Source organism: Neomonachus schauinslandi, chromosome 4 (assembly GCF_002201575.2).
Source record: "Neomonachus schauinslandi chromosome 4, ASM220157v2, whole genome shotgun sequence".
Classification (NCBI taxonomy): Eukaryota; Metazoa; Chordata; class Mammalia; order Carnivora; family Phocidae; genus Neomonachus; species Neomonachus schauinslandi.
The window spans coordinates 159,247,918-159,369,813 of NC_058406.1; the positions used below are offsets into that span (position 1 = coordinate 159,247,918).

General features: G+C 36.5%; 2 protein-coding genes across 3 annotated transcripts; one reads left to right on the forward strand and one right to left on the reverse strand.

Moving 5' to 3' along the window:
- Nucleotides 1-37,924: 37,924 nt before the first annotated feature.
- NUDCD1 (NudC domain containing 1) lies at nucleotides 37,925-111,122 on the reverse strand. Its single transcript, XM_021688365.1, has 10 exons — nucleotides 110,904-111,122; nucleotides 98,833-98,987; nucleotides 88,052-88,237; nucleotides 84,795-84,972; nucleotides 80,969-81,151; nucleotides 76,933-77,137; nucleotides 71,940-72,084; nucleotides 67,399-67,524; nucleotides 41,276-41,435; nucleotides 37,925-38,889 (listed from the first exon to the last, which is right to left on the reverse strand). Exons 1-10 carry the CDS (start codon nucleotides 111,019-111,021, stop codon nucleotides 38,597-38,599), a joined length of 1,749 nt encoding a protein of 582 aa, XP_021544040.1. The 5' UTR covers nucleotides 111,022-111,122; the 3' UTR covers nucleotides 37,925-38,596.
- A 202-nt stretch (nucleotides 111,123-111,324) lies between these two features.
- ENY2 (ENY2 transcription and export complex 2 subunit) lies at nucleotides 111,325-121,195 on the forward strand. Of its 2 annotated transcripts, none has more exons than XM_021688366.1 (5): nucleotides 111,325-111,477; nucleotides 112,889-112,965; nucleotides 116,647-116,717; nucleotides 118,061-118,135; nucleotides 120,934-121,195. In XM_021688366.1, the coding sequence occupies exons 1-5, from the start codon at nucleotides 111,472-111,474 to the stop codon at nucleotides 121,008-121,010; spliced, it is 306 nt and encodes a 101-aa protein (XP_021544041.1). In that variant the 5' UTR covers nucleotides 111,325-111,471; the 3' UTR covers nucleotides 121,011-121,195. The 2 variants fall into 2 exon arrangements, with proteins under 2 accessions (XP_021544041.1, XP_021544042.1); XM_021688367.2 differs by having other exon boundaries at nucleotides 111,333-111,405.
- Nucleotides 121,196-121,896: the final 701 nt, after the last annotated feature.

Consider the following 121,896-nt stretch of genomic DNA (forward strand, 5'->3'; position numbering starts at 1 on the left):
ATGGGAAGAACAGTATTCTCTGAAATATGGGTGACATGGAGGTTAGGTTTGCTGTAGGCCTTCCATAACTCAATTAGCTTGAACACAAACTCGTTCACAGAGTTTCTGTTTCACTCCCTTTCATTCAGAAGGTCCTACCTTTGGGCCCCACTCCCAGTGTAATTACACTTTCCTATTGGTTCTCTCTACTTTTGAGCCCAAATTAAACTCTCTCTCAGCAAGCTAAGTCTTTCGGGAAGTAGGGCTCTTCCTTTTCTGAGCTCCAGACCTAGTACTTGAATTTAGATCAACTGTTCCCTCACAGTCAATTGACCCACTACTTAGCCCTATTTCCTGAACTTCAGGGCCTGAAATTCCATGACTAGCCTTTCTTCAGGTCTACAGTCACTGTGCCTGAGTCTCATTTGTTCTGCTTCGATTTCTCGGATGTAAAGCTCTCACTTCTAAATCCACAGATCTTTTAAAAGTTCCTCATTTTTTAGAACCCTGCTCTGCAGCATTACTGTCGTGGTGCATAACTCTCATTCCCTAAGCAGAACATAAAAAACCTCCAGGTGGAGGCAGGACACCAGAGGATGATGTCTGCAGGGAACAGGAATCCAAAGACCAGGAAAGAACAAATGTTTATCAAAGCTATGGGATATTCACGCCTCGAGATCTTTCACATATGCCTGGAGTTCTTATTCACCAGGCACAATAGGGAAGTCATGGTGAATGGAGAAAAGACTTAGATATTAATAAATAGGATCTGTTATAATGGGCCCTGTCCTTCAAAAGCTGGAAGAGACTTCCTGTATGGAACTAACTAGGTAGACTCTACTGCTTTCTGATGAATAAGGTTACATCTTTGTGATGGGGTGACTAATTGTCCTTAGAGTTACTTGAAGTACTAATAGAGGGTGGCCTCATACTCTATATACTAAACAAATATTTCTTCCCCTTTGTGTTCCAATGTTAGGCATAGCCCTGTAGCATCCTATAAACATACCATATACCCTCTAAACCCTATAAACACACCTTAAGCCAGGAGAAGTCCATCTTCCCACAGAACTCCCTCCTCCCTGAGTTGTCCCCCACTTCAGTGGATAACACCACAACATTCACTATCACTGAGGTCAAAGCCTACAAAGCAGCCTTCATTCCTTTTTTTATTCAACACCTCACTCCTAATGCATCAGCAAGTCACATTAGTTCTCCCTTCAAATATTTCCTGAGTCTGACCATTTCTCACCACTTCCATTCCTCCCCCACTGAGTACAACCTACCAACCCTGCTAACTTCAAATATTTCAATCATCTCCTAATTGATCACTCTGCTTCCCTTCTTGCCTCTCCAATCTCCACATATGGCCAAACTGATCTTTTAAAGTGTAAATCAGATCACATTACTTCCCTGATTAAATCCCTGTGATATCTTCCCATCTCACTCGTGATAAAGTCCGAATCCTTAACATGGCACACACCAAAGCCATATCATGTCCCCTGCCCACTCTCTTACATCATCAGCTACTGTTCCTCATCATCTACCTTTTGGGCATCACTCTCTTGCCACAAAAATACTGAATCATTTGTATATCAATACCCTTATGCTCATTCATACCATTTGTGTCTCTATTCAAATGTCACTGCCTGAGATTAATTCCCTGATTATACTATCAAAAATAGCTCTCCACGTGCTCCCCTCCATCTCTCTTTAGCTCCTTAGTTTGCATTTTATTTTTCATGGTATTTATTATCACCTGAAAATATTTTATTTGTGTGTATGTTTATCTGTCTTCTCATTCCCCACGCCCATCTGTGGAAGATTATAAACTATCTGCCTTGTTCAACTATAAAACACCTTGCACATAATAAATTCACAATAGATACCATTGAATGAGGGAAGGAATGAGTTTCCTTATCCAATAGAGCCAACTGATGACAAATTATAGCTGATTTTATCTTAGAACTTTCTGCCTTTACTTTTATCATAATTGACACATAGAATTTTTTTATTGTTAAAAAATTCTTCAAATTAATTAATGCTGAATATAGGAAAGTTCCAATGAGATTGCTAGTGCCAAAAATCAAATAAAATGAGAATCTATCTGAAAATTCTTCATTTTTCAGGGACTGGTGCTATAATGTATCATAAGATTTCAAACCATCACATGCACAAACATAGAAGTTAAGGTGATATCTCTGAAGTCATATTTAAGATGAAATTTATTCTTCCTAGCTCTTTTGACAATGAATCCATTTTTGTATATACCTGTTATGGTAATTGAAGTAGTGGGGAGTTGAATGTTATAATGGGAGGAAAGATATTTTAAGATGAAAGCCGTGGGCATGTCAATGCCCTCTGGCCAAAGACCACCAGTAACACACCTGTAGTTAAACAAAGTTGAGTTCATTGATTTGTTCGAAGAGGGAGATTACATACCATGGGGAATTGTGGGGCCTCTCACTAGGGTGGTCTTACAAAGGTCCTATAGAATTTGATGTTATATTAGGTTTGTTCAAGCAAGTAGTGGGAGCATGTGTTGAGAATGTCCAAACAATCAGGGTTTTGCTCTGGATTGGATGTTGTCTGACTGCAAAAATAATTCTATGACTGGGTATCTTAATAAATCTTATCTATAAGTTGGAAGGAATGAAGCAAGGCTAAATATGTATTAATAAGCTAGTATTCACTCATATTAGGCTAGGGGAATGTTTGATCATTTAGCTTAGACACTTGGTTTGTCTATTTTCAGATGTGATTACAGAGTTGTGTTTTTTTCTTGATCCAAACTGGTCACAAAATGGCCTTGTAACACCTGCTATTCCTTCTCAGTAATGCATATACCAGAGTCCCGGTTTTTATTCCTCCTCATCCTATGAAGGCTTCAGCTCACTTGTGGCTTCAGCTCACTTGTGGCAAACTGGAAGTCTGTGGGCCAAATCAGATCTGAAAATATGTTTTGTCTGGGCTGCCCAGAATTTTCATTTTTTTATTTTATTTTTTATTTTTATTTTTATTTATTTTTTAGAGAGAGAGAGAGACAGTGTGTGTGTGTGTGTGTGTGTGTGTGTGTGCATAGGGGTGGGGAGAAGGGGGCAGAAGGAGAGGAAGAGAGAGAATCCCAAGCAGGCTCCACACTGGGTGGGTCTCAGGATCTCAAGACCCTGAGATCCTGACCTGAGCTGAAACCAAGAGTTGGATGTCTTAACCAACTGAGCTACCCAGGCACCACTGGGCTGCCCTGAATTTTTAATTAAATGAATTGCCAACAATTAAAATTGGGAAAATTTACATGAATTAAATCTAAATGTCTGGCTTGTCTGGAAAAAATCATAATCTCTGGCAATATTGAGTCCATATTCCTGCCTGGCAACATTCAGCTGGAGCTGAGGAACAAACAGGTCTTCATGTGGCCTGCTTCCTCATTTATGTGGCTGTGATAGATACTTAAGTCTGAGGTTCTGGTTCCCTTCCTCCTCTTCTACTTCTGCCCCTATCATCCTTGCCAGTGGTTTCAGTAGCCTCTGGGTGACCCATCTAACACCTTGGGGCCAAGTTTCCTGACTTTCTCACAAAATGATCTCTGCTCCCCTTTATCTCAGTTTCACACTTCTATATTGCCCCCTAGCACCTTATCACCAGTAAATGCACCACCTTCAAAATCTTCAAGTAGCCCTTTGTGACTACGATCTCCATTCCTCCAACTGCCTCACTCTATAACTCCTCCTGAAACTCTTCACTTACCTCATCTAAACTGAACTTTTGAATCTCATCATTTTTCCCTGTCCAATACCCTCTCTTATTTTCACTGCTGCCTATCGAGCTTGGATTCCATGACTCATCATATCATTCATGTGCACGTCATCTGCTCAAAATCCAACCAAACCCTGTTTGTTTTTTTTATTCTTATGTTAATCCCCATACATTACATCATTAGTTTTAGATGAAGTGTTCCATGATTCATTGTTTGTGCATAACACCCAGTGCTCCATGCAGAATGTGCCCTCCTCAATACCCACCACCAGGCTAACCCATCCTCCCACCCCCCTCCCCTCTAGAACCCTGTTTGTTTTTCAGAGTCCATCGTCTCTCATGGTTCATCTACCCTTCCGATTTCCCCTGCTTCATTCTTCCCCTCCTGCTACCTTCTTCTTCTTTTTTTTCTTAACATATATTGCATTATTTGTTTCAGAGGTACAGATCTGAGATTCAACAGTCTTGCACAATTCACAGCGCTTACCAGAGCACACACCCTCCCCAGTGTCTATCACCCAGTCACCCCATCCCTCCCACCCCACCCCCCACTCCAGCAACCCTCAGTTTGTTTCCTGCAATTAAGAATTCCTCATATCAGTGAGATCATATGATACATGTCTTTCTCTGTTTGACTTATTTCACTCAACATAATACCCTCCAGTTCCATCCACGTCCAACCAAACCCTGTTTGAACTCAGCCATCACCTTCTCTCTGTCTGCACCAGGCAGCTGAATGCTGCTAGAGAAATCATACAACTGGACTAAATTAGTTACACTTTAAATTCATTTAACACTCATATACTCAACATAACATCAGAAATTTATTATATTTCCCTAGAGTGTTCTGGGTAGATTTTTCCATTTTTTACTCTCTCATCAAGGCTTTCCCATCTCCTCCCTCACCCATCTACCTCATTAGGAGCTTAACTTCAAACTCTCTAGCAGAGACTCCAAGAGAGTAGAGATTTTGTACGGTTGGGTGCTGTTGTTTAGGCAAGGAGTGGTAATTTAATGCCTGGCACACAGTAAGAACGTAATAAATATTTGCTGAAAGGTTATTTCAAGGTGAATACTTTCCCACCATCAAATCTACTTACCTTTCTGTATATGTACCCATTCTTCTCTGCATTCCCTACTGTTCAATGGAAGAAGTACCCCTACTCACATTTGTGTGTTCTACAATTTAGCACTTCCTCACTATTTTGAAATGCTTAATAAGTTTGATTTAATTTAAAAATTTATCCATGTTATCACTAGGTACTTCAACATTACAGTTGTCAAAGAGTGGTTATGGACAAGCCTTATATGGAACATTTTATTATGCTAATTATAATCAGCGCTAACAATTATGGAGCACCCAAATTTGCTAAGTACTGTTCCAACAGCCCTTTATATACCAACACATTTAACCTTCACAATAACAGGAGATAGAGATAGACACTATTTTTTCATCCTCATTTAACTGAAGTACAGAGAGACCAAGTAGCATGCCCGCATTCTTGCCACCTAAAAACAGCAGAACTTCACTCTAATCTGCCATGCTCTACTGCCCCGTTTTAAAAAATAAAATTAAAAAGGTGAAAAATTGGTACAAACTTACAGAGAGAATGGAAAGTAGGGGGAGAAGGAAGGAGGGGGACCTTGATGCTTCTACCTCTAAAGTCACCCCAAATCTATCCTCTTCTTTTCCTCTCCATAGCCACTAACCTACCCCAAGCCACCACCATTTTTCACCTGGGCAATTAGCAGTAGCCACCAACTGTTCTCTGAGAGGCTTTCCTCTCCTCAGAGCAGCCACAATCACCTATTTAAAACATGAACCAAATCATCAAAGGAGTTCCATTGCATTTAGCATAAAACCCAGACTTGTCACCATGGCCCATCAAACGCTACACATTCCGGCCCCTGCCCAACTTTCCATCTACATCTTATCTAAATATCTCAAATGCCACACTGAGGAAGAAACCTGCTTTCAGTTCCTGGAACACATCACATTCTTTCCTGAGTCAGGACCTTGGCCTGGAATATTCTTCCTCTTGGCTGGTTTTTTTGGCTCTCAGCCGAAAATGTCACATATGCCAAGAGACATTCCCCAAGCATCCTATACATATACTCCCTCAAGTTACTGCTTGTCATGTGACTCTTTATTACCTCCATAATATTTAGAGTTATCTGTTTTTCTGTCTCTGTATTCTAGGCATCCAGAACAGTGTCTAGAGTGTGATTTGTACTCAGTAAATATATATTGAATAATAAATGAAATGAGATATTTTATGTATAACTCAGCACTCTAAGGTTCTTACATGTATGACACTGGCCAGCAATTGACCAATTATTGATGTCCTAAAATAAGCCAAACTAATTTCTCAGTATATCTTTTATTTGTAAATAGCTCTCATTAAACCCAAATCTTCAAGTCTTATTGCTTTTAATTTTTTGGTGGTTTATGAAAGGAAGTTGCCCAGTTCCCTTAATCATGAGCCTTGTCTTCTCCAGCTACCCATTGCTTTTATTATTGTTCTTGCTGTTTATAATTTACAGCAATCTACTCTCAGGAGATGGAGTTTTCCTGTGACCATCTCTGCAAATACCTAGAAATGATGGTGAGGAATAGATCTCTTAATTGGTCATTTCCAAAACATTTGCTTCAATTCAGGAGCAGTTCACATGGCAATACCCTTTCTTTCAAAATGCTTTTATTTTTGAGGAATAAAACCAGAAATAATCATTTCCGTTCTGAATAATTTTGGTTTTCCATAAATGGGTACTTGGGCACTGAGAGAGTATCTGTAGAGAATGAGTAATGTTTTACTTGAAGTCCCTTCGTTAACTAGTACATTTTTTTTAAGGTTTTATTTATTTGACAGAGAGAGACAGAGAAAGGGAACACAAGCAGGGGGAGTGGGAGAGGGAGAAGCAGGCTTCCCGGGAGCAGGGAGCCCAATGCGGGGCTCAATCCCCAGGACTCCGGGCTCATGACCTGAGCCGAAGGCAGACGCTTAACGACTGAGCCACCCAGGTGCCCCATTAACTAGTACATTTTAAAAAATCAAATTATAATCTCCTTCAGTTTAGGGTTAAAGTAAACAACAGAATTCCCCTAATTGTCCAAGATTGTATACCCTGAGTCTTTATTCATTCCCCCAATTCTTATTTACCCAAATGTTTTATGATTTGAGGGAAACACCATCAGTTTTTCAAGTGTTATATCTATGAACTCAAAGTGTACATAAAATCTACACTATAAAGTAGATAGGATGTTTTAGTGGTCTAGTTCATCAAGTATATTGGTTTTTATGTGCAGGATAATTAAGTATGTAGGAATTTGTCCCACATGTTAAATTCATGAAAGTTAAGTGATTACACCAACTTTCTTTGGGGTCATCACCATTCAGCTTGTAGCTAATAGGAACTTTGGGAAGATCTCATCATCTCGCACAAAGTCACTTTTTTATATGTCTGTTATACAGATTAAATAACCTAAGTCCTTTTCTCATTCACTCAGTTTTTTAATCACCCAATTATTACCCTGGCTCCCTTTTAGGCTTTTGAGTAATGCAGAGTTACATAATACCAAAATTATCCTGCCCGTACTTTCTATTCAAGGATGATGTCTCTGATGGTGTTAGCTAAATCCAGATTCAGTTCTTTCCCTTCTTGGTTCCTTTATAGACACTTGTTGGCTTTGGAGCAATAATCAGTATTGGAAATACTCTGTCACCCACTACCATGCTAAGTCAAGAAGTAAATAAACTTTTATTGTTAAAACAAAAGAATGAGACAGAGAGACTATAGAAAAAAAATTTGTTTTGGCTTTCAGAGGTTGGATGTATCGCTCTGGGAAAAAAAATATCCAATGATGTTTGTAGCTTCCCTAAAACTAGAAAAAGTATGGCATGAAAGAATTCTCTGCGTTGGAAAACAGTTTCTTGCAGAATTGGAGTTGTGTTGCTGCATTTCCATTTTTGATAATCAGAGTATCCTTAGCAAATCAGTTTCCTCCTAGAAGGGTCGAGGAAACTAATTGAACCCACACTATAAACAACACTGAGAATAGCAGAAGAAAGAAACAAGAAGAACATGCACAATGTGCAGTTGCTATTATTAACAGGTGATGGGAGAAAGAAAGTCTCTGCCTGGTAGTAGGTCTGTTTGGTGTTCTAAAGAGTGTGATGACCACCAGGGACATGGCAGGGGGTGAGAGTAGCCGCCCACTTTTGATTAATGAGCTCAGACAGGGAAGCGGTTTGTACCCATGTCCTGCAATGTATACGGGGGGACATTCAAGGGGTTACCTTTAATTTTCAAAGCCTTAGCTACCTCTTGTTCTATTTGAGTGGTAACAGCAGATCAAAATTATTGGAGAATTTTTGTTTTCAAGCAACAGCTCTGGAGATTTGGGTTTCTCAAAGATCTATTTGTGGCTTTATATGACTAGGACATTAGTTGTCTAGATATTTGCAGTCTGTTCTGATTTTCCAAGATGAAACTCTAGTCATGAGAGGAAACAAATACAAATGGTTATTTGGAAACATATTTTTGACAAAGTCTAGAAATCACATGCTTTTCTAATCATGTGCTTCTTCACCAGATGCTTCATTCATTTCTTCCCTTCTAATAAGCCAAGATTCAAGAAACTGTAGACCTCACTTATTAACTTCATTGCCTTTCTTCTTTGCTTCCTTCATTCCATAATCCATTAATTTTTTTTCTGCTTTCACCAAGACACTGAAACTGGCAAATGTCACCAGTGACCTTTCAGTCATTATCTCGCTAGGCTGCTATTTTGCTGCTTTTGCTCATGTGCCTTTTTCCCCTTCTTGAAACTCTCTACTCCTTAGACTTCTCTCACCCATTCTGGATTTCCTCCTACCTCTTTAACTAGTCCTTTCTAATCTCTGTTAGTTTCCCATTTCTGTCTAGCCTCTGAAATACTTCTGTTCTTCCTAACTTCTTTAGTCAATCACTCTAGATCATTTTTACTGCTTTAAACACCTCTTCTGCAAAAAAATTCACAGGTTGTGTTTCGAGGTCTGTCCCTTTCTCTGAGCTCAGACCTTAATACCTAATTGCTTTACGGTTTGAAGATACCCCTACAAGGTTGTGCTTGTCCCGTAGGCCTCTCATCCTCTGCAGATGAAAAAACAAGTCCATCACTTTCTGTCCTCGTTTACATCCAACTTCAATAAATGATACCAAAATGACCCAGTTATCCAAGCCAGAGGCCTTGGAATTTTGTTGAGGCTACGTGTTACCTCTTTCCTCACCCTCTCCATCCTTGCTTCATGCATACCTCTAATGAAGTACAAACAAAACCATCAAGACTTGCTGATTTTACCTGCAAATAGTTCTACTCTCCCCTACCTCCAATGAGGAAAAGACAATCAATAGATAGATGCCAGTGACAGGTAACACAGATGTTGGAATTATTTCAAAGCAACTGTTATAAAAATACTTCAATGAGCAATTATTACTAAATTTTTTTGTGATCTATCAATTACTGAAAGATACGTGTCAAAATCTGCTATGAATGGAGATTTGTCAACACTTTGAATAGATGCAGGTATAAAAAACTGTAAAGCTATAAAATCTGTGACAGTTCCTCAGTCTTCTCTTGTTTGTTACGACCTTTGACACTTCTGAAGAGCACTGGTCAGTTATTCTATACTTTATTCCTTAAGTTTTTCTGATGTTTTCTCATTCATTTCTCATTCTTTTGAAGTTGTACATTTTTGGCAAGAATATCACCAGAATGGTGTACCTTTATTTTTCCCTTTGTAATTAATATCTTGGGGGGGGGTAAATACTGTGCAAATACCCTGTTTCTCCTCAAACATTAGACCACAAATTTTAGCATTGATGGATGGTTCTTGGCTGTAATAATTATTACTGTGGTGTTCTCCTGATTATTTTTTTTTATTCTTCCCATTTCTTCAACATTTATTCATTGGACTTCTGTAAAGAAGTGTTGCCCCTTCTCCCTTATTTATTTACTGAATAATGTACTTATAACAGTATCAACTCATGCGTTTTAATTTTATTCTAGAGTTATAACCTAATATTGTTATTATTTTGTTGTTGTTCAAAGTATTCCAGCTTTGGCCAGTGGTAGCTCTTTCAGACTGACTCCATTGTTTTTCAACATGACTTTCCCTTCCATCCTTTTTTGAGTATTTCTTTACTATCTGTCACCATAAGATACTCCAGAATCATCTTGTATTTTCCATGCCTTAGGCCTGGAATCAAGCACTTCTTCCAGGAGCCCTGCTTTCTTCTATTGGAGAATGACATATAGAAAACAAGATCTGGGTGCTGGGTGCAATTATTAGTATTGGGGTGTCATTGGTCATAGACCCTCTCGGCAGACAGGGCTTAGTTACATGTACAAACATACACACACACACACACACACACACACACACACTAACCTATGGATACACACAGAGCAAATTTGTTTCTTTATCTATGTATTTGAATGCATATATTAAAAAACAATGAGTTCATGCCAATGCCTTAGATTTCAAAGTATTTATTCCAGCCTGCCTCCTTTCTTTATTTGTAACTTTATTCCCCAGCAGTGAGAAATCTGGCTCGCATTAGTTAAAATATATTTACTTATTTAATGAACCTCACCATATAAAATAGAATTGCTAATCCACACTCTGAGAGAAACATTTACTAACTACAATATTGGACTTCTGTACAATTCTTCTTGTTTTTACCCAGTCAAAATACTGTATTGCAAAATAACTGAAGGTTAATTCTTTACTCTTCCACCTCTCTCAGTATGGCTATGTTCATTGCAATTCAGGTAGGTTTATTTGTTACAGTTTGTATTTCCCCTTTGAGTTCTTTTCACATTCTGGTGGGTTTTTTTTTGTGTTTGTGTTTGTTCACTTTTTGGGGTTTCATTTTGTTTTAGCTTACATACAGGAAAATTTACTCTTTATACAGTTTCTGGGTTTGTTTGAGAGAGAGAGAGAGAGAGAGAGCACCCAAGGTGGGGGGGAGGCGGGGGAGTGGACAGAGAGAGACGGAGAGAGAGAATCTTAAGCAGGCCCCACACTCAGCAGTACCGAGCCATGAGCCTAAGGTCGTGACCTGGGCCAAAATCAAGAGTTGGATGCTTAACTGACTAAGCCACCCAGGTGCCCCATTTTCTGGGCTTTGACAAGATACAGACTTTTGAGTTCACCGCTACAGTCATGATACAAAACAGTTTATCACCCCAAAAATTCCCTCAAAAGAAAGCAGTTTTAAAAGCATCAAATTTTATTACTTTTTATTTTTTTAAAGATTTTATTTATTTCTTTGAGAGAGAGAGAGAGAGAGAGAGTGCACAAGCAGGGGGAGGGGCAGAAGGAGAGGGAGAAGCAGACTCCCAGCCGAGCAAGGAGCCCGATGTGGCGCTCCATCCCAGGACCCTGGGAACATGATCCAAGCTGAAGGTAGACTCTTAACTGACTAAGCCACCCAGGCGCCCCTAAAAGCATCAAATTTTAAAAAGTAAAAAGACTAACCATAAATAACACCACTGAAAATTTGACTTCCTAAATATTTTTTCAAGTACTTGAATTTTTTTTATTGGTCTATTTTGTGTTCATACTGTGTTCCTCAAATATCATATTTAGTCTTAAAATTTCATAAGGTTTTACTGAGATGAATTTTAAATTAGCTTTTTTGAGGTATCATTTATTTAAAAAATAGGCTGTACCTATTTATTTACTTTTTAACTTTTTATTTGAGTATAGTTGATACACAATGTTACATTAGTTTTAGGTGTACAATATAGTGATTTGACAAGTTTATACATTATGCTATGCTCATCACAGGTGTAGCTACCACCTGTCACCATACAACACTATTATAATATCATTGACTATCTTCCTTACACTATGCCTTTTATTCCCATGACTTATTTATTCCTATAACTGAAAGCCTGTATCTCCCACACCCCTTCATATTTTGCCCATGTCCGCATCCCCATCCCCTCTGGCAACCATCAGTTTGTTCTCTGTAGATCTGATTCAGTTTCTTGTTTGTTTATTCATTCATTTTTAGATTCCACATATAAGTGAGATCATACTTCTTGTGAGGAGAGCTTAGGACCTACTATCTTAATGATTTTTAAATATACTATACAATGGTGTTAACTGTAGTCATCCTGTTGTAAATTACATCCCTAGTACTTATTTATCTTATTTGGAAGTTTGTAGCATTCTCCCATCCCACCCCCACCTCTGGTCTCTTTTTGTATGAGTTTGGGGGTTTTTTGTTTTTGCTTGATTATTTGTTTGTTTAGATTCCACATGTAAGTGAAATAGTACAGTATTTGTCTTTGACTATTTAGCATAATGTCCTCAAAGTCCATCTATGTTGTCACAAAGATAGGATTTCCTTCTTTTTTATAGTGAATAATATTCCATTGTGTATATATATATATATATATATATACCACAACTTCTTTATTCATTGATCTCTCAGTGGACATTTAAGTTGTTTTCAGGTCTTGGCTATTAAAAATAATACTGCTATAAACATGGGGGTGCAGATATCTCTTTAACATAGTATTTTCATTTTCTTCAGATATACTCCTAGAAGTAGACTTGCTAGGTCTTACGGTATTTCTATTTTTAATTTTTTTGAGGAATGTTCATACTGTTTTCCAGAGTGGCTGTAACAATTTACGTTTCCTCCAACAGTGGAAAGGGTTCCCTTTTCTCCACATCCTCACCAGGATTTGTTATCTATTATCTTATTGATGATGGCCATTCTAAGAGGTGTGAGGTGATATCTCATTGTGGTTTAATTTGCATTTCTCTGGAAATTAATGATGTTGAGCACCTTTTCATGTACCTGTTGGTAATTCATAAATCTTCTTTTGACAAATGCCTATTCAGGTCATTAGCCCATTTTAATTGGATTATTATTATTATTATTTGCTATTGAGTAGTGTAATTTCTTTATATATTTTGGATATTAGGCCCTTATCAAACATACAATTTATAAATATTTTTTCCCGTTCCATTAATTGTAATTTCATTTTGTTGTTTTGCTGTACAGATGCTTTTAAGTTTAACGTAGTCCCACTTATTGATTTTCAATGTTGCTGCTTGTGCTTTAGGTGTCATACCTAAAAAATCATTGCCATCACCCATGTCAAGGAGGTTTATCCTATGTTTTATGATTTCCAGTCTTACATTGAAGTCTTAATCCATTTTGAGTTAATTTTTGTGAGTGGTATAGAGGTTTAGTTTCCTTATTTTACATATCAATATACAATTTTTCCAGGACCATTTAGACTGCCCTTCTCCACTGAGTATTCTTGGCTTCCTTGTGAAATATTAGCAAACCATATCTTCATGGGCTTATTTCTGGGCTCTCAATTCTGTTCCATTGGTCTGTGTGTCAATTTTTATGCCAATATCACAGTATTAGATTAGCATAGCTTTATGATATCACTTGAAATCAGGAAGTGATACCTCCCACTTTGTTCTTCTTTCTCAGGATTGCCTTAGCTATTTGTGTCTTTTGTGATTTCCACAAAAGTTTTAGGGTTTTTTTTCTTCTATTAAAAATACCATTGGACCTTTGATAGGAACTGCATTGAATCTATAGATGGCTTTTGGTAGTATGGATATTTGAACAATATTAATTCTTCCCATCCATGAAAATAGGATGCTTTTCCATTTATTTGTGTCTTCTTTGATTTCTTTTACCAATTTCTTATAGTTTTCAATGTAGAGATTTTCACCTCTTTGGTTAAGTTTATTCCTAAGGATTTTACTATTTTTGGTGCTATTGTAAATGAGATCATTTTCTTTATTTCTTTTTCAGATGATTCATTGTTAGTGTATAGAAACACTACTGATTTTTGTCTGTTAGTTTTGTATCCTGCAACTTAACTGAATTTATTGATTAGATCTAACAGGTTTTTGGTGGAGTCCAGGATTTCCTATATGTAGTATCATGTCATCTGCAAATAGTGACAGTTTTAGTTCTTCCTTTCCAATTCTGATGCCTTTTATTTCTTTTTCTTGCCTGATTGCTCTAGCTAGGACTTCAGGTACCATGTTAAGTAGGAGTGGTGAGAGGGGACATGCTTGTCTTGTTCCTGATCTTAGAGGAAAAGCTTTCAACCTTTCACTACTGACTATAATGTTAGCTGTGGACTCATCATATATCGCCTTTATTATGTCAGTGTACGTTCCTTCTGTACCTAATTTGTTAAGAGTTTTTATCATGAACAGATGTTGAATTTTGTCAAATGCTTTTTCTGTGTTAAGTGAGCTGATCATGATTTTTTCTTTCATTCTATTAATGTGATATATCATATTTATTGATTTATTTAAGTTGACCATCCTTGCATCCCAGGGATAAATCCACTTGACGATGGTGAATGATTCTTTTAAATGCACTGCTGAATTCAGTTTGTCAGTATTTTATTGAGAATTTTTGCATCTATACTAATCAGGAATACTGGCCTATAGTTTTCTTGTAGTATCCTTTTCTGGCTTTAGTATCAAAGTAATGCTGGCCTGGTAATATGAGCTTGGGAGTATTCCTTCCTCTTTGATTTTTTCGAGACTTTTGAGAAGAATTGGTGTTAATTTTTCTTTAAATGTTTGGTGAATTTCACCACTGGAATCATCTGGTCCTGAGTTTTTCTTCTTTGAGAGATTTTTGATTACTGATTCAATCAGTAATTGGTCTGGTCATATTTTCTATTTCTTCCCAATTCAGTCTTGGTATGTTTTTAAGAATTTTTCCATGTCTTCTAGCTTGTCCAATATGATGGCATATAGTGATTCGTAGTAGCTCTTATGATCCTTTGTTTTTATGTGATATCAGTTGTAATGTCTTCTTTTTCATTTATACTTTTGCTGATTTGGTTCCTCTTTTTTTTTCCTTTGTTAGTCTAGCTAAAAGTTTGTCAATTTAAAAAAATCTTTTCCAAAAGCCAACTCTTTAGTTTTGTTAATGTTTTCTATTATTTTCCTATTCTTTCAGTTATTTCTGCTCTAATCTTTATTACTTCTTTCCTTCTGCTAATTTTGGGCCCAGTTTCTTCTTTTGGTAGTTCCTTTAGTCATAGAGTTAGGTTGTTTATTCGAGGTTTTTTGATTTTTTTTTTTAAAGATTTTATTTATTTATTTGACACAGAGAGGGAGATAGTGAGAGTGAGAGCACAAGCAGGGGGAGTGGCAGGCAGAGGGAGAGGGAGAAGCAGGCTCCCCACTGAGCAGGGATCCTGCCGACGTAGGGCTCAATCCCAGGACCCTGGGATCATGACTTGAGCTGAAGGCAGATGATTAACTGAGCCACCCAGGTGCCCCAAGATTTTTTTGATTCTTAATGTAGATGTTTATTGCTAAGAACCTCCCTCTTAAAACTGCTTTTGCTGCATTCCATAAGTTTTGGTATGTTGTGTTTTCATTTTTGTTTGTTTCAAAATACTTTTTTATTTCCCCATCCAGGTGTCCAGGCCAGACTTTCTGGTCAGGAGCTATACTGGGGGGTGGGTGTGGCTATTAATGAACTCTTCTGCCTGAGCAGAATGGAAGGGCCAGCCCCAGCAGCCTCTCAGAGGTTCTCAATCAAGTTTTCTGGTTAAAGGAGTCCAGGATCTGCATTCTGCAGCGTGGGACTATGAATTAGCTCTCTTAACTGAGTGAAACATGAGGGTCAGCTTCAAACAGCCTCCCAGGTGCTCCCAATCAGGCTTTCTGGTTTGGAGGGGCTAGGAGCTGCACTCAGCAGTGCATGGGGCTAAGAATTAACTTTTCTGCCTGGGTAGAACATGAGGGCCAATTCCAAGCAGCTTCCCAAATGCTTCTAATCAGGCATTCTGGTTGGTAATGGCCAGGAGCTGCACTCAGTAGTGGATAGGGCTATAAATTAGTCCTTCTGCCTGGGCAGAGCAGGGTTGCTGATTCAAAGTTCCAAAAGGTTGTTTGTGGTCTTACCTCAAGCCAACCTGCTCCTTAAGTTCCTTAAGTGTGACTGGCTCTGCTCTGGGGACCATCAGCTCTACTTGTTGGACTCTCTACCCACGTGTTGCTGGGCCATGCAGCTTCTAGGTGTTCCTACCAGGCTTTCTGGTCAGATAGGCCTGGGGGTTATACTCAGCAGCAGGCCCGACTATGAATATGCAGCTGGCTATATAGCTACCCTCAGCTGTGCACCTAGGACTCTTACTCAGCTCCCTTGCTTGGGCAGCAACAGTCCAAGCTCCAGGGCTATCAAGACTCTTCAATCCAGGATCCAAATCAGGCAGACCTGCACCCACCAAGTTTCCTGGTTGGACTACACCACCATCTTGTCTCTGCTGAAAAACAAAACTACTGATTGGGACAACTACTTGAACATTGCAAGTAGGAACTCGGTCTGCCATGATCCAAGTGCTGGTTATTGCAAACCCCTCTCCCAGTCTCCATCACAATGAAATTCCCAGTGGTCAAGCCCTACAGATTCCCCCACAACCCCTGTCTGGCAGGATCAGAGTTGGGGCTCCTAAGAAGTGACCCATAATGCTGAGGAAGCTGGATGTCCACACTGGACTCTTTTTTCCCACTGGAGGAACATAGACTCAGGGGAGACTTATTCTACTGAGGGAGGGGCAGTGTCTCTTATCCTTATAATTCAGTTTGTCTTTGCCTCTGTGGTGCTGGGAGTGTGTGTGTGTGTGTGTGTGTATACGTGTGCATGGGGGGATTCCTCAGCCTCACCCCTGTGTTCTAGCATTTTCTGTGGTGTCTTGTCCATTTTTTTTTTAATGAGGTGGAGCAAAGTCAGGAATGATCTATGTCACCATCTTGGGGACGTTACTCTCATGGGCTGGGTAATTCTTTGTTGTGGGGGACTTCCACTGTCTGGCCAGAGCAGGGGAATTGTAGGATGCTTACCAGGATCCCTGGACTCTACCGCTAGATGCCAATAACATTTTTCTACCCCAGTGTGACAGCCAAAAAATGTCTCCAGACATGGCAAATGTCTCCTAGGAAACAAAATTACCCCTAATTGAGAAACACAATGCTCTACAGAAACTTGGAAGGAGAGCAAATGGGGAACTCCTGTTAGCATTGCTTTAGTGGTAGCAGTTGCCCTCATTTCTAGCTTCTTTAGCACTGAGTCAGAGACATTAGTGGCTGCTGCATGGGGTAGTACCCCTCTTCAGTCTCTTCTGGTCATCAGCTCCTCAGGGACTCTGCTCTGAGCTACAAGGTAACCCCAACTGTGCCCACTATTTCCTCAGCTCAAGGGGACAATGGTGAAGTGGTCACCTCCTGGAAGTGGTTTCTTCCTCCAGCTTACCTCGGTAACCTCTTGCTGTGCTTTCACCTTCCATCACTCATTTAACTATTCCTCTGTATTAAAATCTGTTTGAAATGCCTACTGTAGTTTCTGTTTTCTGAACTGGCCTCTGACTAATAGAATGATAATGACTAACTTTGACATACACCAAAAGTATAGGTTCAGGAGCCTAGAATGTTTTTCTTCAACAGACATTTATTAAACATCTATGAATAGACAGGCACTGTACTAGCCATTGAGAATTAAAGGTAAACAACATGCAGTCTCTGCTATCTGCACAATAAAGAAAAGGCCTATCAAGAGCCAACTATAGATGAACTAAGTACCTGCAAAATTGTATTTTAATCCAGTACCTCATTTGGCAACCCACAGATCAGTGTCAAGAGGTGCATTGTATTTTTTTTTCTTTACTAGTTTTAATTATTTTGAGTACATGTCCTATTTCTTTCGTGTGGCTTTTCAATTGAAAATAAACTCCTCCTGAAACATGCATGTTTATCGTTACTAAAGATGAAAGTAATTCAAATATTTTATAGTTACCAAACCATCCACAAAAGTGGAAGGAGGTTAAAAAATATGTATTCTTTGTTCAAACATCTTTGTTGCAACTTGGCGAAATTGGCCAGATTTATTTAGAAAAATGGAGAGTAAAAGATACAAGCTGGAAACCAGTAATGTTAAATGTTTAAAATTTTACAAAATCCTCCAAGATTGATTTGAGACTTCATATGTTGAATAGTGAAGAATTTGAAAAAACAAATTTAAGACTCCTAATTTTATAAGGATGAGTATCTGAAGAAAAATTTCAAGTCTCTCCTTTGCCTGAATATGCCCGGTGAGACAAGAAAAGGACCTTATTTAGACACTGTCTTAAATTCTGATCTTAATGATTGTTTTGAGACCAGTAACGAATGGTCTTTTTTTCCTTCTGTGATGGAGTAGGCCCGCCAGTGTCTTAAATAGGATACTTGCTAGCAAGTGATAGAAGCTGAACTCAAGCTAACAAAACCCTAAAGAACGTAAGGATGTTGGGGCATCTCACCACCATGTTGGTTTTCAGGAATATTGGAACCAGGGTCCTGAATTTCATTAGGACTTGATATTTTCTCTCTTTCCTTTCTTCTTTACCATTTTTTTTCTCTCCTTGTAGATCAGTTTTCTAACAAAAATTTCCAAGTTGTGTAGGGTCCAGCCTTAGCCACCAGAGAGAAACTTAGTATGATGTGTTCCATTCCCAAGTCCAAAACTATGAGGGAAGAATTTCAGGTTTTAACCCAGCTTGTGACCCATCAAATATCACCTGAACGGAGGGTTTTTTAAGAATAATTATTTTTAAAAAGAACAGTTACAGAATTCAGTTAATAGAGACAGTAATTGTACCTAAGGACATCAGGAAATGGTAACAGAGCATTTCACCCAAGCATTTAAGGATGAACAGGAGTTTTCCAAAAGAAAGATACACCATGTATACCTGACTGGAGGAACTACCTCTGCAAAAATGTTGAGGCCTAGAAGAATCTGGACTATTGATAGAGCAGTTTTTAGTGTGATTGGAGCATAAGATGCCTGGTATATAGGAGCAGGAGATTAAGCTGCAGAGAGCTAGGAGCTAATTCACAACAGGTTTTATATGCGGTCAAATTCCTCATATGCTATTGCAGAAATTAAACTAGATCATACAAACAAAAAGGAGATAAGAGAGGTCTCAGATAAAAGGCTACCATAATAGTCTTCAGGCTCTAGTCTAAGACAGTGACTCTTAACTGAGGGCAATATTGCCCTCCCCCCACCCCCCCCCAGACATTTTGTAACCTAACTAACATGAGTTTGTACCTTGGTGAGTTACAGGTAGAGACTACACCAGGTGGAGTTGTCACACAAAGGAAACTTTATTTTCAGCAAGTAAGAAGATCATAGGGAATAACTTCCAAAGCTGCAAGTACCCCAGTGGGGGTGAGTGGGTTCCTTTTATTTAGGGTTACGATGAATATTCAGAAAGGGAGATTTTGTCCTCATATGTGGAAGTGGTTATAAGATCATGCATGTGTGCTTAGGAAACATGCCTATACATGCATCATATGTTATGTTAATGAGGCTTGTTCTCCTTCTTGGGCAGAGATTTTAACATTATAATGAGGTAGAGGTAACTGTTAGACACTCCATGGTCCACCTGTGCAGGTATGAGTTGGTGGTGGAGCTCAAACTGGCCGGGTGGAGCTTTTCCTGTTATTTGCCTCTAAAAGATAAGGTTAACATACCTGTGAAGAAGAAGATGGGTCAGAGGTGGGAGGCATGCTAGTGACAAAATGGCAATATCCAGAAACATTGATTTCACAATGTGGGGAGTGATACTGACATCCAGTGGGTAGAGACCAGGGTTGCTTTAATGCACGGGACAGCCCCCACAACAAAGAACCATCCAGTCCAGAATGTCAATAGTGTAGAGGTTGAGATCATGGCTGGTCTGAGATCATGGCTGTGGAGACTCAATGGCTTTTGTAGAGATGCTTCAAAAATGGGTTGAATGTGGGAGTAAGATAATGAGAAAGTGCACAGTGACTCTGCGGCAGCTGTCTGAGGAGCTTGTGTGGTCATTGATGCCATTAATCAAGAACAAGTGAAGTGGGCTTTTGTGGGATGATAATGAAGCATTCTGACCGGTTTCTGTCCCATTGTTATGACACTGCTCCCAGGAAGGTGGAGATGGATAATTAGCCCAAGGGGAACTTGGGTGTTATTTGATTATATATCCTCTCTGCTACAGTAATCCAGGGCATAGTTCTTCAGCCTTTACACCAGCATACTAGCAGTGAATGAAGCCCATAGTATATTGGTCATTTTATGGCCAAATGAAATACTCTTATTGTTGCATTCAGGGAGATGATATTTAATGGCACTAATGTATATTAAAAGAAATAGTGTTTATGCTGTTTTTGCTCATCTGGTTATTATTCCTTGGTTTCCAGACATTTTGAATAAAGGTATAATAAGCAGGAATTTGAAATTATTTTATTAACAAGCTACCATGTCCTTTATAATATCAATACATATTACTTCTTTCTATTGATTAGCAAAATATATTTAGATATTGACCAAGACTCTCTTCCTGACTAACTTTAGGCTCCTCTAAGCCCTGTAGGCCTTGATCTTGATGTCCATCTTTGTCATACCTGCTTGTAGCAAGCATCTTGCTAAGGCAGTTTAGAGAGCCCCTCCCCCATTCTTGATATCTGATCAAATTCCTCACCCCTGACCCTTGATGTCTGATTACCCTGAAATCCTATGAAATAGGATTTCAGCAAAAATCCTATTATGGCTCCCTCTCTCACCCCTCTTAATAACTTTCCATCCACTCATGCCCACCCTGCTCCTTGGCTATAAATCCTCACTTGTCCAGGCTGTATTTGGAACTGACCCCAGTTTTATGCTGAGGTCTCTTTTCCCCTGAATGGAATCTGTTTTTACTGTTTGACCTACTGTCCACCTCTGGGTTTCTTTAACAATCTCATCCTAAAGTAGGAATTTAAGAAATTTCAACAAAGCCAAACAAATACCTACTAGGTACCATTACTATGCTAGGGGATCATATCAGTTAGGGACTAAGCAGGAAACAGAGCCACTTGAACTTGTAAAACATTTAACACAGGGCATCGGTTACATGGGTGATGAAAGAGCTGAGAAGCTAAACAAGGCACGCTAAGTCAGGGCAGAGATTCCTAAAGCAGGAACCTAGGATTAATACTCCTGGGGGGGAGGGGGGATGGCAGGGAGGTGGAATTACCCAATCCCAGGGAACAGGGTTACATGGCAGAAGTTAACACCGTGGTGCACCTAACCAACAGGAACAGGGGCCATGAAGAAGACAGGCTGTGCCAGAAACCTCACCCAAGGCAGAAAAGACAGGGGAGGGGAAAGACTTTCGCTTCTCTCTCTCCTACACGTCTAATGAGCAATCAGTGTTCCCCATTGGCCAGCTCCCACTGGAACCCCAGAAATACAGTCTGCAGAGGTCCCCTCACTTAGAGCAAAGCAGGGGAAAGGCAAGAAATGGATCTGAGGCTGGAGACACTACAGCTGGCAGAGTGGTTCGTTTAGTATTTATTTAATTTGTGCAACACTCAGTAAGGTACCGTTACCCACTTTACAGCTGAGGAAACCTTAGTTCATCAAGTGACCCAAAGTCACAAGGCCCATAAGGGGTAGATCTGGAAGTTTTACAAGGTCTCTCCTGATCCAAAGCCCCTACAGCTTGCTCAGCAAAGACTTGAACATCACTGCTGGGCTTTCCATGCTGCTAATCCTGAAAGAACGGTTCCCAGGAGGACTGATACGCTTCTGGAAAACAAAATAGGGAGATCTTCTAAGTCATAGAGAGACACTCCTGTAATGTAAGGCTACAGGACCTAAGAACCCAGCTACAGACCTTGAACCTTTTTATTAAACAAAACAAAGATCCTGGCTTAACTGCTTACATAAATCATTATTGTTCTGCTTAATGGGGCTACCATAAACCTAATAACCTGAAGGATTTGAAAGCATTTTAATGAAAAATACGCTGGCATTTTAGAGGAAAGTAATTTGGCCCTGGGGGACAGTTTGGATACAAGGGAGATTTAGCCTTTGTAGTCAACAATAAGCTCCGTTTCCTGGGCAATGTAACACATTAGCACAGATGAGTTTATCTGATAAGGTGCTGCCAGCAAAGAGCAAAACCTAAAGACAAGTAGAAGGGCACAGAAGAAGTGGTTTTTATAGAGTCTGACAAGAGGTAAGGGGGGGAGGAAGGAAGATGAGCTATCTTACAGAGAGATAAAGGCTCCATCAAGAATAATGGAATTGCTAGGGAAGTTTATTTGGTTTGTTATTTGTTTTTTGTTTATTTAGCAGATTTTCTATGTTCTTATTAAGTGTGTTACATGATCCTATGGTTGTCAGGCCATATTAGAAAGTGATCTTATATAGATTTAAAGATTAAGTAATGTGGAAAACCTTCTTGGATGCTTGTACAACAGGTGTCCACATTTTCTGATCTCTATAGCCTGATGGGTTCATAGGCCTCAGATAATCCATGGTTATAGCTATTTCCCCTGGAGCCATGTGGCAGTGTTTAAAATTCCTGATTTACAATTTTTTGTACTCTTTGTACTTAGATGTTTTATGGCTTGCTTGATGTGTTGTAGAGACAAGCTAGGCTCAGAATCTTCCCGTGGGCTCTGTGTGGCCTTTTGTAATCTAGTATCAAGCCTAATCCCCACTCTGCAATTGAGCCATTGGAGAAACTTTCTCATTTGGCCCCAGTGATGAAAAAGAGATGAGCACACAAAGTCAAACCCATTTGAGGCCATTGCTGGTTTTTTCCAACTGAAGCTAACCATAAAGCTGTTAGGATATAATACTCTTAAGATGTTGCCAGTCACATTATAGTAGATAGAAAAATCCTTTGAGCATCAGGAGATAATGAAGCTGATAAACTAAGGAGAGAGAACCAAGAGGATGTGTGTCAGTAGTGTTTAAGTTCTAGTTCCAACCCCCTGGTTCATGCAGCTCAAACCCTTCCAAGTGCTTCTGTCACTTGCAAAGTCCTTGCTTAAAATAGTTTTTAATGTAGGTATAATGCTGGTGATTCAAATATAAGTGAAACTTCCTGAAGCCCCGCTTCTGAACCCATCACTTGTGGAAATCAAAACTATACACAACCCCTCCAAAGACATTAGCTAATTCCTGGGAAATTTACATTATTCCCACCACTCCTGCGATGGGGACCCAGCATCCTTGCATGTTACCTGTACCATACCATGAACAAAGCACACAACAGGACAGGCTCTTCTATGAACAGCCTCCATAAAAATCACATTTGTGAGTTTAGAGGACTGCACTAAAGATTTAATGGAGGCTAGGTCCTGACGCACAGCCATGTTGCATACTTCATGGCCTTTTACCATTGTTTCATTCTCTCCCATCTCCTACCCCTTTTGTTCTCTCTTTTCTTCTCAGTAGCAGTACCAAAAAAAATTAAAGGCATTTTCCCCATACATGGAGATTCATTCATCATAATCTGTTGCCTTTACATCTCAATTATTCAACTTCACTCCAAATGTCTTACTACGATAATTTCCTAATAAAATTCTTTCACAGTCTGATGCCAGCTAGAATTTTACCATATTACATAACATTTTCTGTGAATTTCTTTTGTCTTTTTTAAAAAGTAAAGTTTTAGATATTTGAAGTAGTAAATCATATCTAATTTTATATTCTGCCTTCTTCATCTCACTTGAGACCATAAGCATTTTCCCGTGTGAATAAAAGCTCTTCAAAAATCATGATATTTAATGTCTTTGTAGTATTTTTATTATATAAATGTATGCTAATGTACCTATAATTCTCCTAATCTTGAGTATTTGTTTTTAGTTTTCACTACTGTAAATAACAATGCAATGAACATCTTTATGGGTAAATGTTTGCATTTTTTATTCCTCTTCTGGAATTGTTTCCCAAAAAATGAAATTATAGAAGGTATGAGAAATATTAAGGCTCTTAACCAAATCTCTAAATTGGTTTTTCAGGATGCTTATGTAAGTTTAAAATCTCTCTGGCAGTGTATGAAAATGTGCTTATTTCACTTCATCTTTGTTATCTTGTGAGTGTTTCACTTCACCTTCTATAAAAAAGTGCTTATTTCACTTCACTCTTGTTACCTAACTGGTAAGTGAAAAAGGTTTCATCATTATATCTCTTTAATTACTAGGGAGGCTGAGAAAGTTTTATACAAGTTTAGCCTTTTATAAATAGTCTGTTCATGTCCTTTGCCACTTACATATTAAAAGCAAAGTCTGACATCCCACCTAACCCTCCATCAGAAACAAACTCTTTTAATATTTCTGTTTGAATTTGTTTTGGTGGTTTTCACCGTAATCCAATAGCATGTTCAAACTGTCATTTCTCATTTTACCAAATTTAGACAATATGTATTAGTTCCTGGGTGTGGGATGATAAAAAAAAGATTTGACTCACATTTTATAGCTTAGATTCCCACCAAAAACAGACCCTGAGACAAGGATTTATGTGCAAGTAGTTTATTTGGGAAGGCAATTCTGGGAAGCACAGTGAGGGAGTGAGGAAGTATAACACAGAAGAGAGAAAAGCCAATGAATAGCAGGTTAATGAGTGAGTTATCTCTGTGGGCAACTGGGCTAAATGTTTCTGGGGACCCTGTAAAAAGACAACTCAAAGTTGTCTGCCTGATTGCAAACACTCATCCTCATTGTCTGAAGGTTATTTCTGAGCCATCTTCTTAGCACTTATGGCCTGTCCACCTTACAGGTCAAGCCCATTCTAGCAGAGAGAAAAAGACACAGGAGGCCATCAGGCCAATCTGTGCAGGAATTGTCTCTGGTGGTCTCTGGGGTAGGCTGTAGGGATATGGGTAGTACACCAACAGCCTCTTGGTGTACAACAGTACACCAACTCTTCCTCCCTAAGTGTGATATTCTTGTTTTTATTATTTTTTTATTGTTCTCTTGGTTGCCTTGATAATGTAAATAGCATACTCTAGATACTTTTTTTTTTTTTAAAGATTTTATTTATTTATTTGACAGAGAGACACAGTGAGAGAGGGAACACAAGCAGGGGGAGTGGGAGAGGGAGAAGCAGGCTCCCCGTGGAGCAGGGAGCCCGATGTGGGGCTCAATCCCAGAACCCTGGGATCATGACCTGAGCCAAAGGCAGATGCTTAACGACTGAGCCATCCAGGTGCCCTTAGATACTTTTAACATTATCTCTTTTTGAATCCCACTTTGTGAGACAAGAAGATTGACACTCATGCTCTTTCTCAGCTCTTCTTCTTCCCTTCTGTATGTCACCCTCTGCACCTACAAAGTTAATATTTACATTATTTCTGGCTATCATTGCAGGGCTTCTTTGTTGTGTCTTTAGGTTGACTCTAAAAACTGAGACCCAATACAAAACATTTCCATATTTATGATTATATAAGCAGTGTTCATTAAAGGCCCAAGTAATCTGTTTGGATTGCATTTCCTCCTTTGTGTGTACAATAGCTTGACCCAATGCCACCTGAAGAGAAAATTAAGGTTAACATGCTTAACTTCATGCCATGTGTCACTTAACATCATATTCGAACTGTGACTTCTCCAACTTTTTATTTTGCTCAGGGATTCTATTTGTAATTTTTCTCTTGGTTTATTTGTATTTAGCATACTCTGAGTTTTTTCTAAGCTCAAAAACTGGTTTTATTCTATAGAGCTCTCCCTTTCAGAGCCCTCTGTCCTTTTTTTCCTAACTGGATGAGGTACTAACTGCTCAAGAGCTAATTGTTTTTTAAGTGCTCATGAGTCCCTTCTCATCACTTTATTTGTTTGATCCCACTGTTTTTAGTATTTCATATTCTTGGTTTATTCTCTCATTTTATTGGACTATATCCTTAATAAGAACACTTTCAACTTTCCTAGAACTTACATGCAAGAAAAATATACATATTCTGCCCTCACACTAAATTGATAATTTGTTGGATACAAATTTCTGAATTGAAAATAACTTTGTGACAGAATTTTCAATTTATTGTGCCACTATTTTCTACTCTCCAGGACAGTTAGAAAAAAAAAAAAAAAGAATCTGATGTCAGCATGATTCCTTGTGATTTGGTTTTTTGTCTTTGAAGATTTTAAGATCATCAAATAATCTCAGTATTGTGAAAGTTCATGATACTGTCTAGGTGTGTCCTTCTACAATTGTTTTCCTGGACAGTAGGTGGGTCCTTTTAGCCTGAAAACTTTTTTCTTTAGTTCTGGAAAATCCTATAAATGGTGAAACCCCACCATAGGTTATCAGTTGTTGTTTAAAACAAATGGGCAGATTGCCACTGTGGATATTCTGTGATACTGAGTATCTTGGCCTCTTTTCTGAATAGATCCCTCTCCAGTATAAAAAAATTTGAGAACTCTAGTGAGGAAATTCAGGGTATGTCAATAAATATAATCTACTTCACTGTGAGCTAACAGAACTATTTGTGAGACCACAAATCTGCCCAAATTCTAAAATGAGAAAAACTTTTTTGGAAGCTCCAAAATCTTCACCAGAAGTCTTAGTTATTTCTAAATAATCAGATTTGTGTTTTGTTTTTCCTTTAAAAAAAGTTGGGGGGGCAATTGCAGGGAGGACAACAAATGTTTTGCCTTGGAAAATGCCATCTGCTTCTCCATGAGCAGGGCAGAAGAGACTAAGGAAACCTACAGGTACAGTTGGCCCATATAGAGTCATTTAATTAATTCCTCTGATTTCAGCCTCATTCACTTTCCCACCTGATCAAATCTGAGTTCAGAACCTCCATGGGGTTCTATTTTGGTAAGCTGCTATATTCTCACTATCCCTTCCTCATAGTGTTATAGGTATCATTTTCTCTACCTGCTTCATCAATCCACTAATTTCTTTCTTCCAGAAATTGTTTTAAAATGTGCTTAATCTATCTTCCTATTTAAGCATAACCTTAGGTTTTTATTACTCATTTGTATGAGCATTTCACATATGAATTTATGTGTCTATACATTTTCTTATTTCAAACAGGACTTAAGATAGAGATTGCTTTCAGGATATATATACCAGGATAGATATATAGACACACACACCAAATTGTAATAAACCCTTTTAGGCCTAAGAGATATATATGCATATGTATCTTGATAACAACAGTAAATAATAAAATAAAAATTAAGGCTTCAACCTATATTGATATAAAAATCTTTATGTTCTAGATAACAAGCTATGAGATAGCTGTAGTAGTTAGACAAATGACCCCCCCCAAGATGTCCTACCTCCTAATCCCCAGAATGTGAATATGTTACATTACAAGGCAAGGAAATGTTATGGTTGCAGATAGAAATAAGGTTATTAATCAGCTGACTTTAAGATAGGGAGATTATTCTGTATTATCTGGGTGGACCCAATATAATAAAAAATGTCCCTAAAATAGAAGGAGGCACAAATATAATAGTGTCAGAATAATGCAACTTGAGAAATTAGACCACCATTGCTGGCTTTGAAGATTGAAAAGGACCATATGCCAAGGGAAGCAGGCAGCTTCTAGAAGCTGGAAGCCAAGGAAACAAATCTTCCCATACACATTGGTTTTAGCCCAGTGAGACAAGTTTGGGACTTGTGACTTCCAGAACTGCTAAGATAAATTTGGGTTGTTTTAAGCCACCAAATTTGTGATAGCTTAGTAATTTGCTGTATTAGGATACTAATCTACCTCTCTAGGATTTAATCTCTCTAGGATTCCTATTGTAATTAAGATTCTGGACTCCAGAATGGGCAAAAGCAGCTTAGCAGCACTATCTAGAAAATGCTATCATTTAGCACATTATTTCCATCTGGGTGTAGGTGAAAGCAGAATAATGATATTAATATATTGTTTAATGATATTAATATATATCATTTTTAATGTGGTTTTAAATATAATTCTTGGAGAAAATTAAGGAGTACAATTGCAAAAGCTTCTCTTTGAACTGCTTAAAATGCATATGGCAATGTTGAATTTCCTTATTTATTAAAAGCAACATTTCCAACTCAACCCATTATATTTAGTTTTTGATGACTGTGAATTGACTGCAGTTTTTAATTTCACATCAGTTTGAAAAGTTGGTACTACTTGCCTTCAGATCTAGGATCAATACTGGTTAACACCAAAGTGTGAACATTTGCTAAGGGACAGATGGCTTGTATCACTCCTTTAACTCTACAATGAGTCAATTCTTATGAGTCATCATTCCAGAGTCCTACCAGGAATGCAGTAGAAACCACTAGTTAATTCCCTACAAAGAAGTTCACTCCTTTCAAAAATCTGTCATTGCATCTGACTCCACAGTGGACAGACTTGGCAAATAGGTCAACAGGCTTTCCTGCTTTGTTATAATGATTCATGGACACTGGGTAAATCAGGAAGCTTAGCCAGCTGCTTTCTTTGTAAAACATGGTCTCCGGGCAAGTAAACAAGTACGTTTAGCCCAGGATTCAGCACAGGTTGAAATGATCCCTTGAGAACTAAACACTCAATGAAGTTTAAAAAAGGGAGAGGGGGAGAGCCATAACTTGGAAAAAAGAGTAGAAAAAAACTGTGCAAGAAGCATTGCTTAAGAAAGGTTGTTCAGAAACAGTTGAATAGTAGTTTTTCTTCTTATCATACTAAACTGTAATAAAACCTTTTATGCCTAATTAGGAATTATTATACAGCTGGGGTCAGCCATTTGATAGATCACTGGGGAAACCATTAAAAAGCATGCACTTGGAAGAAATTCAAAAGCAGTGCTATGGAAACCACAACTGAAATTATCTAGACCCACCCCAAAAAGCATGGGGTGAAATCATGAGTTTCTAAAATCATAAACCATATTTTTCCATTGATTTAAATATATTTAATTACTTTCCCAAAGCCTCTGTCTCTGAAGATAATGAATACTGACAACCACAGGAAAAGTTAGTCAAGCAGTAAAAGAAAAGCAATGATTGAGAAATATAATTGTGCCCAAAACTCCATCTGCTTAAAATCTTAGAGACTTGGGACCTATATGACAAGAAATCGCTACCACAATCATCAAGGAGTATGTGGACAAGTCACTACCTATGTATGTAAAGCAGATTTTAAAAGTGGTTAAGAACTCCCTAGAGTCCATACTGTCTTGGTTCAAATCCAGGCTCTGACACTGTTGTAGAACGAAGGCATACTTAAATTCTGTGTCCTGGTTTCCTCTTCAGTAGAAAAAATAATAGAATTGTTATGAGAAAAGAGTTAGTATGTAAAGTACTAGAACAGTGGCCAGTACATAGGAGTGCTATTTACATATCAGCTGTAATATTGTTGTTACCTTTAAGAAATAGGATTTTGAAATGCCTGTGGCTTCTATGTACTTATTTAAGGCAAAGATTCCAACTTGTCATTTAGATAAATGTATAAATTTAAGACAGTGTTGTTAGTTACATAGTCTATTTTACTTCCATATAGTGGCACCCACTTTGCAGCTGCCCTCAGACATAATGCTTCATTGTCACAGACTATGTCTGTCCTTGGAGAATCTCTGGCTTCCAATCTCGTTGATACCCTTCACTCCTAATACTGGTACCTGCAGCCATGAAAAGAACCCATCCCTGTACATCTCAGGCATCAGGAACTCCGTTCAGGGTCCTTGTACCTTTCCCTCACTGGTATCCCTCTACCAAACCACCTGTCCACACTGTTCTTTGCCCTACTCCAATAGCAAAGGGCAGGTGGAAAAGCCTGATAGCTAAGCAGAAATCTGACTTTGATTTGTCCTTCTTTGACACCTACATGCTTTAAAAGAAATTTTCAGCATCTCTTTGGGGAGGAAAACTAGTCAGGCACTCCATCTCTCTCCATCCCAGCCCTCTAAAATTACCCAAAGGTAGTAATGTGAATGCTGTGAATGCTGGCAGTACACGTTCTGCAAACACTGGCCTCTCAGCATGCCCTGGTGCCCTCCACAACAGCTAGTTCCCCAAGCCTAGAAGTAGCATGCTTAGCAAACTTCGTTCTCTTTCTGCAAGCTTTAGAAGCCAATTGGGGGGGGGGGACTCATTTAACACCCAATATCATGCTGTTACAATTATTTATTTATCAGTTTTGTATTCTTTAAGACACTATAAAGCCTTTTGAGGAAATTAGCATGTATGGATAATTAGGCACTTTATATAACCTATAACCCTCACAACTCTGTGGGGAATGTATTATTTTCCCCATTTAGAGAGTAGGTATTGAGGAAAATCTGACTCCCTAAATCATGTTCATTTTACTAAATGAAACTTGAAGATCTGTGTTTACATTTTGATTAATCTTGGCACTTAGCAAAGTTACACAGAAACCTAGCATATTTTCAAAGTTCATACATGCTGTAGTATGTATTAATACTTCCTTTTTATTGCCAAATAATATCCCATTGTATGGCTATAGCACATATTTATCTACCCATCCATTTCTTTATACTTTTGGCTATTGTGAGTAACGCTACTATGAAAATTCATGTACTAGTGTTTCTTTCTCTTGGGTATATACCCAAGCTTGGGATTAGTGGGTCTTATGGTAATTCTATGTTTAACCTTTTGAGGAACTGCCAGGCTGTTTTCCAAAGCAGCTTTCCATTTTGTTTGACGTTCTTGATTTCTCAGTTGTTTTTCCTCCTCTCTGACTCCTCCTCTCCGATTTCAGCTGGGTTCCTGAAGTACCAGTAACAAACCCCCAACAGAATTGATTATACCAACATTAGAGAATACACTTCATACTTTTATTACCCTGTACTTCCATTAAGATAGCCTCATCCTTCTCTTTTTTCCCTCTAGTAAAGTATGTATTTACAGACAAAGAAAAACCCTGAATACACACGTGCTATTGAGGTAAAGGACCATGGAAGAACAGTATTTCTTTGAGAGTTCTTCATTTCATAATTTCAGTGACTGGATTAATGTTGCATGCCAAACCATCGTTTTCCTGGGGTAAATACACATGGCAGGCAAGGGAGCAATATTTGTTTTAATGTCAAGAATATACTTCTTCAACATTCCCCTGGTACCATTTTTCCAGAAATAAGAGAAGTAAATATCTCTGTTGGATATTTTAGCAAGCATTAAAATGAATCTCAAACTTAAATAAATTAATTATAGAAGTAGAAAAAATGTAAATGGCTTAAAAATACAATATGCTACAGGTTTCCCCCCCATTTTTAGTAGAATATCTATAGCATGGGCACATGGAAAAATGGCAAAATCAGAAAATAGAGTTTCAGAATTGAAACATCTCCTAAATCTCTTCCCTCCATGGCACCAAAGAAGTTGTTTTCTGAATTTATTTTCATAAATACACATTTTTGAGAGGGTAGCAAAACTATTTTGAAATGGAAAAAATTACCCCTTCTAAAAGGCACTGTAATTTATAAACCCCTATTTACTGCTGCTCTTGATAAAAACATAATTTAACTATCATCTATAAACTCAGGTGTAAATGTCTAGCATAAAGTCTCAATGTGAAGAGCATAGTTATGCATTAAAAGAATTTTTCATCATGGAATCAGGCTTCTCTTGACCAAAAGGCTCAGGCAAAAAGATAACTTAATGACTTACGTTACCCAAACATCCAAGAATAGATCTAACTTTAAGCACTGAGAGGTAGACTAGATGATATAATGAAGATCTGTTTTCTCTCTTACAGCCTCTTAGCTCCATCCCTCTATTGGGTCCATATTTTGAGAGGTTCTCACCTTACTATAGTGACAAATTTGGTTTTGTTTATATTCCTTCATTCTCACATCCAGTAGCATGTCTTTGTCCCAGAAATCACAGCAAATACTCATTGTGAATCATTAGTTCTAAATGGGTCAGGTTCCCATTTATGAACCAATCACCATAACCAGAGCAATGCAAAGTGCTGACTGGCTTAGCTTTAAGTGATGGTGCCAAGGATGGAGTCAGTAACACACAAATATATGGTTTCAGAAAGAATTTATGGTATAGCTACCAAAATAAAGGGGAATGGAGGCTGATGCCCAAAATATATAGGAAATGTGTACTAAAATGCTTAATACAAGTTATTAATAAAAGAAATACAGTAAAAAATGATTACACAATAGGAGAAAAAATTGATAAAATTCAATACTTAATCCTTAGATAAAAATTGTAGTAGCATTATGGAGTAATCATTGACATAAACTGCACATTTAAAGCATACTGTTGAATAAAGTTTAACTTATGTATACACTCATAAAATGATCACAGTTAAGACAATGAATACAACCATTACCTCAAAATGTTTCCTTATCCCCCTTTATAATCTCCCTTCAACCCCTCCCACTCAGCAACCACTGATCTGTTTCCTATCAATATAAATTTGTTGACACTCTAGAATTTTATCTGAATTAAATAATTTAGTTCACACTTTGGCTTGTTTCACTCAGCATAATTATTTTGTGATTCATCCATGTTGATTATGTCAATAGCTTATTTTTTATTGTCCTGTCCATTGCATGGATATCTCCCAGTGGATTTTTTCATCTGTGATGGACATTTGGCTTGTTCTCAGGTTAACTATTACAAATAATGTGGCTATGTACAGGTTTTCACATGGGCATATACTTTCATTTCTCTTGGGTAAGTGAAATGTTTTGGTCATAAGGTAGATCTATATCTAACATTCTAGAAATTTGCCTATTTTCCAAAGAATTTTCCAAATTCTACCATTTCACAATTCTAATCAGCAGTGCATGAGAGTTCCAGTTTTTGGATCCTTGCCAACACTAAGTATGGTCAGTCTTAAATTTGAAGCATTTCAATACCTTATTGTCATATCTTATGCTTTCATTTTTTGATATCCTAATGACTAATAATGTTGAGCATCTTTTCCATGTGCTTACTTACCACTCATAATATGTCCTTTGATGTGATGTCTGTTTAATACTTTGGCTCATTTAAAGACATTTTATTCATTTGATTATTTTCTTGCTGAGTTTTGATGAGTTTGAGTTCTTTATATATATTTTGGATACTAATCCTTTATCAGATGAGTGATTTGCAAAAGTTTCTTCCAGTCTGTGGCTTGTCTTTCATTCTAAGACTGTCTTACCAAGAACATTAATTTCTTGAAGTTCAGTTCATCAATTTTCTCTTCAATGGATCTTGCTTTTGCTTTTTGGTGTCCTAAACAAGAAATCTTTGCCTAGCCCCAGGTTACAAAGATTTTCTTTTAGGTTATCTTCTAGAAGTTTCAAGGTTTCTTTTCATTTCCATTTGCATGATACTTTTCCATCCCTTCACTTTCAATCTGCATGTGTCTTTAGGCCTGAAATGAGTCTCTTATAGGCAGCATATAGATAGATGGGTCTTGCTTTTTTATCCATTCCATCACCTTATGTCTTTCGATTGGAGCATTTCATCCGTTTACATACAAAGTGATTATTAATAGGTATGTACTTACTGCCATTTTGTTATTTTACTATTGTTTTTGTACTTCTTCTGTTTCATCTCTTGCTCCCCTCTCTCACAGGCTGGCTTTCTTTAGTGATCTACTTGGATTCCTTTCTATTTTTTGTATATCTATTACTGGTTTTTTATTTGTGGTTACCATTATGTTTATATATAACATCTTATGCACATAACAGTCTATATTAAGTTGATGGTCACTTAAATTTGAGCCATTCTAAAAGCACTAAATTTTTACTCTTCTCACCACCACCCCCACCCTCAGTATATGGTGTCATACTCTACGTCCTTTTATTTTGTGAATCCCTTGACACATTTTTATAGATATAATTTATTTCACTGCTTTCGTGCTTCCTAATTTTCTTACTCCTGCTTATGGTCTTTCCACTCAGAGTCCCATTTAACATTTCTTGTAAGACTGCTTTAGTGGTGATGAATTACTTCAACTTCTGTCTGAGAAACCTCTCCTATTTTGAATGATAGCCTTGCTGGATAGAGTATTCTTGGTTGCAGTTTTTTCTTTCAGCACTTGGAATATATCATGCCACTCTCTTCTGGCCTGCAAAGTTTCTGCTGAAAAATCAGCTGGTAGCCTTAGGGGGTTTCCCTTGTATATAACTGTTCTTGCTGCTTTTAAAATTCTCTCTTTATCACTACTTTTTGCCATTTTTAATTACTATGTGTCTTGGTATGGACCTCCTTCAGTTGATTTTGTTGGGGGCTTTCTGTGCCTCCAGGATCTGGATTTCTGTTTCCTTCCCCCAATTTGGGAAATTTTCAGCTATTACTTCTTCAAATAAATTTTCTACCCCTCTTTTCTCTTTCTTCTTCTGGAATCTCTATATGGCTAAAGTTATTAAACTTAATGGTGTCACTGAATTCCCTTAATATATTTTCATTTTTTTATTCTTGTTTTCTCTCTCCTATTCAGCTTGATAGCTTTCTATTACTCTGTTCTCCAGGTTGATCTTTCTGCTTCCTCTAGTATTCATTGAGTTCTTCATCTCTGACTGGTTCTTTATTTTCTATCTCCTTGTTGAGGGTCTCACTGAGGTCCTCCACTCTTTACCCCAGTCCAGTGAATATCTGTGACCATTAAATTCTCTATCAGTTATATTACTTATATCCATTTCATTTAGCTCTCTTGCTATGATTTTTTTTTTTCCTATTCCTTCATTTGGGACATATTCCTCTAATTTTGCCTTACTTTCTGTTTCTATGTGTTAGAAAAGTCATCTATGTCTCCTGCTCTTGAAAGTAGTGGCCTTATAAAGAAGAGGTCCTGGAGTGCCCTACAGTGCAATTGCTCCTGTTTACCAGAAACTGGCAGCTCAGGGGTGTCTCCTGTGTGTTGAATGCACCCTACTATTGTGGCTGAGCTTCATTTGCCTTCAGTACAGTCATCTGCAATGGTCTCTGCTTTTGTGGCAGGGTTTGGTCCCTGTGTTAGGGGTCCAGTCTGGTACTGCCTTGGGCTTGAGTTGGGTCAGACCAGGTGTTTGCCAGAGCTGCAGTAGCACAACTGTAGAGCACTTCCCTGTGTTGTCCCGAGAAGTTTTCATTGTTGGGTGAGGCCTGCAGTCAGACCAGATGTCTGACCCTACCCCACTGCTGGGACTGCTGTGTGTGGTGGTTATCTCCCCCTCTCCCTGGGCAGGAGTCACTTAGGGGTGGTGCTGACTCATCACGGCTGCTTGCACACTGCCATGTTTGTGGCACCTCTTTGGATGGACTCCTACCGAGGGTGTGTTGGAGATAAGTCCACAGAATACAGGGATTGGGACATGCAGTGTTAGCAAGGTCAGTGCTGGTTGGCTGTGAGAGGAATCTGAGATGGGGGCAGATCTGTACAAGTACGCAGGGCCGGGGCACACTGTTAGCAAGCTAGGTGGAGAGGGTTCAAGCTGTGCTGGTTCCTGTAGGTGTCTATATATCTAGGCTGGGCACAGGTGAGAGAAATGGCACCTGCCAATTCCTCTGTTCTTGGAGAAATCTCCCTCCAGCATACGCCCCAAGATAAGCAAAAAAATCTCCCTCACGTATACTCCAGGTGTCTTTCAACCTACTGCTTCTGTATCTCAACGGGGCTGTTTGTGATGTGTCTCTTGAAGGGTGGGGACTCTTTCCTATCACCCTCTGGCCTGCCCAGCTGAGCCCATGTTTTCTAAAGTTCCAGGTATTAAGCCCCACTGATTGTTAAGAATTGAGAAGTTAAGCCCTTCTGGTTTTCAAAGTCAAATATTATGGGTAATCATCTTCCCTGTGTGGGTCCCCCATGCCTGAGGTGCCTGGTGTAGGGCATGCTCCTTTCACCTTTTGTGCCTGCAGCATCCCTCCCCCCTGTGGATAGTTGAGTCAGATTGGCTCTGGATGATGTCTCTACCCTTCTTAACCCCTTCGATGTGGCCTCTTCTTTACATTTAGCTGTGGAGTCTGTCCTGCCAGTCTTTGGGTCATTTTCTGGGTTATTTACACTGATGTGGATTTTATCCAGGTGTATCCATGGACAAAATAAGCCTAGGATCCTCCTAGTCCACCATCTCCCTGGAAGTCAATAAAGTTCACTTTAAAAGTTAATGCAATGATATGTATGTATATCTGAAATGGTAATAATTATACATTTTGGATCTAAATGGCACAGTATATTTTTCTAAAATAAAATTTCTCAATAATTTTTTGAAGAAAATTGAGTATAGCACTTAACTATGACAGTCTTTCAGTGCATATACATACCTCTTAGAATTTACATCAGTGTGTTGCAAATAGGTTACAGGTTTCCTAGATACTTAATCCCTTGGTCCTTGGATGGCCAAGAGCAGCCCTGGTGTGCCATAAGTATAATTTTCTGTGTGTCATGAAGCGGGGGGTGGGGTGGGGGGGTGGTTAGAAGTCTATATTGGTTGGACATAGTATGGGTACATGTGATAGATTTCAAAAATGGTTCCAATTCTTCACCCTCCCCATAGGCATGTCCTCTGCCATGGAACTTTGCAGGGCACTCTATTCTAACTCTGTGAAAAGCTATGTGATTTGCTTTGGCCAATATGATATGAGAAAATGTGACACAAATGGAGTCTTGAAAAATGGTTGTGCAATTGATCTTGCCCTGTCACATTCTGACACACAGCCATAATACATGCCTGGGTTAGTCTGCTGCTGGAAAAGACAGGTGGAACAGAATCTCACGATGGATGTGGCTGGCAATGGATGAACACAAGTTACCTCTCTTGAACACGACTTACCTGCTTTTAAACCCAAAATACTTCTTCAAAGCAAAGACACGGGGTTGGCTCTTTTTATTTCCTTCCCATGGCAGAAACTTAGGAACCAGGGAAACACACAATCTTAATTTTCTTATTTCCTTTGAGGCACTAAGAAGGTATTTCCCTCCTTAATATATACATTAAACATTAGAAAAATACATTTTTTATTAACAAGAGTTTTCACAGGTCTATCTATTCTCTTGGAAAAGACACAAATCCTGTTGTCAACTGCCCATGTGTTATAATTTAACTGCATCTTTCTCTTATGAGAACGAGGGAAGATATTACTTACATAATGAGTGTCAGGAGGTGCCTCGTTAGCGCAGTAGGTAGCGCGTCAGTCTCATAATGAGTGTCAGGGAGTTTTCGGGCCCACAAAGAGGGATTTAACTTAAAGCTTTTTATAAACACTAATAATACATATACTATTCTAATATAAAAACACTACAATTTAGTTATTCCCCTAATGACATTCAGATTCCTCCAAATTTTTATTATAAACATCACTATAATGTATATTCTTATATATATTGCTCTGTGCACATGCTGTTTTCTAGTATTTCTGGAATTCTAGAAAATGCACTGTTTATATGTATTCAAATAATATTTAATCCTTTGGTACCTACTGACACTCCCACCAACAGTATAGGCGAGTTTCCATTTTCCCTACCTCGGCCGATATGCAATGTTATAAAACTTTACATTTTTTACCAATTTCCCTGATTACCTGGGAGACAGCATCTTTTATAAAAGTATTGGCCATCTTTATTTATTTTTCTATGACTTGGCTGTTAATATCTTTTGTTTCCTTCTCTTCTGTATAATTTTTTTGCTTTTTATTATGAAATAATCTTTTGACTTTCTAGATTTTAACCCTCATCTATTATGCACTGACAAATATCTTCTCTCAGCCTGTTGTTTTTACAACTATTAATAGAATCAGGTCATAAAGAAATTTTACATTTTGTAATAAATCTATTAATCTTTTATATTCTTGCTTTCTGGGTCTTCAGAAGCCCTCTCAATCTTGAGATTATACACATTTTCGTCTAATAAGTAAATAAAAAATGTCTCTATTTACTGATCCAATTATACCATCTCATTTAATTACCACTTCATAAATATCTTGATATCTGATTGGTTACCTTTTATCTTGGCTGTTTTTGCTCATTAAAATGGTATATGAAGTAAACAATTTTCCAGGTAAATGCAAGCCTAAAAAATCCAAGGAAATGGTAAGAAACTAAAATTCATGACACAAAATATTTAATGTACTAAGCAGGGTTTTTTTTTTTTTTTTTAATGTAGAAGTTCAAGAAGAAGTACAAGGATAAATCATAATTTGTGTGTAATAGATTTACATTAATGGATACTAAGAATTATACCTCCTGTTATCTGTGTTCCTGTGCAGTTTCCTCTCACACTGACTTTAGACCTGGCCATGTGACTTGCTTTGTTCAATGCAAGAAGAGCAAAATGATGCAAACACAGGCCTGACAAGCTCTTGTATACCAAGGCTTGCCCTCTTGCAAGGTTTTCTCTATCACAGGAATAAGACGAGTCTAGCCTGCTGGAGAATGAGATGCCATGCAGAAAGAACAGAGATGGCCCAATCAGTGATTCATAGATTTTCAAATGTCCTTGTTTTAAATCACTGAGTTTTGAGGTGGTCTGTTGTATAGCAATACAGAGGAGCTACACTTTGTGGAATCTTATCATCTCTTTATGTCTGTGGAAGAACAAATGGATAAAAATTAAGTGGAAAAAATTAAATAATTTGAAAAAAAAATCTTAGTCTTTCAGCAAACTGTAAGAATACTGGACCTGTTGTACTTCTGTTGTATTCCCCCTCTTCCTCATCTATTTAGTCCACTTAAGTATTTACAAGAATCAACAGTTTATCTGTTATCCAAAAATTCTATAGGTACAGAATGAGGAAACTGTATCAATGAACAAAGAGTACATGATAAATATTTTTATTTTTAAACACTGAATTGTACATCTTTCATATAAAAGATGAAATTCCAGCCTGTTTTTTAAAAATAATTATACTTACTAATACTTTTGCATTTTTTTAATAGAAGCCAATTTCCTCTAAATTTTCAGCTTCGTTCCATAACTTTTACAGAATCATAATCTCTTGAATATATTTCCAATATCCTTTAAAAAATAAAAAATTCATACAAGATAATTTTATTTAACATAGTAAAACTTAACAGGTTACAGTATAACTACCAACCTTCTGGCTATAACTGAATACTTTTCCACTACAGAAAAGTCAAAAGTTGGAGTAATCAATTCTCCGTATTTACTTTTATTAAAAAGAGGTTTTTGGTAGTGAGAACAAATAATCTCTCATTTGTTGCTTGAAAGCCTAAAATAGGATCATTGGTTTCTAGGCTTGCTACTTGCTGCTTAGCAACCTGTCCTACTTGCCTGCCTTCCTTTCTGTTGTAAAGTACAGTGGACATGGGAGTAGGCTGACGGTAGATGAATACTCGACGAAGGCATTCGCACAGGGCTGCATAGGAGTAATTGGGAGCACAGGCAAAAAATTTTTTGTCTCTCTTTGATGCTTGGACGTAGCCTGACAAGAAATAAGAGACAAACAAATAAAAACCCCATATATTAAAAAGAAGAAAAATGTGATTAAACATTTAATATTTCATAGTTTTTATTACAAATTAAAATGCTTCAATAAAATATACACTATAAATATTCAACAGTGGTTGAATTCTGAACCATTAATGATTAGCCATAATCAGTTTCTCCCAACTGGTGCACAAATAGCTTTAATTCCTAAGGAACAAAATAGGTAGGGTTTTATCTCTTTAAGAAAAACATAGTTCCTTATTATTTCCATGAACAATTAAAACACTAAAAATCTAAAATCAATAAAACTGAAAACATGTCAAACTATCTGTAAATGCCAATTTAATAATCAGTTAGGCATCAGACTCCTGATTTCAGCTGAGGTCATGATCTCAGCATTGTGGGATCAAGCTGAGTGACTGGCTCTGAGCTGGGTGTAGAGCCTGCTTGGGATTCTCTCCCTTTCCCTCTGCCGCTCCCCCTGCTTGTGCTTGCTCGCATGCATGCTCTCTCTCTCAAATAAATCTTCAAAAAAAATAATTAGGCTCATCAATCACAGATGTAGCATTACAGAATCTTTTTTATCAAATAAATGGGAAAAAATTATAGAATGCCACTGTAAAGTTATTTCAGGAGTGTGTCTATAATATAGGCCCCAAGCCTGAAAATGCTAATATGACAATGCATTCTCTTATTATTTCTGTAATGTTAGTGGTTATTTTTATACACCAATACCAACAATGTAGTAGGATTCTGTCGTACTTCAGCTTCCAGAAGTAGAACCTTGAGATCACTACAAGCTGGAATGAAAATTCAAGTATCTGATTTTAAAAACTCAATTAGGACATCCCTTGAAAACTAAACTTTGGAAAAAACCTTGTCTTTTAAAAAATCTTTACAGGTTAAAAGGGCATTTATGTTCTGAAATACAAATTAGGATTTTCAGATTGGGACATGGTTACAAATGTCATAATATGTGAGAGAAAAAACAGGACACTAATTTAAATTGAGATCTCACCAAATAACGAGCAAAGAACGACTGAGCACAGGAAGGCCACCACTTTTTTTTTCTAAGATTTTATTTATTTGAGAGAGAGAGCACGTGTGATGCAAGTGGGGGAAGGGGCAGACTGAAAGGGAGAGAATCTCAAGCAGACTCTGTGCTGAGCCCCACATGGGGCTCGATCCCATGACTGAGATCATGACTTGAGCTGAAATCAAGAGTTGGACACTTAACCAACTGAGCCACCCAGGTGCATTTCAATACTGGTTTTAATATTAAGCAGAGTTTGAGGAGGAAAAAGTGAAGGGGATGTAGATACCTATTTGAGTATTTTAGAATTAGCTCTCCAGGCTAACCTTGAGAAAATTAATAATGTATATAATATCTCAAGACTACATATCTAACGCAATGTTGATTTAACTTAAATTCAAGTGTAGTAGAATTTGTCTATGATAATGGATTTAGGGATACAAATGAAGAATCTGAGCATATAAAAATTATGATAGCGCTTTCCTTACTGAAAAAAGATTCAAAATTGTGAATTGTAGTACAGAGGCTAGAAATTGTGTGTTTAAATTTTTCAACAAAACTGTATTGCACATCAGAAAAATCCCATTTGGTGTCTGAATTAACCAATTTACACAGCCTATATTATTAACTATAAAGGATAACTGACAAATCTCTATAATTAAGGTTGTATTCAGAATGTATAATTTTACTTCCTGTTGCCAGTTTAAAATCACCTAATAAAGCAAGAACTGTGCCTAATCGACATAGAAAACTGCTCCCACACAATATTTAGACATAAAATCGATTACTGCGTAAGTTTACAATTATGTAGATTAAAGTTTTTCGAGATATAGTTTTAAAACCATTTTCCCTTTTACCCTACAGAATAAATTTGATTTCTGCTTTCCCTGTTTTCATTACAATGGCTCTTTTGCACATACGTTCCATGACAGATGTCTCCTCGTGTGCATTATCTTAGAGCAATTTTATCATGTTTTTGAAGATTACTCTAAAGAAACCTGAATACAAGTTCCATGTAGGGTATTATGAAACCCATTGTTCATGTTCTAATTCAGTATAATTTACTTAGAATAAACAAATGACTGATTAGAATGATTCAAGTGGTTAGATAACCACTTTGATTTCTAGTCTGTGTTGACCTTCTGTACAAGCATAAAAACAGATTAATTCTACTGTTCTGTTCCAAAAGTACTAACGTTCATCAGCTATAGTAAAAGCAACCAAATTATAGTACAAATCAATCCAAATATAATTAGGACAGCTCAAATTAAAAAAAAAAAAGAAATTAAAAAAAAAGACCATTATTTTTGACATAATGGAAAACACCTGCAAAGAGTTTGTTTTATACCTAAAGCATTGAAAGTTGCAATATGTTCCCACATATCATCTTGTTTGCTGGAGTGCGGTTGCCAGAGTAGGGCATCAACATCATGGCGCAAACAGAAGCAGGGCATTTCTTTAGGATCCACTATGACAGAGAAAAGGTACTGGTTGCTTCCAAGATTCACCTAAAATAAAAAGTGACAGAATAATTAACAAATAACCATGATGCCAATAATTGACACACAGTGCTATGTCAGCAGCTTTTCTAAACTTTCTAAATGCATAATCTGATTACCTCTTCAGAAATGCGCCTGGGAGAAATGTGCTAGTGCCATGTCTATTTTATAGTTGAGGAAAATGGTACACAGGACCTTTAAGTTACTTGCCCAGGGGCAGCCTGGTAATAGTGGAGCTGAGATTTGAACCCAGAATCTATGTTCTTTTCTTTTTTTAAGATTTTATCCATTTATTTGACAGAGAGAGCACAGCCGCAGGAGCGGCAGAGGGAGCAGGAGAAGCAGGCTCCCTGTGGGAGCCTGATGCAGGGCTCAATCCCAGGACCCTGGGATCATGACCTGAGCCAAAGGCAGACACTTAACAGACTGAGCCACCCAGGCGCCCCTGGAATTTATGTTCTTAAGCACTATACTACACTGCCTCTCAACTGTTAGTAACCTAGTTTAGAACATGATATAAAGCATTAATTTACAGACAGAATATTTTTTAAAACATAGAATACAAATATGAAGTTTACAAAAGGTTAACTTGTAATAATTACCAAGAACAATTATAGCTACTAGGATTTATGAGCATGTGCTTATATGCCAGGCATGTTACAAATATTAATCTCAACCTATAAGGCTATTGTTACCTTCATTTAATAGATAAAAGAACATACTTGGAAAGTTTGAGAACTTGTTTTAGGCTACAAAGAAAAACCACAATGCTGGGATTCAAGTTCAAATCTGTCTTTACAAATTATTGACTTCGACGTACTATTTAATTATAGTATCAATGTCAAGAATGTTTATTATGTTAATTTTTATTGCAATACTGATGACTAAAGGAATTCATTTTAATACAAAACCATCAGGCTGAGACTCATACTTACAAGAATACTTCTTTTAATGAAAATAAGTTGAAAGGATATTCTTTATAGAAATGTTATTATTAGAGTTAAAAATGTCTAAATACCATACCAACAAAATCACATCAAATGGAGAAAACATAAAATATGCATAGCACTTGATAAATACTGAACTGCTCTCTTGAGTTTCAGGCTTAAAATGAGAGGTAGAGACCTGACCTGTATTCAATAGGGAAAACTGTGAAGTGGCTCTCCAGCTAGAGGGTTTGTGGGTACAGCTGTGCCAGCAGAGGCTCCTGGTCACCAGAGAATCCTGTGACAGAGCAACCCAATTTCTGTTGCCCCAGCAATGCCTGGAGATAGGGCTTCTGTTTGTTCTCTACAGAGGGGGGAGAGGCTGGCAGACAGTGTTCATAGATGATACCTGTGTATACATATGTATACTTACAAGGATGTTTACTGCAGCTTTGTTAATAGAACAGTGAAACACTTAAAACTGGTACATTTATTCTTGGGGAAAGAAAAAAAAGGGCCCCTTATTCTGACTTAGATGTTCCTTCTCTTCCACTCTCACTTTATATGTATCTCCATTACAGTGGAATCAAAGTACTATTAATTACAAAAACAGCAATTTCACATGGTTTCATTTTGCTCCTGCTAACCACTGGCTAGGTGAGGTTCATTTTCAAAACCACCAACTGCCTGGCCTTTTATAGTAAGTTTGATGGATCCAACACTGTTTCAAGCTCTCTTCTCTGCATGTCCCTCTAATATTCTCATTTATAATTTACCAAGGGCTTTCACAGAAGGAAAAAATAGTTGAAATACAAATAGGGGTTGATATTTTCATAAAAATGCATTTACTTTTATGAGCCAAGTGCCTTAAGAAAGTATTGGGTATTAACAATGAAAATGATGTACCTCTGATCCTCGCATATATGAATGGACAACACTAAGAGAACAGAGGGCGCTGAATCATCAAGTAAAAGGCCTACCACTGAGGGAGATCAGTCATGAAAAAAGGGGATGGGGGTGTAGGTCTCTTGCTATGTGCCCCTTATTCCAACTTAGATGTTCCTTTTCTTCCACTCCCACTTTATACATAGCTCCATTACAGTGAAGTCCAAGTACTCCTAATTACAGAAGCCGCAATCTCATATGGTTTGCTTTTGCCATACCTTTCACACCACATTCTGCCTGGACTCTTCTTGCCCTTTCTTGCCTGATGGATTCCTTCTCACCCTCCAAGATTCCATTCAGTATCAGTTGCTCTGGGAACTTCCTCTATTCCCATGGTTATATGAGCTGCTTGAACTCTTGAGAACCCTCAGCATCAAGTATATCATTCCAAACGAATTTTCATATTTGTGTGAGATTCTTAATATGCATGTATACCATCCATGGTATGCTGACCAATGTACCGCCCCCACCCAATGTCCACATCTTAATCCCATGGAACCTATGAATATGTTCCTTTCAAGGCAAAAGGGGCTTTGCAGATATGACTAAGTTAAGGATCTTGAACTGGAAAGCTAATCCTGGACTACCTGGATGGGCCCAATGTATTAACAAGGTTTTTTTAAGATTGTATTTATTTATTTATTTATTTGTTTGTTTGTTTGTCAGAAAGAGAGCAGGCACAAGCAGGGGGAGAAGGAGAAGGAGAAGCAGACTCCCCGCTGAGCAAGGAGCCAGTGTGAGGCCTGATCCCAGACCCCGGGATTATGACCTGAGCAGAAGGCAGACACTTAATCGACTGAGCCACCCAAGCGACCCTGAGTTGTAATCTTTTTGATGGTGGAGAGTCTTGCCTCGATGTTAATGGCTGCTGAGTCATCAGGGTGGTTATTGCTGAGGATAGGGGTGGCTGTAGCAATTTCTTAAAATAAGACAACATGGAGTTTTCTGCATTGATTGAGTCTTCCTTTCATGAATGATTTTTCTGTAGTATGTGATACTGTCTGGAAACGTTTTACCCATAGCAGAGCTTCTTTGAAAACTGAGAGTCAATCCTTTCAAACCCTGCCTCTGCTTTATCAACTAAATTCATGTAATATTCTAAATCCTCTGTTGTCAATTTCAATAATCTTCAGAGCATCTTCATCAGGAGTAGATTCCAACTCAAGAAACCACTTTCTTTGTTCATCTCGTAAGAAGCAACTGTTCATCAGTTCAAGTTTTATCATGAGATTGCAGCAATTCAGTCACATCTTCAGACTCTCCTAATTCTAGTTCTCTTGCTATTTCCATATCTGCAGTTATTTCTCCACCGAAGTCTTGAACCCCTCAAAATCATCAACAACTTCCAAACTCCTATTAATATTGGTATTTTGACCTCTTCCCAAGAATCAAGAATGTTCTTACTGGTACCCTAAAATGGCAAATTTTTCCAGAAGGTTTTCAACTGATTTTGCCCAGATCCATCAGAGGAATCACAATCTATGGCAGCTATAGCCTTATAAAATGTGTTTCTTAAATAAGACTTGAAAGTTAAAATTACTGCTTGATCCATGAACTGCAGAATGGATGTTGTATTATCAGGCATGAAAACATTAATCTCATTGTACATCTCCATCAGAGCTCCTGGATGATGAGATGCACTGTCAATGAACAGTAATATTTTGAAAGGAATCTTTTTGCTAAGCAGCAGGTCTTAATAGTGGGCTTAAAATATTTAGTAAAGCATGTTGTTAAAAAAAAAAAATACTGTCAACCAGCTTTGTTGTTCCATTTATATAGCAAAAGCAGGTAGACTTAGCATAATTTTAAGATTTTATTTATTTATTTGTCAGGGAGAGAGAGATAGCAAGAGCAGGAACACAAGCAGGGGGAGTGGGAGAGGGAGAAGCAAGCTTCCCGCCGAGCAGGGAGCCCAATGTGGGGCTCCATCGCAGGACCCTGGGATCATGACCTGAGCTGAAGGCAGATGCTTAACGACTGAGCCACCCAGGCACCCCTAGCATAATTCTGAAGGGCTCTAGGATTTTCAGAATGGTAAATGAGCACTGGCTTCAACTTAAAAACACCAGCTGAACTCACCCCCAACAAACAGTCAAGCCTGTCCTTTGCAGCTTTGAAACCAGGCACTGACTTCTCCTTTCCAGCTATGAAAAGTCCTAGGTGGCATCTTCTTCCAATATAAAGCTGTTTTGTTTACACTGAAAATCTGTTGTTTAGTGTAGTCACCATCATTAATGATCTTAGCTAGACTTTCTGGATAACTTGCTGTGCCTCACCTTGTACTTTCATGTTATGGAGATGGCTTCTTTCCTTAAACCTCATGAACCAAGCTCTGCTACCTTCAAACTTTTCTTCTACAGCTCTTTACCTCTTCCAGGCCTTCATAGAATTGAAGAGAGTTGGGGTCTTGCTCTGGGTTCGTCTTTGGCTTCAGGGAATGTTGTGCCTGGTTTTATCTTCTATCCAGACGACTAAAACTTTCTCTGTATCAGTTAAGGCTGTTTTGCTTTCTTATCACTGGTGTGTTCACTGGAGTACCACTTTTAATTTCCTTCAAGAACTTCTCTGGAGTGCCTGGGTGGCTCAGGCATTAAGCGCATGCCTTCGGCTCAGGTAATGATCCCAGGGTCCAGGGATGAAGCCCCGCATTGGGCTCCCTGCTCCGCGGGAAGCCTGCTTCTCCCCTCTCCCTCTGCCCCTGCTTGTGTTCCCTCTCTCGCTGTGTCTGTCAAATAAATAAATAAATACAATCTTAAAAAAAAAAAAAGAACTTTTCCTTTGCATTCACAACGTGGCTAGCCATTTGGGGAAAGCAGCCTAGCTTTTGATTTTAAAATGACAGACATGTGATCTTTCCTTTCACTTTAATGCTTAGAAGCCATTGTAGGGTTATTAATTGGACTAATTTCAATATTGATGTGTCTTAGGGAATAGGGAAGGTTGGAGAGGGAGAGAAGGGAATGGCAAGGTTGGTCAAGCAGTCAGAATACATACAACATTTATAGATTAAGTTTGCCATCTTATATGAGCAAGGTTTGTGGCACCCCAAAACAATTACAATAGTTAACAATAAAGATCAATGATCATAGATGACTGTAACAAATACAATTTTTCAATTTTTTTTATTATTGTAAGAATTACCAAAATGTGACAAGGAGACACAGTGAGCAAATGCTGTTGGAAAAATGGCTCACTAGACTTGCTCAGCACAGGGTTGCCAGAAACCTTCAATTGTGAAAAAACCAAACCAAACCAAACAAAAACAAAAACAAGAAAAACAACAACAAACGAAAACACTGCATCTATGAAGCACAATAAAAGGAGGTATGCCTGAACTTTATGCCATACTCAAATAATACCTTCTCTTCTCAGTTTTCTCTGTTAATAAAAAGAAATAAGGCAACAACAGTTTATACCTCTCCTATAAAACTTATCTCATTTCCTTTATATGCTCTTTGAGGGTGAGGCCTATGACTCTAGGTGGGCTACTTAGCCCCTATTTCATTCTCCTGTAAATATATAACAATAATAGTACTTATTTCACAATTGTTATAATCAGTAAAATATATTTCAAGCACCTGCATCGTGCTTGGAACTTAGAAAGACCTTAGTAAACCAAATATTCTTTATCGCCATTCTAGGCATCTTCTATAGATTCTTCCTTAAATATTATTGGCATTCCAAATTAAACAAAGGAGATGAACATTAATGGGGAAAGCATAGCAACTTAGCAATGATCTTCATGAAATCATATAGCACTTAATTTTATGCCTAAGAAATGTGTGAATAGCTATTAAAAAGAAAACCCTTACTCTGTGTTAATCAGCATATTTCATTTAGACAAATTTCTAAACTCTTGCACCATTTCAAAACTAAGAAATGCAAAATTCATCATTCTGCTTGTCATTTTATTGTCAAATAAATTCTATCTATAGTTCCACCTGTATGCCCATCAGTTTTAATTTTATACCTTCCTATAATGCATATGTTTCAGTAGTTTGCAGATCTGCCTAGAAAAAAGTGAACAAATTATTCTTGAAATAAGATTTGGATGCTTTAAATATACTCTCAAAACCAAGTTTCTGGAAGTTTTAAATAAAGCAAATTAACTAGTCTGATGATACTAACTGCATATAATGTGAGAAAAAACATGCTTTAATGAGGTGAACAATTTAGAATTCTTCTATGTGTAGTAAGAGACTGTAATATTCATTTTACCTAATAAATTCCAGCCTTTCTTGTCTTCATTTTATTTTTTTAAAGATTTTATTTATTTATATGACAGAGACAGACAGCGAGAGCAGGAACACAAGCAGGGGGAGCGGGAGAGGGAGAAGCAGGCCTCCCGCTGAGCAGGAAGCCCGATGTGGGACTTGATCCCAGGACTCTGGGATCATGACCTGAGCTGAAGGCAGCCGCTCAATGACTGAGCCACCCAGGCGTCCCCCTTGTCTTCATTTTAAATCAAGTATTCTACACAGCTTAATAAACAAGATTATGTCACTAAAAAAAAAAAAAAAAGCCACTGAAAGATGTTTGATCCTTCTTGGTCAGTGACCATGACAGGAAAATAGGCTTATAATTCCATTCAAAGTTGCAAAGTAAGAGTGGATAAAGGAACTGCATATAAACACTGATTTTAAGGTAACACCTAAAAAATGTTTGGTTTCATTCTTCTCATAACAGTACTGGAATCTTGTGATAATTATTCACGCTTTTTACTACTTTTTCTTGCCTCGCTTCACTAGCATGGATTTCCAGCACGATACTGACTAGGAGTAATGAGGGCAAATACCTTGCCTGCTACCAATCTTAGCGGGAGGCATTCGGTCTTTTACCATAAAGTACAACTCTAGGTTTTTTAGAGTTAGAGTTTAGAGTTAACCTAGGTTAGAGTTTAGAGTTAACCTAGGTTAGAGTTTAAACTCTAACCTAGAGTTAGAGTTTAGAGTTAACCTAGGTTAACTCTAGGTTTCTCAGGGAGGCAGTTAGCTTCAATTCCTAGTTTGCCAAGCATTTTTATCATAAATGGCATAAACGTGGCTAAAATATTTTTAGTCTGTTGATAATGCTGAATTTCAATGATATTTGAATGCTGAATCAGCCTGGAATTCCCAAGATAAACTATAATTGGTCATGATGTATTATCATTTTATTTACTGTTGGATTTCATTTACTAATATTTTACTGAGAATTTTTACATTTTATTCATGACAATATTGGCTTCTCTTTTTTCATACTTTTTTTTTGTCATAACTTCGGCTATCAGAGTACTGTGGCCTCCTAAAATAAGTTTAGAGGTATTCCTTTTATTTCCTGGGACAGTTTGTAGATGAATGATACTGTTTCTTTGTTTGGTAAAACACTGGTGAAGCAACCTAGGTCTGGAGATTTGTTAGAAGGTTTTTAACGATAAATTCAATCTTGTTAACAGATATAGGACTACTAAGGTTATCTATTTCTTCTTGAGTGAACTGTGCTTGTCTTTTAGGGAATTTGCTGCACTTAAATTGTCAAATATATGAAAACAGAGTTGCTCATAATATTCCATTATTACACCTTACTGTCTTTGGACCTTTACGCACCTTTTTATTCCTAATATTGGTAATTTGTGTCTTCTTTCTCCTTGGTTATTCTGGCTAGAGACTTACCAAGTTTGATCTTTTCAAAGGATGAGCTTTTGGTTTCATTGCTTTTATTATTTTCCACTGATTTCTGCTCTTACCTTTATTAAGTTTCCTTTCTCCTGTTTGCTTCAGATTTGATTTGCTCTTTTCCTAAGTTTAAGGTGCAAGCTTAAACTATTAAGTTGATACATTTTTTCTTATATAACCTGTAATGCTATAAAAATTCCCTCTAAGCATTGCTTTAGGGGCATCCTACATGTACTATGCTTCATTTTCATTCAACACAAAATTTCTTAACTTCCTTTGTGAGGTCCACTATGGCTCATGGGTTATTTAGAAATGTGTTATTTAATTTCCAAATTACTTGTGGGTTTTCCAGATTTTTCTGTTTTACTAGTATCTAATTTAATTGTTATGATCAGAGAACATTCCATTTGTGGTTCTTATTTTTGAAAAATTGTTGAGGATTATTTTTTGGGCCAGAATATGGTCTATTTTGGTGAATGTTCCATGTCTCTTCTGGGATTCCAATCAGATGTAAATACTCCTAAATGCTTTTTTTGTTTTTAATCCCTACCCCACCCCCCACTTTGGTTTAGGTTCTACTAATTTTTAATAACCTATTTTCAAGGTCACTAATTCTTTTTTCACAGATGTACTGAATATACTGAATATACTGATGAGTTTGTTAAGGCATTCTTGTTGCTGTGATTTTTTTTCTAGAATATTCATTTTATTCTCTTACAGTTTCTCTCTGCTATAATTCTGCATTTATTTATGTACGTATGTATGTAATTCATATTTTCTACTAAACTCTTTAACATCACACAGTTATTTTAAGTTCCTTGTCTGGTAGTTCCAAAATACATATCATATGAGTCTGGTTATCTGGTCTGCCTTGTCTCTTGACAGTGGAATGTTTTTACTTTCTTCTTTTTGTGTGCCTTGTATTATTATTTTTTTGCCTTGTAATTTTTTATTAAATACGGGATATGAAAAACAGTAGAGACTGAGGTAAGTAGTATTTATGCCCGAGAATGGACACACTTCTGCTAGGTCACTAGTGTGGGTGGTTATGACAGAGTAAGGTTGTAAAAAGGCTGATTTAAGCTTGAGTTCTGTTGTTACGGTTACTCTCAGTGTATCCCTGGCTTCAACTTCCCCTAGTGTTAAGTTATTTCAGGGTTTGGGCCTTTTCAGTGACACGGTCCTTCCTCCAGTGGTAGAAAACTTCTAATAGTCTGGGCCTCGGATGATCTGACTTCTCTCCCAGGCCCAGAGATGGTGTTTTTTAAAGTTTTTATTTTTATTCCCCTTACCAGCAATAGGTCTTCTTCTGAGCCCTTGGGATGCTAAGATTTGATGCTCTTCTCCCAGCAGCTTAAGACTTCTGTTACTTATGGAAAATAATCTAAGGATATCATACACTGCACTGGAGTACAGAGCAAGGGACATTTGGTTCTCAAGAGATAAGTAGATTACCTGTTCATCAAAACTATGTGCTGTTTTCTAAACAATATTCCACTTCTCTGTTAGACCTGACTTGCCAATGCATTTTTTATAGGATGACCTTCTAGTTCTTCATGAGATCTGAAAGAGATTGTTTCTACTGTTCCCTATAATCTCCACGTATGTTCACACTAAACATCCATCTCAAGATAATTCCAAAGGTTTTCTCTCATCCCTGCAAACTCTAAAAATCCACACAACATAATCTTGTCCAAAAGAAAAATCAGAATTAAGATTACAAATGAAGTAACTAGATTGCTGAGTGAATTAAGTAAATGAAAATGAAGTGTGATAATTAAAAAATAGAATTAAAATTAAAATTAATTAATTAAAATTAAAAGACGCTCCTCCTGGTCTTACCATTTAGGAAATTACGAGGGTTTCAGGAACTCGGTGTCAGGAACTGGAGGCAGAGTATATATACATATTTTCTATTATTTTACAACTACCTTATTTAATCTTCACTACTTGAGAATTAAGAATATGATGCTATTTTGTAAAAGAGGAAACTCAAAAACAAGATGTTAAGAGACTTAAGTTAAGCTAATAAATGGCAACTGGATTTCAGTTCGGATATGCTTCCAAACCCATGTTCTTAATTACCACCACTGCATGCTCTCCAAAGCCCATTTTATAGTAATTATTATTTGTTATTTTTAATTGAAGCATAGTTGACATGTAATACAGCATTAGTTTTAGGCGTATGACCTAGTGATCCAACAATCATATATGTTACAAAATGCTCACCATGACAAGTATAGTTACCATAAGTCACCATACAAAGTTGTTAAATTACTGACTATATTCTCTATGCTATACTTTTTGATCCCTGTGACTTTTTATAACTCCAAATATGTACTTTTTAATCCCCTTCACCTATTTTGTCTGTCTTCTTATCCCCCTTCCCTCTGGCAACCACCAGTTCTCTGTATTTATGGGTGTTTTTGTTTGTTCATTTGCTTTGTTTTTAGAGCTTCCACATATAAGTGAGATCATATATTTGTCTCTGACTTATTTCACTTGGCAGAATGCCATCAAAGTGCATCCATGTTGTCACAAATAGCAAAATTACATTCTTTTTTATAGCTAAAAAATATATTGTGCGTATACACACATTTTCTTTACCCGTTAATCCATCAATGGACACATATTGTTTCCCTGTGTTGGTTCTTGGCTATCATAAATAATGCTACCATGAACAATAGGGATTAGTGCTTTTTTGAGTTAGTGTTTTTATTTCCTTTCAATAAATACCCAGGAATGGAATTACTGGATCATGTGGTTATTTCTATTTCTAATTTTTTGAGGAAACTCCATGTTTTCCATAATGGTTGCACCAATGTACATTCCCACCAAAAGTGCACAAGGGTTCCCTTTCCTCTCATCCTCACCAACACTTGTTACTTCTTGTCTTTTTTGATACTAGCCATTCTCACTGGTGATTCACTGTGGTTTTGATTTGCATTTCCCTGATGATTAGTAATGTGGAGCTTATTTTCACAGGTATCTTGGTCATCTGTTGTGTCTTCTTTGGAAAAATGTCTATTCAGGTCCTTTGCCTTTTGGTGTTGGTGTTGAGTTGTAGGAGTTTTTTATATATTTTGGATATTAATCCCTTACTGGATATATCATTTGCAAATCTCTTCTCCAAATTGGTAAGTGACCTTTCATTTTGTTAATGGTTTCCTTTGCCCCTCAAAAAGATTTTAGCTTGGGGCACCTGGGTGGCTCAGTTGGTTAAGTGACTGCCTTCGGCTCAGGTCATGATCCTGAAGTCCTGGGAAAGAGTCCCGCATCGGGCTCCCTGCTCGGCAGGGAGCCTGCTTCTCCCTCTGACCTTCCCCCTCTCATGCTCTCTCTGTCTCATTCTCTCTCTCAAATAAATAAATAAAATCTTTAAAAAAAAAAAAATTTTTAGCTTGATGTAATCCCAATTGTTTATTTTTGCTATTGTTTCCCTTGCCTGAGGAAAGAGATTTAGAAAAATACTGCTAAGGCTGAGGTATAAGCCTTTACTGCCTATGTTCTTTTGGGAGTTAGATGGCTTCAGGTCTTACATTCAGGTTTTTCAGCCATTTTGAAATTATTTTTGGGTATGGTGTAAAGAAATGGTCCAGTTTCATTCTTTTCCCAGCATTATTTATTGAAGAAACTATCTCTTCCCCATTGTATATTCTTTAAAGAAAAAAACAAAAAGATGTATTTGAGAGAGAGCAGGGTGGGAGGGGCAGAGAGGGGCAGAAGGAGAGGGAGAGAATCCCAAGCAGACTCCCTGCTGAGTGTGGAGTCCTACTTGAGGCTCGATCCCATACCCCTGAGATCATGACATGAGCCAAAACCAAGAGTTGGACCCTCAACTGATTGATCTACCCAGGTGCCCCATCCCCCTCATATATTCTTGCCTCTTTTGTCATATATTAATTAACCGTATCAGCATCAGTTTATTTCTGGGCTCTCTCTTCTGTTTCACTAATTTATGGGTCTGTTTTTGTGTCAGTATTATTCTGTTTTGATTACTATGGCTTGTAGTATAGTTTCAAATCTAAGATTGTGACACTTCTAGCTTTGTTCATTCTCAAGAATACCTTGGATATTAGTGGTCTTTTGTGGTTCATACAAATTTCAGGATGTTTTGTTCTAGTTCTGTGAAAAATGCTATTGGTATTTTGACAGGCATTTCACTGAATATCTAGATTACTTTGAGTGTTATGGACATTTTAACAATATAAATTCTTCCAATCCATAAGCACGGTATATATTTCCATTTCTTGTGTTTTGTTTGATTTCTTTCATCAACTATAGTTTTCAGAGTACAGGTCTTTCACCTCCTTGGTTAAATTTATTGCTAGGTATTTTAATTGCTTTTGATGCAACTGTCAATGAGGTGTCCTTAATTCCTCTTTATGACAGTAATTAGTGTACAGAAACACAAAAGATTTCCGTATGTTGATTTTGTATCCTGCAACATTAGTAAATACATTTATTAGTTCCAACAAATTTGGGGTCTTTAGGGTTTTCTATATACAGCATTACATTATCTGCAAACAATTTTACTTTTTTTAAATTAATCGAAATACAGTTTAACACCTAATGTTCTGTTAGTTTCAGATGAACAACATAGTGATTTGGTAAGTCTCTATGTCATGCTATGCTAATCAGAAGTGTGGCTACCAAGAGTCACTATACAGTGTTATTACAATACCACAGACTATATTCCTTATACTTGTATCCTCCATCCCCATGACTTATAATTATAGGCCTGTTTCTTCCACTCCCTCTCACCTGTTTTGGCCATTCCCTCCCCTTTGGCAACAGTTGTTCTCTGTACTTATGGGTCTGTTTTGTTTATTAGATTCTACATATAAATGAAATCATATGGTATTTGTCTTTCTCTGACTTATATCACTTAGTGTAATACTTTCTTCCTACGTCCAACCATACTGTCACAAATGGCAAGATTATATCCTTTTTTATAGCTGAGTAATATTCCTGTGTGTGTGTGTGTGTGTGTGTGTGTGTGTATGTATAAACACATACCACATCTTCTTTATCCATTCTTCTATTGATGGACACTTGGGGTTGCTTCCGTATCTTGGCTATTGTAAATAATACTGCAATGAACATAGGGGTGCATACACCTTTTGGGTTTTTTTTTTTTCCCGTTTTTAGAGAGGAAGAGAGAGGGGAGGGGAGGGGTAGAGGGAGAGAGAGAATCTTGAGCAGGCTTCACACCCAGCTGGAGCCCGACAAGGGGCTCAGTCTCACGACCCAGAGATCGTGACCTGAGCCTAAATCAAGAGTGGGATGCTTAACTGACTGTGCAACCTGGTGCCCCTACACAGATCTTTTTGAATTGTTTTTGTTTTCTTTGGGTAAATACCCAGTGGTGGAACTACTTAGTTTTACTTCTTCTCTACTAATTTGGATGCCTTTTTCTTTTTCTTGTCTGACTGCTGCAGCTAGGACTCCCAGTACTATGTTGAATAAGTGGCAAGAGTAGGCATCCTTGTCTCATTCCTGATCTTAAGAGGAAAATTTTCAGTTTGAGTATAATGTTAGCTGTGGCTCTGTCATATATGGTATTCACTATGTTGAGGTATGTTCCCTCTATACCTGACTTTATTCAAAAGTTTTATTTAAAAAATAATTTAAAAAAATAAATTTATTTATCATAAATCAATGTTAAATTCTGTCAAATGCTTTTTCTGCATGTATTAAGATGATCTTATGATTTTTATTCTTTATTTTGTTGATGTGGTTTATCATGTTGGTAGATTTGTGGATAATAAACCATTATCCATTTTTACATTTCTGGAATAAATCCCCCTTGGTCATGGTGAATGATCCTTTTAATGTATTGTTGAATTTGGTTTGCTTATATTTTGTTGAGGATTTTTACATCTATATTCATCAGAAATATTGGTCTGTAGTTTTTTTTTTTTTAAAGTGTCTTTGCTTGATTTTGGTATCAGGGTAATGCTAGCCTTGTAGAATAAATCTGTAAGCATTGCTATTATTTGGAACAGTATGAGAAGAATAGGTATTACTTTTTCTTTAAATTTTAGAATTCACCTTTGAAGCCATCTGTTCCTGGACTTTGTTTTTTGGGAGTTTTTTGATTAATGATTCAGTTTCACTACTAGTTATCAGTCTGTTCAGATTTTTTCTTTCTTTCTGATTCAATCTTGGACGTTTGTATATTTCTAGAAATTTACCCATTTTCTAGGTTATTGAATTTGTTCACATATAATTTTTTGCCATAGTCTCTTATAATCCTTTGTATTTCTGTGATATCAGTTTTAACTTCTCTTTCATTTCTGATTCTATTTGAGTCTTTTTCTTGATAAAAGGTTTATCAATTTTGTTTATCTTTGCAAAGAACCAACTTTCAGTTTCACTGGTCTTTTCTATTGTTTGTTTAGTCTCTATTTCCCTTACTACTGTTTTATGCTTTATTACCTTCCTTCTACTAACTTTGGGCTTTGTTCTTTTTCTCATTCCTTCAGTTAAAAGGTAAGATTGATATTTTTCTTGTTTCTTGAGATAGGCCCATTTGGCTATAAATGTCCTTCTTAGAACTGCTTTTGCTGCATCCCAAAGATTTTGAACCATTGTGTTTCTATTTTCATTTGTCTCCAGGTAATTTCTGATTTCCTCTTTGATTTCTTCATTGACCCACTGGTTGTTTAGCAGAATATTGTTTAGCCTCTATGTGTCTGTGTTGTATCCAGTTTTGTTCTTGTAATTGATTTCTAGTTTCATACATTATGATTGGAAAATATGCTTGATATGATTCCAAACTTTCTGAATTTGTTGAGACTTGTTTTGTGGCCTAATGTGATCTATCCTGGAGAATGTTCCATGTGCACTTGAATGTGTATTCTTCTATTTGGGGATGGAATGTTCTATATCTATATATATCTATTTATTATGTGTGTGTGTGTGTGTGTATATATATATATATATATATATATATATTAAGTTCATCTAGTCTAATGTATTATTCAAAGCTACTGTTTCCTTACTAATCTGATTTTCTGTCTTGATGGTCTATCCATTGATGTAAGTGGGTTGATAGTCTCTTACTGTATTACTGTCAATTTCTCCCTTTGTCTTTTAATATTTGCTTTTACATATGTAGGTGCTCCTGTGTTGGTTGCATAAATATTTACAATTGGTATAAACTCTTGTTGTATTGATCCCTTTATCATTATTTTAATAATGTATCATTATACATTCTTTGTCTCTAGTTATAGTCTTTGTTTTAAAGTCTATTTTATCTTTTTTTTTTCCACTTCCATTTGCATGGGATCATTTTCCATTTCTATACTTTCAGTCTCTATGTGTCTTCAGGTCTGAAATGAGTCTCACATAGGCTGAATACATATGGGTTTTGTTTTTTTTTTTAATCCATTCAGTCACCCTATATCTTTTGTTTGGAGCATTTAGTACATTTACATTTGAAGTAATCAATAGGTATGTACTTATTGCCATTTGTTGTTTTCTGGTTATTTTCATAGTTCTCTGTTCCATTCTTCTCTTGCTCTCTTACTTTGTGACTTAACTTTCTTTAATGTTATATTCCTTTCTCTTTGTGTATCTATTATAGGCTCTTAGTTTGTGGTTACCATCAGGTTCATATATAATATCCCATGTGTACAGCAGTCTACATTGTTGATGGTCACTTAAGTTAGAACACAATCTAAAAGGACCACGTATATACATATATACTTCCTCTTCCATGTTTATGTATGTCTTTACATCTTTTATTTTGTGTATCTCTTGATTAATTTTTAAAGATATATTTGATTTTACTGCTTTTGTCTTTCAACATACATACTAGCTTTATAAGCAACTGATCTTCTACCTTCACCTGTATATTTCCTTTTACCAGTGATAGTTTTTCCTTCATAATTTTCTCAATTTTAGTCATGGCCTTTTCTCTTCCACTTAAGGAAGTCTCTTTAACATTTGTTGTGTAAGGCCAGTTTAGGGTGATGAACTCCTTTAACGTTTGTCTGGTAAACTCTTTATCTCTCCTTCAATTGTGAATGATAATCTTGCCAGGTAGAGTATTCTTGGTTATAGGTTTCTTTCTTTTAGCACTTTGAACATATTATGCCACTCCCTTCTGGCCTGCAAAGTTTCTGCTGAAAAATCAGTCATTAGCCTTATGGAGTTTCCCTTGTAAGTAACTGTTTCCTTTTCTCTTATGGCTTTTAAGAGTCCCTCTGTATCTTTAATTTTTGCCAGTTTAATTATTGTGTCTTGGTATGGACCTCTTTGAGTTCCTCTTGTTTGAGGCTCTTAGATATGTATGTGTGTTTCCTTCCCCAGGACAGGAAAATTTTCAGCTGTTATTTCTTCAAATAGGTTTTCTGTTGTTTTCTCTTTCTTCTCCTAAAAACACTGTAATGCAAATGTCATTACACTTGATGTTTCAGAGGTCCCTTTAATGTATCCTCATTTAAAAAATTCTTCTTTTTCCTGTTCAGCTTGGTTGCTTTCCACTACCCTGTCTTCCAGATTCCTAATCCATTCTTTTACAGTCTCTGTCAATTCCCTGTATTTTTCAATTAATTGTATTCTTCAGCCTGATGGGTTCCTTTTATATTTTCTTTCCCTTTGTTGAAGTTCTCACTGTTTGTCCACTCTTCTCTCAAGCCCAAACATTACTTTGAACTCTATCAGGTAGATTGCTTATCTCCATTTGGTTTAGCTCTTATTAAGTTTTGTCGTGTTCTTTTGTTTGGAACATATTACTGTCTCCTCATTTTGTCTGTTTGTTTCTATGTATTAGGTAGGTCAGCTGTGTCTTCTGGTCTTGAAAGTAGTGGCCTGATGTAGAAGGCATCCTGTGATGCCTAGAAGTGCAACTGCCCTCAGACCACTAGAACCAGGTGCTCCAGGGATGTCCTTTGTGTGGGTTGCATGCACCCTCCTGTTGTGTCTGGGGTTGCCTGTGGTCAGGATTGGCCCTCCAGCCAGCTGTCAACAATGAACTGCCATGACTACTGTGGGCACATTGGTAGGCAGAAATTGCCACCAGCATGATCAGCTAGAGGCCCAGCTGGAGCAGCTTTGAGTATGCTGGTGGGCAGATCTGGCCCTTACCCTGGCTGTCTGTAATGAATGGCTATGACTGCTCCAGGTACACTGGTGGGCAGGGCTTGCCCCTGGTGCAACTGGCTGAAAGGCCTGGCTGTAGCTACAGTGGGCATACTGGTAGATGGGGCTGGCTCCCCCTTTCTTGGGCAGGAGTTGCTTTAGAGGGGCACTAGTCCTGGCCAGGGCTGCCCACCAGATGGTCCAGGCTAGAGCCACTTTGGAGGAGCATGTGCTGGGGTGGACAGATTGGGAGTGATAGGTCCACAGGGAATGCTGGAGTGTGAAAAGTAGTGCTAGCAGGGTAGCTGGAGAATGTCCAAAATCAGCTCCCACATGCTTCCATCCAGCTAGGTTGATGAAGGGCAAGAAAAATGGTACTTGCCAGCACCTCTGTTCCCAGTGAAAGTTCCTACAGATCCCTGCCCCCCGGCACACGTCCTGAAATTAAGCAATGCATTTCCATGTATGACCTATTTGCTTTTCAAATCGCTGCTTCTGTGCTGGGTCTCAGACCAAGTAATATAGCACATTAGCCTTTAAGAGCAGACACTTGCTTTCCTCTTGTCTTCTGGCTCCCCCAGTTAAGCCCCACTGATTTTCAAAGCCAGACGTTATGGGGACTCACCTTCCCTGTACAGGTCCCCAGGGCCGGAGTATCCAGTGTGGGTATTGATCCCTTAACTCATCTGAGCCCATGATATCCCTCTTGCTTATGGGTCACCAAGCTGGGGGTTTGGTTCAGTTCATGACCATGTGTCTCTGCCCATCCTACTCTTCTCAGTGTGGCCTTCTCTTTATGCTTTTAGCTGTGGAAGATCTGTTGTGACAATCTTTAGGTCGTTTTCAGACTGAGTTTCCTGAACTGAAACTGTTGGCTCAGTGTATCCATGGGAAAAGGTGAGCTCAGTGTCCTCTCACTCCACTATCTTCCCCCACTCTCCTTTTTTTATAGTAATTATTAAGCAACAATCAAGGATGTCCCTGGCTGAGCACTATTTCAGATACGGTAACCCACATACTATAAAATATGTGTGTATTCTGCTGGGACAGTTAAATTTTGTTAAGTTGTGCATGTGTGGCATATCCAAAACTGATGTTTGAAAACAAAAGAAAAGAAGTCGTACAAAATCCCGAGTTGCATTTTTGTTTGAACATCCATTTGTAAGTTAATTATGTAATGATGTTTTAACACTGACTAGAGATTGGAATATAGGAAGATGCCGGATCTTAGCTTAAGTGGCATAAAATACAATCGGGGGAAACGCACTTAAATTTTTACTTTACTAAAACCTGTAGACAACAGCCATTTTTTAAGAAGTATAAGAAAAAAACTTTTTTTCACTTTTGAAGATTATCAGATTGGATCTTCAGCTGTATCATAATGTATCAGACAACATAAATATGTAAATATATCAAGAAACAGAAAAGTGCCATGAGAAAAAAAAAAGAAAGCAGGTGAATAGAAATGCAGTTTTGTTTAATATAGGTTATTAAGAGATGGAAGGTAACATGTGAAGAGAGGTCTCAATAAAGGGAGAAATGAAACAAGGCAGAACACTTCAGGTATAAAAAGTATTAACAGAAGCATGTTTTTAGTATGGGAAATGGTATGAAGGCCACCATGGCTAAAGAAAAGTGAGCTAGGAAAAAATGGTAGAGTATGAGACAATCAGCACTGGAGGGCAGTGTTTTTTAACTATGGGTCTCAACATTTTTGGTAAAATTAACTAAGTAGATCAAAAAAGAGAACTTATTGTATAAGACATTCTTCATTCCATACTATTTTTAATGAGCTAAAACAGTAAGGATAGTACTGTTTTGTGAAATTTTTGCTTCACATGTGCATGCTGAGTCTCTATTTAAAATACATACAGTGAGTTACAGAAGAGGGCTCATAGATCATGGTAAAAATCCTAGACATTATTCTAAATGTGACAGATAGGAAGCCACTAGAGGGAGGGAAGCAGAGGGAAATGACAAAACCTACTAAACCCTTTATAGAGATTACTTTGACTTTCACACGAAGTACTTATTAATTCAAAGGGGAAGATTATAACTTAGGAGCAGAGAAACCTGGTGAATACCACCCAATTAAATTTCACACCACAATGGTAAGGAAAACTGCCACGAAGCTCTTCTTCATGTGATACACTAAAAAAGAAGTATTCCTGGCAAAAATGCATCAACTGAATCTGATCTTGAGGAAATACTGGATACAGTTCATAAAAGGTACAAAATAAAGTCAATGTCATAAAAGCTGGGTAACTGGTTGTTCCAAATTAGAGACTAAAGAGACATCACAACTAATTGCAATGTTTCCAAATCAGGAAAAAAAAATTGCCAGTTAGTACATTATTTGAGCAACTGGTAAAATTTGATATGAACTATATTAGATAAAAGTACTGTATCAATGTTAAACTTCCTGACTTGTATTGTGGTTATCTAAGAAAATGCCTTCATTTTTAGTGTGTATGTGAGGTACTGGGGGTTGTAAAGGGACATGTTTGTGCAACTCATTCCTAAATGTTTTAGCAAATAGGAGTAAGAAAAAAAGAAATGTGGCAAAATGTTAATAACTGCTAGAATCTAAGGGAAGGATACTGTTATGGGCTAAGCTGTAGCCCTCCCAAAGTCACATGTTTAAGTCTTAACCTCACAGTACCTTAGAATGTGACCTTATTTGGACAGAGAACCTTTAAAAGGGTGGTTAAGTTAAACTGAGGTCATTAGGGTGGGTCCTAATCCAATACAACTGGTGTCCTTATAAAAGATTAGGAAACAAACACAAGTAGAAGAAAGACCATGTGATTACTAAAAAGAGAAGTCAGCCATCTATCTACATGCCAAGGGGAGAGGCTTCAGAAGAATCTAACCATGCTAACACCTAGATCTTTGATTTCTAGCCTCTAGAACTGTGAGAAAACAAATTCCTATTGTTTAAGTCACCTAGTCTGTGGTACTTTCTTATGGAGGCCATATTAGGGAAATTATTATATAGCTTAATTTATTTTTTAAAAAAGGTTTATTTATTTTAGGGTGCGTGTGCATGGGGGTGCGTGGAGAGGGAGACTCTCAAGCAGACTCCCTGCTGAGCCCAGAGCCTGATGTGGGGCTTGATCCCATGACCCTGAGATCATGACCTGAGCCAAAATTGAGTTGGACGCTTAACCAACTGGGAGTCACCCAGACGCCCCAATATAAGCTCAATTTCTAATACTTGGTCAAATTTGATATAATGCAAATAAAAAAATCTGATACTCCAAGGAATATAAGAATGTATAGGGTCCTTAGACCAAAAAGCTTGAGGACCACTGGTTTAGATCCTTTCTAAACATATTTCCTTTCTCTATAACTTCTGATCTTATCCTTAATATCTTCTTAAAAGAATTAGTATGTTGGATACATGCCTTTTCTACTAGCTTTCAAAATGACATTACCTAAAAGAATTATTTCTTCTTTGTAACTCCTCTGCTTCTTGTCTTGATGGCTTTATTTATAAGTTGCAAATACTTTTTCCAGGTATTTCAGTCTCATGTTTTAAGCAGTATATGATGAATATCATTTGCTCTTGGGGCACCTGGGTGGCTCAGTCAGTTAAGTGTCTGCCTTCAGATCAGGTCATGATCTCAGGGTCCTGGGAGCGAACCCCACGTTGGGCTCCCTCCTCAGTGGGGAGGCTGCCTCTCCCTCTCCCTGCTGCTTCCTCTGCTTGTGCTCTCTCTCCTTGTCAAATGAATACATAAAATCTTAAAAAAAAAATTCTGATCTTAAACTCACTGTAATTTAATTTTTAAAAATATCCTATCACCTTTTGATTGCTCAAGTCTATATTTAATTTAATCACTACAGATTGGTGTTATTCAACAGAAACTGCAAACCACATACATAATTTTGAATTTTCTAGTAGTCACATTAAAAGGTAATAAAAACAGGAAAAAAGTAATATATTTAACCAAACATATCTCAACTATTATCATCTCAACATAAAAATTCAAATAAAAGTTATTAATGTATTTTATATTCTTTTTTATTCTAAGACTTCAAAATCTGGTTATTTCACACTTACGTGAAAGCTACATTTCAAATAGTCATTAACTACTATGTGGCCAGTGGCTACTATTTTGTAAAGTGCAGCTCTAGACAGAAGCAAAAATAATTCCTCTTTATTTGTATTTGAATTCTGATTTGTGCTTTACATCCCATTGACCACATCTTATTACCTTTCTTTCCCAGATCTACTATTTAATATTTCTTTTATTGTGCTGCTGCATATATTCATTTAACATTTTATTTTCCAAATGTCAAATTCTAACCCTGATTTCCATTTCTTTCAGGGAATTTTATATTTTGAAAAATCTGTCATTTATAATATAGAATTCTGACCTTTTTGTTATAGTATTGTTTCCTAAAACTGTAAGGACATATACTGACCTTTCCATGTACAGGTTAATTTCAAATTGTCCAAAGTCATGACAAATGAAATCAAGAAGAAAGAACTTAAAGAGAACACTGAAGAAGTACAGACTGTCGATGAAGTACTATTTCATTCCTAAAGTGGATGTAGCAGTGAACATCTGAAATACTATAGCTTCCTTTGTTCTCTTCCTCCAATGACAAGCCAACTGGTACCCTCTTGGGTATACCAAGAAACTACACATTTGACTAGGTAGACCTTGACTTTCATACAGTACACTGACAAGCCAATTCTGCCTCTGGAAAGAAGATGTACTTACTACTTATTTATTGGAGCTGTTCCATTTATACCAATTCTACTTATACCCAAACAGCAATGTTTATGCATTTTTACTTCACAGAATCTTTGCTTATTTATATAAAATGTCTAATAATAGAAAAACCAAAGTGCTCATAATTACAAAAAAAGAAACTCTGGTCTCAAATTTAACGCAACTGAAACAAAGATAAGATATTTAGGAGATTAAGTTCAAGATGGCAGCATAGAAAGATCCTGAACTTACCTCCTCACATGGTCACACTGAACCTACAGCTACATATGGGGGAAAAAAAAAAAAAACATATCCAAGCAGGTAGAGGGGCTGAGATATAATCTCACCATGAACCACACATAAACTCTGGCACAGTCACCTATAATCAAGAGGAACTTGAAACACTGAGCTACTCCCTGAGGAATGATGGGTTTAACACCATTATCAGGCACCCCACCTTTTATGACCTGCACTTGAGAGATGAGTCTCCAAAACATCTATGTCTGAAAGCCAAGGGAGCTTGAACTGAGAAACTGTTATTAAAGAGCCATGGGGCACAGCCTTAACAGTCATAGAGGCAGCTGACTGCAAAGTACCCAGACTTTCTGTGAAAGATGTTCATCTGCTTATCTTATTAAAACATCTAATTTACCACTCTCCTAAGAGACAGAGACAGCAGGTGTCAACTTTGCATTCTCCCTCTGCCTCACTCCAGAGCACTGGTACCTCTCAGAAAGGAGTCTGTAACCTCAAATGGTGCCCCAATTTTGGTGGCTGCCACCCAAGAGAGGCCTCTAGATCACCTGGCTCTGGTAGCCAGAGGGGTTTAGGCTTGCAGGTCTCACAAGCTTATATAAGACAGAGAAAGCATTCTTAGCCAGCTACCACCCCTAGGGCAAAGCACAGAGGCAAAAATCTGAAGTACCCAGTCTTTCTTTCCATAAAAGGGGACTATTAGCTTATCTTCATAGCTGCAGCCTGAAGGAGAGACCCTCTCCAAAGACCTCAGATGGTTGGCACTACCTTTGCACTCCCCCTCTGCTATGCTGCAGGCCACAGCATCTCCAGAGGGAAGCTTGTTGTATACACATCAAGAACCCCAGGTTTTAATCTGGTGGTCTCAGTTTTTATGGGCTGCTACCCAGTGGATGTCCCCTAATTGCCTATCTCTGGGGGCCAGTGGGGTTTTTATTCCTGGGTCCCATGGGACAATAACAACTAGAGATGCAGTTCTTGGCCAGCTACCACCACCAGGGCACAGCACTAGCATAATGAAACATATCCCAAGATTTCTGTGAAAAAGGCCTATTTACTTGGCCTGGAACTTCAGCCCAAGGGACAGGCTTCTTTTGGTTTGACACACATACAGAGACTTCTGAGATTTCTGAGAAACCAACACAGAAAGTCTGGAAAATTAAGAAACAGGAATATGTTCCAAAGAAAGGACAAGACAAGACCTCAGAAAGATATCTTAATGAAATGGAGGTAAGTGGTTTGTTAACCAATGAAGAATTCGAAATAACAGTCATAAAGATACTCACCAAGCATGGAAGAATGGATAAACAAAGTGAAACTTCAAAAAAGAGATAGAAAATATAAGAAAGTATCAAACAGAAGTCACAGAGCTGAAGAATACAATCACTGAAAAATATACTAGAAGGGTTCAACAGCAGACTAGATGAAGCAGAAAAAAGGATCAGTGAACTCAAATACAAGGCAGCAGAACTTATCAAATCAGAGCAGCAAAAAAAAAAAAAAAAAAAAGCAAAGATAGCTTAAGGACCTTATGCAACAACATTAAGCAGAACACTTGCATTATAGGGGTCCCAGAATGAAGAGAAAGGGGCAGAAAATTTCGCTAACCTAGGGCAGGAAAGACACTGAGATTCAGGAAGCCCAGAAAGTTTCAAGTAAGATGAACTCAGAGACCCACACCAAGACATATCACATATCACATTTAAACTGTCAAAAGTTAAAAATGAATTTTTTTTTTTTTTTTTGAGAGAGAGTACACAGAAGAGGGAGAGAATCCCAAGCAGATTCCACACCCAGCATGAGATTATATCCCTCTATACCCATTTTTTGAGAGTTTTTATAAATGTTGAATTTTGTCAGATGCTTTTTCTGCATGTATTGAAATGATATTATTTTTATTGCATTGAAAAGAGTAAATTATGAATAAATTTAACCAAGGAGGTCAACAACCTGTACACTGAAAACTATAAGACACCAATGAAAGAAACTGAAGAGAACAAAAATAAATGGAAAGATATTCCATGCTCATGGATTGGAAAAATTGTGAAAATGTCTATATTAAGCAATCTACAGATTCAATAATATTCCTATCAAAATTCCCAATGGGGGGCGCCTGGGTGGCTCAGTTGGTTGAGCGACTGCCTTTGGCTCAGGTCATGATCCTGGAGTCCCGGGATCGAGTCCCGCATCGGGCTCCCTGCTCAGCAGGGAGTCTGCTTCTCCCTCTGACCCTCCTCCCTCTCATGCTCTCTGTCTCTCATTCTCTCTCTCGCAAATAAATAAAAAATTAAAAAAAAAAAAAAAAAAAAAAAAATTCCCAATGGCATTTTTCCCAGAAATAGGACAAAATCCTAAAATTCATATGGAACCACAAAAGATCCCAAATAGCCAAAGTAATCGTAAAAAATGCTTCCTGATTTCAAACTATATTACAAAGCTGTAGTAATTAAAACAGTACAGTACTGGCATAAAAATAGACACAGAGTCCAATGGAAGAGTCCAGAAGTAAAACCACCCATATATGGTCAATTTATGATAAAGGAGCCAAGAATGCACAATGGAGAAAGGAGAGTCTCTTCAACAAACAGTGTTGGGAAACTGGATAGCCACATGCAAAAGAACAAAACTGGACCACTATCTTCACATCATATACAAAAACTAACTCAAATGGATTAAAAAGGTTAACATAAGACCTGAAATCATAAAACTCCTAAAAGAAAACAGAAGCAGTAAGCTTCTTGACATTGGTCTTGGCAATGATTTTTTGGAGCAAAGGCAACAAAAGCAAAAATAACAAGTGGGACTATTTCGAACCAAAAAGCTTCTGAACAGCAAAGGAAATGATCAACAAAATGAAAAGGCAACCTCCTGAATAGGAAAAAGAATTTGTAAATCATATCTGATAAGGGGTTAACATCCAAAATTTATAAAGAACTTCTATAATTACATAGCAAAAATAATGCAATTAAAATATGATTGAAAGAACTAAATAGACATTTTTTCCAAAGAAGAGCTACAGGTGGCCAACTTGTACATAAAAAGGTGCTCAACAACATTAAGCATCAAGAAATGTAAATCAAAATCACCATGAGATATGCCCTCACACCTCACACCTGATGGTGGCTGGGGGATGGATTAAGGGTGTCAATGGGTATAAACTTCCAGTTATAAATAAGTATTGCGTATTGTGAGATATATATAGCACAGTGACTATAGTTAATAATACTGTACTTCATATTTGAAATTATTAACAGAGCAGATCTTAAAAGTTCTCATTATAAGAGAAAAATTTCTAACTATGTACGGTGACAAATGTTTAACTAGACTTATTGTGGTGATCATTCTGCAATATATACAAATAGCAAATCATTGGCGTTAAACCAGCAATTAACACTAAACTGTGATTAAACAGTTTTAGAGTACGTGCAAAATGCTGAAAATGTTTTATCAAATATCATCTCTAAAAACTACAGTACAATGAGGGATCGTATGTATATTTCTTAACTTTCTGAAGAAGAACCTACTTATAATGGAAGTCTATCATACATGCTCTTTAAGAACACATTTTATAAAGAAGGTCACACAAGTCAGTCAGAAACACCAAAACAAGTAAGTGAAAAAATTTTTCACAAGAGTCAAAAGTAATGTTATGAAACAGTCAACAGTAAAAAAAACAGACTAAAAATCCTATAACTTGCACACCAAATAGTAAAGATCAAACAAAAAACTGAAGGGGGAGGTAAAGATGCAATGAAATAGGTAATAAGTGCTAATATTATTAATGAGAATATCGAGTGGAAATCAATTTGTCAGAGCCTTAGTCTATGACTTATTAATTTGACTTCTGTAACTGTTTAAGATAAAATACCTGAATACAGAAAAAGGCTTCATGTAAAGAAGGGATTTTAAAAAAATAGCATCATCATGAATAATGCAATTGAAAAAAATGTATTAAAGATGTATACTATAATCTGTAGGACAATCACTACATACACACATGAACTCCAATAATAACATTATATAGTGTCACCCAGCCATTAAGCCAGATTGAAATGAGAACATGAAGAAATACTTATGTCATAATTTCAAATAAAAAAATATGAGGTTATTATAGATTAGTTGTAACTATATGTAAAAACCTGAACAGAAAAAACCCAATCACAAGATTTCAAATATGCAATGGTACCAAAACAACAAAACATTGTTTTATTAGGGATGGTGGTATAAAACTGCCACTTCACGGAGTGATGAGTTTTAAATCATAGCCAGTAACTGCCAATCAAGCCAGCTTTGCAAATTATACATTTGGTCAATTAATTATCATCTCATGGTAACTTGTATTCATAAATTTTTAGAAATACAATGATCAAGAACTTACCACATGAGTAGTTTTTAATGTACTGCCATCAAATCTGCATAAACTGGAGCTCTCTTCAAAGAAAATGTCACATTCTTCTAACTCTTGAGCATTACAAGGAGGTTTTTCTTTATCTGGATTTGGATTCTTAGACCAGAAAATAAAATAAATAAACTTTCAACAATAGGAGAATGGATTTCTTCATTCTTAAAAAGATCAAAATTGTAGCAGTAATGAAAAACTGAATTTCAGACCCATGACCAATAAATCCTAATCAACAAAAACAGAAATAACAGAATTATGAAATCACCAGAAAAAGATATTAAAACAGGTATTATAAACATGTTCTATATACTCAAAGATGTAAAAAAAAAAAGATGTGTATGTTGACAGAGGTATGGAAGACATAAAAAAATAACCAAATTGAACTTCTAAACATGAAAATATAGTATCTGAAATGGAAAGTAAAAAAGATAGGACTGGCAACTAATCGGACATGGCAGACCTGTGAGCTTAAAACAAAGCAACAGTCTATCTAAAATGAAAGAGAGGGGGAAAAAAAAAAACACAGAACTGCAGTGACCTGTGGAATAATATCAAATGGTCTAACACACGAGTAACTAGAAGAGGGCAGGAAGAATGAAAAAAAAAAAAAAAGAGAAGAAATGGTCAACAAATGATGAAAACTATAATCCTATAGATTCAAAAAGGTCCAAGAAACATTAAAAAAAACTCACTGCAAATCACATTATAATGAACTTGTTGAAAAGCAGTAATAAAGAGAGTATCTTAAAAGTAGTCAGAGGAGAAAAAATAAACACATTATGAACAGAGGAACAAAGATACAAATGACAGCTAACTTCTCATCCGAAACTATGCAAGCCAGAAGACAATGGAGTATAACTGAAGTGAAGGGGGAAAAAACCCCCATCAACATTGACTCATGTACTTAACAAAGATACTAAAAAAGGAAGACAACCTAAGTATTTTTGCAGCAAACACAAACTGAGAGAATTTACCCAGCAAACCTACACTATAAAAAATGCTAAAGGAAGTTCTTCAGCCAGGAGAAAAATGACAACAGATGGAAATGTGAATCAACACAAAGAAATGTAGAACAGAGGAAATGACAGGTATGTGGGTCAGTGTAAGATTTCCCTCTAATCTCTTTAAAAGAGAACTGATTAAAGTTAAAACAATAATATATTATTGATATGATAATATAAAGGATGAAGAAATGGAAATATATTGTGAAGTTCTTAAGTTATGAGTGAATTATATTTTGACGATAGATGGTGATGAGTTAAAGATGCTGTGTAAACTCCAGAACAACCACTAAGCACACATGCACGCACACACACACATTAACACACACAAATATCCACCCAAACAAAAACACAGAGGTACAGCTAATAATAAGCCAAAAGAGAAGATAAATGGAATCATTAATTTTAATATGTTCCATTGCTTAAATGCAAGAATCACTGTCTGGTCTTATATCCCTCATAGAGTAAAAGAATCACAATGTTCAAGTGATAAATATTATACACACACACACACACACACACACTCACACACACACAAACAGAAATGTAATCCTACAAATGACCAAATGTCCACACACTCAGTTTGCCAAAATGCTGTCATGTTATTGAGAACTTAATGAAATGGCTTGAGAAAGCCTCTGAAACTAAATGGTTGGGAGTTATAGATCTATATTATCAAACCTGTCCATGTCCCACCTGGGATATGGAGCCACCTAGTTGTGGTTGTCTGCTCCAGCCTATATATCAGTGCAAACAATTCTGGTTGCTATACTTGGCTGGGAAGGCAATATCAACAATTAGCTGGAACCATTTTTTCAGTGATTCAACAACATATATATGCCCAGCAGCATACAGAATACCCTCTGCACTTCTCCCTCCTTTCCCTTTTCCATTACCTGTATGTTGAAGAGGGCAAAATTATAAGGTCAGAACTATCAAGGCAGCCAGATTTTAATAGGACAAGACTATAGAGAAAGGGGAATAACAGAGAAGAGAACCCAAGACTCTGCTGCTTCACTATAGCCATTTACTGATTTTCAAGCTGAGCTGAAAAAGACAAGTGGAAAGAAGCAGCATGCAAGGGGCTCAAAAGCTGAGTGCTGATACTATTAAAGTGTTTGGGAGACAAAAATTAGAGGACAGGGCCTACACAGGAGAAGCCCTGGTAAACATCCTAGACTTTCACTTGAGATTCATGAAAAGTTCTGCCTTAGGAGTAAGAACAAACAAGGAATAAATATCAGCCATGTAAAAAAACATGGAAATACAGCACCAAATCAAATCAATCCTTAATGGGGTTAAGAAGATAGGATGAAATTTTGCAGGATGCAGGTCAAGTATTATTTAGAATGAAGTATATAGCTTTTCAAGAGAAAAGTAGGTTAAAAAAATCATCTGAACTTTCACTTTGAAAAATAGAGCAAAATAAATCCAAAGTAAGCAAAAAGGAGAAAATAATGTAAAAACAGAAATGAAATTGGAAACTGAAACAACAACAAAAAACAATGGAAATAGATGCCCCAAATAATCCTTATATAATAAAGAAATTAAATTCATGGCTAAAAACTTCCAAAACACAAAACTCCAATCTAGATGGTCTCACTGGTAAATTCTATATTTAAAGAAATAATGCCAATTCTACACAATCTCTTCCAGAAATAGAACAAGCAGGAAACACTTCCCTACTCATTTTATGACATCAGCATTACCCACATATCAAAACTGGATAGCGACAGTAAAAAGACAAAACAAAAACTACAGACCAACATTCCTCCTAAATATAGATGCAAAACTCCTCAGTAACATTTAGCAAACCCAAACCAGTAATATGCAAATAGGATAATACATCATTACCAAGTGGGTTTTATCCCACAAATGAAGAAAATGTATTTGACAAAATTCTATAGCCTTTCATGATTCAAAACACTCAGTTTAACAGAAATAGAAGAAAATTTCCAGAACATGACAAAAATAATCCATAATACTTAACAACAAAATATTCAACTATTTCTCCAAGACTACAAATGAGGCAAGAATGTCTGCTTTCACTATTCACCATTTCTATTTTACGGTGGATTAAAGGTTCTAACCAATACAGAAAAGCAAGAAAAAGTATAAAGATTTGAAACACATAAGACAGCCTTCAGTTGCAGATAACAAGATTCTACGTTTTTTTTTTTCCAAAATGTTACAAACACATTGGTGTTCAGCCATAAATAACTTACTCATACAGACCAATATTCATTTGAAATAATCAAGTTTAAAAGGCAGTTAACAGCAATAAAATACAGTATCAAAACAAACCTCCACTACTATAACTACTATTATATCCCAGAGCACACCACAATAAATAGTCGCTGAATGAAGGAACATTAATAGGGCAATGCAGTCTACATGTCTTGTTGTAACACTAGGACTATGAAATCAAAGTAATGGTCTTACATATGAATTCTAGTGATTCCTGAAATTTTTAATTATTGCTGGCAGACATGAAATTTGGTTTCTCCATTTTGGCCATGCTTTCTTTTGACGGAGACACTTATTTTCAATATTCTAATTTCCTTCCTACTTTAAGATGCAATTAACCCTATAGTATAACTACATCTTTTTTTTTTTTTAAAGATTTTATTTATTTATTTGACAGAGAAAGACACAGCGAGAGAGGGAACACAAACGGGGAGTGGGAGAGGGAGAAGCAGACTCCCTGCCGAGCAGGGAGCCCGATGCAGGACTCGATCCAGGGACTCCAGGATCATGACCTGAGCCGAAGGCAGTCGCTTAACCAACTGAGCCACCCAGGCGCCCTATAACTACATCTTTATACAGTTTTTTCCTCATTGTTCTAACTCCAGGCGGCAATAAGTCAGACATTTACATGTGCTGATATAATTTTTGGTGAATAAACATATAAATAAAATTCTGGTATGCTTTATTCAAATTTTTAACATTATCTTAAAAGTTACCAGATTAGAACATTTCAACAAAATCTCATAGTTGAATGAGTACTGTACTATTGTAATCACTACAATGAATTACTTTGTCAATCAAAATTAATTATAGTATATATTTATACCCCTAGTGATATTCTAAGATAATCTACAAAATTTCAATGATGACAAGTAGATTATTAGCATAGGTAGACAGTAAAATCTTAATTTTTTTATCCCTACCAGTATTGGTCTATTGATTCTTCTAAAGGAGAATATATATATTTATGTGCGTATATGTGTGAATATGTGTGTATATAGATGTACGTATACATATATATGTACACACATAGATACATACATACATGAACACCCATCTTATACAACAATCCCACACACATATATGTATTCATGTGGTGTAAGGAATGAATATTAGAATTTTAAGCTATATTCAAACACCAGTCTGTAGTACCTAATCTGTGTCTCTAACACTAGCAAATGAAAAATAATGTTTGAAAAACACGGCATAATCCTCACATAACATACTTCTGGGCCTTTGGAAAATGACCCTACTACTACAATTGCTTACCAGTTCTTCAGAGGTCAAATGCATTAAACGTTCAGCTATTGCAGCACACTGGGCTGAGTCTCTTATAAACTCTCCTTGCTTATCACCGACCACTAGCTCTGGCCATGTTAGTCCTTCATTCTTTTTAATCAAGAAAATCTCCAAGCTAGAAGTTAAACAAGAAAAGTAATGTTACATTAAGCAACTACATAAATTACATAATCAACACCAAACAGAAGAATCTTCCATTGAATTTATCCCCGCCTTGGTGTCCAGCCAGAGATGTTTTACCAAAACTTGTGTTAATTTTAGTACTGCATATTGGAATAGAGATGGAAAATCTGTAATCCAGGGGTAAATAATTTATACTTAATAAACAAAAAAATACCGCTGGAAATAGTATGTCAAATGGCCTGATGAGAAGAGTGACTGGCAAGAGTAAGACCACCTAGAAAGTACTGTTGTAGTCCAGGTACGCAGTGTGTTACTGAACTTAAGTGACAAATGCAAGCAGCGTGGATCTATGAGATCTTTTACCAGGTAATGGTGGTGGTGGTGAGGGTGGTGACTGGGGTGGGCACATAAAGTTAACTGGACAGGGACTATAACTAAAGGTACCTCTTTGTGCATGGAGCCAAAAAGTAGCTTCATTTCCCCAAGCTAGTAGCCAATTATACAATTATTAATGTAAACATCAGGCAATTAGATCAATACAAATGTTAATTTTTAAAATATGTATTTTAAAGAATTGAAAATAAAGTAGAAATTAGAAAATAATTAACTTTGATAACTCCTTAGGAGGAAAAAAGTTATGTGGCCTCTATCAACTGAAAATCTAATTCTGTACATTTAAGCCATTAAGCACAAATTCCAAATACACTAAAAAGGGCCTATCAACGTAATCCTGCGATTAAGGTTTGATGCAGCAGGAAGGGGAAAGAGAGCTGAGTCGGGGCAGACTGTGGACACAGGAGTTGCCCACGTGCCTCTTGAATAGGAAGGGAAATTTGCGTAAGCTGCTTTAGGAGTAGTTGGTACTGTAACACAGAGAAAAGTGGGGGTGGTGGTAGCTGTTCCATAGGAAAGCAACCTTTTCCATGTGCCATCTCTGGTACACGTGTGCCACTAACCTGTGCCCTGGAACACAACTGCAAGGAAAAACTGCAAGGACACAATAATAACAATTATCATAATTATCAAATAGAACATGCAAACCTATCAGTTATTCTTTTTCAAGGTTGTTATTATCACCACCTCATGAAATAATTACAGCATTTTAAATTTTTCTGAAACTACTTCTTTTAAGAGACTATACAAAATATCTTTTCTATGTAATGAGTTCCTATCATTAGCATTAAAAATTACTACGATAATATATTCTCTAAGAGAAAGGTCATCTTGAAAATCATGATGATGATGAATCATGACAGCGACTCATACTTAATCTTCCCATATGCCAGGTGCTGTCAAGCATTTTACATGTTTTTAACTCATTGATTGCTCATGACAACCAAATAAAGTAAGTAATATTTTGTCTTCATTTTACAAGTAAGAAAAAAAAAAGCACTGAGAGGTTAAGTAACTTGCCAAAGTCACAAGCTAGGAAAGCAGTCTGGCTCTAAGTCCATGTTCCTCACTACTTTACTATTCTGCCTCTTTGAACAAATATATGTAAATAACTACTAAAGAAAGTTTACTGTGACCAGAATGTATAAGTACTGTTTTTCGTCAGTTGCTACCTAGAGTTCATACAATCTCATTTATAAAGAATTTCTGAACCATCATTAAATTTGCACACCTAGTCAATGCAATCCTTTTAGTACAACTGCATTTCTACGTTTTTTTTTTAAGTTTTTTTTTTTTTTATTCATTCGAGACACAGAGATAGAGAGAGAGAGCAGGGGGAGAAGCAGAGGAAGGGGAAGAAGCAGGCCCCCCATTGAGCAGGGAGTCCGATGCGGGGCTCGATCCCAGGACCCTGGGATCATGACCCGAGCCAAAGGCAGACGCTTAACCATCTGAGCCACCCAGGCGCCCCTGCATTTCTACATTTTAAAGCTAGTATCAGATCCTACCATCCAAGCAAAAAAAAACCATGTAACATAATAACCTAGACTAGTTAACAAATCCTTCCAAAGTGAGAGGGAACATTAACTATTAAAAAATGAGAGAGATGAATAATTTAACCAGGTACAGAAAATCATGTTTTAAACCAATAACACCACCAACAGTCACTGTAATTATCCTTTGTAACATAAAATTGTAATCAAGTACCTCAAATTTAATGGGAAAACAATACCGGTTTATGCTCATGTATTAAATGCTGAAGCTATCAGTGTGAGGTCCAGCCATTCTAGAGCTTTGCTGGGTTACTGCTTCATGATTTATATTAACAATATGTTATAATTGGTTTGCCAATTTATAAATGCTACCCTCAAATCTCTCTCATAAAATATGTTTAAACAGAATGTGGAGATATAAAATATTTCTTAAAGAACCTTTTAGATAATTAAGTTTTTAAAATATGTTAAAAAGTATAAAGGGATTAAGGGTATACTTCTCATAAGCACTAAGTATAGAATTGTTGAATCATTATGTTATAAAACTGAAACTAATATAACACTGTATATTAAATAAAATTAGGACAGAGTAATTTTATGAGATTCTGTTAGGAATTCAGTGTATTAGCATGTCAAAGTTCACAAAGAACGAGGCAAAAAGCCAATGTGCTTGATCATGGTGACCTAACCATAGTCAGATGGGTGATTACCAGAAACATTAGATTCCAGGGTTCTTTTCAGCTTAGTGTCCTTTTCTACATGTTTATTATCCAGGTAAATGGATAAACTGTTAGCAAAATGAGGTATCTATTCAATTGGTGTAACTGGATGTGTTGGTAAGTATGATATTCCTAAAGAAAGAAGTAGTAAGACTGTTGGTCAGGACTCTAAACGACTTTTATCTTTCCATCTACCTTGAAGGTGGGATTTTTGTAAACTATCATGTCCATGAGATTGAGTTTAATAGCTCAGATCAACTTTTCACTCTCCCTCTAAAAGAGTAATACTTTTCTGAGAATTACAATAAATACAATAAAAGTACTTTCATAAACATTTACAGGAGTCATTATGAAAAATGTTGGAAGAACTACACTGATTTCTTAAATACACCATGATTAAAACTGGTTAGCAAGAATTACTAGAACAGTTAAAAAAAAAATCCATGTCCTGAAACAGAAAGACAAGGGATCAGATTCACAGAAATCATTATTCTTTTTTGTTGAATTCACTGAATACTGAACACTGAATAGTTCAATATTTCTCAATAAATTATAAATGACATCATTAATTATGAATCTATTTTTCTTACTGCATTAAAAAAGAAAGTATAACCAAGTCACTAAATTTCCCCTTTAGTAAAATGAATTCAGGATCTAAAAGCATAAAGCCTAAATTTTTTTTGAAGTAGATAGCTATTTCTTAGACTCTCAGGATTTAGACTCATATCAAAGACTCATATGGGTCTTTTATTACAAATTGAAAATTATATTTAAGATAAAAATATCTAATTTTAACCCACTTCTGACCAAATTTGACCCTTTTTATCACAGAATGCAGTAATTACTGACAATCCATAATGAAAAAGTAATTTTATTAATCCAAATAACTGGGGAGTGAGTAAAGCATCTGGGACAACAGATTTGCAAAGGGGAATAAAAGCAGAAGCAAAGGTTATAGTTTTATAAAACACTTAACCTTTACCTATTTGTTTTACATATTCCTTTTACTGAGGTTTTTATAGATAAAATTCAGATTTTAAATGTAGAATTCATTGAGTTTGGCACCTGTGTCACTCAGTGAAGCTACTGAATCATCCAGAAAGTCATTCACTTGCTAGCAAAAGATTGCAGTCAAAATATCCAACAATAAAGGACCATTTTTTAAAAATGACTGTGCAGTTAGTTGATAGAGTAAAATACCATAAATAGCCATAAAGGAGAATAAAATAAATCATTATGTGTACGTTATCCAAGATTTATTGTTGAAAGTCAACAAAAGCAAGCTGTAAAAAACTATGTATAGTCATGTTGAAATCTTTTTTGTTCAAAAAAAATATATATCTGCTTGGATATGCATAAAATGCCTGTAGAAGGAAACTAATAATAGTGGTTATGGGGAGGGGAAGGGTGACTGGAGGGCCTGGGATGGAGGAAGGCTTCATACAGCTTAAAATCTAAAGAACAGGAATTAGGGGCGCCTGGGTGGCTCAGTCGTTAAGCGTCTGCCTTCAGCTCAGGTCATGATCCCAGCGTCCTGGGATCAAGCCCCGCATCAGGCTCCCTGCTCCACAGGAGGCCTGCTTCTCCCTCTGCCACTCCCCCTGCTTGTGTTCCTTCTCTCCCTGTGTCTCTGTCAAATAAATAAAATCTTTGGAAAAAAAAAAAAAAGAAAGAACAGGAATTATTACCTAGTTGGCAAATTGAAATCAATAAGAGAAAATTAGTTAAAAAAATTTTAAAGTATTAATTAAAATAAATAACCATTTTTGGGGGCGCCTGGGTGGCTCAGTTGGTTAAGCGCCTGCCGTTGGCTCAGGTCATGATCCTGGGATCCTGGGATTTGAGCCCTGCATAGGGTTCCCTGCTCAGTGGGTGGTCGGCTTCTCCCTCTCCCTCTCCCCTACCCCAACTTTTGTGTAGGCTCTCTCATTAAAAAACAAAAACATTTTTATCTATTAATTATTACTGTTAATATTGTTATGATTTTATTCAGAGCTGGTAATGAAAAGCTCTACCACAGAATGCAAACAATGACTATAGAAGCATCTTTAATCTTAACGATAATTATACTTTTTGATACAGTAACTCCATTTTTAATCTATCTTAAGAAAAAGAATCAGCAATACAGACAGACCTATTGTAGTATTCAACTGTGGTGTAACCACTGTGGAAAGGATTAAAAAAAAAGAAAAAAGAAAAAAAAAATTAAATATAAATACAACTGTCCATATATACCAATTATTCTCTTTAATTATCCATGTACTGCTTTCTTGATCAATAGATGAATAGAGATTTCCTTCCAGAAACCTCTGACCCTTCAGCACAATGTTGATGTGATCAGGCAGAAACTGTACTTGAATGTCCTCCTTAGAACTGCCTTCTGGAAGCCGTATTGTTACTGTCAAATCATCTTCAGTCTGTTGCCAGTAATACAGAGGTTCTGTTGGGAAAAGAAAAATACATTATGTAATAAAAAAGTGCAAACAGAATACACAAAATTAGAGACTAGAGCATACAAAAGAACATCTATCTAAAAGAATCTTAGCATAATTTCTAGTGATCTTACAAAAAAAAAAGTAATTATAAACAAACACATTCAGATCTCTTTGGGGAATTTTCAGAGTTATAACAATTGCACCTAACATTCCTCTTCTGGGCTTACCTAATGCTCCAGGACATAAACACTCATAAAATACTAATGACAGCAATCCTTTATCCCCATTCATTCTCTTCCTGCCTCCCAGTTCCCCTCTCTTTTCCTCCTTCTTGCTCTTCTCTTTACACACATACACACAATACACACACACAGCAGATTTCTAGTTCAAAAGAATGACAAGTATGTCATAAACCACTGTCTGAAACTTTCACCATTGCCTTGATTTGCCCTAACGATGTAATTCTGTGATACAGGAGGCCACTATTATTTGGTGAGATACACATCCACACAAAAATAAAAGATTTGTTTACAAAGGAACTAGCTTTTCTACCCCACAACTTTGTTGCATGAAAGCAATTTCATAGGAAATTCAAAAGCTGTCAGTGTATTTTGTCTAAGTTCCCAATGAAAGAATCCTCCCTTCACCTCCTTATCTCCTTGGCTTGTCTTCTAAAAAGCCAGCTACTGAAGAAATACCTTAAAACCCATCATATTAAACCATGAAGTAAGAAAATAGGGCTTACATACAAAAAGAATAAACATTTGCTTAATGATATCCATAAACATTAATCTGTCCATGTGCTCATTAAAAAGGAATATGATATAGTGGTTAGAACTAGTACTCCAGAGTTGACTAGTCATAGGTCTGAATCTTGGCTCAACCATTTATTAATTCTGGTATGCAACTTCATCTCTGACCCTCTTTTTTCTAATCAGTAAAAGAAGATAACAAAATATTACATACTTCACAGAACTATTAAAATTTAAATGAGTTAATACATATAAAATATTTAATATCAATCCTGTTATTAAATATACCATAAACCCTCGCTAAATGTGGGTTATTATTCTTGTTTCGGGGTTATTATTCTTTTTATTTTTGTGCAGTTTTGTGTAAACACTTTGTGAGTACTAGATATGCTTGAAGATATAACACTAAGTATGATGTATCTTCTTCAAGGGTCACTTCTATTTGATGTTAAATAAAATTTAACAAGCATGATATTATAGAAATACAAAAATGAATAAATTTTCAATATAAAATTGTTACTTTGGATTAATTTCTAGCTTGTATCACCTTCCTTTAAGCAGGCTCTCAGAGCCTCTCTGATCTTTTTAGAAGTACTTTTAATATAAACTCACTGAAAAAGTTTCAACTGTAGCTTAAAAGATTGATAACTATAAGCTCCTTAAGGCAAGTAATTTGTTTCACTCAATTTTCTGTCTAACACAAAAGTTAACAAGGCAATTTATATGTAACAATGACTCAATGGATAACTTCTGGCGGATATGGAAAGGGGAAGAGTCTACAAAATCACAGGAGCTTTTAGTAAAAATTAAAGGCCATAGAAGTAGACTAAAAGGAAAGCCAGAATTTTTTAAACCTCTCTCCACTAAAAGTTATACAAACAACTAAATAATTTCAATTGTTGGTTGCTGAATGCCTTTCTATGTTTTTGGAAATCATGTTTTAAGTCTTTCTTTTCTTTTTTTTTTAAGATTTTATTTATTTATTTGACAGAGAGATAGAGAAAGCCAGAGAGTACAAATGGGGGGAAAAGAAGAGGGAGAAGGAGAAGCAGGCTCCCCGCTGAGCAGGGAGCCCGACATGGGGCTCGATCCCAAGACCCTGAGATCATGACCTGAGCTGAAGGCAGATGCTTAACCGACTGAGCCAGCCAGGCGCCCCACATTTTAAGTCTTTCAAAGAAAATGCTATTACTTATGTCATTATGACAATACCAAATAGGCAACAGACAGTATCAGTCTTCTTGAGGTTTATAGAAAACGAAACCAGTATATATTCTCAGAAGATTATTTATAAGAAAGCATGCTATAATTAACAAATTATCCATAATTTTTTTAAAAATTAATTTTTCCTTTACAAGTAAAAGCTGTTTATTAGAAGGAAAACAGAAAAATACAGGGATCTGAGGTTCACACTAAAAGGGAAGAAATGACATAATGATGTATTCAGGAGGAATTCAGTATTAGTGAGATGTCAACAAGAAAAACAACACCTGGACTGGTAGGTAGTGATTTAAAAAGATGTGTCCCTCCCAGGCTATGATTTGTCTTGGAACCACATGGGTCTCAGCTACTAGGCAGAATGGTTCCAAAGATTAGGGCATTCTTTCACTCCTTTGCAATTGCTCACCAAGAGTTCTAAAGGGCATGTGGTCTAGAGATATGAATAGCTGTTTTGGCTAAGCTCTAGAAGACTTTAACTTTCTAATTAAGGCAGAATTTATTTGGAAAAGGATCTTAGAGATAATCTAACAAAAAACGCATTACATATGAGGAAACCAATTAGTTGAGAGGCTAAATAAAAGGCCATCAAGCACAATTCTCATATTCAAAGGTGCATATATCTATAAACCTGGGAAAAATATTTTTAAAACATTTATTACATTATTATTTTCAAATGCTTTTCAAAGGATTTTTGTTTAGAAAGCTCTAACTAGATAAAAATAGTGAAACTAATTTTTATTTCATATAATCAAGTAACAAAAAAGTACAAAGATTAATATGTATAATTGTTAAATACTATGAAAATCTCTGTTAAGTAAAATATACTATTCTCTGGCTATAAACATCAGAAATATGAATAGTACTGATTATAGAGTGATGTTCTCTTGAATATAAGAGTACATATTCTTTGTATAGAAATATAATTTATTTATTTGAGAAAGAGCGAGAGAACACACGTACCAGCAGGGGGAAGGGGGAAGGGAGAGAACCCTCAACCAGACTCCCTGATGAGTGCAGAGCCAAAGCAGGGCTCGATCCCAGCACCCTGAGATCATGACCTGAGCAAAATCCAAGAGTTGACGCTCAACTGACTGAGCCACCCAGGTGCCCCAGTAAATGTAAATTTCTTTTGGAAGACCTTATTACTGTCTTTGTTCTAAAATATTACCTTCATCCATTTATTCATTTAACATTGGGAAAACTTGGTGATTTTTCCCTCAAGAACTTGTTTTCAGGTTAGTACTAAAGTTAAGCAAAAGTACATTAGTATACACCTATAATCAACAGAGTTTAGTTTATTTTAAAAGATTAATATCTTCAATACTAATATGCTAGCTTCTCGAACACCAATAACAGAGACATCATTTATTCATTTAATAGGTATTTATTAAACATCTAATCAGGTAAGCTAATGTACAGATTTTTTTTTTTTAATTTTATTTATTTTTATTTATTTGACACAGAGACAGTGAGAGAGAGAGCATAAGCAGGGGGAGCAGCAGGCAGGCAGAGGGAGAGGGAGAAGCAGGCTCTCTGCTGAGCAAGGGGCCCAATGCAGGGCTCGATCCCAGGACCCTGGGATCATGGCCTGAGCTGAAGGCAGCCGCTTAACCAACTGAGCCACCCAGGCGCCCCTAATGTACAGATTTTTTAAAACATTTCTGGTAATTACTAATTAACAGTTCATACTATTTAGGTAGTACATTTTACAAAAGACTATTCTGACGAATATAAAGGGAAATAAAAATTAAAAACCTGTCTGGTCCTAGTAGAAGCCAAAACCTAACCAAGAAGACAAACCAGCCATAAGTGTGTGTGTGCATAAATACACATGAGCTCTAAGAAGGTGAATAGTAAAATTACCTTTGATTTTCTCTGACATGTTCTCATTCTTATTTTCTTCAAGATCTTGACCAACATGAACAAATGTGAAGGACTTGTAGGAGACAATCATCAGGCCCTTCCCATCAGGCTCAATAGCAGCATAATGTGGCACTGACTTTCCACGGAGAATATCACATTTAATAATTTCATATTTGTTATTATCTGTAAGAAAACAAAGTATTTTAGAACAAAAAAATTACAAATAAAACACTATATTATAAAAATATCCTGAAAATATTTGTATATTGGTTTTAATTAAAATTGAGTATTTTGAGTGTACCGTTAAAAAGCATGCTACTAAGTCTTTTCATAGGGATAAAAAGATTTATAACCTAATTTTCTGTAAATACACTCCTACTTTAAAACACTAGGTCTGATGAAATTTGCTCTTAGTTGTGCTTTCCAGTGTGGAAAGTAGCACACTACTGGCCATAGGGGCTATTTAATCAAAATTAAGTAAAATTTAAAATTCAGTTCTTCAGGCACCAATGCTCAATAGCCACACATGGCTAGCTGCTATTTTATTGGCACACAAATAAATGACACACATAAATGGCACACATATAAACATGTCCACTTGGCAGAAATTTTCATCAGACAGCAGTGCTCTAGACTTTGAAAGTGACTAACTTACCTGAAATACCAGCTTCTGATGGATCTACCTTTTCCTTTACTGTAGCCTGTCTACTTTCCCAGCACGTACATGATAGGCATCTTCTGAAAAGAGCCACACTAAGGATAAAGGAAAGGTATGGGATGGACTATTTTTCTGCCTATTCTAGCTATTGATAAGGGGTTTCCATAAAATGAAATGTTTATGGTAGAAATGATTTTTATACAGAGACAGATCTACATGCCAACTGTAATCAAGCAAAAAAATGAAGGGGGGGAAATCGGAAGGGGAGACGAACCATGAGAGACTATGGACTCTGAGAAACAAACTGAGGGTTCTAGAGGGGAGGGGGGTGGGGGATGGGTTAGCCTGGTGATGGGTATTAAAGAGGGCACGTACTGCATGGAACACTGGGTGTTATACGCAAACAATGAATCATGGAACACTACGTCAAAAACTAATGATGTAATGTATGGTGATTAACATAACATAATAAAATAAAATTTAAAAAAGATACTTAATTTTAAGACATAAATTCTAAGAATGAAATATAAAAAAACTGAATTCTTTCTTGAAAATAGGTGGGCTTTTTTTTTTTTGCTTTAAAAAGTACTCAAACATTACAGTTGAGTCCATACCTTTACTTACACTGTTACTCTATTAAAGTGGGTTGTACTTTAACAAGTAAGCTTCACAATGATCGCAACTCAATGTCACATGTTCTACATAATGATACAATCTGTTCTAAAGTATCTGTCATTTTTCCCTCTAAATCTTCACCTACATTCACATTCATTTCATACATATTTAAGAATAGACTTGTAAATTTATGAATGAGCTAATATACTTCCTGCACAGTACATGCAAGGCAGAGTCCTACCTGACTCCAAAGACTCAGACTTAGATACTACATAGTTTATAGGGTGGCTTTTCCCAATATGTGTGCAGGAGAAAATAACAGGTGAATCTCAAGTGAACTCCATGATTAAATAAGTTGGGAAATGCTTGATTAAAATTAAATTGTCCTTTTTACTCAAAATTTCTAGAACTTTTAACATGTTTAATGTGTAATAGGGATATTATACACCCACATTTTCAAATTTATTTGACCACAAAACAATTATCAGATGTTCCACTCAACACAGTTTAGAAAAGCACTGTTATGTTCATTAAAAAAGAAAAAGGAAAAGAGTAACAATTATATTAATAATACTTGGGAGGGGTGAAAGGAATGAGTCATTAAGAAGAGTAATGAGAAAAAAAGTGAACCATGGGGAGAATTAATATTCCTAAATTACAACCTTGGGAGATAAAAAGAAAAGTGAGTCTAATTATATCTGTCCAGTAGAGGCAAAGACACAAAGCGAAGGAAATGCAGGTGGTGAAGCTTGAGCAGAGTGCCTCTACATTCTGGTAAGTTATCGTGAACTGAGCCACAGCTGCCACAGAACCAGAGAACAGGAGGAAAAATATGCATCATGATTTCTCTGTAAGTTGTCAAGTTACGTACCTTAATAAAAAAATTAAAGTTTCTCTTATCTAAAGTAGAGACTGGCAAAGTACGGCCAGTGGGGACAAAGCTGAGTTTATGCATATTTTTATATGGTTTGTGGGCTAAGAATGAATTTTATACCTCTTTAAATGACTAAAAATAATCAAAATAATATTTAAATACATGTTAAAATTACATAAAATTCAAATGTCCATAAATAAAGTATTATTGGAATACAGCTATACCCATTTATTTATGTATTATCTATGGCTGCTTTTGGACCACAGTGGCATAATTGAATAGTTGTGATATAAATTGTATGGTTACCATCTAGCCCTATACAGAAAGTTTTCCAATACCTAAAGTTTTAAGTTACTGTGTTTCTCCAGAGATGAAACTACAACACTGGGAAAAACAACAAATTATATTAAACAGTTCACAGAACCAATCTAGGAAATTTACTCAGCTTACTTACAAACTATTCTGTTACATATATATGTATATACACACACACATACATGTACATATATGTACATATACACATATTCATTTTAAAATAAAAAAGCCCTCTTAGAAATGAAACACTAATAGCCTTTATCAGATTGTAAATTTAACAGTTAACTCTTGAACAACATGAAGGTTAGGGACACCAATGCCCTGTGCAGTCAAAACTCTGTGTATAACTTTTGACTCCCCCAAAAAACTTAACTACTGATAGCCTACTATTGATTGGAAGCTTTACTGATAACAAAAACAGTCGATTAACACATATTTTGTATATGTATTATATACTATATTCTTATAATAAAATAAGCTAAAGTGTTATTCAGGATATCATAAATACATTTACAGTACTGTCCTGTATTTATCAAAAAATATTGATACCTGCACAGTTCAAACCTGTGTTGTTCAAGGGTCAGCTATAATTTAAGGCTCATAAGTTAAATGAGTAAGTTAATAAAAACTGAGAAAAAGCGGGGAGAGTCATCATGGAAACAAGCTCCCTCAGTTCTCAACTACAGAAAAATCCAATTAGTTCTCAATTAAAGTAAGAACTAATAAGCAATGGCGAAGAACAAGGACACACCATTAAAGGAATCCTAATTAATAAATGAAAAAATAACTTCTAATGTCCAAGTTAGAAGCCTGACAGATTCGAACAGACCAAGGGTTGAGACTTTTCTACATGTGGAAGCACTCTAGGTAAGAAAAGCCAGCAGTTTTCCTGAAGGTAGAAACAAACAGCAAAGTTCAATTAGATTCAAAAGAAATCACAGTTATGATTTAAGGAAATAAAGGTATTTGTTTCCGTCTAGGTATTTATATTTAATTGATACTTCAATTACACTGTAATTTATAATTTACATTCAACAATATATGTATTACATACACACAAGAATATATGTATGTAGTCTTGTATATACTGAAAATATACACTTAAAATTCTTCTAAAATTATGTAAGAATGTCTTCTTTTATACAGAAAGGCATAACTGACTGTGGAAGCACATTATTATTTTTTCTATAATCCATACCCAAAGGGAAACTATCTACAGGAATTCATTCCACTAGGTGTCGGGTATTAGATCACAGCAACACCACCCAAGAAAAAGTCAACAGCATTTACAGGAACAGCTCTGCATTTCAAAATCTACCAAACGGTGCCAACCACTATGGATTCACAATGTTGTTACATTTTACCTTTGTTTTTTCTGATAGTGACCCACTCCAAAGAAACATAGAATCCACTTCCTTTCATATCCAGTGCCTCTTTCTCTATTCGAAGAAGTAAGGTAGTTACTGAATGTTCTTCAGCATTCAGCAGTAAGACACTGTGAATTATGATAAAAGGATTCCCAAGCTCTTCATTAAACATAATCTACCAAAAAAAAAAAAGATTACACATATAAAAATGTACATATTACACAAATGCAGGTAGCACAGAGGGAATGCACAGAATTCTGACAACACAACAACTAATTTGTATACTATTTATTACAAGGAATAGAAAAATGAAAAAAGCCTTTAAATAAAGGTTACAAGTTCAAATAACATCTTTGAAGAAAGAACTTTTTTAAAAATGCCTATTTGTTTGATAGAGAAAAGTGATCAGTACTCTTGGCTTAAAAACAAGGAAAACAATATGGCATCCGAGCAGCATAAAAAGAAGAAAGAGAACTAGAAGCAACCTCCTAGAAAAGAATTATACAAAAGAGGCCATGAGTCAGTCAATGTTGACTCCTTTATCTCTTCTCCTATCTTGTGTATGATTTATTTCTGCTTTGCTCCTCTTAGTTTCTGAATACTGTTCATGTTCATGCACATGTGTGCACATGTGTGTATGTATGGTTTTTCCTATGGTTTTTGTTTTGTTCTTCTATTTGTTTCTTAGAAGTCTGCAAAGGTCAGAGTCAAAGGAATTGGAGACACCACTAAAACTTATTTCTCAAAAATAAAAGAGCCCCTTTACATTTAAAAGTTATAATTCAACAAACTATTTAAATATAATACTGAAGTGTCTTTTTAAAAAGCAAATCTAAGCACTATTCAGAGACACAAAATCTTAAATTCTTTTTTCTATCACAAACACAAAATCTAAAGAACTATTATACTTATTTAAGAGCAAATAATAAAGAAGAGATATTTTAAGACTGTTCACTAAACAAGATTTTTGGATAAAAAAATAAATGGTTGAAGAAAACATACAAATGACAAAAGTTAGCTTTAAAAAAAAACAAAAACAAAAAACCCTTTATCTGGAATCCCACCCTATCTGCTCCTACTTGAAAGCCTTATAAAGAAAAGTGTGCTTTAGTGTCAATTCCCTAAGTGTTTGAGCACCTCTGCCAAAATTATTCAAATAGTAGACCTTTGGAATCCATTCTGTGGTCTTCCACAAACAGAAAATAGCAAGAACAGCAAAAAATACCTCGAATACTCAAAACTGAGATGACAGACAGGTTCTAGTTGTTTGACTGGGTTTTGCTTTCGTTTGGGGGACAACAGGAGACCAAAGGGAGAAAAGAAAGATAGTAAATTTTGTCAGGTACAAGTAGCTAGTTTATTGCTTCCGCCTCTTCTTTCTATTTCATGTGAGTGAAAGGGACTGGAATGAGACCAGGGAGTAGATGTCTAAACTTTTATAAATTGTTAGGCTGAAGTTTCCGTCTCCTGAACAAGCCCAGCAACTCAAGCGTGATACGGCTGATAGCAACGCCCCCATCATATTAGAGGCAACACACTTGCAAAGCAGGCAGTCTTCCCGTCTTCCTTTATTTTTCTTTCTACACTGCAGTCATCACTGCCCTTACTTGGCCCCCTTATGCCCTCCTGTATCCTCCAACCATTCCCACCTTTAGCTTCCTCTCTGTTCCACCAATTGTGCAAAGTCCTAAAACTCTCCTAAGTTGTTTCTCTTAAAGTGACCAGTATTCCACAGTATCCCTCCCACCTCAGTTAATGCCCAAGTCCTATCCCTGTCCCACTTCCCCTCTCCCCAATCAAAACTATTATTAATTGCAAACATCTCTGAGGGTGATTTCATTACAGCAGTGTATACTGAAGAGGGCATGAAGTAAATTTAAATTTAAAAGAATTTTTAAATGATTTAAAAAATATTACTAAAGGCTTAATATGCACCAAGGGGATATACATAGCATAAACCAAATGATTTATAAATCTGCATGAATTTCCTTATGGCAGAGTATGCGGTGTTATTTTTAAGCTGAAGGTAAGCTGGGTCAGTGTGTCTCTTTCTGCTCAAAACCAACAGAATCCATAGCTTGATAATACATAAATTCTCATTCTCCTGCCCCTTACTCTCCAAACTCCTTCCAAATGTTTCAGATAGCTATGCTATGTATCACATTGCCTCAGTAATACAAAAAAAAAGAAAAAAGATAAAAATTATTACTGGAGGCCACAGCAGAAAAATGTCACAATGTCTAATGAATATTTAAATCTGTGACTATAAAGGCCTGCAAAGGCCCCCTACAAACAGGCTACTGTTGTTTTGGTTATTTATCATGTTTTTTGAATTACTATAATTTGGTAGTATACCATTTAATATAACTTAGTAAGAAAGGCAAGCCATTTGGTTCTAAGGCCTTCTTGACTTCTCTCAAACAATTAAAGCCTGATCTTTGTTAGGCATTTGATGGTCTGATAAAAATATTTTACAAGATGTAAATAAATTAAGTTCATATTTCTTTATCTACACAGAACTAAAAGGCCACCTGCTGAGATTTAGACAATAGCAGTACCACAATATACTTATTAGTATTAACTCAGTATCATTCTTTCCCACCTTCAAAAACTGTGGCTCTAGAGAAATTAATTCCTTATTTATTATTATTAAAATCCTAATCTGCCCCTCAGATTTAAAAATGTTGCAGTTTTTAGAAAATTGAAATAAAAATAGCATCTTAGAAATTGGCACATTACTATATTTATGTTATAGTGTATTCTTCTAAGTAGGGAATACCCTGGTAAACTCAGCATTTGACTAATGGCAACTTACCAGATAGCTAGCAAGTGGTGCCTCAGAAGAGTGCTGGGTCCATAAAGATACCAGCAAATATAACATGTGTAGAGGAGAAAAGATATCCCAATGTAATTCTTGGCTAACTCTTCATCAAGAAGGAGGCAATGTTAATACTTTAGTGTACTGCTTTACACATAATATAAAGCATTCAATAAACATTCGCTGAACAAATGAATGCAATTCTTGACAACTGCAATGACCCCAGATCAAACCAGAAATGTTTAAGATACCAGTTTTGTAAAAGGTATATATTTTATAATTTAATTAAAAATTTCCAAAACATTATATATTATAAAAATGAAGAGGTCACACATAAACCATGCCCAGAAAGAGTTATTTCAAAATCACTAAGGTCTAATTTATACATACTTTCCAGACTTTGCTTAAATCTAAAAAACAAAAAACAAAACCGCACCTCCCATTTTTCAGAAGCACTATTTCCACGTTCACCTGTACCAATGAGATATAATCGTCCAGTTCCATCTGACAAGGTAACCCAGGTAGAAGATGTGAAATGGATAGATGCACAAAGACGACTGTCGTATGCTGTCAAATCTGTGGGAAGTCGAAACACTTCTCGTGGTTTTCCTAAAGCAGTGTCCTAAAAAGAAGCCAAACATTATAAATGAATCCTTCCCTTTCCTTGATCCATATGCACACAGAATAAATATCTGCAGTGTAGTGGTTACTCTCTTATTCAAGAGAACGTGCCTAATTCCCCTCCCTTTGAGTATGAGCTGTACAACTCACTTCTAACTAATAAAATATGGCAGAAGTGATAGTTTGTGACTTCTCAAACTCAGTCATAGCTTCTGTTACATCTTCTATCTTGCTCTCTCTTGGACTGCACATGATAGACCCACATGGGGAGGACGTAAGGGCTCCTCACAATAACCAGCACCCTGTGAGCTATTTGAAAGCCCTAGTCGAGCCTTCAAATCACTGCTCTCTAGGCTGACATCTTGGCTACAACTTCATGAGAAACCTTGACACAGAAACCACCTCGCTAAGCCACTCTGATTTCTGACCCACAAAAACTGAGATGACAAATATTTATTGTTTCAAGTCATTAAGTGTTGAAGTAGGATATTACACAGCAAGAGATAACTAATACCCTGTAGTAATCTGGTCTTCATTCTTAAATTTAGAGTTAATGATCAGTATTTTTAACTAACTGGAAATACCACATTATGTTCTAAATGCCTCCAAAGACATCAGCCTGTGGTATGAAAACACTACACTTAGATTATTAACAATTTAGGTTTCTACTAGCACATTTTTATTGTATCAATATCCTTAAAATTTAAAGCTGTAAGATGGATTGCAACATTAAACTGTTTTATAAGAAAATATATAAAAAGGTCTGTATTTCAGGAAACAAACATCTTATACATCAGATGTACTCAATTCAATAATTTGTTGTTGTTGCTAAAGTTTTAGGTTTCAGTTAAGAGATTTTCCTGCAGGCCAAAAGTAATTCTTGATTCATGTATTTTATTCTCTGTTCCTAGAATTACTTAGATAAATGCATATATTAACAAAATTTAAGTAAACAAAATGTCCTTACCAGCCACAAGTTTTTTAGTGACCCACGTCTCTTTCTAAAGCATCCAGTTTAGTTTTCTTTGAAATGGCACCTTTCCTTCTTTTTGTATTCATATTTTAATGATTTACATAATGCTGATTAAATAATGAAAATACAATGACAAGCCCAGCTGGCATAAAGTTTTTAGAATGCCCATATCTGAGTAAAACTCAACTAGCAGAAACAGAATTGTTATCACCATAGTACTGAGTAGCCTACTAGCAGTAAACATTAAGCTTACTGTGGTCTCCAGTCAGTATATTGTATGAAGGGAAGAGAGAACATCAGTTACTCCAGTCACTCAATTGAATGGAGGTCAATTAAGAGATATTTTACTGCAGGCTGATGTCTATGTAGGCGTTTAGAACATGATGTGGTATTTCCAATTAGTGAGAAATAAATGGGAATGGTCAAAAAATGCTATTGGGATACTACAGATCTGGAAAAAATTGCCCTTTCCCTCACAGCATACACAAAAATCCCACATTCCAGAGAGATTAATAATCTAAATGTTTTAAAGAAAAAGTAAAATAAATTTGTTAGAAGATAAATCACATTTTAATCTCAGGGTGGAGAAAGTCTTCCTGTGAAAAATAAAAAGACATGTATGAGACAGGGAGAAAAATATTTAGCACAAGAATAACACAGGACCAGCATCCATAGTATGTAAAAAACCTTAGCAACTCAAAAAGAAATACATGACTATCCAAAATGTTTAAATGGGTAAAGACATGTATAGGAAAACTATGGTTAAAAAAATTAACCAGAAAAAAAATCACCTAATACAAGCCCAATCCTGTAATAAATCCTTTCCAACATCCTTACTGAAACACTTGGTTCCCCACGGTGTAGACTCTCCTCTGCTGTAAAATGTAATAAATACAACTTGTTCAACTCTAGATGAGTACCTGGCATCTCTGTCTGAAGAGCACGGGTGGAGGAATGGTTAATTTTGAAATATCCATCCTTTGAAATACCAAATATCTGTTAAATATGCAGAAATGGATTTATAATACTGACATAAGATCTCCAAAATAACTGAAAAAAAAAGCTGCAGAATATATACAGTGTGAATCCATATATATTGAAACAACAAAGTGTTGTGATTTGACAGCACAGAGTAAGGTGTTCGCAGACACATGCTGGTCTGTTAACTGTTTACCACCAGAAAGGAAAAAAAAGATCATAGTGCAACTGGCATTAGGGAAGACTGAGGTAAGGGGAAACTTTCCATTTTTGCTTCAATACTTCGCTTGACTTTTTTTTTTTTTTACACTGAGGAATTTATGTGTAATATACATAGTTTAAAAGATATTAATAGGATAAAATAAAATGGGACTCCTTCCTCAAAACAGCTGTTTCAAAGTAAAGGTTTCTAGTGGTCTCCCCCACTACATGCCCTTCACTGCATCTAATCTAGTGAACCACTTGTTAGGACAAATGCACGGCTTAAACCTGTTAAATCACTACTTCATCGCACCCTTTCATATACAGTTACTAAGGTTGTTTTAAGCTATTTTCTTTTATTTATTTTATTTTTTATTTTTTTAAAGATTTTTATTTATCTATTTATTTGACAGAGAGAGAGCACAAGTAGGCAGAGCGGCAGGCAGAGGGAGAGGGAGAAGCGGTCTCTCCACTGAGCAGGGAGCCCGATGCGGGGCTTGATCCCAGGACCCTGGGACCATGACCTGAGCCGAAGGCAGAAGCTTAACAACTGAGCCACCCAGGCACCCCTAAGCTATTTTCTTTTAAATACAAGGTTACACATAACCAAGATTGCTGGTAGTCTAATTATTAGATAGATGATTTTGATATCCAATAGAATTTGATTAAAATATTCAAGTACATAGATGTAAAGCTAAAAATTAAAATACAAAAGAAAATACAGTGTCTCGCTTACGTAAGTTAAATGATAGTTTAAGTGAAAGCGACCTGAATGTTCCTAATTTTTGAAATCTAATTCTCAAAGGGTACATTTAATTTTAAAAGGACTGTATGCAATAAAATATTTTCTTCTGTAAATCTTAAATTAGAGTATTAAATTATTTCTGAATAACCTCCACTGACAGTTTTACGAAGTGTCCTCATAATATTGCTTTATGATATTGGCATCTATAATGTCTTTGTCCCACCCAATCATTTTCTTCCAGACAAAAAAAAAAAAAAAGGTTAATGTAACTATGTTCAAAGCTGTTGAAAATAATTCTGCACTAACATTTCACAGATGAATGGCAAAAGAATTAAAATTTCAATGATGAATGGAACGTTTACTGAATAACTACAATGTATAAGCATCGCATTAAATAAGTGCTTTGATTTTTTGCCATCTCATTTAACGATTACAAAATCCTCTGAAGTTGAAATCATTATGCACACTTTGAGAGATAAAGAGCTCTGTTCAAAAAGATTAAATCATTTTCCTAGAACTCCAATGATAAGAAAATGGCAGGGCTAAGATTCAAATTCTGACTGACCCCACTCCAAAAGTTGATGGTCTCTCGTGTATTCCAAACTTTCTTGAGAGGAAACCACTACCCAAGTTTTTCTAAACAAATGATACCTCAGATCTCATTGCAATTTCTAGAATATTCCCTGCAAAAACAATAAGAATTGTGAATGCATCTACCATATTCAGTTTTTCTTTAGACTAACACATTATATAAAATTAATTAATTAAATTCCTGGGTCAACAAAATGTAATACAAAAATTATAATATCAATGTATTGTACATAAGCGACATAGTAAATAATATATGAACTATATTTATGAAAAATAACTCTAAATGGGAGTTTGAGGGCCTCTTGTCACAGCTACAAGAAGACAAGGTTTGAACTGACAAGGCATTTTTCTAATACATATATGTTTATAGAAAGCACTACCCAAGTTTAAAGAAAAATGGTCAAGAAAAATTAAGGATGCCATTTACTAGTATTATTACACATTGACATTTAAAATTTTGCCCTTTTAAAAGGAAGTGATCTTTTTATGGAGAAAGACTTTCATCACTAATAACTGTTAAGTTTATTTGAAAGAAAAGAAAACTTCCTTTTTCCTTTCTCTTTTTTTTGCTAAAGCTATAAGAAATGATGTTTTATTAAGTGGAATTTGAGTAATGTTTCTATAAAACATAAAACTTTTAATAATTCATTAATAACATACAGTTCAAAGAACTTACTCCTCCTTTATTTTTTTCTTTAACCAGGTAAATACCTGGCTCCCTATTAATAAATGCAACCATAGAAAATAAGGTAAGATTCAGGTCTAGAGATGCTAGTTTGGAGATACTGGCATGGAACTGAGCTCGACTAATAAGCAGTTACAGTGTGTTACTCACTCCAAGACACAGCCTCACAAGTGTGGGCTTCACATGGAATCCAGTAACTCTCCTCCGATCTTTAAGTGCAATTTAAAGAGGCACCACAAGATGACACACTTCTTTAGGAGAAACAAACTAGTTTTTCAGCTAAATGGAAAAATAAGTTATGAAAGAATTCCCTAAATATTAAGAAACAAAACATATTACTTTAAAAGAAGCCCTAATACCCTAATAAAATGACAACATAAGAGTTAAATTTTAAAAACACTTTTTTTTTTTTTGCTTTCCTAAGGCATTTTCTACTTTCTAAAAGCACTTCCTCCCAACTGACATTTCCCTAAAATTAAGGATTGTAAACCGATAAAATAAACTGACTTGAAGTATAATGCCTCTATACACCTGTGTGTTGAACTGCTGCCATCTGCTGGCTCCTGACAAAACCTCAAGGTCAGACAATTGTGTGGATTTCCTTTCTTGGGCCCTACAGCCACAGTAGTGTTTAGCACGGATTTAACAGGGTGGAAGTATTTGTAAACCAGCCACTCCAAAAGAATCTCTCTGCGATTTGTGCATGTGTGCCTCTGACTCAAAAAAAAAAAAAAAATTTATATATATATATATACACACACATATATATATATATCAGACAATAAAATGGGTATTAGAACAACTTTTCTGCTTAAATAAAAAGCCAACGCGTAACCAGTGGCCAACAATCTTCACCTGCCCCCAACACAGAAGTTCAAACAGGTCCGTTTCCTTTTTGCTGCTCAGAAAAATAGTAAGAAATAAGTGTGGCACTCTTCTGCACCGCAGGTGAACAGCTTCTCAAAACTTGGTCACTGGACCACAAGCAAAATCATATGAAGTCCTTGATAAAATGCAGATTCCCAGACCACAACCAAGCCTGACATACTGAATCTGAATCTTTAAGAACCATAACCTGAAATTAGCTATTATCAATTATTCCAAGTGATTCTGATGTGCAATACAGTTTGAAAACCAAAGACAAAAGCTGAATTAAGCAGAAAACAAACTAAAATAACCCCAGACAAATAAAATAAAAATAATAATAAAAATACCCTTCTAAAATTTGATTAAGGAAAAAGAGAAAAAACAGAGAAAGGAAAAACTGAAAGATAATCTTCAGAGCATAAAACATGCAAATTTACAGCAACAAATCTGAAAAGAATAAGAAGAAATGAACAATTTTCCCTAGCAAAAAAGTATATTATTAAATTACCAAAGAAACAGTTTGACTAAATCAATTACCACAGAATCAACTAGATAGGTAATTAGAAGACTATCACTGAAAAGGACAAAAGGATATATAATAAAATAGGTCCAAAGAGGATCTTTATTTAACATATAAGGAAAGGGTCATTCCAGTCCTAAACTGTTCCAATTCCAGAAATCTCTCCAATTCCTTTAAGGAAGTGAGCAAAACGTTAATGAAAATCTGACAGATATCACCAAAAACAAAATTAAAAAAATTATTAATTTGTGAAAATAAATACAAATATACTATACATATATAAAATATGTGTTAATCAACTTTATGTTATCAGTAAGGCTTCTGGTCAACAGTAAGCTATTAGTTAAGTTTTAGGGACTCAAAAGTTGTGCTTTTCTACTGCAAATTTTTGATTGTGCAATGGGGGGAAGGGTTTAGCACTAAGATTCCCAGTATTGTTCAAGGGTCAACTGTCAATTCACAGTCTGCTGTGAATTAATAAACTAGAAGAAACTTTATTTTGTATGCTGCAGCATTCCCAGTGCCTACGACAATGTGTAACATATAGTAGGTATTCAATAAATATTTTGAAGGTCAAGTGAAGAGTATAAATTAGACTATATGACTTAGTTAGGCTCTGTAAGTCAGTATTAAGAGAATTTCCAGATTTTAGATTTGTCTTCCCAATCAAACAAAACATAACAGAATCTAAAAAATATAAAAGTCCTTAAATTTAAAAAACACAGTTAAAATACAAATTATGCATATGCAGAGTATGGACATGTATAATCATGTATAGATAATACACTGCACATGTATGCATATAGGGCATTTTGCTCAAATGTACACACTACCCAAGTAGATAGTGCATATAGAGTGTACGTGTATATTGTGTCTTTAATGAGTCCATAGGTAAAGAGACTGAACTAAATAAGGAACTATAACTAGTTATTCTAAGATGTCCATAGAAGCCAGAGAATAGGTCAGAAAAAAGGGGTCAAAAACATTAGTCTTTGCCCTGATTCCACATCAAGTAAATTATCTTAATAAAATGACGGCATTTGATTTCCTGTGAAAACTTCCCAACGGGAGAAGAAAACTATATTGACCAGTCCACACTGCTTATAGTATTTCAAATGCTATCACTAAACTTTCATTCCACATTTCCAATCAATCTTGTGACTTAAAATGGTTTTAGTATTCTAAATCATGATTACCAACGAGTGAATTGATAAAACCAAGTGTCTGGCCCAAAACTGTGACCCTATCCACACCCGTCTCCCGGCCAACCATAGTTAGAACTAAAATGAATCAAACAATCTTTCTTTTTAACATTTCTCTTTGCTTAACACAGAATAACATGACTGTTCCTCCCCCCTTCAAAACCTGGCCTCTGCCCACCTTGCCATCCTCCTCTCCAACCATAGCCTGCATACTATTTAGGTCCTTCTACACATACTCGTGTTTCAGCAAATCAAGCTAGAGTACCTATAGTGCACACACATGCCTGTGTGGGAGTTTGCTGAATGTGCCTCTTAACTCAGGTGCAGACACAGCTGCCTCAAGCTGCATGGCAAACTAATTGATTCTTCAAAATTCTGTTAAGGGGCGTGACATCTCTTCTGAAACTTCTCTGAACACTTCATCTTTCCATATTTCTCATTTCCTTCTCCATACTATGTCTGCATCCTGTCCCTACTTCCACTGTTACATGTTATCAATTTATTTGTATATGTGGCTACAAAGCACATAACAGCATTCAATAAATGTTTGCTGAAGAAAAATAAGTATTTATTATTCACTAAAATTATTTATCTCAATAAACCAAAGACTCATACCTGAGCCTGAAGAAGAAATAATAAGAGAAAAATCCTATCAAGAAACCAAGCCTCGGTAGCTCAGTTGGTTAAGTGGCCAGCTCTTGATTTCCGCTCAGGTCATGATCTCAGGGTCCTAGGATCAGGCCCTGTTTAGGGCTCTGTGCTCAGCAGGCAGTCGCTTGAGGATTCTTTCTCCCTCTGCCCCTCCCCCCCCCACACGTGCTCGCTCTCTTTCAAATAAATAAATAAATCTAAAAAAAAGAGAGAAAGAATGCGAAAAAGAATGCAAAGCCAAGGGGCGCCTGGGTGGCTCAGTCGTTAAGCATCTGCTTTCGGCTCAGGTCATGATCCCAGGGTCCTGGGATCGAGCCCCACGTCAGGTTCCCTGCTCGGCAGGGGGCCTGCTTCTCCCTCTCCCACTCCCCACTGCTTGCATTCCTGCTCTCACTGTCTCTGTCAAAAAAATAGATAAAATCTTAAAAAAAAAAAAAAAAGAATGCAAAGCCAACTCCAAAGGATAAGAACAAGCTTTAACCAGCTGTTATTATTTCTACAAACATACTGACCAAGCCTCCTGCTGGGTGGCAGGATTATAGAAATATAAGAAAAACCCAGGGCGTAGACTAAGGGTTGGCAAGCTCTAGTCAATGACCTAAATCTGGGCAATGTCATTTTCAAAAATAAAGTTTTATTGGAATTCAGTCACATTCATTTACATATTGTCTAATGCTGTTTTCATACCACTGTAGCAAAACCGAGTAGTTGTGACATAAGACTGTCTAGCCTGCAAACCCTAAAATATTAATTATCTGGCCCTGTGCAGGAAAGGTCTGCCAACCCCTGGTCTAGAAGGAATTCAAAGTCCACACAGAGCTGAATATTGTTTGAATATTCCTGGAGGCGCAAAGGGAGGATGTCAGGGAAAACTTAATAGATGAGATGGTTTGCTGGGACTTAAGTAAAGACTGGGAAGCAACCTGACACAGAACTAAGGAAGAATGTTCGAGGTGGAGTTAATCACATGGGAAATGGGCTGAAGGCAACAGGATACAGAGCATATCTCGGGAACTGCAAGAGTTTGGTATTGTTTGGGTATAGTGAACAAAATGGTAAAACACAAGGTTGGAGAGAAGGGCACCATAAACTGCATATACCAAGATAAAGAGTTTGTATTTTAAAAATATATATCACGGGGCACCTGGGTGGCTCAGTTGGTTAGGTGTCCAACTCTTGGTTTCAGCTCAGGTCATGGTCTCAAGGTTGTGAGATCAAGCCCCACTTCTCTCTCTCTAAAATAAATAAATAAAATCTTTAAAATACATATATATGTGTGTGTGTGTATATATGTACACACACAACACTTTGTGCTTACACTTGCCAAAGAATCAAAAACAGACACAGAAAAAACAAACCACTTCTGGAAGGACACAGAGGAAACGAAAAGAATTTACAAGAAAACACAAATAAATGGGAAAATATTCCATTCTCATGGACTGGAAGAATCGATATTGTTAAAATGTCCATACTACCCAAAGCAATCTACAGATTCAATTCAATCTCTATTAAAACTCCAATGGCATTTTCACAGAAATACAACAATCCTCAAATTTGTATGGACCCACAAAAGACCCCAAAAAGCTAAATCCCAATCTTGAGAAAGAAGAACAAAGCTGGAAGCATCACGCTCCCTGATTTCAAACTACTTTACAAAACAATGGTCATCAAAACAGTATGAAATTCAAGACAATGGAACAAAATAGAACCCAGAAATCAAATCACACACATATGATCAACTGATTTACAACAAGGAGCCAAGAATATACAATAGGAAAAGGACAATCTCTTCAATAAACAGTATTGGGAAAACCTGACAGTCACATGAAAGAGAGTGAAACTAGACTACTATATATATATACACACACACACAATACAATATTTTATTTAGCCATAAAAAGGAATGAAATCCTGCCATTTGCAACAACATGGATGCACCTTGAGGGCATTAAGCTATGTGAAATAAGTCAGAGAAAGACAAATACCATATGATCTCACTTATATATCAAATTAAAAAAAAAATCAGATTGATGATTCTGTAGATGCAATGTAGAACTATGCTAGAAGGAGGGAGTAGTCAGGAAGCTATTATTATTCTACTTACTGTTTAAAGCAAATACACTAATAACATGAAGTAAAATACAGAACGAAAATAGCTTGAAGGATATAAGAGAAGTACAAGGAAATATATTATTGTAAAGTTTTTATAGTAAAATATTAAGTAGAGGAAGACTATGATAAGTTAAGGATGAATACTATAAACTCTATATTAACCATTAAAAAAATGATAATACAAACGGGTTTAGATAAAAGCCAAAAGAGAAAATTAAACGGAATTTTAAGAAAATTTGCTTAATCCAAAAACAGGTAGGAACAGAGAGCTAAAGAAAAAAAGAACAGACGGTACAAACTGAAAAGATAGCAAAATGGTAACATAATCCAACCATATCAGTAATTACATTAAATATAAATGTACTAAGCCCTTCAAATTAAAGGACAGATTGTCATGCCAGATACAAAACAAGACCCAACTACATGCTCTTTACAAGAGATGTACTTTAAAAATAACAACACTGTCATGTCAGGATGGCTGAGTGGTCTAAGGTGTCAGTCAGACTAAAAACAACATTGATAAACTGAAAGAAAAAGGATAGAAAAAGATGAATATTACTAATAAAAAAAAGCCAGCACAACTTTATTAGTATCAGAAGATTTCAAGACAAAAATCATTCCCAGAGTCTAGATATGAAGAGGGGCATTTCATAATGCTAAAAGGACAAATCCATAGCAGACAAAATGTTTGTGCCCCAATTAACACAATTAAAAATACAAAAAGCAAGAATCAAAAGGAAAAATAGACAAATCGAATGTTATAGTCAGTGTTAACACTTCACATTAGAAAAAGCAGACATGAACAGTTACATATATTATGGAAGTAGTATTGATCTATAAAACCCATTAGAGTAGTTGCTCATTGGTGGGAGTGGAGGAGAATACTTAAGTGTAACAGGAACAAAGGGAAAAATTAAAACTGAATTAAACAGAGCCTTATACAGATTAATGATAGGAATGATTCCATATATTAAAGATACATGTACCTCAATTCTCTGGACGCCAGATTAAAAATGAAAATTAAGAATCAAATTTATTGGAAAATCCTAATATTACAGATATTTTTCTTACCAGCATCACTGTTAAATTCATAACTCTTCCAAGGTTATCAATGTAGTAGACACTGTCTTGATACCATGAATCACAGTGTAGGTAATTATACATTCCAAAAGCATGCATGTGTTCCAGTGTATATTGATCATCTCGAAGTTTTACTTCTGCCACGGCTGAAATATAAGAAAAATAAACATACACATCACAAATTTGTCTCAGATTATTTCTTTCTGCAGAATGCTTACAAGGTGAAGAAACTGCAGAAAGCTAATCACAAAGGCCTTTGGGACAAATTCACTATATTATTCATTCTAAAACAATTTCTAGGCGCTGTGTATAGAGGATAAACAGTAAGTAAAATTGAATGATTCCTGACAGTAGTCATAAGAGAGGGCTTTTCATGCCATTACCATCTCTTCTTCTAGGCACCTATTCCTTGTAATTATAAATAAAAAGAACAGGGAAATTCTAAAATTGAAGATCTCCTGTCTTTTGGGCAAATATTAAGTATTTTATAGGGAATTTTTATAGTTTTTAAAATGCTTTTACCTCTATTATATCTCATTCCTTTTTTAACACACATTAAGAAATAAAGATAATGTTTTTATTTCATTATACAATTATGGAAACAAATATAAGCACAAATGGTGATTTCTCCAATGTTTTATCACATCTTTCCCAAGGGTACAGAACAAAATATTCTACCTGTAATAGAAACAAGGTTTCCTAGTTAAAGAACAGTGTTTTCCACTAGGGCATTAGCGATTTCCATAATTTTATTTTTACTTTTTTCCACCTTTATCGTGATGTAATTGACATATAACACTGTATAAGTTTAAGGTGTACAATATAATGACTTGATATATGAACATATTGTGAAATGATTACCACAGTAAGTTACTGAACACATCCATCACCTCACAGTTTTTTTTGTGATGAGAACTTTTAAGATCTACTCTCTTAGCTACTTCCATAATTTTTTTTTAAAGATTTCATTTATTTATTTGACAGAGCACGCGAGCGCATGCACAAGTAGGCAGAGCAGCAGGCAGAGGGAGAGGGAGAAGCAGGCTCCCCGCTGAGCAGGGAGCCCGATGTGGGGCTTGATCCCAGGACCCTGGGATCATGACCTGAGCCGAAGGCAGGCACTCAACTGACTGAGCCACAAGGCGCACCTACTTCCATAATTTTAATCTATTAAATGTGATCTCTGCTTCCTCTCTTTCTTCCCTCATATGCAGATAAGAACACTTATAGCTCAGGGCTGGCCTTGACTTAGAATTAATTTCTGCTCTGACAGGAAATATATAAGTAAACTACGCTGGGCCTATACCTTACCTTAATATAAAACTCAACTTACTGTAAATAAAAAATTTAAAAATAAAAACAAAAACTCAACTTACCATATTCTAATTGCAATTTTTTTTTTTCCATAGTGTTCATTGGTTCCTATTTCTATTACCTGCCTTGAGTTCTGGCTGACTTATATTCATTTACTGATTTATTCAGCAATATTTTAATAAGCACCATTGATACAATGATGAGCAAAAAGCACAGAATCTACCTTCTTAGCACTTATGATTCAGTGAGGAAACGGACATTAGTCAAATAATCACATAGGTAAATACATAATGAAAACTGTAATAAATGTTGGGAAGAAAAATTACCGGGTACCATGAGAACAAATAACACTGGGCACTGATCTATGGAGTAGGGGAACTGATGAAAGCTTTCAGAAATACAAGCCAAGCTAGAAAGGATAAAGTTAATTTATGAAGAAATATATCTATATGTGCGTGCGTGCGCGCACGCACACACACACACACGCAGAAGGAAAAGCAGGCAAAGCAGGAGGTAAAACTTGTGTTCAAAGAACCAAAAGAAGGCCAAACTGGCTGAAATACAAAGCACGATGGAGATCTGTACAAGAAAAGGCTACAGATAAACAAAGCTAGAGAACTGGGCAGGAGTTGGATCATGAAAGGCCTTGTCTTTATCAATAAAGTTAACGTAGTTCATTTAAGTTTTTAAGTAGGAGAGTAAAGTTCAGATTTGAATTTATAAAAGATTACTTATAACTACAATATGTAAAACGGACTGAAGCAAAGTAAGGTAAAATCCAGTGTAAATATTAATAAAATGAAACCTCACTAAAAATACAGTGGAGAAGCTAGCAGGGGGAACCCAACCATTCAACATCAATTACAGGAAGTACTGTTAATTACAGACCCCAACAGCAGAATATTCAATAGGAAAGAATCACCAATTACAGGCCCCAAAAGGGAAAAGATGTACACTGCATCTCCTACAAAAAATGGCACTACCCCTGCAACTCAGTTAATGAGAAATCAACATTACCCTGTACTCTAGCTTTTCAGTGGACTTTCATTCAAAACAGCCCCTCTCAACTTCCTCCTTCTTCTCCATAAAATAACTTCCCTCTCCTTTGTTTGCTGAGCTTGCCTATGGTTTTGCTGTAGCTTGCATGTCCCGAATTGCAATTCTCTAATATTCCCAAATAAATCCATTGTTGACAAAATAACTCGGCTGTTTTATTTTTATGGTTAACACCAGGAAGATCCATTAGAAAGTTATTGCAGTCATCTTCGTAAAGGATGACTGACTGAAGTTTGGAGGCATTTCAGGGGTAAAACCGTTACTTTATCATGGATCTGATGAAGGTTGAGGAAACTGCTATTTATAATTCAAGGAAGTATTTATTTTACAAGGAACACTTAGAATTACATATTCCACTGATTAGGAGGGAAACAATCAATTCTTGGTTTTCTAGCACCACAGTGTGGATGAAACTCAATACTGCAAAAAATGTGCAAGGTAATATAATGGCCCAAATAATAATAATGATATGACAAATACATTTTCTTCATATTTGTGCCAAAGACCCTGAGCAATCCCAAACAAGCCAGAGACTTCTTAGCCCTCTGCCTTATTATAATAACTCATCTGTGAACATTAGGGTTCTGGAAAACCATTATTGGGTGACTATAATACAGCCTAAGTCTTCTGTTATTGCCTTTGGACAAGATAATTTACTAAGTTATTAGGACACAGAAATGAGCATAAGGTATATTACATACTTAATAATTTGTAAAAGCTTGTTAGTGTATAGAAAAAGCTGCATCTCTGTCCTCAAATGAGAAAGGAAAAGTTATCATTGCATTTTTCATGTAAACCATCTTGAGTTTATAAAAGGAGAAGCAAAACAACTGAAAGGAAAAAGCAGTGTCCACAATGTAACAAACTTAATCACTGGCAGCCTCTTTCATAGAACCTCCTAAGAAAGGAGGAGGAGTGGGCGCCTGGGTGGCTCAGTTGGTTAAGCGACTGCCTTCGGCTCAGGTCATGATCCTGGAGTCCCTGAATCGAGTCCCGCATCGGGCTCCCTGCTCAGCAGGGAGTCTGCTTCTCCCTCTGACCCTCCCCCCTCTCATGTGCTCTCTAAAAAAAAAAAAAAAAGAAAAAAAGAAAGGAGGAGGAGAGTAAGGAGTCTCAAATCTCTGCTGGGATCTTGGAAATGGTGGAAGAAGGTGAACCTCTTTAAAAGAAGGCTAAGAGGCCAGAGTAGTAAATATTTTATTATTTAATATTATCTTGCATTGGAAATAAAAGAGCTTTGCTAAAAAAATCCTTCTCTTTTTAGTCTTTTAAAAAGAACTCAGGGCCCGACAAGAAGAAAATCTCCCTTAATTTTTACCTAGATTTCTCATAAAACATGTTATGAAACCTCAAAAACCTATAGTTTCTCATTCACAAATTATTTATTGAATGTCTACTACATGTACTGTGCCTGGCATGGGGCATACATTGGTAAATATAAAACAGACATGATCCTTGTAATAGTGTTAATAATGGTTACAATTACTGCTTCTTGTCCTTTCAAAATAGTATATACTGTTATGTTGAACCACATGAAATTGCCAATATTCAACTCTTTTGACACCAATTAAATATGATTCATTCTAATACCTATACAAGCAGAATACAGTTTTTAAAAAAAGCGGGCATAGAAACAAAGAACATTAAAACGTTAACTTACAAACGCCACCTCTTAGACTATTTATCTTCTAATCATACCCAATAAATTAAGTCTTTTCGCCTAGTTACTGAGTTTGCTATTTGTGTATAAAGATGTAAAAAAAAGTACAGTAACCCCCTGCCCCCTTATCTGCAAGGGATATATCCTAAGATCCCCAGCAGATGCCTGAAACCAAAGATATTACTAAGCCCTATATATACTTTTCTTCTTATACATACATACATACCAATAATTAGGTTTAATTTCGAAATTAGGCCTAGTAAGAAATTAACAATAATAATAAAATAGAACAATTATGGCAATAACCTGTCATAAAAGTTACATGAATGTGGACTCTCTCTCAAATATTGTATTCACCCTTCTTCTGGTGATGCTGTGAGATGATAAAATGCCTATGTGATGAGATAAAGTGAGGGGAATGACATAGGCATTGTGATGTAGTGTTAGACTACTACTGATCTTCTGACAATAAATACATCAGGAGGACGATCACCTGCTTCTGCACCACAGGTGACATGGGTAACTAAAACTGCAGACAGTGAAACTAAAACTGTGGATAAGATGTAACTACTGTGCAAGTCCATGTTATGAATTCTGAAGTAAGATTTATGGAATATAAGAACTAGAACTCAGAGCACTGCTCCCACTAACCTATTTTATATAATGCTTCTGCACAAATTAACATAGTCATCTACCCCTCTTGCCCATATTTTCTACCCCAAGAGCAGATATGAATTTTACAGTAAACTCTACATAAATTCAATGGGTACATAGCTCTTTTCTCCCTTTACTCCAACTATAGCCTAAATCTTCACCAGCTTTTACTCTCCCTCCACTGAAGAAGAGTCCAGAGACCACATACATTAGAAAAAAGCATGAGCTTTGACACTGTCAAGCAGTTTAAGTTACTAGCCTTTCTACCCTATCTCCTCATCTGTAATGAAATTTAATTTATACTTGTCCTGTAAAATTATTGACAAGCGTAACCTTAAACCATGTAAAGTATTTGCTATATGACACGTAAGAAGAAAAAGAAGTGTTGATTTCCCTGTTTCTCTTCTCCTGTCCAAGGTTAATTGTCACATAGTTCTTTATTATTCCATTCTCTTCTACCTCTTCTAGAATAAGAGGCAAGTATTGGGCACTCACACAAGGCTGGGAACTATGACTGTTCCCAACAGGTAGAATGGAGAAAACGCCTAATTCACGGGATAATGGGTAGAGTACACAGAAAACTTTTGTCTCAGTAGTACAGAATATTAGCCCTAAACTGAACACTGCTCCAGACCAGCCTAACAAATCATAAAACACTAAATGAAATTAGTCTGTTTCCAGTAACTCAGTTGCATCCCAGAATAAAGTTGACGAAATTTGTAAGAATACAAATCTATCCTCTAGCCAACAACGTAAAATTCACAATTTCTAGCATCCAGTCAAATATTACTACACACGCAAAGAGGGAAAAAAACCAAAACCCATAATGAAGAGAATAATCAATCAAGAGCTCAACATAACTGACAGAGAAGTTATAACTAGCAGAACAGAACACTGAAAGTTATTAAAGTATATTCCTATGTTCAAAACAACAGACATGAAAAATGTAAAAAAGATGAAAACTATACCCATGACGAAAAATACAAGTAATGGGATTAATAACAGGTTAGACATTGCAAAAGAAAAGATTAGTGAAGGTAAAGGCACGAAAATAGAAATTATCCAAAATAAAACACAGGAAAAAAGAACAGAAAAACACATACAAATCAAGAGCACTGATGAGCTGGGATCAATTTCCAGCAATCTAAAAATGGGCAACTGGATTCCTCAAAAAAAAAAAAAGGAAAGAAATAATGCCTGAACACTTTCCAAATTTGAAAACTATAAACCCAAGGATCTAGATAGACCAACAAACAAAGCACAAAACTCATGAAGAAAACCACCCCAAGGCACAACATAATCAAACTGCTCAAAACCAATGTAAAAGAGAAAAAAGACATGTCATGTATAAAAGAATAAAGATTGGAAAACACCAGATTACCATCAGAAACAAAAGCGAGAAGACAGTGGGGCAACATCTTTAAAATACAGTTGACCTTAGAACGACACATGGTTAGGAGCACTGACTGGTACACATTAAAAAATCCACCTATATCTTTTGACTCTCCATAAACTAAACTACTAATAGCCTACTGTTGACCAGAAATCTCACCAATAACACAATTAACACATATTCTGTATATGTATTATATACCGTGTTCTTACAATAAAATAAGATAGAAAAAAGAAAGTGCTATTAAGATAATCATAAAGAAGAGAAAACACATTTATGGTCTGTACTATATTTATTGAAAAAATCCAAATATAAGTGGACCTGCATATTTCAAACCCACATTATTCAAGGATCAAATGTATTAAAAAAAGAAAAGGTATCAATCTAGAATTCTACATGTGACAAAAATGTTTTTTGAAAACACAAATATAACAGCATAAAGGCCAGGAGGAAAGAAACAGAAGTATACTATTGTAGAGTCTTACATTACAAGTTAAGTAGTGTAACATTATTTGAATGTATCATGTAATAAGTTAAAGATGTATACCCCAAAGCAACTAGTGAAATAACAAAGAGCTATAGCTAATAAACCAAAAAATGTGATAAAAATGATTTCATAAGAAAATACTCAATCCAAAAGAATGTAAAAAAAAAAATGGAAATATGAAAAAAAAAAGAAAATTTTGTCTTCCCAAAGACTAGAGAGGACAAACAAGATGAAAGACCCAAACTAACAAAATCAATAATCACATCAAATGTAAACAGTCTAATTAAAAGGTAGAGATTGTCAAGTTGAATAAAAAAGCAAGACTCAACTATTTCTGCCAACAAGAAATACATGTTAAATACTAAAACACAAACAGGTTAAAGGTTAAAAGATGGAAATAAATAAATACACACACTATGATAACATTTAGCAAAAGAAAGCCTGAGTGACTATTTTAGTATCAGACAGATTTCAGCGCAAAGAATATCACCAAGAATAAAGGCTACTTTTTAATGACAAAGGTGTCAATTTATTAAGAGGACATAATAGTACTTACGCAACATAACAGAGCTTTATTTTTTTAAAGATTTTATTTATTTATTTATTTGAAAGAGAGAGAGAGCACGTGTGAGAGAACAAGTGGGGTGAGGGGCAAGGGAGAAGCAGGCTCTCTGCTGAGCAAGGAGCATGATATGGGGTTAGATGCTGGAACTTGGGGATCATGACCTGAGCCGAAGGCAGACGCTTAACCGACTGAGCTACCCAGGCACCCCCATAACAGAGCTTTAAAATATATGAAGCAAAAACTGACAGAACTGCAAGGAAAAAGAGAAAAATCCACAATGGAAGAGATTTCAATATCCTTCTCCCACACAAGCATGAACTAAAAGTAATTATGCTGAGTAAAAGCGAGACAAAAAAGAGTACATACTGTATAATTCCATGTATATAAAACTCCAGGAAATGCAAACTAATTTATCGTGACAGAAAGCACAGCAGTAGTTGCTTAGGGACTGAAGTGGGTACGTGGAGGAACAGAGGGCTAGTTACAAAGGGCACAGGAAGTTTTGAGGACAATAACTAAGTTTAATTATCTTGATTATGGTGAGAACTTCATGAGTGTGCATATATGTCAAAATTTGCAACCTGTACACTTAAATACGTGCAGTTTATTGTCAATTATCCCAATAAACCTATTTAATGTGTGTATGTGATATAAAATCACCTGTTATTCACCAGGCATGCTCCAGCCTAGAAGTAAAGCACTGAAAGATGGACAGTGGAACCATTGATAACAAAACAAATAGTCTTAAAAGAGAAAACAGACACCAAATGCTACAAAGTACGATAAAGTCTATGACCAGGTACAGTAGGAGAGCAGATTACAGATTCTAATTTGTACAGATTTTGTAGTATAGATTCTAACTAGGTAGTCAAGAAAGGAATCTCTGAGTCACTAACATGTAAACCAAGATGAACAAATGGAGTATAAGTTAGCTAGGTGAAATATAGGGGGAAAACATATACAAAGACATTTACACAATGAAGAGTTTAGGAAAAAATATGTACAGACTGTCCCCAACTTAAACTGGTTCACTTAGGATTTTTCGACTTTGCAATGATGCAAAAGCAATACATATTCAGTAGAAACTGCACTGTGAATTTTGATTTTTTTTCCCAGGCTAGTGATATACAGTAGGATATTACTGGTGATGCTGGGCCATGGCAGCAAGGTACAGCTCCCAGTAAGGCACATGACTGATCATGAAGGTAAACAACCCATTCACTTACAACCATTTTGTACCCATACAACCATTCTGTTTTTTACTTTGTATTCAGTAAGTTACATGAGACTCAACACTTTATTATAAACTAAACTTTGTGTTAGATGATTTTGCCCAACTCTAGGTTACTGCAAGTATTCTGAGCACACTTAAGGTAGGCTAGGCTAAGCTATGGTGTTAGGCAGATTAGGTGTATTGAATGCATTTTTTTAATTTAACATGTGTTTGTCTGGACATAACCCCATCGTAAGTCAAGGAAGACCTGTGTAAGGTAAATGCCGAGAAATGGAATTGCTGGGTTAAAGGGCAATCACAGTTTTATAAAAGAGGGAGTTTTTTGCTTAATTCTTTGGAATACATAAACTGACAGTTACTGTTTATGTAGCAAAGGGAACTCTAGAACAATTTACTAACATTATTTAAAACAAGAGAATAAAAATAAACCAGTATTCCAAGCTCTTTGAAACCAGAGCACATCTTCACCCTCACATCCTAAATGCACAGTTTCACACACCATGCACTAACATTTTGCTGAATTAATGTAAACTCCTTGGGTAGCAAAGAAGAAATCAAGTTGCCAAGAGGAACTCCTCAATCATACCTCACTATCTCTAGAAATGACAGTTTTTAAAAGAATTAACCTCTCCATCCTCCTCCTCAGGTAGCAATTCTTAATGAAAACCCCTCACATGAATTATTGCAAAAGCCTCCAAACTGGTCGCCCTGTCTCTATTCCTCCAATCTTCCAAATTCAACCTCCACAGAACCTAAAATTAAACCATTCAATCTCTAAATCTATTTCTTCTCTATACCTAACACCCTAAATGGCATCTCATCACCTCCAACTGTGCATCCCAAACACAGACTCCAAAACCAACAATGGTGAAAAGAGGAGAAAACAATGACAACTTAGCGAATTGTTAATAAAGTTAATGTATTCTGTTTAGAGGACTATTGGGAAAGTTTGCTTCCTGCTTTTTTGATGTTAAAATATCCTTCTGCTTATGAAAGAATGGATGAGGACATCAGTTTTTAAGAAACATCCCCCATAAGGAGCTAGAGTTTATCAAGCTAAGCCAAACAAGTCAGTCATAGCAAGACAAATACCGTCTGATTTCAGTCATATGTGGAACTGAAAAACCAAAACAGATGCACATGGGGAAGGGGGAAAAAAAGAGGGAGGCAAACCATAAGAGACTCTTAACCATAAAGAACAAACTGAGGGTTGCTGGAGGGGAGGTGGGCAGGGCATGGGCTAAATGGGTGATGTTAAAGTCCATCAACGAGGGCACTTGTGATGAGCACTGGGTGTTACACGTTAAGTGAAGAATCACTAAATTCTACTCCTGAAACCAATATTACACTATATGTTAGCTAACTAGAATTTAAATATAAACTTGAAACAACAACAAAAAAGAAACATCTCCATTTAGCAAATTAAAAAGTTGGCAAATCTTTGACAGCTGAGCTTTTTTTCATTGTAAGGGCCAGAGAAAATGTCTGGGAAACACTGACTTACACACCCAGAGGTGTGGATAAAGTCCACAAGGCAAACAGTGCCCTCACCTATTTTTCTAAGTGGTCTCTACCTCCCCAGGAAAGTTTTTGCTCCAGCTATACAGGACTGCATCACTGTCCTACACACAACCTAATTACTCTCTCCCATTGCTCAGGCTTTTTCAGGATTGGAATGGCCTCAATACCAATTCCTCCTTTTCTTCATGCACTCTATTTATTGAGCACCTACAATGCTAAGCACTAGGGACAGAGTAGTGAACAAAAGAAAACATTACTGTCTCCATGGAGCTCACAGTCTAGTGGAGGAAACAGGGTATCAAATAAATATAAAATTAAAAACTAGGATGATACTGCTTTACAGAGAATGGAAAAAAGGAGACTGGGATGGCGGGAAAGCTAGTCAATAAACTACTACAGTTCAGGTAAGAGATAATTCTGATTTGGAGAAGGGTAGAGGCAAGGAGAAGTCAAATTTTGAGCTGACTGTATTGCTGACAGACTGAACAGAGGGACTAAAAGAAGAAATACTCCATGACTCCAACATAAGCAACTATACAGACTCGCACAACAGTCCCAATTTTTTATGCCTCCCTGGATCTATGCCCTTTGCTATGAGCTTGCTACACTGACCTTAAGGCTTGTTTATACGTCTTGTTTGGACCAATGGGACAAGAGCAAACTTATTCCAGGCAGTAGCCTAAAAAAAGTGCCTGTGCACTGCTACTTTTCTTGGATTAAGCCTGGGCTAGCCTGCGAAAAATGAGACCACATGGAGAAGAGCTAAGCAAAGACCATTTGAAATAATCTTATACCAGTCTATAGCCAGAGAATCCCCAAACATATGAGAAGTCCAGCCAAGATGAGCGGAGCCACCAAACCACCATAACTGAACAAAGATGCAGGAATGAGTCCAAGCCACTACTAGAAGAACCACCTACCTAACTTGTAGACTTGTGAGCAACAATAATTGCTTACTCTTTTGGCCACTGAGTTTAATGCACAAGCTAAACATAGTGATACCAATTACTGACATGGGGTAGAAGAAGGAAAGGAAGGGAATTAAAAGAAAAGCTAAGCTCATTTTATCTTACCCCAGTCAATGCTTACCTCTCCTTCAAAACTCAACTTAGATATCAACTCCTCCAGGAAGCCTTCCCAGATCCCCTGGCTGGTTTGGAAAGATATTTAAGTACTACCATTACGTTCTGTACATAACCCAATCACTGCCTTATCACACTGTTTTGTAATTATGTTTATACTTTTCTTCCCAAGAAGCCAACTGCACTTTTATGTTACAGACTGTATCATATTCATCTTGATATCAGCTTGTAACATAAAACAGGCTCTCTCCATATTTCCCAATTTTATAAATCAATTAATAAACACTTATTTGATAAAAGTCCTTTAACTCTAGATCAGTATTTCTCAATGTGTGACCCACTCACAACATGCACCAGAACCAGCAGAGGTATGTATTAAAAATGCAAATCTCAAAAAAAAAAAAAAAAAAGCAAATCTCTGGGCTCTTTAACGAAAATGCCATTCATTACCTCGTAAGAAAGAACAAGGATGAATTTTTTGGCCAGCCTCAGATACACAAAACAAATAGCAGAAGTGTAGGTACTAAATTAACTTTTCCCCAAAAATTTCTAGAGACGTTCTCTACAATAATGTCTTTAGTCTGACAGCACCTCTGTAACTGAAAACGCTCTGAACTGCAACGGAGTTTCTCTTCTACGAAACGGGTCTCCGCCAGAGGAAACAGGAGCTCTAGGGGTCCTCCCAGGAGGTGTGGCTTCTCAACGCACAAGGTTACACACGGTTACAGGGGATGCTCGAAAGCGAAACAAGTCCTGAGTTTTCTCCGCAGCAGGGCCCAGGCCAGAGACGGACAGGCGACCGAAGCCCAGGCAGCAGCCGCGTGCCGCTTGACGAACCTTGGAGCCCGGGCGCCCGAGCCAGCGCCTGCCCAGGGTCTCGCTAATTAAGAGCCGCGCCAAAGAGACTCCCACTGGGTTCCGGGATGGGCGTCCGTCTCCAGGGCGACCACCCTCGGTCCACCCCAGCCCGACGGGCCGTGCAGAAGGCCCCGGTCGCCTGCCCAAGTCAGAATGGAAGAAAATGAGGGAAGGGTCCGGCCGCTGGCAGCCGACAGGGGAAAGGACTAGAGTGCCAGGGGGCGCCGCCGCTTCCCACCTGCGTCAAGCTCCAGCTGGTAACAGGGCAGCGGCTCCAGGGAGAGCTTGTAACCCTCGAAACGGGGATCCAACAGAGGTCTCTTCACGCGCAGAGAGCAATTAGCAGCCACCTCCATAGCCTTCCTGGGTCGTAGCGTGAGAATTAATAAAGCTCTTGTTGAAAGGTCCGCGCTTCGCTCGTATCACCGAGGCTCCCAGGCGGCGTGGTTCCCATCCCAGAATACGCTGCGGTGCGGGATGCCCTCTGGGAAATGTAGTGTCCATGAGAAAGTTGCATGACGGGCTAGGTAGTTTTTCGGAGACTTAACGCCCGCACGACAGCATGGTCTGGACTCTCTTACCCAGAAGGCTGAGCTACCAGGAGGCGGCCCGCGCTGGTTAAATTCTCACATTTATAGGCAGGGCGGCGAGACCCCGCCCCGGAAATGCGTGTTTTAGCTTTCTGTGTGCTTAGGTGCCCGAGCTACTGAGGGTCTAGGTCCGGGCAGCCGAAGAGTGTGGTAGGTAACGGTCGTCAGCGCAAGGGTCATTTCGTCGCTGGGAAGGGACGGCCCTCGCCCGCGGTGATGGTGGTGAGCTATGCCCGTGGTCCTCAGGGCCGGGACCCGGGCCCAGCCCAGGCTCCTTTCGATGTGCTGTCTTTCGTTAGCTTCCCCGACCCGCGCTCGCGGGCCTGTAGGGCTCTCCGACAGGGCGTGCAACTGGAGTTGGCCTGAAGCCAGTCCACGCTTTGTTTTCTGGCTCCTCCCCTCCCGCCTCTCCCGCTGTCTCCGCCCTATTCTATTTTCCCAAAGAATGTCTGAACTGGGAGGGATCCCCTAGCGCCCTCGTTTTACCAGTGAGAAAACTGAGGCCTTTAAGAATTGACTTGTCCAAGGTCACTATCCGTATTTTAGGGGCCAAGGCGAGATCAAGTTCAATATTCTAGGAATGGTACCGACTAGACCTTAGAATTATTTTGGAAAATGTGAGCCTCCAACTACGCAAGCAAACATTTCTCAGTCCTTTCTCAGCCCTTCCTTTTTCCTGTTCCACTCAAAAAAAATTTTTTTCCCAACTCAAAACTCAATTGCCAGCCTGACTTTTCATATAGGCGAGAAGGGACACAGCAAAAGTGGTCCCAAGTTAGTGACAGATTATGTGCAGTAATGTTAGCTTTTTCCAAGTGTTACATTCTAACCTCCCTCTCCTTTCTAAATCGCTTTGGTTTTGGTTGTCTTTTTTCACTGAAAATTGAGAATTTTCTAAGTTAGGAATTAGTTTGAGATTTGTTTTTCCCTTATCCTACCGGCAAACTTTGATGAAGACCATACACAAACACATACTTGGAGCTAGTTTGGCAGTTGTAATTCTGGGTACATTCTACTGAAAAGTAAAGCACTTAGAGCCGAATCTGTAACTTTGATTTTTCACCAACAGTGCTTAATCTTTTATTAGTATTTAGGTTATGTGGCTTCCCCGAAATTTTGAATGCAGTTAAGGTGCAGAAATGATTAGCAGTCAGTTATGATGTGCTGTTAAAGTGTTTTGGGGCTGCTGGGCTCAAAGTGCATGAGTTCAAATCCTGCCTTCACCACTTTCTATCCTGGTGCCTCAGTTTTCTCAATTGTAAAATACAAATTATGTTAATAATTCTTACATAAAAGAATAAGTTTTGGGAATTAAACGAGGTTAAAAAAAATCAATGTGTTAACCCAGTACTTGGCACATAAGTGTTGCATAAAAGTTACAATAGTTACTGTTATCCAAAGATTGATTAATAAAGAGTATATGGGGGAAGAAAAATTGTAAAGTGCATTAATCAATATGACTTCTTGGGATGCAGTAAATAATATTCAGAGTAATGACATTGTTAACACATTGTTGAAATTTATCACCCCTTCAGGTGATAGAATGTTAAGTGTGTTGGGATGCTTACCTAGAGGATTTAGAAGAAAATGCTTTGTATGTGTTTTGTATCTGAAAATACATGTTGATGTTCAGGTTAGCAAGATGAACAAAGATGCGCAGATGAGAGCAGCGATTAACCAAAAGTTGATAGAAACTGGAGAAAGAGAACGGTAAGCAATAGATTGTGTTAGTAAATTACATTTAACGTCTTTAAATTATAGTTACGTTATATGTAAAAATCTAAATATCAAGGAACAAAACTGATGTCAGTGGAAGGAATTACAGAAAATTGAGATTATCAAAAGTTTCAATTCCTAACATCTATAAAAAATAGGTGTGTTCAATATTGCATGCTTAAAGGAAAGTGAGTCATCTAGAAAGATGAACAAGAAATGACTCAAAGAGTGTATAATCAAATGGAAGAGAAAAAAAAATCCCAAATAACTACAATTAAAAACATAATGTTACCCAATTTTTAACAGGGAGATAATTTGGTAGAACCAGTTTTCAGTTTCTACACTCTCAACTTCAGAGCAGCATGTGCTGTTCCTGCTCTCTGAAATATTCTTCGTCCCCTGATCTTTAAATAATCCTAGCTCATCTTTCAGGTCTTAATTTAAACATCACCTCTTACAGGAATCTGTTAAGTCCCAGATCCCTTGTTCTAGCCTAGCATTTAATCACATATTATAACCACTGCTTTGCTTGTTTGTGTCCTCCAGTGTAATCTAAGTTCCTTGACAGTAGAAATACCATTGTATCCCTAGCATCATCCCTAGCACATAATTGGCCAGGGTAAATATTTGAAGAATGAACAGGTTTGGAAGTACTAAACAGACTCAGGAATCAAGAAAGGCTTCCAGAAACAGGGTGAAAAGTTGCATAAGAGAAATATATAAGGAACAGGAGGGATCTTTCAACTCTACCTGGGGGTTAAGGTAATCAGTTACAAAATAGTAAAACAGTTCCTTCAACTCGGGAAAAAGATTAGCCATTCTTCCAGCCAGTAAAGAACAGAAGACATTCTAGGCAGATGGAACAGAATGTGCAAAGTCACAGGGATTTGTTACAACATGATAATGTTCTGAGGAGCTACAAAATTAAAGCTAGCAGGTAAAGTGTGAAAGTGATGTTGCTGTAACAGTGGACAAGAGGAGTGGATTTTGTATAAGTCAGAATTCTTTCATTTGTAAATGATAGAACTCAGAAACCGGTTTAACCAGTGAAATATATAAGCTCATCTAAGTACAAAGTTTAGAGCTCGAAGTTGCTTCAGTCTCCACTGGGTCCAAGCACCCAAAAATTGTTACCAAGAATATGTCTTTCTTTTTCTTTCTCAGCTCTGTTTTCTTCTGTGTTCGCTTTATTCTCAAGCAGACTCTACCCACAAGGTGGCAGAGATTAGCAGTTCAGAGTTCATGCCCTCTGGCTCAGACTACCTTTCTCCTAGTAGTTCCAGCAAAGTACCTGGCGTGATTACCATCTTACTTAGGTACATAGGCCAGTTATGGTCAACCTTGCTTAGGTCTCATTTCCAATGTTGGAACCCTATTTAGATTTCTTACACTAAGAGTGGTGTCAAAGAAAGGTCAGGAAAATGGGTGATGGGTTTGCAGAAATATCTGTTGTTGACTTTATCCTTGGGTGGTGGGAGTCATTAAAAGATCCTAAGAAGGGGGATGACTACATCACTTTTGCTCTTTAGGAATATTAGCCTGGCAATGTGGAAGAGAGACTTGAAGGGCTAGACATAGATTACAGAAAAACATGTTAGCAGATTATATCAGATTAAAAATGGAAAACAGCAAAAATAGAAAGAAGAACTTATAATTTTTTAAAGTAAAAGCAGCCCTCAATATGAGAAATGAGGAAGAAGACATCCAGAACAATGCCTTGGGGAACTGATAGTATTAGCAGTAATGAGGAAAGGGGGTTATTTATGTTTATTTGTTTTAGGATAGTATTAGCAGTAATGAGGAAAGGAGGTTATTTATGCTTGTTTTTTTTTCATTCATGCAGCTTAAAATTACTGAGTTTCTACCATATGCTATGTCCTCTTAAGGTGCTGGAGATATGGTAGTGAACAAAATAAAGTCTGTTCTTTCATGGAGCTTACATGGGAGAAGACAGAAAATAAGTCTGTATTAGGTAGATGGTGATAAGTTCTAAAGGAAAAATAAAACCGAGAATAATGAGGTGTGTATTTGAGACAAAAAAATAAAGAAGGCTTCACTGATAAGAGGTCAGAAGGATTTGAAGGAATGAGGGGACTCCCAAGAGCCAAGGAAGGACCCAAGACAGGAGCTTGCCTGGTATTTTGATCACCACATGGAAGCTCATGAGCCTGAATAAACTGGATGAGGAGAAGAAGAGATAAAGTCAGAGGCATAGCTGGGGAGGGGGGCAAGATCATGGAGGATTATTTAGGCTGTAGCATAGATTTGGAATTTTAAGTAAATTGGGAAGCCACCAGACCCTTTTGAGCAGAGGAAGGAGAGCAAAGTATATAAGGGAGGGAGCAGGGGAACAAGTTAGGGGCTTTGGTAACAGTCCAGTCAAAAAAGAAGATGGCTTGGACTAGGGGAGTAATGGCAAAGGTGGTGAAAAACATTTGAATTGAAGTATATATTTAAAACTGGAGGGGCGCCTGGGTGGCTCAGTCGTTAAGCGTCTGCCTTCGGCTCAGGTCATGATCCCAGGGTCCTGGGATCGAGCCCCACATCGGGCTCCCTGCTCCGCGAGAAGCCTGCTTCTCCCTCTCCCACTCCCCCTGCTTGTGTTCCCTCTCTCGCTGTGTCTGTCTCTGTCAAATAAATAAATAAGATCTTTAAAAAAAATAAAATAAAAAAATAAAACTGGAACCATAGGAATTGCTCCTCTGGATTTTATGTATAGTGTTAACAGAGTTGCTGAGTGAAGGATGCCAAGTTTTCTAGCCTGAGGAACCAGGATGGACAATGGCATTCTGACAGGGAGAATCGGTTGAAGTAGGAGAGAAGCAGGAGCTGGGTTTTGGCTCTATTAAGATGAAAAGACCTAATTAAATACCAAGAGGGAAATGTCACGTAGTGAATGGTTAGAAATATTGAAAGAGAAGTGGTTTGGTTTGGGACATGACATGTTCAAGCACTGAGAAATTATTTAGGTTGAAGATTGAAGATTTGTAAGAGTGGGTATGGCAAAAGGATAAGAAAATATTGGTAAGAAAATGTTTTATTACACCCATGATGCCATTAGTTGCTATACACACCATTATTATTATTTTTTTTTTACCAGTAGGGTAAAAGAAGATACTGCCAATTAAATTATGATAGGCGTACCAATTACTGAATTGTTGAAATGTGGGGAAAAAAACAGTCTTAGAATCAATGAAATACCACACTTAGTATATAATTTAGAAGGTTACTGGAAAAAATTGAGGGGAAAGTTTTTGAGGTTAGAGAGGGATATGATGGGGAAGTAAGAGAGCTCAAGGATAAGAGTCTGTAGTCAGAGAATAGATTTTGGAGTTTTAAGATTTTGAGGTGCAGCAGCTTCAAGCTCAAGTAATACCATTTAGAAGTTGTACAAGATCCACAATATTCCTGTTGGTGGAGGTAAGTAGAAAGTGTATGAGAAGGCCAGAGAGTAGAGTTTCTTGAGAATTAAGTTTACTGATGATGAAAATGACTTGCATAAGGTCAAAGAATTATTTAGTAATAAAACCAAGATTAGGTCACAGTTAAGGTAAAGTTTTTGGGATTAAAGGCAGGGAATTTTTCATTGAACATTTGAACTTTTGCTTCAAACATTCCTACCTAAAATATTGTACCTTGTTATAGTTTAATATGAAAAATTTTCTTTCTCAACAGCCTCAAAGAGTTGCTGAGAGCTAAATTAATTGAATGTGGCTGGAAGGACCAGTTGAAGGCACACTGTAAAGGTAATCAGTTTCATTTACAAGATAAGCTAATTTCATTCTTCTTGTTGGCTTGGGGTTCACTAGAAAAATAATAGGCAGTATTTTAAGATCTATCGAGTGCTGAACATAATTTTAAACAAATAGAAAATTCAGTCTTCTAGTAATGATTTCCCCGTCTCCTTTTGGTAGAAATAATTCCTGAATCTTTAGAAATTTTCTTTTTTTTTCTTAAAACAAGTGAGGCAAGATTTTTTCTGGCATCAAAGTATGCATTCCATCCTTTTTCAGTGTGCCTACTCAATGTGAAACATTAGTTATTCCTATGTTTTTACTTTATAACAAATTGAACACTTTATGATTGGCAGACTCCACGGGAATTATATCTCCTGGCTTTAACAGTGTTATTTTTGAAAATTTACCTATAAAAGATCTTAGGTAATTACACTTATTTTTTTAAAATGTAGAATGGAAGCTTATAAAATTGCTAGGTATCTATGATGATGCCACTAGATAGTTGATACATGTCATGAAGATGAGCCTCTTCTGGCTCGGCTTTGGTATACTGGAATTCTGGATATTTTCAGTGAACTCCTATTATGTTGTAATGGTTTCTACAATTAATAATAGAGACTATTTATACTACTAACCCTAAGAAGGCAGTGTGGCACATTAGAAAAAGCATAGTTTCGGGGGTCATACAGACCTTCACTGGAAGAGACTGGAACTGGATTTCAGCTCATGTTTGGATGAGTTATTTACTTTAAGCCTCAGTTGGGTCACTTGTAAGTGGAAAAATGTCCAGCCCATTAGATTGTTATGAATATCAAATGCCATAAATCACCCAGCACATAAGAGTGTTCTAGTAAATATTAACTCCTTGCCCTCTTCTCTCTCCTTTGGCCCAGCCTAGAGAAGAGAAAGGAACAAAGGAGTTGTTCTATTCTTTAATTTTGGGCAATGAAATTACAAGTTAGACTCAAATAATAGCTTTTTACCCCTTCCATACATTCAAGAGCTGGTATGATTATGGTGAAATAAGATCTGTACAGTTATATGTTTCCAGCTTTTTACACATAATTAGATTTGACTTTATAGTCCAAATTCATTCTAAGTGTTATAATAATTGTTAAGTTACAGGTTATTTAGCTGAGAGATGAACAGGCTTTTAAGATTTTGATCTGGCGAATACTTAATGTGTTTAAGGTTGAACTAAATCTTCATTAGAAAAGAAAAAAAGTGTCCTCTTTTTTTTTTTAAAGACCAGTCTGCACTCTAAAAACATGATCTTAACCCTTCCTCTATGAAAATCTTTCTTACAGATAATGATTTTAAATGATATGATTTGTTTTTTGCTTTTGCATAAGAGGTAATTAAAGAAAAAGGACTAGAACACGTTACTGTTGATGACTTGGTGGCTGAAATCACACCAAAAGGCAGAGGTAAGGAATACAAATTGTGTGAAAGGAAAGGTGTGCTGAAGACATGATTTCTCTCTCTCTCTCTCTCGCTGGTTCAGCTTTTCTTTCTTTTTATAGGGAAAAACAACCTTTCCAGAATTATTTGGGTACTTGCATTTCCTCATTGGGAAAGATTATAATTGCCATCCTGCTTCTCTAGCATAGTCTTGAGTAATACATGAGATAAGAGGTATAAAATGTTTTTGGACTCTAAAACAGTATACAGATATAAGTTGATAATGGTGGTTAAGACAGATAATTTTTAAAATGTGGGATTTTTGTAGAGGCAAGTATTACCTGAAGCTAGGATTTATAAATTTTTATTAGATATGGCCAATTTCACTTAAATATTTAATAATTCAAAGTTTTACTCCAGCCCCAGGGTCAATGCTCTTCTCTTGTTTTTCTTTTTAAAAATAAGTAAAGCTCTGTCTTCTTAAGTGTCTAAATTAAGAATTTGGTAGCTCTAAAACTTTGTGTTCTGGGTAATCTGTATTTAAAATTCACACTACCATCATCTTCATTTCCTTACAGAAGGCAAAGGAAAGAGATGAAATAGTATATTAACATTTATGATATGTAATAAATATTAAGAACTACATTACATTGTTAGCTCAGATGTGGCTACATTATTTTCATTTATTTTGTGAAAGGGTTTCTTTTGGTAATTTTAAGTGAGAGCAGATAAATTAGATAATCCATTATCTGTTTTGTCACACAGAAGTAGTAAAAAGAATTTAAGTGTAAAAAGTAAAAAAGTTTGAAAATTATTACTAGAGAATACTAATTCTCTGAACTACCTGCTGGGATAGAGCTACAGAATCCTATAGTCCTTTCCAGCCATCTATAGGCCTGTTTACAGCTAAAAAAAAAAAAAAAGACTTTTTCATCACGTATGTCTCAGGGAAAGAAAAACAAAACATAGTATTTATTGTTCCCCAGATGGATTTACATTTTAAAATAATATTCTCCAATTTCTTTTTCTATTTTCCTTCTGTAATTTATGCTTAAGCTATTATCATTTTGGAGCTGGTTATACAGGGTAGAAATTTTCTTTGCTTCTCCTTCAACACTTGTATCTTAGACATTTCAATCCCCTATAGCTCCACTGCTAGAAAATGAGCAAATACTGGGGCGCCTGGGTGGCTCAGTCGTTAAGTGTCTGCCTTCGGCTCAGGTCATGATCCCGGAGTCCTGGGATCGAGCCCCTCATCGGGCTCCCTGCTCGGCGGGAAGCCTGCTTCTTCCTCTCCCACTCCCCCTGCCTGTGTTCCCTCTCTCGCTGTGTCTCTCTCTGTCAAATAAATAAATAAAATCTTAAAAAAAAAAAAAAGAAAATGAGCAAATACAGAACAGAGAAATAAAAATAAATCTTTTGTTTTATGTTCTTAGTCTTCTTTATAGCCAAGAGAAGTATTTATTTTCTTTTTTTAACTAAAATACAGTAGAATTGACCATTTTTTAGTGTGCAGTTCCATGAATTTTATACACATGTACAGATTCATGGAACTACCTTCCTCCCCGCAAAAAAACTCCCTCAAGCTATCCTTTTATAGTCATACCTTATCCCTAACTCCAAGGCAACTAATCTATACTCCCATCACCTTAATTTTTATTAAAAATGTGTTTAATATATGTACTGATCACGTTTCCAGTGGTCTTGAATTAATTATGTAGCTTTTATTTCTAGCAGGCTTAAACTAAACAATCTGTAAAGAGGAGTACGTGTCCTATTTAATTTGTGTACTTATTTTTGGAATACTGAACTGTATCTGAAATATTTCATTTCCTTTGGATACAAGCAAGTAGCATTAGAAATTTTAGTTAATTCACTATTGTCCTTATTTACTAGTAGCCAAGAAAAGAAAAAAAAATAGTGTAGATTCATTTGTTGACATTTAATAGTAATTTAAAATTACTAAGAGCAGGGCTCTGATTAAAATTTCAAAGAGCAGGGCCTTTTTTTTTAGTGTGATACCCTGAATAGATAATAGTCACATGGTTCAAAATTGAAGAAATGTAACAAATGTAACTCCTGTTGCAATTTTTGCATCTTTGCTGAGTCAGAGAGTATGTGCACTTACTTCAATACAGTATTGCCAAATTACCTTCCCAAAAGTATGGTACCAATTTATATTCTCCACCAGCTAATATAAGAGAGCCAATTTTCCCTCAGTGTTGCCAACACAGGATATTACTGACCTTTGGTTTTTAACCAATATAATTGGCAAAACATGCTGTTTGTGGTTTTAATTTACATTTCAATTATGAAGTTACACCCCTTGTATGTTCAAGAACTGTGTTTTGCCTTTTCTTCATCTCTTTTACTCATTTTTCTATTAGTCTGATCTTTTATCAATTTGGAGAAATGCAGTGAGAGATCAGCCCATTTCTGTAAGAGTGTTTTCCCACTTTCTGTCTTTTGCCTTTCTTTATGGTGATTTTGACCCACTTACTAAATTGCCATTGTTGATTTATATCAAATTTATCAATTTGTTATAACCCTCTGTTTCAAAAAGGTCTTTTCCACTCCTAGTTTAAAGAATTTTCCCATATTTTATTCTCGTTAGTGTGCAGTATATTTAGGTATTGGATAGTTCACTCAAATAATGAATTGCAAATATACTTTATTTTTTCAGATATCTTTACCTCTTTCTTTTTTGAGGCATATGGGTTATTCATGAAATTATTTTGTTAATTCTGAATAAAATATCAAATACCAAATTGACATATATTAATTGGAATCTTCTTACTCCTATATTTTTATTTTTGTATTTCAGCCCTGGTACCTGACAGTGTAAAGAAGGAGCTCCTACAAAGAATAAGAACATTCCTTGCTCAGCATGCCAGCCTTTAAGATTGGATGAGATTGTGTTGTTTTGTGGTTTTATTTCTGAAAGTAAAACTTGCCATAAATTAGGAATCAATTTCCCAAAATAAAATCCTTTTTTTGTATGATGGTATACAGTTTTCAGTAATGATGTATACATTGTATTGATTTTTTCCCTAAATGTGTTATTTTAATAAATATCTCATGAATGAGTTTGAAGTTTCCTTGGATTTTGGAATAAAAGGGACTTTATTAATAATATACCAGATTTGTTCAGAGGAGAATTCAGCAATTGATATAGTTTAAGTGTTAAGTATGTGCATATCTCTGTGCTAACTGAGGAGGAGTAAGCAGGCTCTTCTTAATGTCTGGAAGTGGTGTATCCCTCTTTTGAATCTCTGCTATTTTATAATACATGTCCCATCTTGTACTACGATGTCTTATTTCTGATTTGTTATAAATGCTGAGGGTTGGGACTGGGTCTTACTCATCTTTATGTGCCTTCCTTATTCCTCAAAGAATTTACCATCCTATTGGAAGAGAGAACATTTGCAAACTGGCTCCACACCAAGCTCCTCTTTCATACTCTACTCATCTGAACTTTGAGAGCAGAAACTCTAAATTGCATCCCCACATACTAAGGTCAAGAAAGAACTTTATGGGAAATAATCTCCACCTGTAGCTTTACTCTGACATCAAGATTGCCAAATCCAATGGACTTTTGTCTGTTCTTATGTGACCTCTGCTGGAATGAGAATGTTGACCATCCTGCCACTTGGAACTTTCTTCCCACTACTCACATTGTGTATTCCTACCACTGGAAGTTCCTTCTGTGTCTTGTGGATACCTTTTGCTGTATGGGACTTCAAATAATGGTGTTTCTTAGTGTTCCCTCCTGGGCCCTCTGCTTGAC

Bases quoted from the DNA above. Each gene is read 5' to 3' on its own strand.
- ENY2 (XM_021688366.1), top strand. The intron at 112,966-116,646 runs GTAAGCAATAGA...CTTTCTCAACAG, and splicing joins GAAACTGGAGAAAGAGAACG to CCTCAAAGAGTTGCTGAGAG. The intron at 116,718-118,060 runs GTAATCAGTTTC...CTTTTGCATAAG, and splicing joins GTTGAAGGCACACTGTAAAG to AGGTAATTAAAGAAAAAGGA.
- NUDCD1 (XM_021688365.1), bottom strand. From the start codon at position 111,021: ATGGAGGTGGCTGCTAATTGCTCTCTGCGCGTGAAGAGACCTCTGTTG. The intron at 84,973-88,051 runs GTGCGGTTTTGT...TTTTTTTGGTAG, and splicing joins GTGCTTCTGAAAAATGGGAG to ATTATGTTTAATGAAGAGCT. The intron at 67,525-71,939 runs GTAAGCAATTGT...TTCTGGTCTAAG, and splicing joins ATTTGACCTCTGAAGAACTG to AATCCAAATCCAGATAAAGA.